Raw genomic sequence first — 126945 nt, forward strand, 5'->3', positions numbered from 1 at the left:
CAAATCAATCAAAAACCAAAGCCAATCAGAACAGCGTGTGGGCGGGCTCTCGCGGCAAGTGCTCAGCACCAGAGATTAATCCTGACGGCACTCGCAAGGAAATGGATAAGAACATAATCAAATTCACAAATATCACGCCATTTAAACATTACTACAAATACATACTGAGTCACTAAGACAATCTTTGTCATAGAATATACTTGTTGGTTCACAGTTTGAACGTTCTTGTTTCCATTTGTTTCATTTCAAGATCTGAGGTGAATTATCCACTGTTGCTTTTAGTAAGACAAAGCTGGGAGCACTAAATGACATTCAAAGTCACATTATACGTTTTTAACATTAAATAAAGCTCATAAACATTACCTGAGATTGTTTTATGTTGTTGTTGTTCCAGCCGCGACGTCGCAGAAATAAAAAAAACATTTCTAAAATAGATTCATCGCATGTCGTCATCGCGGCTGGTTAGGACAAAAACTCCAATTAACATGAAAAAGACGCTTTTTATCGCGTGCCGCGCCGTCGCATTGCGTTTAGTTAGGACACGGTGTTAGACGTTAGACTATTAGATTTTCACTGATAGCCCAAATTCAGCCTTGTTTTAGCCTAGACCCATATTTGCTGTCTATTAGACGTATATATGTAGTCGTTCAATAGCCGTCTAATTTTGGGCTATGATAAGACGTCTATTAGATTTTCACTGACAGCCCAAATTTAGCCTTGTTTTAGCCTAGACGTCTGGGCTATGTTTTGACGTCTATTAGACGTGGTGTTTTATGACATATTTCGTTTTATTGTAGCCTAAAATATACGTTTCTCTATACCAAGTAGGCCTTCGCGAACTTCTTACTTGCGTCCGTGGTATTTCAGGCTTGCCCAGTTCAACTCCGGAGAACGAGGACGGGAGGACAATAGTCCGGTACTCTGCTAATGACAGGCGGAAGAGGTGAAAAAACGTCTCGGTTACGTATGGTAACCCTCGTTCCCTGAAGGAGGGAACGGAGACGTACGTCGGACGTACTGACGAATTGGGATCACTTCAGGGAGCCCCTATCAGCTTCGAGATATAGAGAACAGGCCAGTGGGCCATTGGCGTGCGAGATTTGCATCTCGCGCTCCGTGCCGCAGGTATAAACAGGAAGCGAGAGCGAATACATTTACATTTACATTACATTTACATTTATGCATTTAGCAGACGCTTTTATCCAAAGCGACTTACAACTTGGGGGTACAATAAGCGATTTGGTCGTGAAGAGTCGAGTGAGCGCAACAAGTGCCTGAAATACTGAGACCGTGTACATTTCTCAGTGTAGCACAGGCTAGATTAGGGAGGGAAAGAGGAGGAGAAAGAGGAAAGGAAAGTTTTTATTTTTTTTTATTTATTTTTTTTAAGAGGTTGAGTGCTCACGGAAGAGATGAGTTTTTAGTTGACTTTTGAATGTTGTCAATGAATCAGCATTTCGGATGGCGGTGGGCAGATCGTTCCACCAGCTGGGAACGTTGAGAGAAAATTATCTGGAAAGGGATTTTTTGCCTCTCTGTGAAGGTACCACAAGCTTAGCTGAACGAAGGCTTCTGGCGGGGGTGTGGAGTCGTAGAATCGAGTCAAAGTATGCAGGAGCTGAGCACGTGGTGGCTCTGTAGGCAAGCGTCAGCGCCTTAAACTTGATGCGAGCAGCAAGTGGCAGCCAGTGCAAAGAGATGAAGAGTGGTGTGACGTGGGTCCTTTTGGGCTCGTTGAAGACCAGACGTGCCGCTGCATTCTGGATCATTCGAAGTGTTTGGATCGCACAAGAGGGGAGTCCAGCCAGAAGCGCATTGCAGTAGTCCAGTCTAGAAATAACCAGGGCCTGGACAAGGAGCTGTGTTGCGTGTTCTGTTAGGAACGGTCTGATCTTTCTGATGTTGTAGAGCGCAAACCTGCATGAGTGAGCGGTCTTAGCAATGTGATCTCTGAAGGACAACTGGTCATCAAATGTAACTCCAAGATTTCTGAGTGATTTTGAAGGGGAGATCAGGGATGTACCTAGCTGGATGGTGAAGTCATGTTGCATAGTGGGACTGGCGGGGATGATCATGAACTCAGTTTTTGCCAGGTTGAGCTGTAGGTGATTTTTACTCATCCATGCAGAGATGTCAGCCAGACAGCTGGAGATTCGTGCAGCTACTGTGGGGTCGTCTGGTTGGAATGAAAGTTAGAGCTGAGTGTCATCAGCATAGCAGTGATATGAGAAGCCATGTGCCTGTATGATGGGACCTAATGAAGTAGTGTAAATGGAGAAAAGGAGAGGTCCAAGCACTGAGCCCTGAGGAACCCCCGTGGTCAGTTGATGCGCTTGGGATTCCTCTCCTCTCCAGGCAACCTTGAAGGACCTACCTGTGAGATAAGATTCAAACCAATGGAGCGGAGTCCCTGTGATGCCCAGTGATGAGAGGGTGGACAGAAGGATTTGATGATTGACCGTGTCAAAGGCAGCAGGATCAAGGAGGACGAGGACTGATGATTTGGACTCAGCTTTAGCTATCCGCAGGGCTTCGGTGACCGACAGTAGTGCAGTCTCTGTGGAGTGGCCCCTTTTGAAACCGGATTGGTTAGAGTCAAGCTGGTTATTCTGTGAGAGGAAGGATGAAACCTGGTTGAAAACAACTCGTTCAAGAGTTTTTGCTATGAATGGCAGGAGAGAGACAGGTCTGTAGTTATCTATGAGTGATGCGTTTAAAGTAGGTTTCTTAAGCAGTGGAGTTACCCGAGCCTGCTTGAAAGTGGTAGGGAAAGTGCCAGTGCAGAGCGATGTGTTGATGATGTGTGTGAGTGCTGGTAGGAGTGTAGGAGAGATGGCTTGAAGGAGGTGTGAGGGAATGGGATCGAGAGGACAGGTGGTAGGATGGCTGGAGAGGAGAAGTTTAGATACTTCGGCCTCAATGAGTGTGGAAAATGAGGAGAGAGTATGTTCGGTCGTGGAAGTGGCTGATCTAAAATCCACAGTGCGCGGGGGTGAGAACTGATTGCTAATAGTTGTTGTTTTGTTTGTGAAGAATTGTGCAAAGTCGTCTGGAGATAGGGAGGTGGTGGGGGGTGGTGGAGGAGGACAGAGCAGAGAGTTGAATGTTCTGAATAGTGTGCGTGAGTTTGAGGTGCTGATGATTTTGTTTTGGAAATAAGAATATTTAGCTGCGTGTACTTCATTCGAGAAGGATGAGAGCAAAGACTGATACTTAGCTAGATCTGATGGGTGATTTGATTTATGCCATTTCCTCTCTGCTGCCCTGAGTATCGTCCGGTGTTCACGAATAACATCAGATAACCAAGGGTTAGGGGGAGTAGCTCGTGCTGGCCTAAAAGAAAGAGGGCAGATATTGTCTAGACATGAAGTTAAAGTGGAGCATAGAGTGTCAGTTGCAGTGTTAACATCCATAGAAGAGAATTGTGTGGATGAGGGAAGGGAGGAAGAGACAGCAGAGGAAAGATGAGAAGGAGAGAGTGAGCGCAGGTTTCGTCTGAAAGTAACTGGTGGAGGAACTGGTGGTGCGTGAGTAGTAAGTTGAAGATTAAATGTGATGAAAAAGTGATCTGAGATGTGTAGAGGTTTGACCAAGATATTGTCTGTAGAGCAGTTGCGTGTGTAAATGAGGTCCAGCTGGTTACCAGATTTGTGGGTATGTGACGTGATGAGGCGTTTGAGGTCGAATGAAGCTAGGAGGGTGTGGAAATCTGAAGCATAGGATTTGTCCAGGTGAATGTTGAAGTCGCCGAGTACTATGAGTGGGCAGCCATCCTCTGGAAATGAAGACAGCAGAACATCCAGCTCATCAACAAAGGTGGTCAGTGGACCTGGGGGGCGGTAAATGACTACAATATGTATTTTAGTGGGAGTTGTAAGCGTTATAGCATGATATTCAAATGTGTTGTTTTTGCAAAGAGCTGTGTGAGATGAGTATTTCCAATTGTTAGAAATGAGAAGACCCGTGCCCCCACCCCTCCCAGTCTGGCGAGGGGTGTGGGAGAAAGAGAAGTTATTAGAGAGAGCAGCAGGTGTTGCTGAGTCTTCTGGACGGATCCAGGTCTCAGTCAAGGCCAGGATTTTGAGAGTGGATTGAGTGGCAAAGGCAGGAATAAAGTCAGCTTTATTGACAGCTGACTGACAATTCCATAGCCCCACAGAGAAAGAAAGAGCCGGAGGGGCATTAGAGGAGGAGGGAGCAGGAAGTAGATTAGCAGTGTTACAGTGCCGTCTACGTCTACGTGTAATAGTGGGGCGTGGTTGCGAGATAACGGGGATGGAGTGGACGCACATGGTTAGAGACAGGAAGGAAAGAAAGATGGAGGGAGAAGAAGGAGATAACTCGGTGCCTTATCGGAGTCCCTGCCTCGGAGGAGTCGCGCAGAGGAAGAGTCGAATACAGATGTCTTTACCCGCGTCGGTCTTCACACGCGGAGGCTGAAATGCGGGCTGAACGCTTCCGCTGACGCTTCCGCGCCAGCTATGGAACGCTCGTTAAATAGAACCTATTCGTTGCTGAGTGAGATCAGCTGGCTCTGATAATTGCACTTCAACGCGCAGATGATAGGCCGTGAATGGCTTTAAATCAATAACAATTTATGCCTGGATCTAGGCAACTTAAGTGCAAAGCTCTCTCGGTAATAACAACGTCAGATTATCTTATTCAAATGCAATTTTGCAATTGGCTATGGCAGTAATACAAGGCTAAAAATCACACAGAACGAAATAAAATATTAGTAGGAGAATCAAGCTACTACTTAGAGTCGTGCAACAGGACTAAAGGATATGTTCAAAACTTACATGCGCGCTCCGCCGACCTGCTTCAAAAGCCGTTCGCTTCCCGAATGGCAGACACCTGACTACTGTATATATACACTACTGTATATACACTCTGTTCTTCACTGAGGAGCCGAACATAGTGACTCTGCCCTGCACTGATGGTACAGCAACTGTGGCGACGGGACGTACGTCTCCGTTCCCTCCTTCAGGGAACGAGGGTTACCATACGTAACTGAGACGTTCCCTTTCAGTCAGTCACGTTCGACGTACGTCTCAAATGAACAATGGTGAGACCCTCTCTGCATCTGATAACCCTCTGTGTGTCTGTGCTATGCGTATTGCTTGATTAGTTCTTCTTTGCACTTCTTTCTTACTGTTTTTGCAAACATTGCCATACATTTCTACAGCTTGCCTGGCTCCTAACAACACTATTTGCTCTTTCATTTGCTATCTTTGGCTCATGGTGTTTTGATGAACTGAATGTGTGCTTTATCCTGATTGTGAGTGTGTGTTGTCAGGCCCCAGCCACGCCCCTATACAGCAGCAGCTTCCCACCATATCCATGAGCCTGCCCGCCAGCAGAACAAGGCACAGGGCCTGGGTACAGCCACCCGGTGCCCTCCTCTCAGGGAGCTCCGCTCCAAGGTCAGGTGACCTATTCATCTATGGGCTCTCGTGCCAACCTCAACATGCAGTCCATCCAAGGTGAGCCCAGGAGGGAGCTCACCTGAGGGTCCCATCCAGAAAAACAATGTAACTGGATAAGTGGGAGGAGGGCTTTAAAGAAGGTGTTATTTAGAAATAAATACACATTATTCTACAACACAGGTTCCTAATTTATGTAAGTATGGAAAGGATATGGGCGAAGCACACTATGATACAAATAATATAAATATATAAAGATTTATATAATATAAAGAAAAAAATATTTCAAGACAATTTTTGCATGACCATTTAAACCTATAACATAAAATATATATTTTGGCAAAGATTTCTTGATATTTATCCATATGCTACCATTGCTTTTCTTTATCATGGATGAAAATGCCACATCAGAAATATCTCTTGTTCCGCAAGACCCATTCAGCTGACTGTATTGGATAACGCTGGGAAAGCGTGCCTGTGAAGGCCGCTGCGGAAGCCACATCATGCCCGGAGGGAGTTACCATGTGGAGAATACACGTATGGGCTGGCCGTGGGCAGCACAACATACAGAAGTCCCAGGGGTGACCCTGGCCATTCAGAGGCGGGGGAACAACACCTTACTGAGACGGCAGAGGAGACTCTGCCAAGGGAAAGACACGGGCTTGCCGTAGGGAGCCGTACCGTGGAAGAATACACATATGGGACCGCCGTGGGGGTCACAACATATGGAATCCAGCCTAACACAAGTTCCACCAATGCATACGAGTGTTAGACCTGGCGTCGAACGCTCCGCCACGTCCGACTGCCGCTGGTTGCAGAGGACTCAACAGGAGCAGATGAGGCTAACGCATTCAGGAGTATTGTCTTTAAAGGGGTCATAGAATGCCATTTTTGTACAAGTTAATATGATTCTTTAGTGTCTAAATGAAAAGTTTGTAATATACTTTAATTAAAAATTCTCATTAGTATTGTAAGAAAACACTCAATTTACCTGGTCAAAACCAGCTCAGTTTTCAGCAAGTCATTTCAGTGTATGTGACTTTAAATGATAATGAGCTCTGCTCACCCCGCCCCCTCTGCTCTGTGGGGCGTTCGGTTCGACCCGACACAACACCACAACACACGTGGAGTGTTGCCTTGACAACATTTGAGGGTATATTTTCGAGAAATAATGGCAACGGGAGTCTCTGAAGACACATCTAAGCAACCTTATCATTTTGAACCGGAGTCGGACCAGGAACAGATGACGAACCCATCGAAGTTCGAACAGGACGTTTCTGAATGGTTGGTTAACGTCATGTCACTTTGATCTATCTTTGTACTGGCAGAGTAGCGTAGTTGCTATGTGTTTACTGATGTGTTAGTTCATTGACAGATTGATGTTATGTTATAAGATTTTTTTTTTTTACATTACTTCTTAATCAGTAACAGACACCGTTATAAACCATGTACAAAAGTAAGCTTAGTGTAGTGTTACCACGTTAACTTTATAACCCGAGTACACAGTTTGTAATAACAAACATAACGCGTTGTTCATTATAAACGTGGGATTATGAATTATATTGAGAACGTCATACACAGAAAGCATGCCGTAATGTAACTTACCCTGTAAACTTTAGCCTCATTCATCGTGAAGCGTGCAAGCGATTTACAAAGATTAATATAAAGGTTAATAAAACGTTACACTCACATCTTCGATCTTCCGGAGGTGCAGCAGGAACACGATCCTTTTTTCAAGAGCAGCTTATTAGCAAAACCTGCTTTATACTGACGCTCGTTTATAAAGCAGTCTGCTGAGAAATGATTCGCGCAAACATTGACGTTGATCGGGGGGGAATATTCCCTTCTAAAACAAAACTCAGCACTGCAGCCACTGGGTCTTCAGCAGTTCGGATTTAGGAACATCAAAATGACTGCTGTGTTTGTTATTACACCCAACAACACAACACCACAATCGCCTAGACGCCATTCTGCTGCAGCGTATCAACAATGGCGGACTGATGACAGCTCGCTCAGGGCGGGTCTGTGTTGAAACGCTGCTGTCAATCAACAATCTTAGGAGGGGCGTACACCGTGTAACGTCACACGGTAAGACGGCTCAATTTGAGACAGGGGAAAATATATAAGGAGATTAAAAAAAAACACTGGATGTATTTTTATCATTATAGGATGGTTGTGTACAGGCACTGCCAACACACATTTCCGTATAATCAACTTGTAAAAGTGCATGTACCATTCTATGACCCCTTTAACAACAAGTTTTTCAACTCAGCTGACTGCATAGGCTCAAAGGGCGATCTCTGTAGTGCAGTTAGCACCAGAGTTAAGTCCCAAGAAGGTATAGTGGGAGGGCGAGGCGGATTTAGTCTCCTCGCCCCCCTCAGGAACCTGACAATCAGATCGTGCTTACCTAGAGATTTTCCATCTACTAGCTCATGATTAGTGGCGATAGCGGCAACATAGACTTTAAGGGTGGAGGGAGACAGCCTTCGCACCAACCCATCTTGTAGAAAGGAAAGCACAGACCTGATCGAACATCTTCGGGGGTCTTCTCGGCGAGAAGAGCACCAATCGACGAACAGGTTCCACTTCGACGCATAGAGGCGCCTCGTAGAGGGGGCTCTAGCAGAAGTGATGGTCACCTAGAACCTCCGCGTCCCGTCAGGGACCAGACATGGAGTTTCCAGAGGTCCGGACGCGGGTGCCAAAGGGTGCCCCGTCTCTGAGTCAGGAGGTCCTTCCTCAGAGGAATGGGCCAAGGAGGTGCTGTCGCGAGGAGCACTAGTTCTGGGAACCAAGTCTGGTTGGGCCAATACGAAGCGACCAACAGGACTTGCTCCTCGTCCTCCCTGACCTTGCACAGTGTCTGTGCGAGAAGGCTCACTGGGGGGACGCATATGTGCGCAGGTCCCGGGGCCAGCTGTGTGCCAGAGCATCCGAGCCGAAGGTCCCCTCGGTCAGGAAGTAAAACCACTGGCAATGGGTAGTGTCCGGGGTGGCAAACAGGTCTACCTGTGCAGACCCGAGGCGACTCCATATCAGCTGGACCACCTGGGGATGGAGTCTCCACTCTCCCGGGAGCACTGGCTGTTGTGAAAGCTTGTCGGCTGCACGATTGAGCAGGTCCGGAATGTGATTGGCACGAAGCGACCTCAGATGCTTCTGACTCCATAGGAGGAGATGGCGGGCAAGTTGCGACATGCGACGGGAGCGTAGACCACCCTGTTTGTTGATTTTAGCTACGGCCGCAGTGTTGTCCGTACGGACCAGAACGTGCTTGCCTCTGAACGGCACTCACAAACCTATTCTGAGTTTATTCGTGATTTGATTTCTGCTTTTAATCGGTGGTATACAGCTTCTGATGTTAGCACCTTTGATGGTCTGGCTAACCTGATTGTGTTAGAACAGTTCAAAAATTCTGTGTCTGACCAGGTTGCTACATACATTAATGAACGTAAAGTTAAGTCTCCAAGTGAGGCAGCAGTCCTTGCAGATGAGTACAGACCAACACATAAAAGTCATTTTGAGTCAAATGGTGACATGCACTATACAAATAATTTTACTCCTAGGCATAGTATGTCACTTTTTTCTGGCGCTTCTTTTCAAAGGCCTCAGCAGAAGTTTGGTTCTGGGGGAAATAAAGCACCTGTTAATGAGAATACCTGTCGCTACTGTTTAGTTGAAGGACATTGGAAGAAAGAGTGTCCTCTATTTAGATCGCAAAAGTCAGGTCAAATTAAACCTGCTGTGATGGCAGTTCCTGTTACAGCCTCTGACCACCACGGTGAGTTTTTTCGACCACTAGTTGAGTTTGGTTCTCAGTCTTCTCACTGGGATTTTTCAGCTTTCATTTCGGATGGTGTAGTGTCGCTGGTAGATGGAAACCAAAATGTTCCAATTAAAATCTTAAGAGACACTGGAGCTTTAGATTCTTTTATTCTGGAATCTGTTTTGCAGTTCTCTAAGGAGTCTGATACTGGCAGTTGTGTAATGGTACGCGGCATGGGTTTAGTTCCATTCTCTTCTCCTCTACATAAAGTTGCCCTAAAATGTGGTCTGGTAGAGCGTGATGTAGCTGTTGGGGTTAGACCCCAGTTGCCAGTAGAGGGAGTCCACATGATTTTGGGGAATGACTTTGCAGGTAGTAAGGTGTGGGCAGCTGGCAAACCAAACCTCTTTGAGAAGCAACCTTCAGTGCCCCCTGCAAGTGTATCTCCAGATTGCAGTAGTGTGTTTCCTGAGGTATTTCCAGTTTGTGCTGTTACCGGCGCTACCTCTCGGAAGGAGGTTGAGAGTAAGCCAGAAAGTCTTGAGTTGCCTGTTAAACTCCAGATAGAACAGTTGACTAGTTCTAGAGATTCATTGATGGCTGAGCAAAAGGCCGATACTACTTTGGCTGATCTGTTTGATAAAGTTGTTCCTGATTCAGTGGTGAGGAATAGTGCTCAGTGCTATTTTCTTTTGGATGGGCTGTTGGTCAGGAAATGGGTTCCATACTGTGATCAGGGTCTAGGAGAACCAGTTTTTCAAGTAGTTGTACCTACTACGTTGAGAAATAAAGTGTTGCAAACTTCACATGGTGATGTGGCAGGTCATATGGGTGTTCGTAAAACTTATGATCGCATACTCCGTTATTTTTTCTGGCCACGTTTAAAGCGGGATGTAGCTCAGTTTATTAAAACTTGTCATACGTGTCAGTGCACAAGCAAGCCAAATGACTTAGTGTTGGGTCACCAGTTATGCGGGTCGTTAGCAGTGCTTCAGGATGGTGGTTTGCATGAGGAACCATCTTGGAACCTTATTGACTATGTAAACGGTTTTAGGCTGAAGTTGTATAGGGCTGGTGAACTGGCAAAAGGAAAACTAGAATGTTCTCAAAAGAAAATGAAACCGAAATATGACAGACAGGCTGAGCTGTGTGAGTTTAGTCCCGGTGAACGTGTACTCGCTCTTTTGCCTCTTGTAAGTTCACCTTTTCAGGCAAAATACTCTGGTCCTTTTACTGTGTTGCGCAAAGTGTCAGATATTAACTATCTTCTTGAATCCCCTGGTTATAGGAAGTCCTCTAAATTGTGCCATGTGACTCTGTTAAAAGGTTATCATTCCCGTGATCTAAGTAAAGTGGAGGGCACTCCAGTAGTGAGGTCAGCGTTGACTGCTGCTCCAATCACTGCATCTTGTGGCTTTAACTTGGTGGATGGGGGAGAAGAGGTTGTAGATATGGTTTCAGAGGAGGTCGTTTGAAAAACTCCCAGACTTTGCAAAACCTTGGGGTTTTGATAGATCCTTTAGACTCTGAGAAACGTGATGAATTGGTAGCGTTTATTAGAAGTTACCCTGGTTTGTTTTCTGACACCCCATTGCAAACCCACTTAATTGAGCATGACATGGACATCGGAGATGCTAGGCCTATCCAACGGAGATTCTATTGTGTATCCGAGGAGAAGAGACGGCAATTGGAAACCGAGGTGCAGTGGTGCAAGTGCAGTAGAGTCCAAGCCTTGTTCGAAAGACTGGTGTGGGCCAGGTTGACTATCAATTTGGCAAAGTGTGAGTCTGTTAAAGCTACAGTCACATACCTAGGCAAGGTTGTGGGGCTGGGTTTTGTCTGTCCCGTGGAGGCCAAGGTCCAGGCTGTGAAGCAGTTTCCGCAGCCCTCTACAAAGAAAGAATTGATGCGCTTCCTAGGAGTGGTAGGGTACTACCGTGCTTTCTGTAAAAACTTTTCTGTTGTAGTGTCCCCACTGACCAATCTGTTGATGGCCAAGGCTGCATTTATCTGGTCCACCCAGTGTCAAGAGGCATTTAGGAGGCTTTGGGGCTCATTTGGACTCTACAGCACTTTGAAGTCTATGTTGGTTTGACCCCTGTAACTGTGTTCACTGACCACAACCCACTCATTTTTCTGAAGTCCTTGCAAAATCCTAACCAGCGCCTGATGCGTTGGGCTTTGTTCTTGCAACCATTCAACCTTGATATTAGGCACATTAGTGGCAAGGATAATATCATTGCTGATGCCCTGTCCCGTGCTCCTTTAACCTAGGTTGTATCTTTTCTCTCCGCTGACAGCTGGCTGTCTGCCTGCTTTCTCTTAAATTGCTCCCTAGGTACCAGGGCTGCTGAGGTGGAGGGTCGGACAGTCAGAGGACCCGCGGTGACCGCTAGGAACCGGGACTGGTTTTTAGTTTTTTTTTCTTTGGGGACCTTTTGAAATGTTTCAAAAGTTGGGCCAATTTTTTGGGCTGAGGGTGGGACCCTCATTTTAAGGAGGAGGGTGTCACGGCCCCTCCCCTGCCTAACCCTAACCTTAACCCTATTAAACATTGCATACATTTTAAAATCTTGCTTATTACTTACAAAGCACTAAATGGTTTAGCTCCCCAATACTTGAGCGAGCTCTTAACATATTATACTCCATCACGTCTACTGCGGTCTCAAAACTCTGACCAGTTGATAATACCGAGAATATCCAAATCAACTGCAGGCGGTCGATCCTTTTCCTATTTAGCACCTAAACTCTGGAACAGTCTTCCTAACATTGTTCGGGAAGCAGACACACTCTGTCAGTTTAAATCTAGACTAAAAACACGTCTCTTTACTGTGGCATACACATAAAACACTTTTTCAATGAAATGATTGTTAGGCTGCATTAACTAGGTCAGCCGGAACCGGGAACACTTCCCATAACACCTGATGTATTCGTTACATCATCAGAAGAATGGCATCTACGCTAATGATAGTCTCTCTGTTTTATCCCGAGGTTTACTGCAGTCAGCCGGATCCGGGCCGTATCCAGTTCAGATGTTGGACCTGCGCCCAGAGAAGACCAACACAGGACCCTGAAGTGTCTGAGAGACCGTGATTAGACGCCCCCTGAAACTGCCTCATCGACACGGCATCTCAATAAACCCGTCTCCAGCGTGTTGCCTCCAATCATTCGAATATTGCACTTTAATAATTATTTAATCAACATCATCCTCAATAAACCCGTCTCCAGCATGTTGCCCCCGGTCCCTCGAATATTCTGATCTATTATGACCTCTGAGCTGTAAAGCTGCCAGAATAATAATAATCATACGCTGTTTGTTAATTGGCCAGAGGAGAACTGGCACCCGACTGAGCCTGGTTTCTCCAAGGTTTATTTTTCTCCATTAGGTCACCTAATGGGGTTTTGGTTTCCTTGCCACTGTTGCCTCTGGCTTGGCGTGCTCAGTTGGGGACACTACATTTTTCAACTAAACATCGAAATAAATCTAATTAATAAACTAAATTAACCATTTAAATTTAGTTACTGATCTAATTATTGATCTAAAGCCCACACTGTCACTGTATGATAATTGAAATGAACTGATGACATCAGCGTTTTTTCCAGAATGGCTATACAGCTGAATAAAATTATGCTGCATTATTTTCCTGTTTAACACTGTAAAGGTGCTTTGAAACAATCTACATTGTTAAAAGCGCTATATAAATAAAGTTGACTTGACTTGACATGAACGCCCTCTGATGTCGTGTTTACCACTGGGAAGTTCGGAAATAATTTTGATATCCGAATTCCCGAGATGGGCGTGTCATAAACTTTGAACATGCAGGCGGGGAGAACTACTGCTGTGGTAGGTGTGGTTTTATTTGTTTTTTTCCCCAAAACAGCTTTTTCGTCTTGTCTCGACATTAATGTAGTGCATATTTACATGTACGAGTGATCATTTGAAGCGTATTGTATGTTTGGTACTAGGGGTGCACCAATCCGACTTTTTCAGTCCCGATGCCTGGGCTTTGTGTATTTGTCGATACCCGATACCGATCCTATTATACTATTGTTGAATTAATAATAAACTGTATACCTTCCACCTTATACCTTCCTTGAAGATGGAAGTAATGCTGCGTTCACACCAAACGTGAATAGAGCGCCAAATTCGTGTTTAGTTTGATGCTTGAACTTTGAATGCATTCGCGCGTCCAAAGCGAGATAAACACGCGTATAAAGCAAGTGTTTGAAGAGAAATTGACGCGCATCCTTTTGCGCTTTTCATAGTGGTTGTGTGTATATGTGGTTGTGTTTATATTGTGTGTTTGTTTACGATATATTTACTTATTTATGAATTATTTGTTCATGCATTTATTTATTTATGCGTACGTAGAACAGTATAGCTGTGTTACCTCATGAAGAATAGCCACGGATGTGTGGAGGATCAAGTTAAAAAACTGTGATGTCTGATTACCATACAGGCAAGTAAGTGCATAGATACAACATACATTTTTTCAACACTACTCAAACCAGTTTTTAGATTTTTTTTGATGTCCATGAAGTTGAAGTAGTTTGCTATGTCCCCGAACACCCATTCCACACACTGGTCTGGTTGTCTGTATGAGGGTTTATTACACACACACACACACACACACACACACACACACACACACACGCATCCTTGTTTTTGTTACTTTGTGAGACCCCATGACTGGGACATCACTTGTGGGGTCCACCCTTTCTAGAAGAGGTACACTTCTTTAAAAAAATCAGGCAATATCAGAACACATTCATAAACACAAATCTCACTTGATAATCTGAAAATTAAGAACTTTTGCACGAGACCTGACTGGGCTGTCACATGTGGGGTCCCAAACTGGTTTACCTTCCTTGTGGGTCCACCTACACGTTAGGCCATGCCTTTACTATTCAGTACTTGTGGGGCCCTTTGCACATTGTCTTTCAGTTTAATACAAATCTATATCCTTTACTTCACAGTAAAAAAACAAGTCAGTTGACAACTGTTTTACACAGGGTCTTCATTCTGCCTGCTGTTTGTGGAACAATCCCTTTTGATTGGTTTGTCTTTTACCAACCACTAAACCACAATTTCCGTAATTGCCTGTAAGTTTGTTACCTTTTTTCAGTATTTGTATAATGTGCATATATATATATTTGCAATTCATAAGTTTGAGTTTAAAAATGAACTATTCTACAGGGATGGCAATTTGTTAAGGGGATAGTTCACCCAAAAATGAACATTCTGTCATCATTTACTCACCCTCAAGTTGTTCCAAACCTGTATGAGTTTCTTTGTTCTACTGAACACAAAAGAAGATAGAGTGAAGAATGCACTGAAGAATACTCTGAAGAAAGCAGATAGAGCAACCATTGACTACCATAGTATTTTCCCTACTACTACTATGGTAGTCAATAGTTGCTCTATCTGCTTTGTTACAAACATTCTTCTAAATATCATCTTTTGTGTTCAGCAGAACAAAGAAACTCATACAGGTTTGGAACAACATGAGGGATAGTAAATAATGCAGAGCTGTTTGCAGCCTTTTGGTATACGTGTTCAGAGAATATTTGTAAACAATGGAAATTCATTAGTGTTTATTTTAAGAACATTTTGTAACAATACATTTGTAATCTTTTCATGTTTCAGTTTTACGAAAAAGAGAGAGAAGAGGAAGGAACATAACAGTAAAACTACATAATATAAAACTCTCTCTCTGAATCCTTTACCTTTAGAACTAAAAAGGCTGATTTCATAACCAACATTTTGCCCAGATGTTGAAAGCATTCCCTAAGGGAAAACATTTTAAATTCCTTAAAATCTGACCATTTTACATTAAGCCATTTACAACTTCATACTTTGGGTGTACTTTATACTTGCAACTCAGGAGCATAGCTCAAATTTTTCTTTGCAGGGCAGATATCCGGTTTTTGATGTAAAATTTAAATAGCCAGCTAGTCCCTCTGTTTTAGTGCTTCCGGCTCAGATTTGAGGCACAAATCGCAGGCAGCCTTTCCTGGAACACGACAGGATTCAATGAAGTGCATCATGTGTTTTTCAACTGCATCAACCTCCACCTTCTGCCAATTCTTTTTCTTGACTGGTTTGCGACCTAAATGAGAAAGAAATTACTGAACTTGAAAGCAGGACAATTTTATAAAGTTTTGCTAGCATTCTCACAACTAGGGATGCACCGATCCACAATTTTTCACTTCCGATCCAATCCCGAAACCTGAATTTGGATATCAGCCGATACCGATACTATCCCTTTAAGTAGTTTTGAAACCAGTACTTTTACACTTTTACTTGAGTAAAAAGCTTGAGTTGATACTTCAACTTCTACAGAAGTCTTTTTAAACCCTAATATCTATACTTCTACCTGAGTAATGAATCTGAATACTTTTGACATTTTCACCCTAGTTTTGTCGGAACTTGTCTGCTTTTTTAAATGTTTGATTGCGTTCGTTGTAATGGCCTTCCCCTTTAATTTGCTTCGCTTTGCGCTACCACTAGAGGGAGCACTAACGTGTATAAGTAAACAGGAAACTAAGCAATGGCAGTGCACGTTTGTTCTCGAGCTAACATCAACTCGGGAAAAATAGTTCAAACTTTTGTGTCCCTTTGGCAAGCAGAGCGAGGTATGTTAAGTTTGTTTCATGTATTTCTTTGGTAAGATTTGATTAATTTGAACAATGTTAAATGTGTAGTGAATGTTGGTTAAGTTTGTTTATGAATTTTTACTTTAAATATGTTTGTTTCTTTTGTTATTTTGTTTTCTTGTAGTTTTACGGTGCCATGTGCTGTGATGCTATTGTTATGGTGCAAAGAGAGAGAATTTGCAACAAAGAATTGAGACCATGAACACTTCAGCCATGAAGTTTATTGCATCTGAGTAAAAATAAAACAAGAGCACCCGTCAGAAACTCTCTGCCTCATTCTTCGACGCCAAAGGGCCGCTACATTCGTTGTGTTGTACGACACGAATTACGGCTTTGCAAACATTGTCTTGCTCTGCTGTGTTTCCAGTGTGTAGCATTTCCACATGGTGGACATGTTGGCTAGTCACAATGCTGCTCAAATCTGTCCTGCATCTGGCTGCAAACTGCAGAATGGATTTCCTGAGCGGGGGTGTGTCTCATAACTCTGTCTCATTGAGCCACATCTCCGTTCAGGAAATCCATTCCATAGTTTGCAGCCAGCTAGCAGACAAGCCGGCGCGAATCCCTTTTGGAGTCATTTCAGCAGACAACGTTAAAGCACAGACATGGCTCATGGGTGTCGGATATCTCTGCAGGTTGGATCGGGAAAATCCGATATGTGAATTACGCTGTTATCAGTCCCGATACCGGATCGGCCCCATCCCTACTCACAACCCAATAACCTAACCCATAAATAAATCACCTGCCAAAACAGTTCCTTTAAATTAAACTGAGTTCTTCACTACAAACACTGTTAGAGAACCACTGTGTTTCAGTTAATCAGATCATTCACACAAGCCACTCACCATTTTTTGGAGATGATAATTGGCTAGCTTGAGTGTTTTTCTTGGTGTCATTTCGCATCTGACTGCCTGAAGCACATGGTGACTCGGCTGTGTCCTCAACACAATCATCGTTCCTTGGATGCTGACTTTCATTTTGAGATGTCACATTGCACAAGGATGACCTCACCACACAATCTGTTTAAGTAAAAAAGAACAAACATTGCATGTGAGCCTATTGTATTTAGTAGAGTCTTCATAAGTATATAGCCTAGTGCCTATAGAAAAATCATCATACTCTGTTGAAATCCTTATCTTTTGTCACATTACAGCCTGGAAATTAGAAAAATAAATAAATAAATATATATACATGTATGTACATATTATAACCCTTGACATCAAAGCAAAAATAACATTTAGAAAATTTCAGAATAATTATTACAATTTAATTAGTGAAATACCGGGTTTGGTTAAATCAGGGGTGTCCAAACCCTTCCATGGAGGGCCTAGTGTATGCAGGTCTTCGCTTTTACCTCGTACAAGGCTAATGGAGTAGCTCACTAATTGGTTAGGATCTCCCCTCACCTGGCAGTCTAGGTCCTAATTATGCTCTAATTGAAGGGAATACACTACCAGCATACACTAGCCCCTCCATGGAAGGGTTTGGACACCCCTGGGTTAAACCCCTTTAGACTTTAGACTAACCCTTTAACTTGGTCAGTTACTACCTTTTTATATTTTTTGAATGTTGTAAGGCAGAATGTGTAAATAAAGTTGGAACAAAACAAAGACATGTTTAAGGGTTTTGATTTCAGGCTGCAAGACAAAAACTAACTATTTCAAAGGGGCATGATGATTTACTATAGGCACTGTACATTATTTTACTGCGTCACTTTAGATAATGATGACACTACTGAATCCACAAGTAGTATACAGTACTGTGGCTACTATCTACTGTTTACATGTACATACTTTTATTTATATATATATATATTTTGCTTAATTCTCTGGCCACCTTCTTATAATATGGTAACTGATAGATGGTGCCCATTTTCTTTTGCATATCCTTACATAGGGCTGGGCAATATGACCTAAAAAAAACAAAACCTTCCACTAGATCTCACAGTAGTGATGTTAGTAATTCTGTGGTGAATTTAAACGCTTCCTCACTGGAAAAAAAAAAAGTGAGGCAAAAAACCCGAACCAATTACAAATGACACTATGTTGTAAGATGATACTGTCTTTGTTGTTTGTGCATCTCTGGCAAACGCACGGGGGCGGCTGAGCCCATTCGGAACTACGGACTAACGGGAGGCCAGAGGGGCGCGTCGGCGGATGTTAAAGAGAAAACCGATTTTTCATTCAAACTAATCGACATAAACTACATATTCGAGTTAATCGATAAAATCTATTCATCGCCCAGCCCTATCATTACATTTTATTTTTTGTCATTTATTATTACTACGGCATTGTTGGAGTTGGAGCCAGGAACAATATTTTCACTCTACATGCAAGAACACCTGCAGTCTTCTGTACATTTGACAGTAAAACTTGAAACTTTTCAATTTTGACTAGTCAGTTGGTTCAGAGGTTAGATTAATTTCTGTTTACAAAAACCAATCTGCAAAAAATCTTGGCAGCCCTACACTCTAAAACATATTTGTCAGCTTTTGGTCATGTAAGGCCTGTGAATCTCAACCAAAGTTCCTTCACACTCTGACCATCATGATATAGATAAACCCGGCCTAATTTATGATGTTGGAAAGGAATTCAGAAGCTGCTACTTTATATTAACTCAAGGTTTACACCCCATTCTAGGTGGAAACATGAAGGAGTTAGGATTTGGCTAAGTAAAGAAAGAGAACATTCCTTTTTGATAACTCAAATTCTGTTAAAAGAGCATGAATCTACAAGTACAGCAAGTATTGAAATGGATACCTGGCATGTTCTCCTCCAGCCTGGCCTCTTGGATTTCTTTGTCACACAGAATTGTCTCTAAAATAAAAAGAAGGCAGGTAACAAAACCATCACAGCACTAATCGGAGTGTACTGGACAGGGCCGGCTCTAGCTCTTTGGTTGCCCTAGGCGAGATTGGAGTCCGGGTTCTACAGCCGGTACTTTATAGTTCCCAAAAAGGATGGAGGGTTGCGTCCAATTATAGATCTGAGGTTTTTGAATCTGTCTCTGAGGAGCTTCAGATTCAAAATGCTCACCATTCCCATGATCGTGAGTCAGATCCATTCCGAGGACTGGTTCGTCACGATAGATCTGAAGGACGCATACTTCCATATCTCCATCCTCCCATGTCAGAGGAAGTCTCTGAGGTTCGCTTTCGGGGGCGAAGCGTACCAATATCGAGTGCTTCCCTTCGGCCTAGCCCTCTCCCCACACACGTTCACGAAGTGCATGGATGCAGCTCTGGCTCCAATGAGACTTCAGGGCATCCGTGTGCTGAATTATATCGACGACTGGCTAATACTGGCCCAGTCGTACGATATGGCGGTCCGGCATCGAGATGTCGTTCTGGCCCACATAAGGTGCTTGGGGCTGAGACTCAACACGAAAAAGAGCGTGTTGACGCCGTCCCAGAGGACAACGTTCCTCGGGGTCGTATGGGATTCGACGACGATGCAGGCACAATTGTCTCCCGCGCGAGTCGAGACCATACTGGCGATGGTCTCAGGAATAAGGTTAGGCCACAACATCACTGTGAGGCACTTTCAGAGGGTGCTGGGGCACATGGCAGCAGCGTCCAGCGTAATACCTTCTGGCCTGCTGAACATGAGACCCCTCCAGTGGTGGCTGAAAACCAAGGGGTTTTCCCCCAGAGGGAATCCTTTCCGTATGATCAGGGTAACGCGCAGATGCCTTCGTTCCCTAGTCATATGGAAGAAACCTTGGTTTCTGTCCCAGGGGCCAGTGTTGGGAGCGTCCTGTTGCCGGAAATCCGTTCCAACAGACGCTTCCCTCACTGGTTGGGGCGCGGTCATGGACGGCCGCTTTGCGAGGGGCCCGTGGGAGGGCCGTCATTCCTCCTGGCACATAAATTGCCTGGAGATGATGGCGGTCTACAAAGCTCTCAGGAGCTTTTTCCCGGACCTCCGCGGCCAACATGTCCTGGTACGGACAGACAATATGTCTGCCGTAGCGTACATCAACCGCCAGGGGGGTTTGAGGTCGCGCCCTCTTTGCAGGCTGGCACGTCAAATCCTCCTGTGGTCCCAAGGGAAACTGTTGTCCATCAGGGCAATGTATGTCCCGGGGGTCCAAAATCAGGGAGCAGACGTCCTGTCGAGGCAGGGGCTGAGGCCCGAGGAGTGGCGACTCCACCCAGAGGTGGTGGAGGCCATATGCAAGAGGTTCGGCCCAGTGGAAGTTGATTGGTTTGCGTCTCGAGAGACGGCCCACTGTCCACTGTGGTTTTCCCTCACGCATCCAGCCCCGCTGGGATGCCATGGTTCAGACGTGGCCGAGGCTGCATCTGTACGCATTTCCCCCGATTGCTCTGCTCCCGGGAGTCCTGGACAGGGTCCGTCAACAGGGGGTCAGACTACTTCTAGTAGCACCCCGTTGGCCGACTCGAGTTTGGTTCTCGGATATCATAGCTCTGCTAGCAGGTCAGCCGTGGGAGATTCCTCTGAGGAGGGATCTCCTATCTCAGGCGGCGGGTACGATATTTTACCCCCGCCCGGAGATTTGGAACCTGTGGGTCTGGCCCCTGAGGGGGCCAGGTACCTAGAGGCTGGCCTATCGGCAGAGGTGATAGAGACCTTACTCAGTTCCAGGGCTCCGTCTACGAGGAGACTGTACAGCCTCAAGTGGAATGTATTTTCCACTTGGTGTAGAGAGCGTGAGGTGGACCCAGTTAACTGCCCAGTGGCTTCAGTGCTGGAGTTCCTCCAAGATCGCTTCTCTGCAGGGCTTACCCCGTCCACACTCAAGGTGTACGTGGCTGCCATTGCGGCTTTCCACACTCCTTTGGGTGATGGGCCTCTGGGTAGGCACCAGCTGGTTGTACAATTCCTCCGTGGGGCTCGGAGGATGAGGCCTGCGGCTCATTCCAGAGTTCCAACCTGGGACCTGGCAGTGGTTCTCGAAGGCTTGGCTGAGGCCCCCTTCGAGCCATTGAAGTCAGCCGAACCCAAGAACCTGACCCTTAAGGTGGCTTTTCTCCTTGCCATTACCTCTCTCAGGAGAGTTGGAGATCTCCAGGCTTTGGCGGTAACGCCAACCTGCCTGGAGTTTGCCCCGGGAGGAGTAAAGGCCATCTTACACCCTAGGCCGGGCTACGTGCCTAAGATGCCATCAAGGGTGGTCAGTTCATTGGTTCTGCAGGCATTCCATCCTCCGCCTCACGTGACGGCGGAAGAGGGGAGGCTTCACCTACTCTGCCCGGTCAGGGCTCTCAGAGTTTATTTGGCGAAGTCTGCACAGTGGAGGAGATCACAACAACTTTTGGTGTGTTTTGGCTCACCTAAGAAGGGATTGCCTGCGTCTACTCAGACAATCAGTAACTGGATTGTCCAGGCAATTACCATGGCCTATCAGTTGCGCAGTTTGCCTTCACCTGTGGCCGTGAGGGCTCATTCCACCAGAGGCATGGCCTCTTCGGTGGCCCTTCTTTCTGGGGTCCCCTTGCAGAATATCTGCGAGGCGGCCGGGTGGGCTACCCCACACACCTTTATCAGGTTTTATAGCCTGGATCTCTCTGCGACGCCTGGTGCTAGGGTGCTCCAGTCCTAGCTGTGCCCGGTCTCCGGCTTCACACTAGGGCAGGCGCTACCCTTTGGTGTGGCCTAGTTGGGATTCGTTCCCCAAAGTGTCGTCTCGATGCAGTGCGAGTTCCCTCGAAAGGGAACTGCTCGGGTTATGTATGTAACCCTTGTTCCCTGAGAAGGGGAACAAGCAGTGCATCCCGACGCCACACCTCGGCGAGCCTGGAGCGCATGCTTCAGAGCAATAACTGCCGACATTACGTTCCAGCTCCCCTTTTATACTTCCGTGTATGCCGTCACGATTACGTCATCACGCAAGCCAATCGGATTGGCCTAGTTGGCATTCTGGTTTCAGATTCGCTGATGCTAAGGGAGCATCCCCAAAGTGTCGTCTCGATGCAGTGCTCGTTCCCCTTCTCAGGGAACAAGGGTTATATACATAACCCGAGCAGTTATTTTGAGTTGGATGCCAAATGTTCTCCTCTTATTCATATTTGACATTGAAGGGGTGCATACAACACATTTGCCCACCAGCAACTATAGTTGCCACAGATTCAAATACGATTTTCAAGAAAAAATACAAAAACCTGGGGAAAATAAATGCAGAACATGTCATTCAGAAAAAATTGGGCACAAATGGGTTAAGTATTTATAAAAACTATACAAACAAAAATGCTAGTTACTCCAAGACTTAAAAAGCTAATTATGACTTAAATGATACACTCTAATAAATTGCACATACAAAAATGCTACAAAGAACGTTGGAGGATATTTAACAAATTATGACTCAAACTATGGATGAACAAACAAAAATGCTTTTATAGTCACTCCAACACTTAATCAAGAAAATTAAGACTTGAAGGATAAACTGCAATAAATTGGTCATACACAAATGCTAGAAAGAATGTTCAAGGATATTTACCAAATATTAACTCCATAAACTGTGTAAAAACTCTCTTAAGCACCTGTAAAGACACTTAAGCAAATTATGACCCATAAACTGGATTAACTATACCCTCTACAAACAAAAGTGCTATTATGGATACACTGTACTTACCACTACAAAATTAAAATATATAAGTTATTGTAGCTCTATCCCTATCTTAAATAATAAAAGATGAACAGTTGTTTCTGGCATTTATATTCACCTTCAAAATTGACGCAGCATTAAAATTTGTCTCGTCTGGATTTCCTTATTGTCAGTGAAATGCGTAGTAATATGTAGATAACTAGCTAGCTAGTGATAGCTTAGTGACAGCAATGAAACGTCCAATGCCGTCCAATATAAGTTGATAATATCGATAATACGAAGTAAATTTATTTCGTTTGACACCTTTATGGCTCAGATGAGAAGACTTACCTCTATACTGGGCTTTCTTTTGATCGTCTGCCTTTCTCTTTTTCCATCCCTGTGCACTCGAGGGTTTAGACCACTTCATTTTTGAAGAACGCGCCAGTGATCAACACTTGCCTGACCTAACGCCTGAACGCCTGTGCTCGACAATACTCACCATCAATTCAATCTAATAATCAGGTTAAGTAATTAAACGTGTGGCTGAGGGGGCACCCAAGGATGATCATGTTTAATAAACAGTATGTTTTATTTCGCTTGTTTTAATTCTATACTTAATGGGAAGTAAGTTTAAGGGCGCCACTAGAGGACGCCTGGCGCCTGCGCCCCCAACACATTTGTCGCCCTAGGCAACCGCCTAGCTCGCCTATAGCAAACGCCGGCCCTGGTATTGGAAAAACAATATCTGTATTTTCGGTAACACTTTACTTGAAGGGGTGTGCATAAGGCTGACATGACACCTTTATAATCATGACATGACACATGTCATGAATATGAAGGAGTTTTTATGCATGTTCATGACAACTGTCATTAAGTGTCATTCTCTCAATTATGTCCTTTTTAATGCAAAAATGACATTATTTGAGATGACAACTTGACGTAAACAAATACATCATAACCTGTCAGTGTCTTTGTCATGACCACTTGACATTACCAAGACAACATAACCTGTCATAAACATGACATAGCAGATTAATTATCAAACTTAAGTATTAAAATATTATCCAAATTAAGAGTTAATACTCTGTCAAATTATTTTATAACAGTGTCATGAATATTTTCCTTGACCTAAACTACAGTGCTACAAGTTGAATTTGTCATTAAAATGTCATTAAGTGTCAATACTCTGTCAAATTATTTTAAAACAATGAAAACTCAGCTCAGAATGATAGAGTGGCAGCACAGGTTAGGTGTACGCCATTATGATGTGTCTTAGCTAGACTTATCCATGATGTAAAAAAGCATTTCAAGAAAATATAAATGTGTGGGATGCTGTAATTAACTGTTTAAGAAACGTATTTGTAAAAACATTATGAACTGAAAAATATTCATAACGCTGTTATAAAATAATTTGACAGAGTATTAACATTTAATTACATTTTTAATGACAAATTCAACTTGTACCACTGAAAAAAAGATTTATGACAGGTTATGATATATTGGTTTATGTCAAGTTGTCATAAAAAAGACATCTCAAATAATGTCATCTTTGCATTAAAAAGGACATAATTGAGCGCATGACACTTAATGACAGTTGTCATAAACATGCATACAAACTCTTTCATATTCATGACGTGTCATGTCATGATTATGAAGGTGTCTTATGCACACCCCTTCAAGTAAAGTGTTACCGCATTCTCTTATATTTGTCTAATGAAAAGGCACTGGTACCATTTGGGGCGATGTTGATATCATCTAGGCTCTTTCCTTTAAACTCTGATAAACGCCCCTGCTCAAGGGCCATGAGAATCTTGCTGATCTTCGCAAGCTGGAGAGTGCCCTCAGGTAAGCGATAGAACTGGCGATGGACTCGGATGTCATGGCCAAGGAAATCTGCCAGTTGGTCAAGCTCTGTGTCATTGAGATTGAGTACTTTTGAGAGTGTAGCAACATGCTTCCTGAGCTTTGTAGAGGTGAGTGAGAGAGGGTTCTTGGCTCCACAAGCTTTCACAAAGTAACAAATGCAATCTGACCCTCTGTAGTGGGACACTGCATATGGCCTTGCAAACATGTATGAGTTGGTATCAGCCACTCCACATTATTTTCTCTTCTCCACAAGCAAATTAAGGGAATCCACCATCACAGGGGTTAAGAGCACAGGCACCTTCCGCCCTCTCTTACCTCTTATTTCAAGTCTCACACAATGCTTGCAGAGACTTTTCTCTAGCTACATTGACATCTTCATGAGGATCTGATTTGTCTCTTAGGATGAATGTTGAAACTAACATTTTGGAGACTTCCCCTTCTCTACGCCTGTTGAATAAAATGACTTGTGCCAGAGTCACTTTTGTCAAGTTAGCCCAGTTGCAAGATGAGCACTCTGATCAAGTCACTGTAGAACTGGCGCTGCTTATCATCCAGGTAGCAATGCAGAGTTTTTACATCTTCTGTAAAAGGTAACAGCTGTGGGGAATTCCAATTGGACTCAGTGAGGCCCTGTAAGGCTTTGGCTGATATAAGCTCGTTCCACCTGGCATCATACACTTGATGAAAGCAGCGAGCCGCTGTTGCACCATCATTATCCCCTTTCATCATTGCATCGGTTTCAAGGAGCATCGACACATTTTTCAGTCCATGTCCAAGCTTTAGAGCAAGTGTTGCAGTTTTGTATTTGCTAGTTTCCTCATTGAAACCTGCTGTGTGTCTTACTGCAGTAACTGCTAGCATAAAGCTTTCTGGTGTGACATAATCTTTGATGGTTTGCAGTGGTGTGACCTCTCTACCATGTAAACGCAACCGACCAAGCTCCCTCAACTTTTGACGAATGTATTCATGCTTGCTGACATCAGCTCCAAGTCTGTTATATAGATGTTTTCCAAACTCCATGATGCAGTGATCATTTTTTACTTCGAAAGAGATATCATCTTGTGTCATGTTGCTCACCAGCTTCCAAACATTTTTACTAACCCCAGAGGGTGTCGGTTCAGCAAACGCACAGAGGGACTGGACTCTAGTTTTTGAACGCTAGGTTTAGATTTAACCAGGTTTAGATTTAACACTGCTAGGCTTGAATTTACAGCTCTGGATGTGTCTCCAAAGCACTCTCTTCATAAACAACCCTTGGCAGTACACGCAATGAATGAAGTCTTGACTCTAACACTTTTCTTTTGGTTGTTTGCAGGGAACAAGAATTCCAGACCCTGTTTTTAGAACTTCAGCATTATGTGCAAAGTTCCCTTTGTTTCTCAGAAATTCAAGCTGCAATTTCCTTTGATGGGATCCCTTTGGAAAACTCAATGCTCTTGAAACCTCAATCTCTTTTAAGTGAGCACGCTCCAAGTGTCTAGATATTTTCTGGACCGCTGATCCACAATACAGGCAGTACTGTCGCTTGTTGTACATTCGAGATCCATTACTCTTTCTGACCACAGCAGGAACACGTACTGATACATCGCCAGCTGTTGTTTTACCTGATGTGGTGCTGTCAGGAACATGTTGGCTTTGTGTTATAGCAGCAGTTGTGTCATTGTCCTGGAAATTAGCAAAAGGTGTCTTGAAATTGCGCTTGCATGGAAGTAAACAACCTTCTACTGCATCAGCTTGACGTTTTAATGGTAGTTTTTGGCTCATGTTACTATCCGTACTATCCCCACTTGTGGATGGAACATATTCTTCTCCACTGTCCTGGCTTGATTCACTTATTTTTTCAGATCCAACAGAAATTTTCTGATTAACCTATGAAAACATAATAACAAATAAGTTACACAACTAGGTTTTTCCAATACAACAGGAGTAGGTTAATTATAGCTACACAGATAACTACACTGATATTGAAATATTATTGGTTAGAATTGTTTTCCATTTTCATGGCTGAAGCCTGTTGTTTACAACAAAGTCACAGAATAAAAATATAATTCTGTAAGAATACCTTATATTATCCTGCACATTCTCGCCTCTGAGTTTAGTTCTTAGTTCTTGCAAGTCTACATTTCCTAATAATTTTGTACATAAAAATTGCTAAAATTTTAGAGTAAGACTTGTTCGCTTTTGATATAACTGTCTTGAATGCAATACAAATCATGTGGATCATATTCCACTGAGTGGTACAGTTTGCGTCGACTCGGCACGGCTCGGTTTGCTTTTCCACTGCAGTAGTAGCGCTTCAAGTGTGTGGGATTACATTGTAGTTGTGCTGACTCTAGTCACGACATCATTGAAAATGCGACACAAAAACAAACGTCTGAAACAGGAGCAATGGAGCCTATCGAAGGAATGCTGTTCTTGATTCTCCGCATGTGGATGTTTTTCACCGGACAACGAAAAAGTTCGTTTCAAAGGAGGCTGATGGCAGCAAAACAAAATACTGCACAAAAAACCAAGTGAGTATGGGAACTCCTACAACAAAGCGCAGACGACAGGCTTGTCGTGCGAACAACACTACCATGGTTTAACCAGCTGTCTACGTTTCATGAACACAACAACCTCCTGGACATCAACCAATCCGGCTTCAAAAGCGGCCACTCAACTGAGACTGCCCTGCTCTCGGTTACGGAGGCACTCAGACAGGCAAGAGCGGCTTCCAAATCCACAGTACTTATCTTACTGGATTTGTCTGCTGCTTTTGACACAGTTAACCACCAGATCCTCCTGTCAACTCTCATGAAGATGGGCATCTCAGGAACTGCTCTCCAGTGGTTCAAGTCTTACCTCTCAGGTAGGTCCTTCAGGGTGTCATGGAGTGGTGAAGTGTCTAAGATGGTATCATACATTATAGATGGTAAACCTGAAACAGTATCAGGTTGTGGAGAAGAAAAATCTGGTCCAGAGCTGACTTCAGAGTCTGTGTACTGAACTAAGGAATGCATTGGTTTCTTTGTAACCTGTATAAATATAGAATTACAACAAGTGTTTTACGAAAAAGAGAACTTGTAAAATGTTATAAATCTACACATTAATGATTATTCTAATGCTCAAAAATAAAGATGTGATTATGATTGAAAAACTGACATTACAGAATTATAATTTATTATTAGGGATGCACCGATATGAACATTTTGGCCGATGCCGATAACCGATAATTCTTTATATTTGAAAACAGATAACCGATATATTAACCGATAAATCTAAATCCAAAATTTTGATATAATTTTTAAGAGCCTGATGACAAAAACAAAAGTCACCATTAAAATCCATGTCCCAAACACACAATTATAATAATGTTCTCATGATTTTATGCAGCTGATATGACAGACATGTCACACTGAACTTTATTTTCCTTTTTTAAAGTGATTTCAATCATATTTCAAGCAACTCATAACCATCATGATGAACACTGCGCATCTAAAGGAAATGCATTATTTATCGGCTTTAATATATCGGACAAAAAATTTTATTGGACCGATAACGGCAACATTAAAAATGTACATATATCAGCTGATACAGATATGGTGGCTGATATATCGTGCATCCCTATTTATTATAAAAAAACACACACACACAAAAATAATATAAATCACCATAACTGTCTTAATAGAAAACTCCCCATGCTGTCAATCAGCAATGAAATTCATAGGATTTGAAGTTAGGTCATAGTCCTGCAGTGAAAACACCAAATTTGAGCCAGTAATTAAAATAAGTGAGTAGCTCAAGTACTCAAAATCACCTGCAGAATTGAAGGAGAAACCTCATCTGAACTTTCCATCAGTTCCTTGTTGCTCTTTTGAAAGGACACATTGGCAGAACGCCCACCATCATCCTGTTACATAAATTACATTTAATAATTGTGAATTCAAACCTTAAAACAGTCATCTCATGAACATGTTTGTACTCGGTAACACACATAAACACGACCAATTCAAGTCCAAAATCAGATGCGTTTACTCAAAGAATGAAATTCAATGCATTGATTTTAAACAGAAGACTGAATATCCTAGAAGACTTATCAGCCATATTGATATCTGGACCCCACGAGGGTGGACCAGTTTAAGTGTGTATGAACATGTACTTATACACTAACACATGATCAAGTGATGGATGAAATCTGTCATTACCAAAAGAGACTCCGATTAAAAGGGATGTTTCTTATTACGATGTCAAAACGAATAGGAAGTCAGAATTTCTAGAATTGATATCTGGACCCCACAAGGGTAGACCAGTGTAAGTGTGTATGAACATGTACTTATACACTAACATATGATCAAGTGATGGATGAAATCTGTCATTACCAAAAGAGACTCCGATTAAAAGGGATGTTTCTTATTACGATGTCAAAACGAATATGAAGTCAGAATTTCTAGAATTGGTATCTGGACCCCACAAGGGTAGAACAGTGTAAGTGTGTATGAACATGTACTTATAGAGTAAGTATGTTTCAAACTACATAAACACTGAAGCAAACTTGTGCTACTGGAAAAGATAAGCAACATTGACCTGGAATATGATTGCTGCTTCCACCTTGAATGGTGAAAGTGTTTTGGCATATTCACCAAACAAGAAGACTCACCTGCAGAACTGAAGGAGAAACCTCATCTGAACTTTCCATCAGTTCCTTGTTGCTGTTTCCATCAACCTAAAACATAGATTACAGGCGATTCTTTAATCATTACTCAAGCAACCAATTGTTTTCCAACTCTGCTAGGAAAGTTAGTACCTGTTGTAATATTACAATGGAAAAGATGACAACAAAATTGTAAGTAACATTAGATTAGATGAGATTAGATTCAACTTTATTGTCATTACACAAGTACAAGTACAAGGCAACGAAATGCAGTTTAGGTCTAACCAGAAGTGCAATAGCAGCAAGTGCAGGATATACAATGGTTGCATAAGTGCAGGACACGGAAATATACTGAATATATATAAATATGTATAAATAGAGAGACGTTATTACTATAAACAGAACTGAATTTACAGGTGAATATGTACAGTGAATTAATATACAGATGGCTATTACTATAAACAGAATTTACAGGTGAATATGTACTATGAATATAATATACAGATGGCTAGTACTTTAAACAGAATTTTTTACAGTTAGAGGTATACAATAATATGTTAGGCAAGATGAGGAATATGGTAGTGGATTAAGGTAGTGCAATAAATTAAGACAGAGCTATCCGAAAAAAAGTGTAAAAGTGCAGTGGAAAGTGGTTGCATATTACAGTTAGAAGTACGGTGCAAAATGCAAATGTAAACATTGGTACTATAAATACAGTCGGCAGTGCAAATGAGCATAATCCAGTTACGGGATGGTAGTGCAGAATGCATAAGTAAACAGTTGTTACTGTAATAAACAGTCGGTAGTGCAAATAACAAAGTGAAGGCAGATGTGAGGTAGGAGAGTTAGCAGTTTATGAGGGAAGTGGATCAACGGGGGTTTGAGTTCAGTAAAGAGACAGCTCTGGGGAAAAAACTGTTCTTTAGTCTGCTGGTCCTGGTCCGGTGGATCCTGAAACGCCTGCCGGAGGGCAGGAGAGAAAACAGTCTGTGGGCTGGGTGAGAGGAGTCCTTGAGGATGCTGCGAGCTCGATGCAGACAGCGTTTCCTCTGGATGTGCTCGATGGCAGGCAGTGGAGTCCCTGTGATGCGCTGGGCAGTTTTCACCACCCGCTGCAGTGCCTTGCGCTCCGCAACAGAGCAGCTCCCATACCATACTGCGACACAGTTGGTCAGGATGCTTTCTATTGCACAGCGGTAGAAGTTCACCAGGATGGCCGAGGAGAGCTGATTCTTCCTCAGTGTCCTCAGGAAGAAGAGGCGCTGGTGAGCCTTCTTGACCAGGCTGGAGTTGTTGGTCGTCCACGACATGTCCGCCGAGATGACTTGAAACTTGAAACTGGAGACACGCTCAACAGCCATTCCATTGATGTGGATGGTGTCGTGTGTGCCTCTTGACTCCTTCCTGAAGTCCACGATGAGCTCCTTCGTTTTGGTGGTGTTGAGGAGCAGGTTATTATCAGCGCACCATGTGGCCAGGTGCTGGATCTCCTCCCTGTAGGCAGTCTCATCGTTGTTGCTGATGAGCCCAATCACCGTAGTGTCGTCCGCAAACTTGACGATGGAATTAGATCCATACACAGGCTTGCAGTCGGAGGTAAAGAGGGAGTAGAGAAACGGACTTAGCACACAGCCCTGTGGTACGCCAGTGTTGAGTGTGATGGATGTGGAGCAGGTGGATCCTGATCGAACATTCTGGGGTCTGTCAGTAAGGAAGTCCAAAATCCAGTTACACATTGAAGTGTTGATGCCCAGGTCTCCAAGTTTGGCAATTAACTTGGTTGGGATGACAGTGTTGAATGCTGAGCTGAAGTCAACAAACAGCATGCGTGCGTAAGTGTTTTTATTGTCCAGGTGAGTGAGCACAGAGTGCAGTGCCATGGAAATGGCATCCTCTGTGCTCCTATTGCTGCGGTAGGCAAACTGGTGTGAGTCCAATGTGGATGGTAGAGAGACTTTTAGGTGTTCTAGGACCAGCCGCTCAAAGCACTTCATAATGATGGGTGTGAGTGCTACAAGGCGGTAGTCATTAGGGCACCTCGGGCTAGAGTGTTTCGGCACTGGCACAATGGAAGTGCGTTTGAAGCATGTTGGTACAGCTGCTTGGGCAAGAGACAGGTTGAAAATGTCCGTAAAAACCCCAGCGAGCTGCTCCGCACATGCCCTGAGAACACGTCCAGGGATGTTGTCTGGTCCAGCAGCCTTGTGTGCGCTGATCCGGCTCAGTGACTTGCAGACATCTGTGGTGGAGAGTGTGATTGGTGGGTCAACTGAGGGTTTGAGCTTGGTGGCAGTTTCTCTGTTGTCTCTTTCAAAACGAGCATAAAAGTAATTTAGCTCGTTCAGGAAGTTGACATCAGTGGCTGCGGGGGTGGAGTGGGGGGGTTTGTAGTCACTGATGGCCTGAATGCCCTGCCACATGCGTCGAGGGTCAGAGTTGGAAAAGTGTCCCTCTATCTTTAGCTTGTAGCAGTGCTTGGCCTTTTTGATCCCCCTCTTCAGGTTTGCTCTGGATGTACTGTAGGCTTGTGCATCTCCTGATCTGAAGGCAGTATTGCGTGACTTCAGCAGGAGTCGAACTTCCCTGTTCATCCAAGGCTTCTGATTTGGGTATGTGGTGATCTGTTTCTGGGTTGTAACACTGTCAATGGTGGTATTGATATGATCCAATACAGAAGAAGTGTATGAGTCAATGTCCATGTGAGCACCACTGGTGGCTTGAGAAGCAAACATGCTCCAGTCTGTGTTTAGAAACCTTTCCTGGAGTGTGGAATCTGCCCCCGCAGGCCACACCTTGATGGTCTTTACTGATGGCTACACACGGTTGATGAGGGGTGAATATTTGGGGCTGAGGAACAAAGAGAGGTGGTCTGACTGTCCCAGGTGGGGGAGGGGTGTTGCAACGTAAGCTCCAGCAATGTTTGTGTAAACATGGTCTAAGGTTTTGTTTCCTCTGGTGTGGCAGGAAACATGCTGGTGAAACTTGGGTAGCACTGACTTTTGAAGATTTGTGTTCACTGAAGTTTGTGTGATTAAAGTCACCTGCAACAATAAAAGCAGCTTCCGGGTGATCAGTCTGTTGTTTACTGATGGCTGTGTGAAGTTCTTTCATAGCAAGCTTGGCATCAGCATCCGGGGGAATATAGGCTGCAGTGATAATGGTGGAAGTGAACTCCCGCGGTAGATAAAACGGTCTACATTTAACCATGAGAAACTCCAGGTTAGCTGAACAATGACTCCCAGCAATAGCAGAGTTTGTGCACCAAGCTTTGTTAATGTAAATGCACAATCCACCGCCTCTGGTTTTACCGGAGCCATCTAGTGTTCTATCCGCCCGGAGTGTGTGGCGTCCCGCTAGCTCAATAGCGGTGTCCGGTATTCCGCTGTTTAACCAGGTTTCCGTGAAGATTAGGACGTTACAGTTCAAAAGTTTCTTACTGTGTGTGATGCTGAGTCGAATCTCCTCCATTTTGTTCACTAGCGATCGTACATTGGCAAGGAAAATGCTGGGTAAAGAGAGCCGGTAAGGAGTTAGCCTTAGCTTAGCTCTTAGACCTCCACGCTTACCCCGCCTTTGTTTACGATCACAGCGCCGCCTTCTAGCACTTCCGCCCGGCCGGGCAGAGCGCATCGCCTCGGTCGTCCTAGCGATCTCAGGAAGGAGTCGAAGATTGTCCATAAAACTGTCGGAAATTCGCAAACCAATATCCAAAAGCTCACAGCGGGTGTACGTTGTAAAGCCACAACTGTTCTGTACGAACAGACCCGAGATGAACAAGAAAAATACCGCAAAATTGCAGAATCTGGAGAGAACCTGAGCCTCGTGATCTACTCGCGCCGCCATCTTGGTTGGATATAAGATGATATTTAACATATTTTTAACCCAGACGTTGTAATATAGTATACCTTACCCTCCAAGGCCAATCACTTCCCCCATAATCATATGTAATTTCATCTCCCCTGTTTATGTTCTGTAACGCAAACAGGACAAGATGTGGCTTTCCATCGGCAATGAGTTTTTTCACCCGGCAGTTAGGATTAAGGTGGTCATCATTGACCAGCCTCCCCAAAGCTCCACTTTCCTCAGCAGCATCAATGCTAAAAGAAGCCAAAAACAAATAAATAAATACAAATAATTGACAGGACCTAAAATATAGAAGGCCTTTCTATAGCTCAACATAAGCTTGAGATCAAGGTCACATGATTTTTATGTGTGCTTGAATCAAATCCTGAATAATTTGTGGGATGGATAGCAGTGATTTTATAAATTCAAAGGTCCCGGAACACAGAGACCAGCGAGAGGGAGAAGGACCTGTTATGTTCAAAGGTAACTGACTGAATAGAGAAAAATAAGAAAGGAAAACAATGCAGCAGCTCAGTACTCTAATACCCATTAGAGTGCCACCTGTGCCATTCCACATCCATCACCATACGGATGGTGGACCTATCTACAAACTCGTCTACATTACAGAAACAAATATCTTCTTCTCTAATGTTTCCCTGGGTAGATCTGTTGTGCACGTGACAACTGTGCATATGTGCATGAAGCCTAACTTGTGTTTAAAGGATGCATTAGGGCTGCAAGATTAATCGCAATCGAACTGCAATTGCGATTGGGGTTATGTGCGATTTTGAAAGCGCAAAGGCTGTGATTTTAATTAAATAAATTTCCTGTGTGTCAGTGATCAGGAGTAAATGCTGCTCTGTCTGAAAGACTGCAAATTTGAGTAGCTTATAAACATACTAATAGTAGTAATGTGAATGCTCATAAACCTGTTTTCCAGCAAAATACAACATTTAATAATGTTTTAACTCACTTCATATCATCAGTTGAGCTGATGTGACTTCTCAAAGAATGTCAATCAGCACTGCATATAAAATAATCACATTTTAAATCGCAATTTTAACCAGAATAAATCACAATTCGATATTTTCCCCAAATCGTGCAGCCCTAGAATGCATGTATGCTATTGAAAAAGTAACCTGTTTGAATGCTGACTAGATTCTTACCACCATTGTTTGCCATGCCAAAAAAGGTCAAACATAAAAACTGCTTGTGATGGATGATATCGTTTCCTCCTAGCCTGAGCTTCAGCAGTGTCTATGATCTCTCCTCTATACTCAACAACAAAATCCCCTTTATGAAAGGGGGACAGGGCAAACACACCACGACCTATCAACATAAAATGCATGAAGATATCACATCTGATGTGGCAAGATGATGTATGCGCACTGAGTAACCACTGTTATCGACAATAAAGGCAATCTAAATTAATTGTACACAATTTTACATATATAATCCAGAAGTAGAGATAAAAAAAATATTTTGAAAAACATTTAATGTTAAACTTGCCTTTTATTGGATTTATGTGCCATGCCTCCAAGAAGTTGTCTGTGGCACTACGTATGTGTTGCATTGCTACAGCTTCTGGCTTTCGTCGCACCCTCTTCATGGTGGCTTTCTCCTGTGCCATATAATTTAATTGCACTATTTAGGCTATAACGAATTGTTAACACAATTACATGCGATACACCAAAAAACAAAATTTATGAACATTTTATTATAATATTAGGAACACATGTCCAGCATTAACTCTGTCAGACCAAATGGCTACTACTTGAACTCTGCTTACCTTTCAGGTAATTGCCAGGGTAATTACTTCAAACCTGTTGACAAAAAAAAAACTTGTTAAATATGATTTTTGCGCAGTTTAACTATTTAATCTGATGTGACTCACAGAACGACCACTCAAATCACCCAAATGTTTTTCTAACGTGTGTCTGGTGCCTCTAAGGGGCTGATCACTTATCAAAACCAAGTATTTTACTAATTCAATTGAAATAATTGTTCAGATTTTTTTGTAAATGCTATTTTATTTTGATGTGTACATTTCAATATGTAATAACAGCTGGCAAAATGTAGGTTTATTTTAATTTCCAGGGTGTATAGTGTGACAAAAGGTAATGATTTTGACAGTGTATGGTGATTTATAAAACTTTAGAAAATTTTGTCAAACATGTTGGCACATTAATTTTAGTGACTTGCAGATTTTGTCAAGTGCCATGTTGTAAACGTGATTTCACTTCACACTGAATTTAATTGATGCTTTTAAGAGAAACTGCCAATTTCAAACTGCCATTTGTGCAAAAGTTCTTAATTTTCAGATTATCAAGTGAGATTTGTGTTTATGAATGTGTTCTGATATTGCCTGATTTTTTTAAAGAAGTGTACCTCTTCTAGAAAGGGTGGACCCCACAAGTGATGTCCCAGTCATGGTGTCTCACAAAGTAACAATAACAAGGATGTGTGTGTGTGTGTGTGTGTGTGTGTGTGTGTGTGTGTGTGTGTGTGTGTGTGTGTGTGTGTGTGTGTGTGTGTGTGTGTGTGTGTGTGTGTGTGTGTGTGTGTGTGTTTTTTAAAGGCTGTGACATGAAAGTGAGTTGGCTGTTTTTTTCTAGATGGCCTTAATTCCCTGGCCAATGACCTTAGACCCATTACAAATGACAAGCATTACAAGCACCATTATTAACACTTTATAATAATGGTCATTAGTTAACTACATCAGTTACATGAACTAATAATGAACTGCACTAATAAAGCATTTATTATTCTTTGTTAATGTTAATTTCAACATTTACTAATACATTATTAAAATCTTGTTAACATTAGTTAATGCATTGTGAACTAACATTACATTAACATTAACTAAGATGAACAAAAATACAGTAAAAAATATACTACTCATGGTTAGTTAGTACATCAACTAATGTTAACTAATGACCATTATTCTAAAGTATTACCAGCATTTTTTATGGACCTACTGTTTAACCATTTATACTGTTTTTGGGATGTCACAGGGAGAGTAGTATTGCTGGTATCAAGGACAAGTAACTTAGACAATACATTTAATGTCAATGCCTGATCATGGTAAATTGATAACGATTTTTATTAGCAATCATTTTTCAATAACTCCATAGTTAAAAATGTTAGACCCTAGCTAGATAACGTTAGTGAGCTAATAACACTAGCAGGCAGACAGTAAGCTACCGTTATAATGCCAGCTTGCAACTAATAAAACAATAATACTAACTAGATAAGGCTAATAAGATAAAACACTAACGAATGCCGAGACTAATAACATGCATTTAAATGTTATATATATGTTAAATACAGTTATTGTGCGTTTGATGCTGATTCATAGTCCTTGTGATGTGTGTGGCACAAGCACACTCTGTAACTAGTCGTGTAAAAACAGCAACAAACAAAATAAAGTCATTTTATGCAAATTGTTGTATTTTTATACCGCTGTAACTCCCTAATATTCTATCCCCCGATAAGCCCGTTATCTCATGTATTAATAAGAGGGCGATCTCACCTGTTTACCGGGCGTATCAGAAGCAGTATCAAAGAGTCCTCGGCGGTGTCCTGAGCTCACTCAGTCTCGGGTTCCGTTGCACTAGACAGGTTACTAATATTCTTTTCTATGTATATTTATTCTATTGATTTATCATGGATAGATATACAAATACTTAGAAAATAGAAAAATGAATACTCTGAGTCAGGTCAAAGATTAATAAGGTTCACCACATTGGTTTACCCCTTTTACTTAATGAAAGTTTCAAAATAATACAAAGTACAATAAACTCAAAAGATCAACAAAGTTCCAACAAAAAGAAATAACAGCGTAAAAATCTTCACCCGGGGTACGGCCCCGATCTTCTCTCAGCCCCCTGCTTTATCCTCCGTTTGCATGGGGCGGTTACAATCACAAAGCAATTCCTAATATGGTAAGCATGATCTCTGGACAGTTTGCACACACTTGATATATTTGTCCGAGAATTAGATTATATTTTAATACATGCATACAGTATAGGCGTGAGGTCTTTCAGAGTTTTAAGGGTAGCTGTTCGAAACCGCAGCCTCGTGTGGTTTACATCTGCCCGTGTCATGGCCTTATCTCTGATTAACACCTTTAACTCCAGCCAACCCTCTCACTCATGTCTGCAAATAGTTTAACTGTTAAACAGACTACCCTGCATTTGACCTCATCCTCTAAGCAAAAATACACTTCTAAAATTCAAAGAAATATAATAATTTCTTTATTAAAATATATCCACTTCTAAGATCTAAAGAGAGATAATAATAACATGTTTTATTTACGAGGAAAGTTTGGATAGTCCTGGGTGTCCAGAGATCCAAACTTCTCTCGTAACTTAACCATTTCACAATGTGAGCATTCAAAGTCACTATCAAACACAATCTGTTTAATATCATCCATCATACGTTTGTTCATTTTCTCCATCTGCCTAATTAATCTAGTCAATTGTTTCCGTCTGGAAGCTCGTCCTGCTTTGAGTGATAGTGTTGAATGTCCATTTGTCTTTCTTTTCTTCTCTCCGACGATGTCTGTCATGTTCTCTCCTGCATCGTTCTGTTAGCAAATCAGCCATACATAGTTCACTTGTATTCATTAATTTCAACACACCTTTATCATTTCTGAGAAAACGTGTGACCGGAGATTCTTGGGAATTCGTAACTTGTAATTGTCCATTTCTGGCCAATTCAACAAAATCCACAGCCTTTTAGCATTATAATGTGAATATATCATGTTGGAGAGAGTTTTACCGTGCCTCCTGCTGTAACCGGAATAGGCACGCGCGCCTTCACGCAAGTCACGTGACGTGAAACGCGGGAGGCACCGAAAAGCGCAACGTTTGCATCCCTGCTATTAGCTAGTGGCTAACGTTACTAAGATAATAACAATAACGCTAGCTGAGCTAGTAAAGTCATTATGGCAGCCTGTCTGCTGGTCCATCTACTGTTGACTAGCAGCTAGTCCTAACTACTTTCTATAATAAAATACGGAAGTTACTGAACATGTTTTTAACGTGATCTAGGTTATTGCTTTCTTCATTATTCATAACACAGGTGTCACAAACATATAATTCAGTAAATTACCTTATATTTAATGTTCCAAACGAGATTATTACCTTGTTAACATTTGTCCATCGTTGAACCTTCCGATCGCCAATTATCCTGGAAGCATTATAATATCCAACGTCGTCATCACGACACTTCACGATACTTCATGATACTTCAAAAGATGTACTGTATGCCGTGTTGCCTAGTTGTCATGGTACTGGCCCACGTGACAAACAAGCATGCCGTTCATTGGCCTATAGTGTGTATAAGTGTGTGAGGGTGCAGTACCATTAAGCGACTTAAGGGGCAGTGCTGAGCAAAATCTTTGCACACTTAAACACTTTTTTTTTTTTTCATCATTTGTGGGCCAAACTCAGATTTCTGCACTAGACATGTCAGCAAAGCATTTTCTATTCATTTCAATGATGAACCTTGTGGGGTCCAGCAAAATGTCCCCACAAAGTTTTTGGGACCCCACACCGTGAGTGTGCTGTCAGGTTGCGGTCCCCACAAAGTGATAAACACACACACACACACACACACACACACACACACACACACACACACACACACACACACACACACTGATCTTGGTATCTGTATGAGGGTTTATCACACACACACACACACACACACACACACACACACACACTGATCTTGGTGTCTGTATGAGGGTTTATCACACACACACACACACACTGATCTTGGTATCTGTATGAGGGTTTATCACACACACACACACACTGATCTTGGTGTCTGTATGAGGGTTTATCACACACACACACACACACACTGATCTTGGTGTCTGTATGAGGGTTTTTTACACACACACACACACACACACACACACACACACACACACACACACACACACACACACACAAACACACTGATCTTGGTGTCTGTATGAGGGTTTTTTACACACACACACACACACACACACACACACTGATCTTGGTGTCTGTATGAGGGTTTATTACACACACACACACATACACACACACGCAGATCTTGGTGTCTGTATGAGGGTTTATTACACACACACACACACACTGAGATTGTTGTCTGTATGAGGGTTTATTACACACACACACACACACACACACAAACACTGATCTTGTTGTCTGTATGAGCGTTTATTACACACACACACACACACACACACACTGTTCTTGTTGTCTGTATGAGCGTTTATTACACACACACACACACACACTGATCTTGTTGTCTGTATGAGGGTTTATTACACACACACACACACACACACACACACACACACGTGTTGTTTCAGTGACAGAAGTTCAGCTATAGTATTAATGTAATGAAGAGACTTTATAACGTCTCACTGTCACTGATTTATCATGAGCTCAAAGCATTATGGGTAGAATCTCTCATCAGTCTATCCTGATTCATCAACTCAGTTTCACTGAAGAGAAAGGACAAACCACAAACCCAGGATAGAGTGTGTGAGTGAATGTGGTCTGGACTGTGTGGATGAGGCTCATTGTGTCTCCAGAGACGCTGTAGAAGGACAGAGTTCCTGCACTGGGATCCACATACACTCCTGTTCTATAGATATTACCATACCCTATTAGACTATAGATATCACCATACATTCCTACTCTATTATCTCTTGTGCTGATTATGGGCTCTACAGTGAATTCAGTCACTGTGTTATTGTGTATGAATAAGTAAAAGACGGGAGTGCAGTACAAACTCCAGGACTGATCATTACCTCCAAACACACACTCACGTCCCTGTCCCTTCCTGCTGATGCTCTTATATGACACTGATATTAACACAACACCACTCCACTCAATCTCCCAGTAAGAGCGTCCACTCACACTCTCACTACACAACACCTGAGGATAATAATCAAATCTGTCAGGATGATCAGGATACGACTCCTCTGTGTCAGTGCCAGTAATCTCTCTGTTCCTCTCAGACAGACGGAGGCGTTTATGCGCTGTATTCAGGTCTGGAGTCAGCCGAAGTGAGTCTGATCAGAAGAGAAACACATCAGAATGAGAGATTATGAATCTGATCTTGTAATGTAGCTGAACTCTTCATGTTCAAGATATCATCAGTGTCTCAGTTCAGTTTAATCATCATTCACATGATCAACTCTAAAACTCTTCTGTCATGTTTTCTTTCCTCTTCTCCAGGAAGAACATGAACACACTCATGAACACACACACTCATGAACACACTCATGAACACACACACACACACACACACACACACACACACACACACACACACACACACACACACACACACACACACACACACACACACACTCATGAACACACACACTCATGAACACACTCATGAACACACACACTCATGAACACACACACACTTATGAACACACACACTCATGAGTTTCTCTGCTTGTGTTCTCAGTGACTTACATTGCATCTCAGGATCAGGGACTGTGGAAATCAACAGACATGAAGAGTGTGATTATCATGACTAGAGAAAATGATCCTGCATTCATCTATCTATCTATCTATCTATCTATCTATCTATCTATCTATCTATCTATCTATCTATCTATCTATCTATCTATCTATCTATCTATCTATCTATCATCTATCTATCTATCTATCTATCTATCTATCTATCTATCTATCTATCTATCTATCACTCTATCTATCTATCTATCAATCTATCTATCTATCTATCTATCTATCTATCTATCTATCTATCTATCTATCTATCTATCTATCTATCTATCTATCTATCTTATCTTGGGATCAGGGTCTGTGGAAATCAACAGACATGAAGAGTGTGATTATCATGACTAGAGAAAATGTTGTGGAAACCTTTTTCTGGAAATAACAAGTGTAAAAGTTAACAGAGCTGGAATAGTGGAAAAGCAGATTCCTCCACGTTTATTTATTTATTAACTTTTAGTGATCTTTTTGTCTTGTTACTCCCTCCTCAATCCCCTAGACTGAGAAGGGAATGTAACAGGTTGTGCCACGCTCTCCCCTACTAACGTCTCAGTTTGTGTAAATTCACTAGGGGTTTAGAGTATTTCTTTTTTCTCACATTAATTCCCCATTTCTAGTACAATTATATGTTTTTGTTTCATTAATACAGTGTATACTTTTTTCTTGATTTACCCCAAAAGAATGGAAGTGGATTGTGACAACATGCCCCGTTGGTGGGGTACATAAACTGAAGTAAGAAATTTACTTTTGCTATGGTTAAATAAATGTTCAGTAATATCTTCCAGAGATTTTTTAATTTTTGCGCTATTTTTTTCTCTAAATAATGCTGATATGGCAACTAGTAAATACACTAAGTTTCATCATCCTGGCATGTGTGGAAAGTGTTAAACCATGCGTGTTACAACTAACCCCACGTTAGGTAGTGCCCGCGCTCCCCTATACAAAAAAACACGAGTCAGTTTTACTGATAACTGCTCTTATGTGTACAGGGTTGCACAAGCATGACCTGACTAACCAACAGGACAGAAGATCTGCTGACACAGGGGCATTCCCCAACAACACAAGCATACACACCCCCTGCTGGTAACAACTGGAACTGCTAGAACTGAACTCCGTCCACTACATGGTGAGAGAGTTGTGTTGTCTGTAATATTACTGTCATAATGTGCTGAACTAATTCATACAGTATATTTAAAAATACTGAATATGTTCACGTCTTTCTCTTTTTATCATTGAAGCTTGAACTTGTAAAACCTTATTTTATAGATTCACAACGAACGTCTGTATGCTTTGCATTTATTATGAATAATTAATCAGTGTTTCCCCTACCATTGTTTTGGGGGGGCGCCCCGCCCTCCCAAAACGCCCCCCGCCCCCCCTGAATGAATGACAAAAAATATTGGTGGTTCAGTGCCAGCGTGAAAGACACTCCCAGAGCTGCATCTTCACGGAAACTGATCATTTGCGCATTTTTAAGCCTTAAATATTCAAGCGCTCATAGACGAGAAAGTGTCTCTCAGTTTGATACTCGCGAAGCAACAACACACGCACGGCCACGCATCTCACAGCGGGCGAATATTCACACAAAATGATATCAAAATGACTGTCTTGTTGAGTATCATCGTAAACATAGTCGGTTAGGTCTTTTAAATGAACGTAAACATGAAATTTGCCAGTCACCGCCAGCATTTATGGTCATTTTCACAAGTTTTAATGGTACACAGAATATCTAAACATGCAATATATCAAAAGAAAGAACAGACCCACTGTTTTATTCCAGCTTCATATATTATTTTTTTAATCAACACTTGAATGTTGCAAGTTTCATGAAAAAGCAACATTTTGAGCATAAAGCTGAAATTTTTTTGTAAAAGACTACGTTACGTCCGAACGATGAACAAAACAGAGATGTTGTAGATCGAGTCCATCAAAACACCAAAGCTTCACAGTCCTATAACTCGTCCTGGGTTGACATTTCATTCAATAACATTAGGCAGTTGTGATTTATATGCTGTTTAATGGTGATGATCGCGTTATTTTACATATGCATCTGCTTACACTTGATATCGCACGTTGCTTCTTCGGCAGTGTTTTGATCAGGAGATTCTGTTCTCGTGCAGGAAATGCGCTACAGCGCCCCCTACCGTATAACAGTGAACACACATGGAACGCCGGAAAATATCGTCATTGGCTATATAAATATTGAGATAACAAAAGACAAAAAAAAAAAACATCACTCACTGCTCTTGACTGAATAACTTTTAATAAGGGTTAATCTGTATTTATATGCAGTGACATATAATTTTATGCAGACTATGCAGTGATATTTTACATTTGATTACTATTTTTGTACCTGACAATCTAGTTTAGACCTACTAGAAAATAACTGTTTATTTCATTAGTATATGTTTGTTCTGCTGTATTTATTTGTGCTTTTGCTCATAATTTGATTATTTGTTCTTATTTTATTACTGACGGTCTTTAACAATGTAAAAAAATGATATGAGTTAGGATATTAGTTTTTAGAGTCATAACCTTATTTATTAAGCTTATATGGCTCAAAAACAATACTAGGCCTATTTTATTTTATTTGTCGTTTTTTTTTGTGGTGGGGTCAGTGAAAATTCTGACAGGGCAAGTAAAAATTTGAACCCCTGAAAAAAATCCTTAGCATTGAGCCCTGAAATAAATACCCCCCAAAAAAACAACAAAAAAAACACGGATTTGCGTGTAGTAACTTAAGTGGTAAAAATGTAAAAATGCAATTGAGAAGGTGACGAACCTAAACAGGCAAAAATTTGTTTTTTTTTCCTTAAAAGCAACAAAATCCAGAGCAACAACTCAAGCAAAGTCAACCTCTGTTGTGTTGTAAATAGTTGTGTGAAGTATAAATAAATGTTGTTTATATTTATTTACCAAATTAATTTACTTATTGTCTATGGCAACACAGAGTATCCGTAACACTCCCGCTCCGCGACACTAGTAGTTTCGGGAGGTCCCCCCCTCCCAAAGCTGTAAACCTAGGGGAAACACTGATTAATAATAATTATTATTAAAGAATATAAATGATGAGATTTGCATTTGTTAAAGATATTATTTATATTAATCAATCATTTAGTTTTCAGGGATGACTGAGGTCTTTCTGCAGAAATGCCATGATACTGTGGGCTTAACAGTTTTTGTGTTTTAAGTTGATTATTTGTTGTGTTTTGTTTTGTATTTATTTTTATGTTAGCTATATTTTTAACTGTCCTTTTGGTTTTCATACAGAGATATGTGTGTTTGTTACATCAGCCCATGATCTCCACAGTAGTACAGTAGCCTACATCTGACATCAAATATACTCTGTGTCTTTAAAGGGGTGGTAAACAACGATTTCACTATTCTAACTTTAGCTAGCGTGTAATGTTGCTGCTTGAGCATAAACAACATCTGCAAAGTTACAACGTTCAAAGTTTAAAGCAAAGGGAGATATTTGCTTTTAAAGAAATCAGTTTCTAAGGACTACAGCAAACGGCCAGTAGGCGACTACACACATTCCTCCAGGGTTGGTGACATCAACAGGCTCAATATTTACATAAACCCCTCCTCCGAGAAGATTAAATAAGGGGGGGTGAGGCCATTTTGTATCGCGGCGCTGTTGTGGTATAGTTAGGCTGGAGTGTTGTTGCCGCGATGCCAAGGAAACGCTGTTATTTTCATCCGGATTGCAGGTCTGGGGTACTTGCTCTGTTCAGCCTTCCTTGGGACGGGGGTGCGTTGCAGAGCGTTTAACATACAGCATGTTATATGCAAGTGTGTTTGAGACGGAGGGAAACAGGCGCGTGCGGGGCTCCCGCAGCACATCTAACAGGGGAAAACATCCACAATGTTTGCGAGTTCAATGCCAGATTTGCACAACGTCAGCTGCGTGAGACAAACGCAGCCAGTGTGTGAATGCACGACGCACGCGGGGCTCCCTCCCGCAGCCCATTTCACGGAGGACAACTTTCACAATGTTCGCGAGTTCAATGCAGGAATCACACAACGGCTTGTCCTGAAAGCTGGATTTACAAACAGAAGCTGTTTACGGGCCACAACCTGTAAGTCTGATTTATTTTTCATTGATGTGTTTTCCTGTAATATGTTGTAGCAAGGAAGTAAACAGATGACAACGCTGTTCTGCAAACCAGTCTGTTAAATGCTCATTCATACTTAACGTTATCCGACGAACACCTAACGTTACAAACACTAACGTTAAAATCTCAACAGCGAACTTGACATTAGTGTAAATGATTCTTTGATTAGAGCTTTTATGTATTATTTATCTACAGGCTTGCTAAACATGGTTCTGTGTGTGATTTGGCTAACTTACTAGTAAAGCCAGTGTTTAGTGTCGTTTTGGGTTAGTTCTTGCGACAGATATTTGGCTATAATCGTTCTAAAAATACAAAAGTAACAGGGCCATTCAGTAGCGATCACTATAGATCCGCCGTCTTTACTCTTGAGGAATGAACAGGTTCTGCTCGATCATCTTCACTAAAATGTTCTGGATCTGATTCGGGCTCAGATTGGTATGTTTTTATTGACGCAATGGTTTCTAATACTGACCAAAGCACAGAATACCGGTAAAGGGAAGGGGCGTGGCATTTCCGACAAACATACACTGTGGTTAGCGAATCAGAACACACTGGGCCAGCTAACCAATCAGAGCCCACTGCGTATTTTCGAGGGACTGGCTTCATACAACCCGGAAAGCATCAGACCGTTTTACAAGGAGGGACAGAGCAGTGTAGAATAAAGGTCAAATATATGAAAAATAATGCAATTTTTTTTTAAACGAAGCATGAACACATGTTACAGTGCACCCCACAAACACAATCAAGCCTTCAAAAGAATGTGTTTTACCACCCCTTTAAGGACTTTTTGTGACAACATGAACGAGGCAAATAATACGTTCATATATACAGTCAATTGGGAAACGCTTTACAAACTGTTACATTAATATTGTAACCTATAATTATTAATAGCCACACCTGTTAGGAAATATGGTTGTCAGTACAAACATTGAGTGAGTGAAGAAAATTATTATAATTTCTTTAAAGATAAAGATTAATGCAAAGGAATGTTCATATGACACTTACCTGAAGACGGTATGGGGCCGATAGTGTCACTGGCTTCACTCACTCCCACTTTACCCACTATCCTGTAGCGGATCAAGTACTGCCTTCCAGACTCCAATCCAGTCAGATTAAAGTTTTCATCAGGTGTGTTTATGACATGCCACTGTTCCTCTTTCACCTGCTGGTACTCCACTCTGTACTGCACAGTTTCTCCAGTCGGGGACTTCTGCAGTTTCAGGGACACACTGCTCTCCAGGACCTTCTTCACTTCTGGTGGGGGAGGCTTTGACACGGGCTGGAACTGTGTGTCTGTCAGCTTCCCTTTTTCATACAGACGGATGGAGGAGCCTGGACTGGATGGATCAGAGATGGCAGAAATAATGAATCGGTATCTCTTTTCATCTTTATTAGCCTCTGAAAAACTTCTGAAAAGAGACAAGGTCTCTCTCATCTTTGAGATGACAGCAGGATCGTTGAACCACTTTCTGACAGATGCCACAGAAACCATGTTTTGTTCCCCATCTAGCTCTTTAAACTTATCAGATTCCAGAAACTCCTTCAGGGTTGAAAGATACGGGTCTTCATACTTCAGAGATGTGAAGGTCAAGCACACCACAACATCAATATTATGATCAAGGAAGATGATGTTGAAACGTTCTGAGTCTTCAGTTGTGATTCCCTCCAGCATCTTGGTGTGAAAACTCAAGAAGTTAAGTTCAGTCTGTGCACCATCTAACCACTGGTTAAGCCTGTCTGCTTTAAAAGGGGAGCTGTAGTGGATCTTCAGGACGTCTTCCAGTGACTTCTCCTCCATCTCTCCTCCTCGTATAGCAGGCAAGGCCCTGGCCACAGCTTTCAGGAGCACAGTTTGGTAAATGCTAAATGAGCTCTGAAATGAATGCAGCCTCTCTTTGATATCATTGAAAGCATTCACCAGTGTTTTTCTGGACAGGTCGTTGCATGTCCTCTCTACTTCTCCCAGCTCCTCCATTATATCATCAATGTTGGAAACCAGACGTGTGGGGATTTCTCTCTCCAACCGAGCTGCTGTTGGATCCAGTAGAGAAAGAGGATAGAGCCAGACTCTTATTGGAACTGCATTCTCTGGATTCTCCTTCAGGATAGCGGGGAGCTTCTTGTACACCTCTAAGGCCTCTGTGTAAGTGGTGGGGTTCTGCTCAAGACGGAAGTCACCATGAAATGTGCAAGAAATGTTCTCAGCCTTTTTCTTATCACCATCTTTAATTTCTACAGATGCTTCTCCCTCAATAGAAAATAGAGGAATCTTCTTGACCATGATATTCAGTTGTCCCTCAATCTCCTGCTTTTCTTCCTCTTCTGAAAAGGTCCGATCAAACACCATGAAGGCCTGAGCTCCGTAGAGTACAGCCGTGACCACATGAGTTGCAGTTTTCTGCTCAAACACCTGAGGGTAGGTGATCTTTCCCAGCTGAGTCATAGTGAGCTGATCAAATCTGGAGGTTTCACTGTAATACATTGTTACTCTGGACTGTTGGTTTGAGGATTTGGTGTCCCGCAGAAACTTGGCAGATCCTCCCACCTCCACCAGCCCTCCTAAGAAGCTGGCCTTCAGGGACGCACTTACATTCAGGAGACTGGACTTACTAGAGAGAGAGTCAGAGCTACTGAAGTCAAAATGTGTCTTGGGCTGTGGACGAGTGTCCAAATCTTCACTCAGTGACTTCTTATCCCACAGAGTAACTCCTGAAATGAGAAATTACTTTAACAGTCACGTATGAGAACGCAATGCACTGTTCATACAGGTTTTATCGTGTGGTTACACAAATACTAGGTGATGCAACATTTGGTGAAGAGGGGAAATAAACTTTTATTTATTTATTTATTTATTTTAGGTTGGTAAAGCACCTGGAATGAAGGTATCCTTGCGGCAGTCATACAGCATACCAAGAGACAGAGTTCTTCCTAGAGCTGCCACTTCAATGGGCTCTGATGCCAAGGCTGCAGTAAATAACAAATAAAAGGTCATATTTATACTTAGAATATTTATGATATACACTCACCTAAAGGATTATTAGGAACACCTGTTCAATTTCTCATTAATGCAATTATCTAATCAACCAATCACATGGCAGTTGCTTCAATGCATTTAGGGGTGTGGTCCTGGTCAGGACAATCTCCTGAACTCCAAACTGAATGTCAGAATGGGAAAGAAAGGTGATTTAAGCAATTAAGTGGTGGTTTCAGGTCGTCTTATAGATAATTTTTTAGCTCAAGCTGCAGAACTAGTAGCCTTAACTAGAGCATGCATGCTAGCTTCAGGATTGGTTGCAAATATCTACACTGATTCCAGGTATTTTGTGTATTTTTTTAGGGATGCACCGAATCCAGGGTTCGGATTCAGCTGAATATTGGGCTTTTTGACTGGGTTCGGTTTCTGCCGAACCGTATAATTTTTTTCCACCGAACCCGAACCCTAGGTTTACACTGCGCGCGCCCCGCTGGTCGAACGTAATGACGCCACCGTTGATTACAGGAAGGTGTTTACTAGGTGGACTGTTCGAATGCAGTCGGCTGTGAGAAAGTGAAAATGGAACTCATGAACAGAAAACGTGTTGTTTGGCAGTACTTTCAGTCAAAAGAAGGTGATTCAAGTCGAGCTACATGTTCAATATGCAATGCCCATTTGTCTCGTGATGACAAGGACCCTAAACAATAGACCTTTCTCACAACTTCCATATTTACGACCGGAAATACGCAATCGTCGTGGTAATCTTCTTCCTCCCCGGGCAGGGCTACATGTAAACAAATGGCGCAAGCAACCAGCAAGTGTGATTGTAGCTTACCGGGCTGTTCTTGTTATTCCCAAAAGCAGCCATATCTGTCGTTTCATTTCTTCCCTGTTGATGGTGGAGTTTGACGGAAATGGATTCAGGCTATCCGGCGGGATGAAGGACCAAACTTCCCTGCTCGTGTCCTACAAGCCTTTCAACGCAAAGCGGCTTATGACGCACCTCTGTGGGGAAATATAAAACAAATCTTTTTTTTAAACTAATATTTAACTTATATATATTACCATTATTAACTGAAATCTATTTAAATGTTTCTCAGGCTGTAGTATTGTTTCACTGACGGAACTACTAAAATAAAAACGCATACTTAAATGGATGTTGACTCGTGAGTCGTGTATATATTTTTTATTTTCAAAATGTATGATATTTTATTTAATATATATAAAATTCACTTTTGCAAAATGCCTCCATAGATATTGTGAATTTATTTTGTTTTAAAACATAACGTGATGTTAATCAACATTATTTTTTATTATATTGTAAACATATATTATTATAGATTGTCTTTTAAAATAAAAACATATCTATAATTTTATTAAAAGTATTATGTTGTATGTTAAAAAACAGAATTGTGCACACTGCGTGATGTTTAAACTATTTTGAACTGTAGCCAAAGTCCGGACAAACAAGATATCATCTTGGTCAAGGAAGACGTGTCATGTAACGCTGGTTCTTTATAGCTACGTAATATGAGACTTATGTAAATATGCATCATTGTTCATTTCCATCAAATGTAATTATTTGGCAAATCCGTTAGCGAAGTTGTGTAGACTCGCTGATCCATTTTCTCTTGGCCGGGTATGCTTTTCTGATGTGTTGGCGCTTGACAGGAACTCTGGTTCCGCAATGATTACGTATTTCCAGTTTTTATGAGAAAGGTCTATAGCCGCTGTTAAAACATTTACGTATGAAACATCCGAGAGAATACGAGTTGTGCATGAGGGAATATACAGACAGCAACCAATGCAGCAACTTCAGGTATGACAAAGGAAGGACAGTCATCCTGGCATAATGTTGCCTATTCTTAGTTTAAATTAAATTAAAAATACACTGCTGTAGATGCTCATTCGGTTAATTTTCCCAACCGACAACCGCTGCTCATTATTAACAGTTAACTGATAAGATTATAATAGCCTATTGAATTGGCATTAAATAAAACTATGATTCACGAGTGTCTGTGACCCGTTAAAAATACACTTTTTCACTGGTTTATTTTAAGTGCAGACAGCTGCCTACAGATCAGATAAAATATAAATAAAAAGAATAAAATAAATAGGCCTACACTAAACATTTTTCACTTAAATAATTACCAAATTAAGATGACAACACGAAAATAAACTGAATCCGTTTGAAGCTTTGAACCGGAATAGGTTTTTTTTTGTTTTTTGTCAAATAAAAATAGCAGGCCTTCCTCAATCCACTGTATGTTCCTTCGTTTTTTTTAAGTAACATGTCTAAATGATGTGGGTAAGTCTGGACAGCAGTCTGTTGACGGTTAAACCCACGGCAGAAAACAACCTCTCAATCCTTCTGTCTCTGCAGCGTGAGCCACCGCCTCCTGCGCTCTCCGTTGTGCTGTTCTTTGAAACGACAGAGGGCGACTCGGGGTAGCCTAATTGTTCAATAAGGAAGCAGCGGCGAGAACAACATACGCAACAATGTTTACTTTAGTAAACGTCATTCAGAAACAAGCCGTTAGAGCCTAAGTGGCCCGGACCACATCAAGTGATGCTGATTACAGCAGCTGCAGTGTTGTGTCAGGGACGGAAAACCTGGAGTCATGTGTCACACTGTAAAGTTGTTCCACCACACAGACCAGTGAGTAGCCCAGAAAAGACCCGAATTCAACAGGCATTGGGGGCCAATCCTGCAGTGAAGATTTCCCTCATTGGCCTTCCCACACTAGTCCATCCTTACTTCACTGTTCTTTAGGTGTCGCAGGAATTAAGAAATAGGGAAAGAAGGAACAACAATAGCAGACTCAGATTGAACAGAGGAGACAACCCCTAATGTTTACTGTATTTTAGAACAAATACTGCTGTTGTCTTTCGTTTTCTTTCTTACTCTGAGTATCCTGTTGAAAGTGCCCTAGTCATTGGCGATTCTATTACACGGAACGTGAAGATAGAGACACCAGCCACCATAGTCACATGTTTACCGGGAGCCAGAGTGCCTGACATCAAAGCAAATTTAAAAGTGCTGGCTAAAGCTAATCGTAAATTCTCTAAGATTATTATTCACGTTGGCACTAATGATGTTCAACTTCGCCAGTTGGAGATCACCCAAATTAACATTAAAGAGGTGCGTGAACTCGCTAGTACGATGTCAGAGGCTGTTTATTGTTCTGGACCGCTCCCTGTAAAAAGGAGTGATGAGATAGTTAGCAGACTATCATCACTCAATGGCTGGTTGTCTAAGTGGTGTCCGCAAAATAACATAGGGTTCATAGACAATTGGAAAAGTTTTTGGCGCAGACCTGACCTGTTGAAGAAGGATGGCATCCATCCCTCCTGGGGTGGTTCCGCTCTTCTCTCTAGTAATTTGGCACATAGTCTTAGAGCTAAACCTTGACTCACTAGGGCCCAGGTCAGGAAGCAGACAAACTGGCTAAACCGACCGTCTGCTAGCTGTCTCACGTCACCGGAGTCAGATAAATCCCAGCACATAGAGACTCTTTCACCTAGATATTATCACATAGAGTCTGTGTCTGTTCCCCCAAATTAGTAAATACAAAAAACATCAAAACCATTCAACAGTAAAAATTAAATTGATGTCCAACAAATAAACAACAGATATAATACAGATGAACAATTGATAAAGCTAGGGGTGCTGAATATTCAATCCCTTTCCCCAAAAGTGCTTATTGTTAATGATATTATTACAGATAATAATCTAGATGTGCTCTGTTTGACAGAAACCTGGCTAAAACCTGACGACTACATTACCTTAAATGAGTCCACCCCCCAAGATTATTGTTATAAACATGAGCCGCGTCTGAAAGGTAAAGGGGGAGGGGTTGCTGTAATTTATAATAATATCTTCAGTATTACTCAGAAGTCTAGTTTCAAATATAATTCCTTCGAAGTTTTGGTGCTTTATGTAACGCTATGTAGTGTACATGATAAAACCCGTTCAACATTTGTGTTAGCTACTGTATACAGGCCACCATAATACAGACTTTATAAAAGAATTTGCTGATTTTCTATCAGAGTTAGTACTGGCCCCAGATAAAGTACTAATTGTTGGTGATTTTAATATCCATGTAGACAACGGAAAAGACGTATTGGGATTAGCATTTAAAGACATTCTAAACTCTATTGGAGTTAGGCAACACGTGTCAGGAGCCACTCATCGCCATAATCATACTTTAGACCTAATATTGTCACATGGAATAAATGTTGATACCGTTGAAATTCTGCAGCAGAGCGATGACATCTCAGATCATTACCTAGTATCATGTATACTTAAATTAGCTAAGGTTGCAAAGCCGCCCCCTCGCTTCAAAAATGGCAGGACAATCACTGCCGCCACTAAAGATTGCTTTTTAAATAATCTTCCTCATCAGTATCATCTCCTCAGCATCCCAGATAGCTTAGAAGAACTCGATGTTGCAACAGAAACTATTGACTCTCTCTTTTCCAGCACTTTAGACACAATTGCTCCCCTGCGCTTAAAGAAGATTAAAGAAAATAGTCCAACGCCGTGGTACAACGAGCACACTCGGGCCCTTAAAACAGCAGCCAGAAAAATGGAGCGCAGCTGGAAGAAAATAAAACTAGAGGTTTTTTGCAATTCATGGAAAGAGAGCATGATCGCATACAGAAAGGCAGTAAAAACTGCTAGATCTGTTTTTTTTTACTCTCTTAGAAGAAAACAAACACAACCCTAGGTGTTTATTTGATACAGTAGCTAAATTAACCAAAAATAAAGCGTCAACTTCTGATGTTTGTAAACAGCACAGCAGTAATGACTTTATGAACTTCTTTACGTCTAAGATTGACAATATTAGGAAGAAAATTTAATCATGCAGCCGTCTACTAGAGTATCACATCAGACAGAGCATTGTAGTGTCACTGAGGAAAAATTACACTCATTCACTGCTATAGGAGAAGACACACACACACACACACACACACACACACACACACACACACACACACACACACACACACACACACACACACAGCTATAGGAGAAGAAGAATTGGCTAAACTCATTAAATCATCAAAATCCACAACATGTATGCTCAACCCTATACCGACTAGGCTATTAAAAGAGATGCTACCAGAGGTCATAGATCCTCTTCTTAATATCATTAATTCATCTTTGTCATTAGGATATGTACTGAAAACTTTTAGGGTGGCTATTATTAAACCACTTATTAAAAAAACGCAACTTGATCCTACAGAATTAGTCAATTACAGGCCAATCTCAAATCTACCCTTTCTGTCAAAAATACTTGGAAAGGCAGTGTCTTCACAATTATGTTCCTTTTTTAGAAAGAAATGGTATCTGTGAGGATTTCCAGTCAGGATTTAGACCGTATCATAGTACTGAGACTGCTCTCATCAGAGTTACAAATGATTTACTCTTATCATCCGATCGTGGCTGTATCTCTCTATTAGTGTTACTCGATCTTAGCGCTGCATTTGATACTATCGACTACAACATTCTTTTGAATAGACTCGAAAATTATGTAGGCATTAGTGGAATTGCTTTGTCATGGTTTAAATCATACTTATCTGACCGTTATCGGTTTGTAGCAGTAAATGAAGAGATGTAGTATGGAGTACCGCAAGGCTCAGTGCTAGGACCGCTGCTCTTCACCCTGTACATGTAACCACTGGGAGATATCATTAGGAAGCATGGCGTTAGTTTTCATTGTTATGCTGACGATACTCAGCTCTATATTTCTTCACGCCCTGAAGAAACTTACCAATTCACAAGATTAACAGAATGCATAGCTGATATAAAACATTGGATGACCAGTAGTTTCCTGCAACTCAATTCAGAAAAAAATGAATTTTTAATTATTGGACAAAAAAGCTCCACAAGTAGTAACCTAGAATACTGTCTAACAATTGATGGCTGTTCTGTCAAGTCCTCGTCGTCAGTGAGGAACCTGGGTGTGCTCTTTGATACCAATCTCTCGTTTGAAAGCCACATTTCTAGCATATGGTGGTGGTTGAGGAGATTCCCCCTTCTATATGTAAAGCGTTTTGAGTGCCTAGAAAAGCGCTATATAAATGTAACAAATTATTATTATTATCTGTAAAACTGCATTCTTCCATCTTAAAAAATATATTTAAATTAAGGCATATGCTCTCAATGCCAAATGCTGAACAATTAGTTCATGACCTCAAGGTTAGATTATTGTAATGCTCTACTGGGTGGTTGCCCTGCTCGCTTAATAAATAAACTCCAGCTGGTCCAAAACGCAGCAGCTCGAGTTCTTACTAGAACCAGGAAGTATGACCATATTAGCCCAGTTCTGTCAACACTGCACTGGCTGCCTATTAAACATCGCATACATTTTAAAACCTTACTTATTACTTACAAAGCACTAAATGGTTTAGCTCCAGTACTTGAGCGAGCTCTTAACACATTATACTCCATCACGTCTACTGCGGTCTCAAAATTCTGGCCAGTTGATAATGCAGAGAATATCGATGTAGATCTCGAAGGTGATAAGCTTCTAAGCGAAACCTCCATTCAGTCAGTCACTGACTTTAAAGTAACAGTGAACAGACTGAAAGGGAACAACATTTTCTTAGAGCTGATGAATATGTCAAGAAACGCCATGTTTGCTGGAAAGAACGTTTGCATGCCACACCCGCCTTAAGAAGGAACAGGAATCCCATGAAGGACACATTATGGTTTAGTTTAGTTAGTTTAATTTTATTTATATAGCACAATACAACAACAGTCGCTGACCATCGTGCTGTACACAAAACGTTATAAAAACAGAATAAAAAACAACAGTAAAGATAGTAAAATGACATACAAGGACACATTTACATAAAACTAGGTCAAATTGACTCAAGTATTATAAGCCTTCTCTAAAAGATAAGTTTTAAGTTTTACTTTAAATACGAATTCTGTAGATATTAATCTAATCGATAGCGGTAGGCTATTCCACAGTTTGTGCCGACTATGGCAAAAGCCATATCTCCATTTATTTTTAGACGCGATCTAGGAACCTTCAGTAGCTTTTGATTTGATGACCTTCAACATCTAGCAGATATGTTAATAGTCACCAGCTCAGAAAGATAGGAAGGTGCCAGCCCATTTAAAGCCTTAAAAACAAAAAGTAAAATCTTTAACTCTATTTTAAAGCAGACTGGCAACCAATGCAGAGAGAGTAATGTGCTCATATTTGCGTGTCCCATGATTTGACTACTGCATTAATCTGTTTATGAAATGACAAGGCAGAGTCAAAATTGACACCCAAGTTTTTAACAGATGGCTTTACATAAGCAGCTAAACTGCCCAACAATTGATTTAAGCTGCCAGAGACAGCTAATGGTCCAAACACAATTGCCTCAGTCTTACTCTCGTTGAGGTTTAAGAAATTATTGGACATCCTTGCCTTAATGTCTAACAAACCAGCAGTTAAAGCACAGAGACCAGAATTATCATTATGCTTATATATCACCATGCTCCATACAAAGGAAACAAAACGGGGGCAAGGATATATCCTTGGAGAACCCCGCAGGTCAGGCATGATTTAGAGGATAAATATCCATTTATATAGACAGAAAAAGATCTATTGTTCAAATAAGATTTGAACCAGTTCAAAGCTTGACCTAATAAAAGAAATAAGAATTTCATGATCGACCATATCAAATGCCGCACTCAAATCCAACATAAGAAGTACTACCGAACTTCCAAAGTCAACAGATAATAAAATATTATTGAAAACTCTTAAAAGAGCAGTTTCTGTCCTGTGCTTTTTTCTAAAACCAGACTGAAAAGATTTAGAAACTCAATTTGATTGTAAAAAATGCAATAATTGGACTGAAGCTACCTTTTCGAGAATTTTTGAAATAAAGGGTAAATTAGAAATTGGCCTAAAATTTGAGAGAACTGTCACATTAACCCTCTCGAGTCGGCTCTCTTTTTTTCTTATCAGTGCCAAAGAGACTCAAATAACTCGTTGTGTATAAGTGTTATACATCATTACAATCTGGTAAATTTCTTTTTTTTGTGTACAGTCACAATAAAAACAAAATGTTTTGATTTTTGTAAAATAAAGAAAACAAACATGATGCGCGATCTGCAGCCTCTCTGTCAAAGACATTCATTCAGATTGTCTTCAGAAAATGACCTCTAGCTCAGTAAATACTTGTCTCACAAACATGAGACATATGTCTAAAGAAACGATGAAATGTCAGGTTTTAAACAATGTAAACCAAATCGAAAACAATATGCTGTGTTTATGTAATCTGGTTGAAAAGTGATAGGTGTCAGTCTTTCGTGAGCCACTTCATTATCCGCTAATGTGACCACACTCAATGGCGATCTACGCATAAACGCCCACATATCAACTCATACAAACACATCAAGTGAAACGCTGTAACGTTACTTCAGCTACATCATTTCTTAAAGCAACGGATTCAGGGCTGATTGTAAGGTAGGCTTTATTCTGTTAAGTTTAATCTGTTATCATCTGTGAATATTAAAGGCACAAAGACTGTTTAAATATGAATCCTGCTGCAACCTAAGATGTCATACACGCAAGACTGTTTAGACAAGATTTATTTGGCCTGTTTTGGACAGATTATAATGTGTTTATTGTAAAAGAGCCTAGTGTCACATCAATAAAGCTTTTATTCACAAATGTCTGCTCAGATCCTATAAATTTAGTACTAGTCAAACGTATTTTTCTTCATATTGATGTTTAAATATTATAGCCTAATGTTATTTTTTTTATTTAATATCAAAGTTTGTTTTATCGAGTTTATCGAGTTTTGTTTTGTAGAAAGTTCATTTTTTTGTTTTGTAGAAAGTGAATTGTTTTCTTTAAAGTTAATTTCATTTTGTATAAATTGTATCTTAATTTTAATTATTTATTATTTAATTTTTAAGCATGAGACTACTTTCAAAAATAGTACAAAAAATGTAGAAAAATGCTCTTAGTAATTTTTGTCTTGTTTCTAATCTAAATATTTAAACATTCTTAAATCAAGATGCATTTACTATATAAGTACAATATATATAATATATAATGTCCTTTGTCCTGTTGCTCTCTGTCACATAGGTCTACCTGAAAGGGTTAGTTCACCCAAAAATGAAAATTCTGTCATTAATTACTCACCCCCATGTCGTTCGACACCCGTAAGACCGTTCATATTCGGAACATAAATGAAGATATTTTTGTTGAAAGCTGATGGCTGAGAAAGGCTTCAGATAGGCCTCCATTGGCATTCAGTACATTTACACTCCCAAGACCCAGAAAAGGCACTTAAAACGTCGTTACAAAGTCCATCTCACCACAGTGACTCTACAATAATTTTAGGATGCAACAATAGTTTTTGTGCGCAAAAAAAAATCAAAATAACGCCTTTATCCAACTTGTTCTTGTCTTCCGTGTGTGCCTCCACGACGCATGCGCGAGAATATGACGTAGTGCCGGGGTTCAGTGGGACCGCACTCTTGCTCTCGAATTAATGAAGGCAAGCCAGCAGTGACTGACACATGGCGACCGAGTCGGAAACCATACTGAGAAAAGAGATCCTCTGCACCGGTCTTCGCACACCTGCTCTCGAGAGTGACCCAGTATGAGTGTCGTCGAGGTAGTTCAGGATGCGAAACCCATGCTCCCTGAGTGGCGCAAGGGCTGCCTCGATAGACTGCGCGTAGTCACGAGGGTACAGAGCTGGCCCAAATGGGAGGACTGAGTACTGAATGTCTGCCCCTCGAAGCAAACCATAGAAACGGTCCGCATCGAGGAAGGAGACATGGAAGTAAGCGTCCTTCAGGTCGATCGCTGCAACCAAACTACCGGACGAACGCGTCCGAGGAGGCATTCGCTACCAACATCCTAAACGGAAGCCTGTGAAGGGATCGGTTCAGGATGGGCAGGTCCAGGATTGGCCGTAACCCACCGGTTTCCTAGGGTACAATGAAGTAAGGGCTGAGGAAGCCGGACTTCATTTCGGCTGGAGGGACAGGCTCGATTGCACCCTTCGCCAGTAGGGTGTCAACCTACGCACGCATGACTGGGGCCTATATTGGGCCCCACCATGGAGCGCGGACTCGCCGGAAGCGGGGAGGAGCCTGCGCGAACTGAATCGCGTAGCCGAGGCTGATGGCCTTCGCGACCCAGAGGACAGTCCCTGAAGCTGTAGCCAGGTTCCCAGGAACTGACCAGCGGGGTCACTCGAACCACAGACGTACCCCGGGTGGGGCAGCAAGACAGCGTGACTGGCCCGGACATGGGAGGCGTAGCTTCCCGGTGTGGGGGCACAGTCAACAGCTGCGTCCTGACAGAGGAGACCAGGGAAGGACGCACGTTCCACTGGGGTCTGCTCTGAGAGGAGGCTGGCGACAGAGAGGGACGAGAGCGGAGTGGCGCGGCCCGCGGGGCGGCACACACTGCCATCACCGGTCTCTGGGACCTCAGAGATGGGGAAACCAGTTCTTACCAAGTGCCACCAGCCCGGGGGCCAGCAGCAGAAAGATTTCCCCCCGACCCTCCACCGGGGGAAGGAGAGGCCCTGCTAACATCCCCTGGAAAGAACTGGGACCCATCTCTGAGTTGTCCACCTCCAGCCTGGCGTTTAACCACCTCCACGGGGCGGCCCAGGTGAAGGCTGCTGCTGGGGCCGGGCGGGAGGGGGGAGGGCGCCCTCGGCGGCGAGCGAACTGAGGCGACTGAGCCGGCGGCTGGGGCAGTACGTGTTACAGCCTCAGCCTGCTCTGGGGCGGCCGAGAACCGTTGGGCGCAGTTCTCAGCCGCGCCGCCGAAGAGAGGCCAGCCTGGGATATGGGCGAGTTGAGGAGGCGGGCTCACTCAACCCCCCCACATCACCAGGTAAGGCCAGGTGTTTCTTCCGGACCACAGCTGTGGACATCGCCCGACCGAGGGAGCATGTGGCCACCTTCACCGCCCAGAGGACGGGAACAGTGGCGGCACGCAGCTCAAAGAAGAGCCCTGGGTCGGCTCCACCCTCGTGCATGTGCAAAGGGGCGGCGGCCTGCCCGTAGCTCTGCAGGACCACGCCACCGAAGTAGACGAGCCCACAGGCTTTGGGAGGGTGCTTAGGACAGCCATACCACGTCAAAGCCCTCTGTGGACACCATAGTGCGCAACAGAGAGTTCAACAGTAGGGGGGACCCCAGTGTACCCTGGGCCGCGGCCCCATCGAGGGCATAGAAGGCGGAGGAGGCCACCAAACGGTCGTGGGAAGCCCGGGGACTTCCGGAACTGCGTGATCTCCTCATGCACCTCGGGAGCGAAAGGCATTGGGGGCGAGGCCAAAAGCTGTCGGGTGCCGCCCCCAAAAACCATGAGCGCAACCACGAGTGCTCGCGACAGGGCGGAGTTCCACACCAGCGTGAGGCTCGTGGCTGCCTGAGATAACATGGCTGTCAACTTTAGGTTGGATCAGGCAGCGCTGACACACCCGGAGGCGGAGCACAACCTAATCGTCATCCCCAAAGGACCCCAGCCCACCTTGGGATGCGGCGATCGACATCTCACTGCTATACGGAGTGTGAACTGAACGAACGAGGCGTCAGAGACGGTCCCGCCGCTTCAGTCCAGCACTCGCGGGAAGCGATGTGCGAGAGGGGGGCGTGGCCCGAGGAATGATCGTCAGGGTTCTTAATACCACAGCACCACCCTCAGGTCACCCTGGCCACCAGCCAAAGCACCACTCACTCAGAGACGGTAGATTGGGGTGTGGCAGAGGGGACTCTCTCTCCTCACGGAGATCACTGAGTCTCGACCGCGACATCGCGATGGTCACATTCCTGCAGTGGGAACATGACACATCCACAAACACTGCCCGAACGTGCTGAAGCCCAAACACGTCGAGCAGTGAATGTGCCCATAGACAGCAACGGAGATTGATCGCACCCGGAAGTGCACGGGCGAGCCGTCTTGAAAAAGACGTGCCACGCACAAGCTCTTTTTGTGAGAGGAAGCCTCGCAGTCGATGCTGAAGCGCCCAGGGAAACACACACCAGCCGTCTAGCAGACCACTGCGCAGATCAGCAGGCAGGAAGTATGCTCACTGGATCACTGGAACGCGTCGTCACACCAACACCGACTGGAAAGCTGCTCGTCTCGTAAGTGCTCGAAGATGATAGGCTTCTAAGCGAAACCCCCATTCGTTAGTCACTAACGTTACGTCGTAGTGAGTGAACGAAAGGGAACGTCTCGGTTACGGATGTAACCCTCGTTCCCTGAGGAGGGAACGGAGACGTAACGTTAGTGACTAACGAATGGGGGTTTCGCTTAGAAGCCTATCAACTTCGAGTTTAGAGAAAACGCCCAATGGCGTGCCAATGCCATGGGGCATGCGGAATTTGCATACGTAACTCCGCCTCACCGCATGAGTATTTAAGGAAGTACGTGGCAATATCGCATTATGTTACCTGCTTGAGGAGCCAAGACTGAACTCCTGCGTTCCAGGTAGCACAGCTGATGTGGCAACGGGACGTTACGTCTCCGTTCCCTCCTCAGGGAACGAGGGTTACATCCGTAACCGAGACGTTCCCTTTCGTTCAGTCACTACGACGTAACGTTAGTGACTAACGAATGGGGGTCCCAATATAATCCCGCCACTCAGCTGTCTTCCAGTGCCCTGCGTAAGTGTGAGTACCCTGTCGTAAGACTAGTACGGACGAAGGACTCCCAGTTATCACAGGATTACCAAGGTACACTGGGAAGCATATCCCAGTGAGGGAATGCCAAGGATGCCTACCCGTGGGGAGGACTTAAGAGACATATATGAGCCGGCTAGGGGCTGCATATGGAGATCTCTAGGGTACCAGCCGAAAGTGGATTTTTAACCCTAGGGTTGGCGGGGGACACGCCAAGGGAAGAAACCCGCTCACTGCGGAGACTTACGGTGGAAATACACGTATGGGGGTCGCCGGAGGGGAACCATGCACACGGGGCACCTGGCCGGAGACGAGGGTCTGGGCTCGCTAGAGGGCAGACACACAGGTATCGGTGTAAGCAGTGCTGGAGGAGCTCAGGGCTCTCGGGGGAGCTCACCTGAGGAGTGTGCCCTCACACCAAGGGGACATGGTCGACCCTGCTGCTGGTAAGCCAAAACAATGGTGTCCACTATCCAGTGAGACAGCCTTTGCTTTGAGAGAGTACTTCCCTTCCGCTCTCCACCATCAAAGACAAAGAGCTGGTCTGAGGTCCTGAACACTGCGTCATGTCTACGTAGGCGCGGAGGGCGCGTACTGAACAGAGCAATGCCAAGGCTGGGTCTGCCTCCTCCAAGGCAGCGCTTGCAGGTTCACTACCTGCTCTGAAGAGAGTGGTAGGAACCTTGGGCACATATCAAGGCCAGGGTCTCAGGATCACGTGAGAGTTAGCCGGCCCGAATTCCAGGCACGCTTCGTCAAACGAAAAAGCCTGCAGGTCCCCGACCCTCTTAAGAGAGGCCAATGCGGTCAGCAGAGCCGTCTTCATCGACAGGAACTTAATATCAACAGACTACAAAGGCTCAAGGGAGGCCTCTGCAGAGTACTTAGAACTACTGAGAGGTCCCAAGAGGGTACGAGAGGAGAGCGAGGAGGATTCAGTCTCCTCGCTCCCCTCAGGAACCTGATGATCAGGTCGTGCTGACTTACCTTTTTGTTCTCCAAGAGATCGTGGCGGCAGATATAGCGGCCACATAAACTTTGAGGGTGGAGGGAGACAGCCCACGCTCCAGCCCCTCTTGGAGAAACTCAAGCACGGACCCGATCTGGCATTTCCAGGGGTCTTCTTGGCGGGAAGAGCACCAGGTGACGAAGAGGTTCCACTTCAACGCATAGGCATGCCGAGTGGACTCTGCCCTAGCGGAAGGGATGGTGGCGACCACCGTAGGTGGCAGGCCACTCAAACCTGCCGCGTCCCGTCTAGGAGCCACACGTGGAGGCTCCAGAGGTCGGGACGTGGGTGCCAAAGGGTGCCCCGTCTCTGAGTAAGGAGGTCCGGTCTCAGAGGAATAGGCCAGGGAGGGGCTGTCGCAAGGAGTATGAGTTCGGGGAACCAGGTCCGGCCGTGCCAGTATGGGGCGACCAAAAGGACCTGCTCCTTGTCCTCCCTGATCTTGCACAGGAGCTGTGCGAGTAGGCTCACTGGGGGGAACGCATATTTGCGTAGGCCCCGCGGCCAGCTGTGCGCCAGTGCATCCGTGCCGAGCGTGCCCTCGGTCAGGGAATAGTACAGGCTGCAGTGGGAAGAGTCGTGGGAGGCAAACAGATCTAACTGTGCGTCGCCGAACTGTTCCCAACTCAGCTGGACCGTCTGGGGATGGAGTCTCCATTCTCCCGGGAGAGGCTGAAACCGCGAGAGCTCATCGGCTGCGTGGTTTCAGGACTCCCGGAATATGGACAGCACGAAGGGACCTCAGGCGCTTCTGACTCCATAGGACGAGATGGCGGGCGAGTTGAGACATACGGCGGGAGCGTAGACCGCCCTGGTGGTTGATGTACGCTACTACGGCCGTGTTGTCTGACCGGACAAGCACGTGTTGACCCTTCAGCAACGCTCGGAAGCGGTGCAGGGCGAACCGTACTGCCAGCAACTCGAGGCAATTGACATGCAGTAGGCGCTGGGGTCCTGTCCAGGAGCCCGCGGCTGCTTGTCCATTGCACATGGCACACCAACCCGTGGCAGAGGCATCCGTCGATACGACAACATGCCTGGAAACTCGTTCTAAGGGAACACCTGCCCGTAGAAAACTGAGGTTCGACCACGGGGTGAGCGTCTGTAGGCAGGGCCGGGTCACTTGAACCCGGAGCATGCCAGACTGCCATGCCCATCTCGGGACTCGATCGCGAAGCCAGTGCTGAAGCGGTCTCATATGAAACAATCCGAGCGGTGTTACCGCGGCTGCAGATGCCATATGCCCCAGTAGCCTCTGAAACAGTTTCAGTGGAACCGCACTCTTGCTCTCGATTTGACGGAGGCAAGTCAGCAGAGACTGCGCACGCTCGCTCGTAAGCTGCGTGCACATGGCGACCAAGTCGATCTCCATACCGAGAAAAGAGATCCTCTGCACGGGGCAAAGTTTGCTCTTTTCCCAGTTGACCCGAAGGCCCAGACAGGCTAAGTGGTGGAGAACTAGATCTCTGTGTCCGCAAACCTGCTCTCGAGAGTGGCCCAGTATGAGCCAGTCATCGAGGAAGTACAGGATGCGGACCCCGTGCTGCCAAAGGGGCGCAAGGGCTGCCTCGGCAATCTTCGTGAAGACGCGAGGGGACAGAGATAGCCCGAATGGGAGGACCGCGTACTGATATGCCCGCCCCTCGAAAGCAAACCGTAGGAACGGTCTGTGTCGAGGAAGGATGGAGACATGGAAGTAGGCGTCCTTCAGGTCGATCGCTGCAACCAATCGAGAGGACGAACGCATTTAAAAAGGCGTTTCGCAGTCAACATCTTGAACGGAAGCCGGTGAAGGGATCGGTTCAAGATGCGAAGGTCCAGGATTGGTCGTAACCCACCGGTTTTCTTGGGTACAATGAAGTAGGGCCTGTAGAACCCCGACTTCATTTCGGCCGGAGGGAAAGGCTCGATCGCACCCTTCGCCAGTAGGGTGGCAATCTCCGCACGCATGACGGGGGCATGGGCCCCGGTCACGGTATAGCGGACTCCCCTGTAACGGGGAGGAGCCTGCGCGAACTGAATCGCGTAGCCGAGCCTGACGGTCCGCGCAACCCAGCGGGACAGCCCCGGAAGCTGAAGCCATGCTTCCAGAGACCGCACCAACGGGGTCATACGGACGGCAGACGTACCCAGGGTGGGGCAGCGAGGCAGCGTTACCGGCCCGGACATGGGAGGCTGTTGGGCGTCCCGGGGTCGGGGCACGGTTAACGGCTGCGTCCTGACAGAGGAGACCAGGGAAGGACGCACGTTCCACTGGGGTCTGCTCTGCCAGGGGGCTGGCGACAGAGAGGGATGCGAGTGGCGAGACCCGAGGGTGGCGCGCACTGTCATCACCGTTCTCTGGGTCCTCCGAGACAGGAACATGAGTTCTTCCCAAGCGCTGCTAGCCCGGGGGCCAGCAGCGGAAGGATTTTCCCCCGGCCCTCCACCGGGGGAAGGAGAGGCCCTGCTACCATCCCCTGGGAAGAACTGGAACCCATCTCTGAGTTGTCCACCTCCAGCCTGGCGTTTAACCAGTCTGGGGAGCGGACTGGGCGACATCCTCAACCACCTCCACGGCGCGGCCCAGGTGAAGGCTGCTGCTGGGGCCGGGCGGGAAGAGGGAGGGCGCCCTCAGCGGCGAGCGGACTGAGGCGACTGAGCCGGCGGCTGGTGCAGCAGCTGGCCGCCGTGGCAGTACGTGTTACAGCCTCAGTCTGCTCTGGGGCGGCCGAGAACTGTTGGGCGCAGTTCTCAGCCGCGCCGCCGAAGAGGCCAGCCTGGGATATGGGTGAGTCGAGGAGGCGGGCCCGCTCAACGTCCTCCACATCACCAGGTAAGGCCAGGTGTTCTCCCGGACCACAGCTGTGGACATCGCCCGACCCAAGGAGCGTGTGGCCACCTTCACCGCCCGGGGGCGGGATCAGTTGCGGCACGCAGCTCAATGAAGAGCCCTGGGTCGGCTCCACCCTTGTGCATGTGCAAAGGGGCGGCGGCCTGCCCGTAGCTCTGCGGGACCACGCCACGGAAGTAGACGAGCCCACAGGCTTTGTGAGGGTGCTTAGGACAGCCACACCACGCCACGTCAAAGCCCTCTGTGGACACCGTAGTGCGCAACAGAGAGTTCAACAGTGGGGGGGAGGGGGCCCCAGTGTACCCTAGGCCGCGGCCCCATCAAGGGCAGAGAAGGCGGAGGAGGCCACCAAACGGTCGCGGGAAGCACGGGGACTTCCGGGACCGCGTGATCTCCTCATGCACCCCGGGAGCGAAAGGCATTGGGGGCGGGGCCCAACAGCTGTCGGGTGCCGCCCCCAAAAACCAAACGCGCAACCACGAGCACCCGCGACTGGGCGGAGTTCCACACCAGCGCGAGACTCGCGGCTGCCCGAGATAACATGGCTGTCAACTTTAGGTCAGATCAGGCAGTGCTGACACACCCGGAGGCGGAGCACAACCTAATCGTCATCCCCAAAGGACTCCAGCCCACCTTGGGATGCGGCGATCGACATCTCACTGCTATCCGGAGCGTGAACTGAACGAACGGGGCGTCAGAGACGGGCCGTAGATTCAGTCCAACACTCGCGGGAGCGATGTATAAGAGGGGGGCGTGGCCCGAGGAATGAACGTTGGGGTTCTTAATACCACAGCACCGCCCTCAGGTCACCCTGGCCACCAGCCAAAGTACCATCTCACTCGGGGACGGTAGATTGGGGTGTGGCAGAGGGGACTCTCTCTCCTCACGGAGATCATTGAGTCTCGACCGCGACATGGCGATGGTCACGCCCCCGCAATGGAAACGTGACACATCCGCAAACACTGCCCGAACGTGCTGAAGCCCAAACACGCTCGAGCAGTGAATGCGTCCATAGACAGCAGCGGAAAATCGATCGCACCCGGAAGTGCACGGGCGAGCCGTCTTGAAAAAGACGTGCCACGCGCAAGCTCTTTTTGTGAGAGGAAAGCCTCGCAGTCGATGCCGAAGCGCCCAGGGAAACACACACCAGCCATCTAGCAGACCACTGCGCAGATCAGCAGGCAGGAAGTATATGATCACTGGAACGCGCCGTCACACCAACACCGACTGGAAAGCTGCTCGTCTCGAAGAAGCTGACAGAGTCTCAGAAGGCTGTAGGAGTGAAGAGCTAGGTTCTCTTGGCTCCGAAAGCAGAACATAATGCGATATTGCCACGTACTTCCTTATATACTCACGCGGTGAGGCGGAGTTACGTATGCAAATTCCGCATGCCCCATGGCATTGGCACGCCATTGGGCGTTTTCTCTAAACTCGAAGTTGATAGGCTTCTAAGCGAAACCCCCATTCGTTAGTCACTAACGTTACGTCGTAGTGACTGAACGAAAGGGAACCACTGTTCCAATAGTTAAGGGGGTTAACATACGAGTAATTAAAAACAGTTTTCCTAATACGGAAGCGCTGGTCCCGGCTGACTCTCCTACCCCTTCAGAATACACTGACAGGGAGGGGGCGGCAGGGTGTGACTATGGCCATTTTGACAAAGATTGTAGAATGACATCTATAAAGGCCGGAGCAATTCCAAAACAAAATGCTTTCGTTACCGGATTCAGTCCCCTGATAACAGGGGGAGGATCATGGGAAATTGGTAAAAATGCGTTTAGGCCGTATCAGACATCCACTGAACGAAAAAGTAAAGAGAACTACAGTGGAAGAGTGGAAGAAGATTCCGACAAAAGTTCAAGTTCAGAATGTACTGAAGACGAGGAAATACCTCGTAGGAAGAAAATTAATTATAAGAAAATCTAGAAGCCAATCTCGCGAGAGGCGAAGCAGCTCTCACCAAAGAGAACATGACACTTTGGGAGGAAGAACGTTTTTAACCTGCCCCGATCTTGTTTTCAAAACAGGAGATTCGTACCTAGCAAATGTTAAGGGACCAGGTCAGAAAATAATAAAATTAGCCTGCGGACCTACTGCCGATGAAATCCTGGAAATGCCAGGAACAAGCTCAAAAGCTAAAACGGATATGTTAGCAGAACAATTAGATTGTAGGAAAAGATGAGAAAAGAAAGGACAGACAAGAACCGACCATAAACGAAATTTGGAAGTTGAGAGAAGCTACCCACCGGGAATTGCCGCCCAATAAAGGCAAAGCTCCGAGAAAACAACAAAAATCTGATAAAACTAGAAAAGTTATCAGGGAGAGTAGTGAAAAAGACACCAGAGAGGGAAAATATAAAAAGAGAATAGAAGATGAAGAAGAACCATCTGAACCTCTGCCTGAATCTGATTACTCAACTTCTGACAGAGAGGAGGAGAGCAACAAGAGAAAGATACTTCCTCCTAAACCACAAATAGATTTGTCCCTTATGGCAGCCATCTCTAGGCAGGAAAAGGGAAGAGTAAACTCAGAATCAGATGAGGAAGTGAGGCCCCAGCCAAGATGTGGTCCGAGAAGACAGGCAAAAACTGACAGTATAACTTTGATTCAGCTATTACAGAATATGCGATTTCCAGGGGCACTTTCGGCGGCCGAAATTTTGGTGCACCCCTAATAACGAAGGTAATTCAAAATCACCAGTAATGTTCATGGACCAACACCATGTGGACCAACACCAGCCGATGACATGGCTCCCCAAACCAACACAGACTGTGGAAACTTCACACTGGACTTCAAGCATCTTGGACTGTGTGCCTCTCCATTCTTCCTCCAGACTCTGGGACCTTGGTTACCAAATGAGATGCAAAATTTGCTCTCATCAGAAGAGAGGACTGCTGGACCGCTGAGCAACAGACCAGTTCTTTTTTTCTTTAGCTCAGGTAAGACGCTTCTGACCACATTTGAAGCCCATGCCCAGGATTCGTCTGTGTGTGGGGGCTCTTGATGCAGTAACTTCAGCCTCAGTCCACTCCTTGTGAAGCTCCCCCACACATTTGAATGGCCTTTTCTTGACAATCCTCTCCAGGCTGCGGGCATCCCTGCTGCTTGTGCACCTTTTTCTTCCACACTTTTCCCTTCCACTTAACTTTCAATTAATGTGCTTTGATACAGCACTTTGAGAACATCCAACTTCTTTTGCAATTCTCTTTTGAGGCTTTCTGTCCTTGTGGAGGGTGTCAATGATGGTTTTCTGCACAACTGTCAGGTCAGCAGTCTTCCCCATGATTATGAATTCTACTGAACCAGACTGAGAGAGCATTTAAAGGCTCAGGAACCCTTTGCAGGTTGTGGCGGGGCGGGCGTGGTTTCGCGAGGTCTGTAGCGGGAGAGAGAGAGCGGAGCCGAGCGGTCGGTAAGTAGGTCAAGTGCAAATGACGAACACCTGTCTCTGATTGCAGTAATTGCCGTGGAGAGACCGCATATAAGCTGCAGCGGGGAGAGAGAAGAGAGAGAGAGTTGGACTGGGACTCAGCACACGCTGCCGACCTGAGAGAGACCGTTTTGAACCTGAGTGATCAAAGTTACAAGTCTAGAGTGAATGTTTATGTGTTGATGCGCCCTCGTGCGCTGTTTATGTTTGTATCTGAGAAGCTGTTGCTTAATAAAGTCGCAAGTCCCAGTCACGCCGACCCCGCCTTCTTCCTTCCTGCCCAACAATACATCGAACCGCATTACACGTGTTTTGGATTAATTAGCTGATGAGAGTGTGACACTTTAAGCCTACAATACTGAACCTTTTCACAATATTCTAATTTTCTGAGATTTTGAATTTGGGGTTTCATAAGCTTTAAGCCATAATCATCAAAATTATAAGAAATAAAGGCTTGAAATATCTCACTTTGCATGAAATGAGTCTATATAATATATTAGTTTCAGCTTTTAAATTGAATTACTGAAATAAATTAACTTTTGCACGATATTCAAACTTCGAGTTTCACCTGTAGATTATGGGGCATGCAAATATGAGAGCAACCCATTGTCCGCTTTGTATTACCCTCACTCTTCCAGCTCCACAGGTGCTGGACGCCAAGCTCCTGAGAGCGACCCATTCTTTCACAAATATTTGTAGAAGCGTCTGCATACCTAGTGCTTGATTTAAACACCTGTGGCCATGGAAGTGATTGGAACACCTGAATTCAATGTCTTGAAGGGCGTCCCAGTACTTTTGGCAATAAAGTGTATATATACAGTATATATATATATATATATATATATATATATATATATATATATATATTAGGGGTGTAACGGTACACGTATTTGTATTGAACCGTTTCGGTACAGGGCTTCCGGTACGGTGCACGCGTGTACCGAACGGTTATGAATGTAATCTTTAACAGTTAACAGTTGGCTTGTTGTAAGCGCGGAACACACTTCAATCCGAGTTCCCACACGAACATATTAAGTATTCAGTTCATTTTATCACGAAATTCTAACGATAAATGACGTTTTGATGCTCTTTAATGTGCGTGACTGATCAGTGATCACTGAACACAGTTCAAGTGGCCGCGCGGCGCGCGCGCGCGTGAACGCAATCATTTGTGAACGGTGCACACGTGTAACGTTATCAAACGGTTTCCGAATGCAATCTTTAACAGTTCACAGTCGGCGGAACACACTTCAATCCAAGTTCCCACACAAACATATTAAGTATTCAGTTCATTTTATCACGAAATTCAAACGATAAATGCCGTTTTGACGCTCTATGTGGCGTGACTGGTCACTGATCACAGTTCAAGCGGCCGAGGCACGCGCACGCGCGTGAACGCGATCATCTGTGAAGGCGATCGATCTTCTCTTACTAAAGAATAAACATGAATGACGATCTGAAGGTATGAGGATACATTACAACTTACTGTCATGTATATATGTGGGGTAATCGCTCAATCAGTGTTTCAACGGCGGAAAGACGTCAATATAACTGCGTGTAAACTAAACAATGTCATGTAACGTTAGCGTCACATTCACCTCAGGCAGTCATTCAGTGTCCAGAGACTTTTATTCACCAGAGAAATCAACTCTTTCGCTAAATATATGCTCTATATTAGCCATTATATTCATTATATTCTACTTAACCTGTTAGTGATGTCTTGATTATTTCATGGATGTTAAAGGGGTGGTAAAACACATTGTTTTGAAGGCTTGATTGTGTTTGTGGGTTGCACTGTAACATGTGTTCATGCTTCGTTTTAAAAAAAATTGCCTTATTTTTCATATATTTGACCTTTATTCTACACTGCTCTGTCCCTCCTTGTAAAACGGTCTGATGCGTTCCGGGTTGTATGAAGCCAGTCCCTCAAAAATATGCAGTGGGCTCAGATTGGTTAGCTGGCCCAGTGTGTTGTGATTCGCTAAACGCCTAGTGCACGTATGTCGGGGACGTCACGCCCCTTACCTTACCGGTAGACTGTGCTTTGGTCAGTGTTAGAAACAACGGCGTCAATAAAACCATACCAATCTGAGCCCGAATCAGACCCAGAACATTTGAGTGAAGATGATCGAGCAGAACCTGTTCAGTCCTCAAGAGTAAAGACTGCGGATCTATAATGATCGCTACTGAATGGCACTTTAACTTTTGTATTTTTAGAACGATTATAGCCAAATATCTGTCGCAAGAACTAACCCAAAACAAACACTAAGCACTGGCTTTAACTAGTAAGTTAGCCAAATCACACACAGAACCATGTTTAGCATGCCTGTAGATTAACAATACATAAAAGTTCTAATCAAAGAATCATTTACACTAATGCCAGGTTCGCTGTTGAGATTTTAACGTTAGTGTTTGTAACGTTAGGTGTTCGTCGGATAACGTTAAGTATGAATGAGCATTTAACAGACTGGTTTGCAGAACAGCGCTGTCATCCGTTTACTTCCTTGCTACAACCTATTACAGGAAAACACATCGATGAAATATAAATCAGACTTACAGGTTGTGGCCCGTGAACAGCTTCTGTTTGTAAATCCAGCTTTCAGGACAAGCCGTTGTGCATATCCTGTATTGAACTCGCGAAGTTTGTGGAAGTTTGTGTTGTCCTCCGTGAAATGTGCAGCGCGCGCGTCGTGCATCAGCGCACCGGCAGTGTTTTTTTCACGAAGCTGACGTTGTGCAAATCTGGCATTGAAATCGCGAAGACGGTGGATGTTTTCCTCTGATGTGCTGCTGGAGCCCCGCGCGCGCCTGATTCCCCGCTGACTCAAACACACGTGCATATAACATGCTGTGTGTTAAACGCTCTGCAACGCACCCCCGTCCCTATGAAGGCTGAACAGAGCAAGTACCCCAGACCTGCAATCCGGATGAAAATAACAGCGTTTCCTCGGCATCGCGGCAACAACACTCCAGCCTAACTAACTTATACCACAACAGCGCCGCGATACAAAATGGCCTCACCCTCCCTTATTTAATATTCTCGGAGGAGGGGTTTATGTAAATATTGAGCCTGGTGATGTCAGCAAGCCCTGGAGGAATGTCTGTAGTCGCCTACTGGCCGTTTGCTGTAGTTCTTAGAAACTGATTTCTTTAAAAGCAAATATCTCCCTTTGCTTTAAACTTTGAACGTTGTAACTTTGCAGATGTTGTTTATGCTCAAGCAGCAACATTACACGCTAGCTAAAGTTAGAATAGTGAAATCGTGGTTTACCACCCCTTTAAATAAACCTGTCTTGAAAATGACAGACATTGTATATAAATTAATATTTTTCAACAACGATTTGGAGAAAAAAACTATTTTATAATTAGATTTAGAAGTGAATGCAAAAACTGCCTTATGTTTTTGCCTGAAGTTTACATGTTTGCATACAATGTGTTATTTGAGTGTTGATTATTATACCTAAAAATGAATAGCAACTGAATTTAGGCTAATAGTTTGGGCTCTGTTGTGAACCTTTAATATTAATGTACAAATAAGGGCTCCCTATATAATTTAAAGAAATATCTTAAATAAACTTTTAGATATAATTTAATTCATTCAAGGACAGACACTTTTTTCCCCCAGTAAACCACTATTAAATATAAAAAATAAATAAAAAGCAATTTTGTAAATCTGCTGCACCGAACTCGTACCGAACCGTGACTTCAAAACCGAGGTACGTACCGAACCGTCAGTTTTGTGTACCGTTACACCCCTAATATATATATATGTTCTAGCACTACCCAAATCAAACCTGACTGTGTGTTTTTTTTTCCGTTTGCTGTCTTGTAAACATATCGAAGTATGCCTGAAACGACACAAGTTGAGTTGTTTTCTTGGTTGTGTGTGTTGTTTTCCATTTGCATGTGAATGTTGTGCACACCCCATGTTAACAAACTTTCAAGACTATGAAGTATATAAAAAGAAAAAGTAGTCTTTGTTAAGAAATACTCACTAAGCACTAAGACGCTGTGACGCCAAACAAATGCATCCAGTGTGAATACTCTTGCGCATCTGCAGTGACGGTGTAGTTACGCTGATGTTAACCCCCTCGAGTCAGACCGGTGTGATCAACTCGCTTTTTTTCTTATCAGTGCCAAAGAGACTCAAATAACTGTGTCGTTTTTTTTATCATTCAGGCAAGAGTTATACAACATTATAATCTGTTAAGTTTCTACTTTTATTTGTGTGCAGTCACAATAAAAACAAAATGTTGTGATTTTTGCAAAATAAAGAAAACAAACATGATGCGCAATCTGCAGCCTCTCTCTAAATTATGTCTAATCTGATAGTCTTCAGAAAATGACCTGTAGCTTAGTGGAAACTTATCAGAGAAGAGTGGAAACTTTTTAGAGACATATGTCTAAAGAAACGTTGAAATGTCAGGTTTTAAATAACGAAAATCAAAACAATTTCTGTGTTTATGTAATCTGTTTGAAAAGAGAGGCATGTCCGTCATTTGCGAGTGTCTCATTATCCGCTAATGTGGCCATGCCCACGGAGCACGTGTTCTTTTGAGATTCAAATACTGATGCGATCGATCAATGAGAGCAGAGTCAACGCCTCAACTCAAATAAACACATCAACACTTTACATTGCATTGAGACGCGGTGAGGAGGAATGATCCTGGAATGATTTACCTAAGAAGAAAATAGTGGGGTTTTTGTGAGGTAAGTTTATTCTGTTAGCATCTGTGAATATTAAATGCAAAAAGACTGTTTAAATATGAATCCTGCTGCAACATAAAATGTCATAGACTCAAAACTGTTTTTTCCTCAAAAAAGATTTATTTGGCCTGTTTTGGACAGATTATAACGTGTTTATTGTAAAATAGCCTAGTGTCACATCAATTAAGCTTTTATTTGCAAATTTCTGCTCAGATGCTATAAATAGGGGAGCGCGGGGCACAACCTAATGCAGGGTTAGTTGTAACACGCATGGTTTAACACTTTCCACACATGCCAGAATGAAGAAACTTAGTATATTTACTAGATGCCATATCAGCATTATTTAGAGAAAAAAATAGCGCCAAAATTAAAAAATCTTTGGAAGATATTACTGAACATTTATTTAACCATAGCAAAGGTAAACTTCTTACTTAAGTTTATTTTTCATCTCTGTTTTTTGTGTTTATTTAAAACAAGACACATCTGATATTATTTTAATCTTATATCTGTTATTTAACAGTTGAGCTAGTTCTTTAATGCTGATCTAACAGCAGAAGACACGAGCCGCGGTTGAAATCCCAGTTGCACAGGTTGGGTGCGTTGTAACACTGCGTTACTATCAGCCCCTATTAGAACTACACTATTATATTCTATACTTTTATAAATTCTTCTGAGAAACCATGAGAAAAGGGTGAATAATGACAGAGAGTCAATGTTCAGAAATTATTAATTATTATTATTATGTTTTGAACTATGCTGTTTAGCTGTATTTAGCGATGTGTTTGTAGTCAAACTCAAAAATCAGTATATTTTTAATGATTAAAAAATGCCATTATTTTATTTTAAAAAGTTAATAATTGTATTTTATTGACCAAATATTTTAGTTTGTCTTGCATATTTTGTTTTATTATATCAGGTAACATTTTAAGCTGTCATTTGGTCATGTTACAATGTGCCCCACCACATGTTACAATGTACCCCACCTACGGGACATGTCACATTTCACTTCCATTCTTTTGGAGTAAATCAAGAAAAAAATGTATCTTAATTTAATCAATGTTTTTAATATATTTGCTTCTTATTTAATAAGAATCAAATATAGCAGACAATAGCCTGGGGATCATGCATTGCACACGTTTCTCATAAATGAACAGAAGCTCGAAATGATATTTGAGTATTGTGTGTATCGGATAGTTTACAAAAACAAATGATTAAGAAAATGTTTGCCATTGAAATGACTGGGAAAAAAGTGTCCCAATCAATCGGAAGTCACCCTATACTATTTAAAATCATTATTGCATTGCATTATGTTGTTTTAAATCCCAAATATTTTACTTATAACATTCATCATAACCAATTATTCAGTTATTTGTATTTACTGAATACTAACTGAATTGTTTTCAGTGTCAGATTATTACTTTTTTTAGCATGAGACTTCTTTCAAAAACGTTAAAAATAGTAGTCAAATCTTTTAATAATTTAAAATATAATAGGCCTTTGTAATGTGCCTTTGATAAATATATTATAAATAAACTACAACAAAATATATTTCTTTTGTCTTGTTTTTCTCTCTGACACACACCTGACGCTCATTCATTAAGCAGCTCATTATGCATTCTTTTGTTCTCTCAGGTGTGATTTACATAATTATTTACGATCGTTCACTCCTCTTCGCATATGGCCTTTGTAAAGAAAAACTGTCGTACAAATTGTAAATTAATATATTGTTTTATCTGTATGAATAGGCTCAATGATTCTCACATCAGTTTGAAGCAAAAACTCTAGGCAACAACACCCATTAGTCAAAAGTCTTGTGGTCATATATAGTGTGTGTTTTGAAGCCTTAATTCAGAGACTTACATTTTTAGTTTTTTTTTTTTCAAAAACCATGCATAAACGTTATTCTCTCAAAAATACAAGCATGTACATACATGTTGCTCAGATATTATGGTAGCCCAGTTTTGTGCTGAACACAGTGTAATTACACTTTTGCTATTAATGTGTTTATAAGCAACTGAAAAAAGCACAAATGTCAGAGCATGTTAAAACTTCTAAAGGGCCCCAAAACAGCTCTCAGACTCCTAGGGGTTAAGCTCACGCTTGCTGTGTGAAACAGCCGTGAAAGGTAACAGCTCATAGATTCCAATCTCTCAACTGAGGATGTTGACACAGTTTTAAATTCCAGAGCTCCCCGCACAAGAAAATTGTATGTGTCCATCCGATTGTACTTCAAGTCTTCTTCCCTTCACCCCATGAATCGCCGTAGCAAGAGCAGGTCTTCAATTAGACAATTAGAATCTGGGTATTTTGTGACATGCGTGCCCATTCATGGTCTCTGTGACACGTTACACTATGTCACCTGACCTCAGAATTGGTGTTTTTTGGCACACGTGCTTCAGACACCGGTTCTGCAGCAGGCATTCCCATAGCATCAATACCATGACGCAGCGTCTCACTCCCCTCTTAGGGAACCGGGTTGCATACGTAACCTGAGACAATTTGTCCTTCTAATGATTTTGAATCCCTGAGTCCCTGTGATATTGTTGATAGCATATTCACATTTTGTAACATTTCAATCTTACCTGGATATTTTGTGTTTCCTTTGGGTTCATCATTTAAAATCTGAAGCTTGTCAGCTTTGGGTTGTAGCACTTCCTATTTTTGGAAGAATGGTTCATAAAATCATATACAAAGATTTGTTATCCTTAATCTCATGAAATATATCTGTTTACACAGATATATATCTTATTTACACAGTTTACACATTTTGTCTGAGGGAGTGTGTTTACCTGTGCATTCACCACAGCTAGGGTTGCCAGCCACAAACATGTACAGTAGATCCAGCTCGGCTGCTTCAGGGACATCATACGTGCCGCCATCTTGGAATCGTCAATAAGAAGACCTGTGTGAATGTCAGTGAAGGTCAGTGAAGGAGATGCATACCACGACCTTGTCTAGTTTAGTTTCATTGTCATATTCTGCTTTGTTTTCCCTGTGACCATTTGCCTGAGTCCTCATTGTTTGTTTGTTGTTTCTGATTGTGCACACCTGTGCGCTTGATTATCATTCCATGTGTATTTGAGCACTTCAGTTCAAGGTTCTGCGAAGATTATATTTTGAAGAATGTTTGTAACAAAGCAGAGAGAGCAACCATTGATTACCATAGTGTTTTTTTTACCTACTATGGTAGTCAATGGTTGCTCTATGTGCTTGGTTACAAACATTCTTCAAAATATCTTGTTTTGTGTTCAGCCGAACAAAGGAACTCATACAGGTCTGGAACAACTTGAGGGTGAGTAAATGATGACAGAATTTTCATTTTTGGGTGAACTATCCCTTTAAGTGTCTACTTTTATTTGTATACACAATAACAACAAAACGTTGTGCTTTTGTAAAAAAAAAAAGAAAAAAAGAAAAAACTCTCAAACTGAGATGGTAAAAAGCGCACCGGCACCGTTTGTTCTCTTGTTTGTTCCCTGTTTGTTTCTCTGTGAACTATTCTCTGAAACGTGTTTCAAAAATGAACCGAAACTCAGCGAATACTTGCCACATAGTAGTAAGCTTAAAATGAAGTACTTCCTATTGAAAATAAATATTCTCTGTTTATGTAATCCATATGAAGACTTCAAGAGGTGTTTTCTCGTGTCTCTGCTCATTATCCTTAATGTGACCACACCCACCACAGCTATTCACACAGTAATCGTTTATGTGAGCCGCGTGAATGTGTAAACGCCTGCATCGCCTCGATAAACAAAGCATCAAGCATCATCATTCCTCTGCTTTTCAGACAAGAATACGCTGTGAGGAATAAGCCTTGAATTTACCTCAGAAGAAGAAGAACTGTGTGACTTGACCCAACGGAGGATATCATCAGGAAAATAATTCATTGTCATTTATATTAGTTAATGTGTTATCGTTACATAAAACACAAGCATGTTTTTATGCTAAAACATAATATGATATTAAAGTAATATGAGTGGTAACATGATGAACATTATAATGTTTAGACCAGTGTTTACTGTGAAACACTGTTTTTTGAATATCTGTTCAAACATAGATGTTTATAATGTGCTAAAGAACAATGTTTGATGGTGAGGAGCGGCCGTGTGATCAGAGTGGTTTGAGCGGTTCAGTAAATGCTGCTCCATCTCTGCAAGCGCTGTGAGTTTGAGTCACTTACGATGTGCATATGAAAAGCAAAACATACAAAACATTACATGTTTTTACCCCAAACAGTCGAGTGTTTGAAATAGATTTCATTTGGGTTAGGGTGAGGAAGACAGAATATTATTTTGTAGTATTATATACAGTAATTAAGGCTATGTCGATCAGCATTGCATTATAAATATACTTTATTCTTATGAAAATACTCAAGATGGCTTGAAGAACACATATAAACCATATATTGTCACAGTAGTGTGTTTGTTGTTACTATATTTAATAAGTTTCTATCTTATTTTTACTCAGCAATAGCTGGATGCCTTTGTCCATATTTGGGATTTCCTGGTATTTCATAAGTTGTATTACTTCTGTGAGGCATGTTTGGACTTTCTGCTCGAGGGCGCCCTCCAGCTTCCAGTATGAATGAAACAGACATAGCATGTTTTTAGTAGTAGTGGGAAGTTCGGATCATTTTACTGACTCGGATCTTTGAATCTCGTTCAGAAAAATTACTAATCTTTTTTCATGTCATTTCGTTCATTTCAGCAGAATCTAATTTACATGTTACATTTTTCAACATATTTAGTACTTTTGGAATAAAAAATAAACTATAAGCTAATGCAGCCATGGCCAAACTTTGAGAAAGCTTGCTTCAGGCTATGTATGCAGTCTGTTCGTTCACCTCACCTCCCGATGCAAATCGTTCTTTCTTTTGTCACAGTGACAGCCTCATATGTAAATTAATACATGCGTCCGGAAACAGAAAAGATTAGTTCATCTCTCGAGTCTTCTCGTTCTTTTTTCACGTGACTGCTTCCCGGTTCAGTGTTTCGCAACATATACAGTCGAAATTACAGTCGTATTATTGACTGCATGTTGTAATATATTTATTATTATAAAATCATCAGAAGATATGTGCAAAAAACATGAGATGAACTAATCATTTCTGTTTCCGGTGACTGCATAGCCTTGCCTATGGGGCTGGGACTTGATGAATGAACGACTCAAACCGAGACTCGAGAGATGAATTAATCATTTCTGTTTCCTCTGACTGCATAGCCTTGCCTATGGGGCTGGGACTTGATGAATGAATGACTCGAAGCGAGACTCCAGAGATGAACTAATCTTTTCTGTTTCCGGTGACTGCATAGCCTTGCCTATGGGGCTGGGACTTGATGAATGAACGACTCAAACCGAGACTCGAGAGATTAATTAATAATTTATGTTTCCTGTGACTGCATAGCCTTGCCTATGGGGCTGGGACTTGATGAACGAATGACTCAAACCGAGACTCGAGAGATGAATTAATCATTTCTGTTTCCGGTGACTGCATAGCCTTGCCTATGGGGCTGGGACTTGATGAACGAATGACTCAAACCGAGACTCGAGAGATGAACTAATCAATTCTGTTTCCTGTACAGAACATATGGGAGGTTGCACATGCGCGGTCAACACAAAATGAACTAATCGCTTTCTGAGACAACTCGTTGTTCTCGAGTCATATTAAAGATTCGTTCAAAATGAACAATGTGTTCATGAACGACATCACTTTTTTTTAGTGCTCAATAATGCTTACACCACCCTATTTCTGTCATGTAACATTGTAGTATTAAATCACACAAGGAAGAGGAATCACAGGAAACCGGTTTTAATAACAGAAACTCGGGAGATAACTTCAGAATACACGTCACACTCGCAATACCTTGACGTTACACATAGATATGAGATAAGTGATAAACAGGGCACAGGTGAATGACATGAATAATTAAGACAGAATGGGGAAAACTAGGACTGTGTCCTTAAATAGGGCACTAATAAGAGGGAGCAGCCATTTTTAGTGGTGTGCGAAACCATAATGGACGTTTTTGAGTGCACTCATTCAATCCCACAATTCACCGCAATAACGAGTGTACAGCGGATGTAGTACGAGCAATGGCTAGTTCGATGCCCCAGCGCTGCGCAGACCGATCGGCTTATGTTATCAAAGTACCACGAGAGCGTTTCGAGAGCAAACGACTCCTTATGCTTTTGAATTGCTCTCACTCTCAACCATAGACTGTGCTCTCAACGCCCCGTGTACCCTCATTCCCCATTACTCCACTTAAAGGAGTGACTGAAAACGAGGGAATTCTGACACTGAAGGCGCCGGAGGGGATGCCCTTTTGTTTGAGCTTTGCTTGTTTGTTAAAATAAAATAAAAAATGCTTGCAGTGTGGTTGATTGCTTTGTGTCACGCAGATTTGTTTCTCAGAGAACATCACCATGTCGTGCTCTTACGAAATATTATCCTCCATTGTTCTTCAAATGATAGAACTGAGAGAACAACGAAATGAAGAATTTTTCATACAACAACTGAGACGTCCTGTTCTTTTACGCAATGGTCAACGGCAGACAGAAACTGAACCTCAAGCTCACTGCGCCTGGGGATCTCTGGTTTACAGTGCCAGTCAAACTGTACCCCGGCCACCGCGCGAACAACCACCTCGATAAATTCCTCATCATGGATTTACTATCATGTGAGGAACGGTCGCAGACCCAGAGATTCATCATCATATGATGGTCATAGCTCAGAGGTGTTTATTCCTCTACATGAAGAGTTTAGCTCAACACACCTGCCTGATGAAGTGTCCATTGATCCTAATGACCTTGATCAGCTGCTTCAGGTGTGTTTAATTAAGGCTGGAGATAAACTCTGTGGGAAAAATCAGACACACTTTATTTTGATATTGAAGCATTAATAGATTTTAGAAAAATAGAATAAATATACAGAATTTAACGGTACTATAATCATAGTTTGAATATTTTGTGTTGAGCATTTTTTTTTAAGTGAATCATATTCTGACTAGTATATTAACATTCTTGAATGTGGCTGTGATAACTGAACTAACTTGTTGTTAAGTAATATCATGCTTTCTTCTTCAGATTTCAGAGAACCCAAAGGAAAAGAGGCAGTCGTCTGATGCAAGCCAGATCTTTAAACCTGGACCGTTGGACCGCCTGTAATTATAATGACATCAGAATTCTGAAACTAGGTTTATTTTTAAAGGTTGTAATGCTTTGGTCCTATTTTCCCCCTTTCTTTTTTAAAGAAGGATCTTTTATATCTTTTTTGTCTCTGATTGTGATAAACTGTTAATCTATAAAATAAATTGACTCAACTGCTGAGAATGTGTCATTTATATTTTAAAGGGTTTTCTCCAAATTTGAAATGGTCCATTGAGTTGAAATATTAAAGTTGTTTCTACATTAACTTGGTACATCAAACATTGTTTTATGTTGTCATTACATTTCAGTTGCATTTTCAGTTTCAACAAAAGTGATCTAGAATCAGTATCACATTGTAACATTGATCACACAATATTGCCAAAGATTATTTTTGTTAATTTCAATGTTGATTCAACATCAGTAATGTAGAATCCATCATAACGTAATGTTGATACAATGATATTAATGTTTATTTGTGGTTGAAATCGCAACATTATTTCAATATTAACTAAGGGTGCAAAAGTAATGTTAAAAAATATCACTTTGTAATGTTGAATCAATATTATTACCATTGATTTGTAGTTAAAATCTCAGCATTGCTTCAACATTAACTGAGGCTGCAAGAATGATGCTAAAGCAACATCACTTTGTAACGTTAATTCAATGTAATTGGCGTTGACTCAACATTGTTTCAATGATTACATGCTATCTGGGGTCTGATCATTCACACTGCGTGATTGACACTCAGAACCTCTTGTCCCTCGAGTATGATGCCAGGGTACAGCTTGTGCCTCTCTGATGACGAAGATTGCCATGGTTTCCTGCTGGAGAATTTGTTCAGCCCCTTCCTTCTCTGAAACCTGGAAAAGAATTTAGGAAGGACAGTTATTATTATATTAATACAGTTATTATTAAAAGTTTCTCATGGATACAAACATGCATACATAGAGGGCTCGTAAATAGAGGGAAAAAAATGTCATGACCCCTAGTAGCCCTTTCGGCAGGCTCTCTTGAGATTTTGGTAGCCCGAAAAGAATTTTACTAGCCAGATAATAAAAAATTAAAAATAAAATAAAAAGTATATATTTATATATCTCACTGTAAAAAATTTCAGGACTCTCCACTTGAACATTTTCTAGTGATTGATACAATTTTTACTCACAGAAATTCAATTTGGCCAACTAAAAAATTTAGATGTGACCAATCACTAGAACATTTTCAATTGGAGACCTGAATTTTTTTATAGTGATGGTGTAAATTCATGCGCATCTAAACATTTTCATACGTACGTCATCGGTTTTCTCAAATTTCTCCACTGCGCTTGCAATCTCTTTCATTCAGCAACAAAAAATGTAACGTAAAGTAAAAGTTCCCTTTCGAAAGGGAACTCGCGCTGCGTCAGCTGGACGCTACGGGGAACGCCTTCAGCGTGACAGGTGTCTGAATCACAATCGAATCATGTCAATCCTATTGACCGGCGACAGCCCATGACGTCATCAAGGTGCGACCAGGAAGTATATAAGGGCACCTAACCAACATGACACCGCTTCTTCGTCTTCAGGGACTGTTTGTCTGCTTCGAAGTGAAAGAATCTCGGAAAACGAAAACTACAATGAAACACACAGGGAAGTCCAAGCATAACTTCCGGAAGTGCGCGGATCCGTGTACCAGGTTCCTTACACCTGAGGACACCTGTTACGTCCAAGGACGTATTTGTATTTGTTTTTGTGTTTTCTTCCCCTTCTCCTATTTTCTCTCTATTTCCTGTAAGCAGGAAGTAATGGCTGCCACCTGACTCCAATAAGTGATTGATCTGCTGTGATTGGAGGAGGAGAGGAGACTGGGGATTTAAGCAGCACCTTTCCACTGAGCAGTGTGTGTGTGTGTGGAGGGCTGCTTTGTGAGGCTTCGCTTCTCAACTTTAATGTTATTAGTTTTCTTTCTTTTCTTTAAAGAGAACCCTTGTTGATTGAGTTTTCCATTGTGTTAATGTTCTTGTGGTAACTGGCGCCTACGACAAGAGAACCCTTAAGTTATTCTGTTTGTACCTACTTTTGTTATGGTTTGTTATCTATTACGTTTATATTGTTAACTATTTGGGGAAAGGATTAGTAGAGAGGTGGGTGCCATTTTCTTTGTATTCTGTTTTCTCCTGTTTAGGCTAGCTAGGGAGTTAGTGTATTTGTATTGTATTTGTTTTTCTTTTCTTTGGTAGTTTAGTTAGTTTCTCCCTAATAGTAGTTAGAGGTTTTATGTTTGTTGTTTTGGCCTTGCCCCCTCTTGAAGCCTCAATCCTCCCATACTACAATAAAAGATCTTAATTGTTACAGTGAGTTGTTTGCAGTTGTTCTGTTGAAGCATTAGGGTTGAGAACTGAACCTTGCTGCTTCCACACATCACACCAATCCTATTCTGTTATAAGTTCCTTTTAACCCTAGACTGACTAAGGACGTAACACACCCATACCCTTTGTGTGTTTTGTCTGGGGGAAGAGCACGCACGGGAGGTTCTCGAGGGGGCCTCCTGTGCCAACTGCGAGCGTCTTTCCATCCGGACGCTCCGCTCTCGTCTGGCCCTCTTCTCGAGGGAAGTGGGTCCAGCTTCTGGGGACGGTCCCGCCGGTGCTGAGGCCGAGCGCCAGCTGCAATCATGGGGTTCCCAGATGGATCTGGCTCATCGTCTAGAGAGAGGCGTGGTTCCTTCTGACGATCGGTCAGATCGCGAGGGGCAGCTGCCGGGGGAGGAGTCAGACCTTTCCTCCCTTTCGTCAGCTGGTGTTCTTCCGGATGAGCAAGGGGTAGCTGAGCAGGGTGGTGACGTATCGGCTGAGGCTGAACCCTCTCAGCCGCCCTGTCCCCTGTATGACGAGCTGCTGGAAGTGATGGAGCGTGCCACTGCTAGACTGCAGCTACAGTGGCGGCGCGCGAGGAGAGAGCCCGCGCGTTCGAGCCGCCTCGACGATCGGTTTCTGTCCGATGTCAATCCAGCGGCTCCCGGGAGCCTTCCATTCCTCCCCGATCTTCATGATCAGATCTCGGGGGCATGGAAGAAACCGTACTCGGCCCGGATCTTTCGGTATCAGCGGGGTAATTTCGCTGATGTCGAGGGATCCGCCGAGTCCGGTTATGTGTCGATGCCACCAATCGACGAGACGTTTGCGAACTATCTCGCGTCTGGGAGGCCATCGACACTGAGGACTCCCGCCCTGCCCTCTAAGGCACTGAAAACCACCTCACGCCTTAACGGCAGGGCATACACGTCGGCAGGTCAGGCTGCGTCGGCATTGCACACTATGGCGGTGTTGCAAGCCTACCAGGCTGATCTGCTGAGGGATCTCGATCAGGGAGGGGGCCTACCCTCATGAGTAATGTATTAGGTTCCAGAGCTGTAGGCGCTGCTGGTAAGACTGCAACTGTCATACAGTAGGCCCGAAAGTAGGCCGCTGGGATGGATTAGCCCCAGGTTGAGACCTGGGGGAAGCCAGTTGGCTGTGAGCAGCCAACTCGGGCAGTCTGGGCAGTAGACTCCGGGTCAGGTGGTAGGCCTCAGTAGGCCTCCTTGCGAGTGAGTCCCGACGTTGGGGATGTTAGCGATTAATAGCTGCAACCTAGATAGGTAGTCAGCCTTGGAAGTAGGTCTTTTGCAAAGTCGGCCCCTTTTTGTATTGCTATGTGTTTACTCCCCAACGATGTCGGCCTCAAGTAGCAGAACTATCAACTAATAACCTTTCTTTGTTGTCTTGTCAGCCAGCAGAGGAGCCGCTGTCAGCCGGGAGTTATAGCAGCCAGTTTTCATGCCTGCCACAACAGGAAGGCGCCCCCGCGGGTCTGCTGTAAGGCTCCATGGGGACCCGGGACCAGGATGCCTCTGGCAGCAGGCATGTGGGGTTTCCAGGTAGTGGGCCTCACCAGGCCTCCCTGAAGGTTTGCCGTGGGTAGCAGGCCTCAAGCCGGGCCTCCCCTGATGGCACATCCCAAGGTTTCAGTCATGTGGACTGACATGGACTGTTGGCAGGTAGTAGGCCTTACTCTGCCTCCCGGTGAGCTCGCTACCAGGCGATAGGCCTCATTGGGCCTCACTGAGGGGGAATTCCAGAGTCAGGATGCTCGGGCAGCTAGCATAGCCTGCTATTAGGTAGCAGGCTTCTCCAGGCCTCCCTGAGGGGATGAGCTTCTGTTTTCCAGCTGCTTCGACAGTGGGCTTCGACTGCTATCAGGTAATGGGCCTCACCTGGCCTCCCTTTAGCCGAGTTTCCGAGTTGGTTCCTCAAGCATTTGACATGTACTGCTATCATGTAATAGGCCTCACTAGGCCTCCCTGAGGGGTCGGATTCTCAGTTCAAGAACTGTTTACTGGCATATGCTGACAGCTTGTGGTATCTGCCCGTTATTTGGCAGCATCTGAGGATGGTCTTACCCTGGCGCGACTCAGGTCGCTTCTGCTACTTGGTTCCCATGGGAGAGAATTTAGCCTACAACCTGGCTTACCTACCGGGCATCCCCTTCTTAAGCTCCCCTCTCTCCGAGGGTCGTCTGTGAGCCCAAAGCTGCCTGGGCCTGATCAGATGGTCGTAGGCCCCTCGCGAGGCCTCCCAAGTTAGATCAGCTTTTAGGCCAGTCTGGCCTCCTGAGTGTTTCTACTTGATAATAGCTCAGTAGATCCTAGGATCGAGCAGATTGGCTCCCCTCGCTGGCAAGGGTCGAAAGCGCTATGCTGAGTACTGCTCTCCAGGAGGCCTGTCTCTGTGATCCGGCTCGAGGAGGACACTGCCAGCTTGCAGTACCTTGGGCTGGATGCCTCTCCCGGAGGTGAGTTTCCAGAGGCTCTGTTCTCGAACAGACAAGGATGGCTGGACCCATGTGTCCCATATAGAGGTCTCTGGGTCAGGTCTCCCTGGTGGCATTCGGTGATTTCTTCCTGAATAGTGGCTGGCTGGGGCGCCCTAGGGCCCCCTAGCCACATTCCCTTAAAGGAGCCCCCTTCCTTTGAATGGGTTGGTTCCAGGCCTTTGAGCGGCCTGAATAGGACCTCGTGCAGCCGCACTAAGGTTCCTGACGAGGCTTATAGCTTGGGCTATGTCCGTAGGGAATGCTGTCACTGACAGCCTTGTGTGACCAGAGGGGGGGTGGTTCAGGCATTTCATTTGAATTTGCTTGTCCTGACAGTTGTCACTGCCAGTGGGCATGCACTCCCCTCGGCATGGCGGCGTTGTGAGAACAGGTAACGAGACGCTGCGTCGCTTTGCCATGCCTCAGGGCCTGCCCGCCGAACAGTCCCTTCAGACGAAGAGGCGGTGTCATGTTGGTAAGGCGCCCTTATATACTTCCTGGTCGCACCTTGATGACGTCATGGGCGGTCGCCCGTCAATAGGATTGACGTGATTCGATTGTGATTCAGACACCTGTCACGCTGAAGGCGTTCCCCGTAGTGTCAAGCTGACGCAGTGTCTCGTTCCCTGTTCTCAGGGAACCTAGGTTACATATGTAACCGGAGACGTTCTTTGGCAAAATTACATTTCCTTAATAAACACCATCTTAACATGAAACATCTCCCTTTGCGTTGAACTTTGAACGTCAAAACTTTGCAGATGTGGTTCATGCTCAAACAGCAACATTACACACTAACTAAATAAAAAAAAGTGAAATCATAATCAACCACCCCTTTTACAGTCGCACACATTTACCAGCGCATGGGACTCTGATTTAAGTGAAAAGGAATCGCATTTTCAGTTTCTTGCACTAACCGATCGTTTCGTGTCTAAGGACATCAATGTGTCGTCACGAGCTGCAGGGATTTGTCTGTGCATGTTTTTTTTTTTACTCTCATAGATTTTCAGGGCTCTCAAGCCTCACGCATTGGGGGTGAGATGCACGCATTTCAACCCGTTCACACGCTCACACGCCACACCTTGTATTTCTCACACAGAGAAATTTCCAGGATAATGCCCACCAAGTTGCGCCGCTATTAAGAGGAATCAAGTGAGTTCAGAAGTCCCTGCCACGCACCAGCCGATCAAATAAAAAATATAGCTACCAAACAGCCAATCAGAAAATAGCATTGCTTTATCCGGGTAAGATTTAGATATTCTCGCAACAACAACGTTTACATTCTGCCACCTACTGGTGGTTTAGTTTAATGTTTTCTTTCCAACATTTCTTATTTGTATATTCTAAAATATTTGAAACAATCTCATAACATTTTTCAGTGTAAATGATTTAATTTGATTGGCATTAGCCCTACAGTGTCTTATTCTAATTTAATTTATAGATCAAATTTAAGAATATAAAATGAAAGCTGAAGCATAGCCTATATTTAATAAGATTATGGGAAAATGCCCTTCATAAAAGGTAAAAATATCAAAGATATGCAGATTTAAATATCTCAAAGCTGATTGAACACTGGTGAGAATATTGCTTCAGAATAAATTATATTTACAACACAGTAAATTCTGAAAAAATAAATAAATATTCCAAATTATTACGGATTATTAATTTGCCTCTTACTTGACATCTTTGAAATGGAGAAATGCAAGAATTATTAACTATGCACACACACACACAAACACACACAGAAATGTTGAATTAAATTTAAAAATATATATTATTTATTTATACAATTTTTTCAGATCAGAACCTCGTCCCCACCCAAACCCCTGCTGCCGTCGCCAAAATCTCACTGTGAAGTCAGTTCAAAACTTGAGAGCCATGGATTTTGTTTTCATTCACATGCCATATGGAGCAGTTATATGATGGATAGATGCAATGGACTTCAAAAACAGGACTTCAAAAACAGAGCAACCATTCACTGCCGTTATAAAGCTTGGAAGAGCCAGGACTTTATTAATATAACTCTGATAACAATCTTGTGATCGTCTGAAAGAAGAATGTCATACACACCTAGAATGGCTTGAGGGAGAGTAAATCATGGGCTCATTTTCATTTTTGGGTGAACTATCCCTTTAATCATGTAGAAAAACATGAAAGTGGAAATTGGCAAGTATATGAAACCTCCATCTAAAACTGTCCCTAGATGGTGTCCAATACTATAAATAATTTATATTGAAAATCTATCTTATTATTGAGGACTTCAGAGGACACAAGGTTGAGCAGGAAATAAAACACATCTATACCTTTTCTAAAATTGGCAGCAGCCTTGTCTTCTCCCGAATGGCTCCATCCTTCTTCCTGACAACCTGGATCAGCTCACTGCACTTTTCATCGAGTCTTGCATCAAGGGGTATTCACCTGGGGAAATTACACATGTATATATATACATATATGTCAAATATAGATGATTTGTTTCAAGCAAAGCATGTGATTTAGCTTTACATACATTCAATTAGCATAATTCATAATATGGATTAAAAATAAGATTTTTGTGTAATTTATTCTAACGCAATATTCTCATCATTGTTCTGTCAGCTATGACATTAAAATATAGCATATTTAGTTTGAGCCCATACAGTAGCTTAGTGAAATACATATCCATATTTTCCTTTAATAAAAGAGTGCAGGGAATATTAAATTATTACTCTGTCTCACATGGCCTGATCGATTGCTCCTGATCGATTGCTCCTGTCTGCCTGCTGTGTCTGTTGCTCTGTAGCTCAAGTCTGTAGCTCTGTAGAGCCTTGCTTACGTTTGAATCTTTATTTTGATATTTCCTCTTTCTTCTACTGCTAAATATAACTTACTCATCACCATACATTGTTTAAAAATTGCCTATCACGTTAAATTTGACATCGCTAGCTTTTAATCTAAATCACCATCACACGTTAGCATTTTGCTAGCCTGTTAGCTTGTTATCTCTGCACCCGGGTCTCCCTTTTTCTTAGTTCATAACTTGGATTAGTAAATTGTGTCCAGCAAAGGATTGTGGTAAGTGGTAAATTGGATTAATCAACAAACACGGTAAGTCATGTCTTCTCCTGTCATTATCACTTGCACAGCATGTCGCATGTTTAGTGTAGGCTTCTCCGCTGGCGAACAAGGCTTCACATGTGATAAATGTAAGGCCTCATCGACACGGCATCTCAATAAACCCGTCTCCGGCGTGTTGACTCAGATTGTTCGAATATTACAATTAAATAATACTTAAATCGATATGTCATCCTCAATAAACCCGTCTCCAGCGTGTTGCCTCCGATCATTCGAATATTGCACTTTAATAATTATTTATTCAACATCATCCTCAATAAACCCGTCTCCAGCATGTTGCCCCCGGTCCCTCGAATATTCTGATCTATTATGACCTCCGAGCTGTAAAGCTGCCAGAATAATAATAATAATACGCTGTTTGTTAATTGGCCAGAGGAGAACTGGCACCCCGACTGAGCCTGGTTTCTCCCAAGGTTTATTTTTCTCCATTAGGTCACCTAATGGGGTTTTGGTTTCCTTGCCACTGTTGCCTCTGGCTTGGCGTGCTCAGTTGGGGACATTATTATTTAGATTTATTTCGATGTTTAGTTGAAAAATTTAAACTAAATTAACCATTTAAACAAAATTACTGATCGAATTATTGATCTAACGCCCACACTGTCACTGTATGATACTTGAAATATTTCCAGAATGGCTATACAGCTGATTAAAATTATGCTGCATTATTTTCCTGTTTAACACTGTAAAGCTGCTTTGAAACAATCTACATTGTTAAAAGCGCTATATAAATAAAGTTGACTTGACTTGACTTGACATAGTTAGGCTGACGGAGAAGATTTCAGAATTAGAAACACGCATCCATACTTTATCTGAGAGTAGTGAGGATGTAACAGCTTTAGACACTGATTTGGATGCGAATAGCTTAGTGAACTCTGTACATTCTTCGGTTCCGGCTGCAGGGCCCTCGCAGCAGGGAAACTGGGTAACAGTGAGGCAGCATAGTCGCAGACCAAAGAACCGCTTTTCCGTTCCGGTTAGAACATCAAACAGGTTCTCCCCTCTCAGTGAAGCACCCACTGAGTATCCTGTTGAAAGTGCCCTAGTCATTGGCGATTCTATTACACGGAACGTGAAGATAGAGACACCAGCCACCATAGTCACTTGTTTACCGGGAGCCAGAGCACCTGACATCAAAGCAAATTTAAAAGTGCTGGCTAAAGCTAATCGTAAATTCTCTAAGATTATTATTCACGTCGGCACTAATGATGTTCGACTTCGCCAGTCGGAGATCACCAAAATTAACATTAAAGAGGTGTGTGAACTCGCTAGTACGATGTCTGAGGCTGTTTTTTGTTCTGGACCGCTCCCTGTAAAAAGGAGTGATGAGATCGTTAGCAGACTATCATCACTCAATGGCTGGTTGTCTAAGTGGTGTCTGCAAAATAACATAGGGTTCATAGACAATTGGAAAAGTTTTTGGGGCAGACCTGACCTGTTGAAGAAGGATGGCATCCATCCCTCTTGGGGTGGTGCTGCTCTTCTCTCTAGTAATTTGGCACATAGTCTTAGAGCTAAACCTTGACTCACTAGGGCCCAGGTCAGGAAGCAGACAAACTGGCTAAACCGACCGTCTGCTAGCTGTCTCACGTTACCGGAGTCAGATAAATCCCAGCACATAGAGACTCTTTCACCTAGATATTATCATATAGAGACTGTGTCTGTTCCCCGAATTAGTAAATACAAAAAAACATCAAAACCATTCAACAGTAAAAATTTAATTGACGTCCAACAAATAAACAAAATATATAATACAGATGAACAATTGATAAAGCTTGGGTTGCTGAATATTAGATCCCTTTCCCCAAAAGCGTTTATTGTTAATGATATTATTACAGATAATAATCTAGATGTGCTCTGTTTGACAGAAACCTGGCTAAAACCTGACGACTACATTACCTTAAATGAGTCCACCCCCCAAGATTATTGTTATAAACATGAGCCGCGTCGGAAAGGTAAAGGGGGAGGGGTTGCTGTAATTTATAATAATATCTTCAGTATTACTCAGAAGTCTAGTTTCAAATATAATTCCTTCGAAGTTTTGGTGCTTTATGTAACGCTATGTAGTGTACACGATAAAACCCGTTCAACATTTGTGTTAGCTACTGTATACAGGCCACCAGGGCATAATACAGACTTTATCAAAGAATTTGCTGATTTTCTAGCAGAGTTAGTACTGGCCGTAGATAAAGTACTAATTGTTGGTGATTTTAATATCCATGTAGACAATGGAAAAGACGTATTGGGATTAGCATTTAAAGACACACTAAACTCTATTGGAGTTAGGCAACACGTGTCAGGAGCCACTCATCGCCATAATCATACTTTAGACCTAATATTGTCACATGGAATAAATGTTGATACCGTTGAAATTCTGCAGCAGAGCGATGACATCTCAGATCATTACTTAGTATCATGTATACTTAATTTAGCTAAGGTTGCAAAGCCGCCCCCTCGCTTTAAAAATGGCAGGACAATCACTGCCGCCACTAAAGATTGCTTTTTAAATAATCTTCCTCATCAGTATCATCTGCTCAGCATCCCAGATAGTAGGGGTGGGCGATATCTCGATATTCAAAATATATCGAGATATTTTTTAAACACGATATGGATTTTGACATATCGTATATATCGATATATTGTTTATATTTAATTCTGATCCCGCCACTTTGCTTGTTTGCCTTCTCTGTGCTGTGCTCGCCCCCGCTCGCTCGCCCCCCGCCTCCTTGCATTTGTTCCCCCTCCCCTAGCGTGTTGTCATGGCGGCGTCCGCAACCAGCTCGGAGGCTACAGAACTCGTCTTAAAAACAACTGGCTCCATTATATGGAGATACCTCGGTTAAGGCGTCGGACGAACAGCAGACAGATGTCTACTGCCATGAATGCCGACAGTTGGTTCTCAAACACTTGATCCAAGATACAGTTTACCTAGGCGGCATTACTTTGCGAGACAAGAACTCCCGCGACTGTACACTACGGAGAGAGAGCGGCTTGCTTGCTGGAGAAGGTTACTTACTATGCCCTTGATATGAGTTGTTTTATTTTTGAATGAGAATTCATTATTTGCTTGCGTTTTAAAGCCTTGCGCGTAGGGCACCATGCGCTTTCCCGAGCGCGCGCACTAAAAGCCTGTCAAACAAGTGATTACTGGACTAAATCTTACTGCGCTAATACTGTCAAATACACACAAGGTTAACATAAACACAGTCGGTTATGTCTAAAGTGAAAGTAAAATCGGCGTGTGTTTGTATATTAGATGCGTGAAAGTCTTAAATTGACAGCAGGGAAGCCGAGTGAACACGCCTTAAAGGCACAGTTCACTCTAAAATGATGTCATTATTTACTCACTCTAATGTTGTTCCAAACCTGTATTAATTTCTTCTGTTGAACAGCTGATAGTAGCGATTGACATCCATATTATTATTTCCCACAATGGGGACCAGCAACTGTTTGGTTTCCAATATGCTTCAAAATATATGTTATGTCCAACAGAAGAAAGAACTTTATTCAGGTTTAAAACAACTTGAGCGTGAGTAATCAATGACAGAATTTTCATTTTTGAGTGAACTATTCCTTTAGTGGTTAATAAAATAACAAGACAAAGACAAAATCACTCACGGCTCTTGAATGAAAAACTAATACAGTAGCTTTAATAAGAATCAATGTATATTTTATAGGGAAGTCTATGTAGTGTTTTATTTTTACATTTATTAATTCAATTTCATACTAATATGCTGCTGTACAGCTCTGAGCTGCCATTGTAAATCTTTATAAATATATATTTATTTTATATTATACAGTACACTAGGAATGTGTACAAGGTTTTTTAAAAGTAAAGTTTTAAGTTTAAGTAAGGTTTTTCAAGTCTAGTAAGTAAAATAAAGAAAGAGTATTGCAATAAAAAAAATAGTATTTTTTCCTCCTTAAGCTTTTGCTGTTCGGCTAAGAATAGAATAGCAAAAATCTGATGCGACTAGCCATCCGAACCGAACCGAACCGAACCGAAAACCGTGGTAAAAAAAAACGAGGTATGTATTTAACCGTGGACTAACTGTATTGTTGCATCCCTACTTTGTTCCTACATGAACTGCCTACCTCTTTGCACTTCAATAAAAAAAAAGACTTTGTGGTATTTGGCATATTTGTTTTTGCAGTAGTTTTTGGGGGTTATTTTTCCTGTAAAGATATCGAGATATATATCGTATATCGAGATATAGCAAAATATATCGAGATATATTTTTTGCTCCATATCGCCCAGCCCTACCAGATAGTATAGGAGAACTCGATGTTGCAACAGAAACTATTGACTCTCTCTTTTCCAGTACTTTAGACACAGTTGCTCCTCTGCGCTTAAAGAAGATTAAAGAAAATAGTCCAACGCCGTGGTACAACGAGCACACCCGGGCCCTTAAAACAGCAGCCAGAAAAATGGAGCGCAGCTGGAAGAAAACAAAATTAGAGGTATTTCGTAATTCGTGGAAAGAGCACATGATCACCTACAGAAAGGCTGTAAAAACTGCTAGATCTGCTTATTTCTCAACTCTCTTGCAAGAAAACAAACACAACCCAAGGTATTTATTCGATACAGTGGCTAAATTAACCAAAAATAAAGCTTCAACTTCTGATGATTGTAAACAGCACAGCAGTAATGACTTTATGAACTTCTTCACATGTAAGATTGATAATATTAGGAAAATTTTTTTAACCATGCAGCCGTCTACTACAGCATCACATCAGACAGAGCATTGTAGTGTCACTGAGGAAAAATTACACTCATTCACTGCTATAGGAGAAGAAGAATTGGCTAAACTCGTTAAATCATCAAAATCAACAACATGTATGCTCGACCCTATACCAACTAGGCTATTAAAAGAGATGCTACCAGAGGTCATAGATCCTCTTCTCAATATCATTAATTCATCTTTGTCATTAGGATATGTACCGAAAACTTTTAAGTTGGCTATTATTAAACCACTTATTAAAAAACCGCAACTTGATCCTACAGATTTAGTCAATTATAGACCAATCTCAAATCTACCCTTTCTGTCAAAAATACTTGAAAAGGCAGTGTCTTCACAATTATGTTCCTTTTTAGAAAGAAATGGTATCTGTGAGGATTTCCAGTCAGGATTTAGACCGTATCATAGCACTGAGACTGCTCTCATCAGAGTTACAAATGATTTGCTCTTATCATCCGATCGTGGCTGTATCTCTCTATTAGTGTTACTCGATCTTAGCACTGCATTTGATACTATCGACCACAACATTCTTTTGAATAGACTCGAAAATTATGTAGGTATTAGTGGAATTGCTTTATCATGGTTTAAATCATACCTATGCGACCGTTATCAGTTTGTAGTAGTAAATGAAGATATGTCACACCGATCGCAAGTTCAGTATGGAGTCCCACAAGGCTCAGTGCTAGGACCGCTACTCTTCACCCTGTACATGCTACCACTGGGAGATATCATTAGGAAGCATGGCGTTAGTTTTCATTGTTATGCTGACGATACTCAGCTCTATATTTCTTCACGCCCTCAAGAAACTTACCAATTCACAAGATTAACGGAATGCATAGCTGATATAAAACATTGGATGACCGGTAATTTCTTGCAACTCAATTCAGAAAAAACTGAATTTTTAATTATTGGACAAAAAAGCTCCACAAGTAGTAACCTAGAATACTGTCTAACACTTGATGTTGCTCTGTCCAGTGCTCGTCGTCAGTGAGGAACCTGGGTGTGCTCTTAGATACCAAGCTTTCGTTTGAAAGCCACGTTTCTAGCATCTGAAAAACTGCATTCTACCATCTTAAAAATATATCTAAATTACGGCACATGCTCTCAATGCAAAATGCTGAACAGTTAGTTCATGCGTTCATGACCTCAAGGTTAGATTATTGTAATGCTCTACTGGGTGGTTGCCCTGCTCGCTTAATAAATAAACTCTAGCTGGTCCAAAACGCAGCAGCTCGAGTTCTTACTAGAACCAGGAAGTATGACCATATTAGCCCAGTTCTGTCAACACTGCACTGGCTGCCTATTAAACATCGCATACATTTTAAAATCTTACTTATTACTTACAAAGCACTAAATGGTTTAGCTCCCCAATACTTGAGCGAGCTCTTAACATATTATACTCCATCACGTCTACTGCGGTCTCAAAACTCTGGCCAGTTGATCATACCGAGAATATCCAAATCAACTGCAGGCGGTCGATCCTTTTCCTATTTAGCACCTAAACTCTGGAACAGTCTTCCTAACATTGTTCGGGAAGCAGACACACTCTGTCAGTTTAAATCTAGACTAAAAACACATCTCTTTACTGTGGCATACACATAAAATCACTTTTTCAATGAAATGATTGTTAGGCTGCATTAACTAGGTCAGCCGGAACCGGGAACACTTCCCATAACACCTGATGTACTCGTGACATCATCAGAAGAATGGCATCTACGCTAATGATAGTCTCTCTGTTTTATCCCGAGGTTTACTGCAGTCAGCCGGATCCAGGCCGTATCCAGATCAGATGGTGGACCTGCGCCCAGAGAAGACCAACACAGGCCCCCGAAGTGTCTGAGAGACCGTGATTAGACGCCCCCTGAAACTGCCTCATCGACACGGCATCTCAATAAACCCGTCTCCGGCGTGTTGACTCAGATTGTTCGAATATTACAATTAAATAATACTTAAATCGATATGTCATCCTTAATAAACCCGTCTCCAGCGTGTTGCCTCCGATCATTCGAATATTGCACTTTAATAATTATTTATTCAACATCATCCTCAATAAACCCGTCTCCAGCATGTTGCCCCCGGTCCCTCGAATATTCTGATCTATTATGACCTCCGAGCTGTAAAGCTGCCAGAATAATAATAATAATACGCTGTTTGTTAATTGGCCAGAGGAGAACTGGCACCCCGACTGAGCCTGGTTTCTCCCAAGGTTTATTTTTCTCCATTAGGTCACCTAATGGGGTTTTGGTTTCCTTGCCACTGTTGCCTCTGGCTTGGCGTGCTCAGTTGGGGACATTATTATTTAGATTTATTTCGATGTTTAGTTGAAAATTTTTAACTAAATTAACCATTTAAACTAAATTACTGATCGAATTATTGATCTAACGCCCACACTGTCACTGTATGATACTTGAAATGTTTCCAGAATGGCTATACAGCTGATTAAAATTATGCTGCATTATTTTCCTGTTTAACACTGTAAAGCTGCTTTGAAACAATCTACATTGTTAAAAGCGCTATATAAATAAAGTTGACTTGACTTGACATCACTTAAGGTGGAGTAAGGAGCAAGAGGGGGAACGATTATGCGTAAATTGTCTGCCATTGGACATGTGGTCTCCAGCGCCATTACTACTGCAGGCAAGGGCCATACATTTCAAGCCCAAAACAGACAACGTTAAAACATTAAGCATTTATTTTCATTATCAACTGAATTCGGAAGTATTTTACTAACCTTCAAAAAAGTATTAATGAGTGACTGGAGCGTCGTTCGACAGAGTGAATAAAAAAATGGCGCTGACTCGCGATATGTTCAATGCTTAAATGTTCACATTATTATCCTTGTAAAATGGTATGATTTTGTTTACTTTTGTTCCCTTTTGCAATCGGTCAGGCATTCATTAACGTTGACATGGTACGTTAACTAGTGTAAACTAACGTTGAGCTAGCTGACACCAAGTTAACATTTTCAAACTAAGAGAAAATCGGTAGAGCGACATTATGTCTGGCATAAAATGAACAGCCTACTAAATACAGCAGCACATAATCAATGGTTGTTTAACTTACCAGAGTTTATCCGCGATGCGTCTTGATTTTCTCTGGTGCAGGTCTGCAGGAAAGTGTTCCACGATGGTAGATTTGAAGAGCGCGGTCGAGATCTGTGTTTAATGCGCAGGCGCGGGCCTGTGAGTAACCTTGAAACTTTACATTCGTCAAAACAAATATTTCTTAGTTCAGCTCTTAATGAAAAATATTTAGATTTAACAATGTTTTGAACGAGAAAAAAAAAATATTACTTGAAAAATAAAACAAATAATGGTGAATTGAATTGAAAGACAAATGATTAATTGGATGAGGTACTGCTTGAAAACCTTTTTTCAGTGTATCTGTGTATATCAGGATCACAAGCTCTCTGGTCTTTGTGTGACACTTCAGGTGTGTCACTCGATTAAGATCGCTTTGTTTACATCAGCATGAGTTTGAAAATCACATTTCATTGGTTCAGACTCATGTCATCAGAATTTGCTATGAATATTCTCAAATCTTGGAATAATGCGCTTTACAACGGTAACAAACTTGTGCTGAGGGGAAGTGGCAGTCGAGAGAAACAATCAGAGAAAAACGTCAATTATTAAAACAAAGGAAAGATTTAGGAAGGTAGACCTCTCAGAAAACACACAAATACAGACACTTTAATTACTATTTGGAGCATTGGGATCGCTAGACAAGGGTTTAATGAATTAATTTTAGTGAAAACCTCAAATTCGACCAAAATTGACATTTTCCACTTGTTTTGCCAGTAGCTCATAATTAGCATTACAACTCATTCTGCCAGCACGGGTCACACACACAGTAATATAATAGTTAAAATATAATATAATAGTTCAATATAACCTTGCACTTTCTAGTCTCTCCAGTTTCTTCTTCACTTCTTACATCTATCCTCTGAGAAACTTAACCTTTCCTTTCAGTGAACATGTAGACTGATTTACTGTGAAGATTTGCTCAACCTTCACTCCAACACAATAACACTGACACTGCATAAAATCACATCTTACCTGGAGTCTCTGTTCTTGATATGGTGAGTCTGAAGCGGATCAGAAATCTGTAGTGATGTTTATAGTCCTGCTACTGAGGGAACGCCTCATGAAAACATGCGTTGTCGGAAAATGTTGTGAAAGATTGGAGGGGGAGGTGGCCAGTGGCCTGAGTCAATGCCCTTTTTTGTGTGAGGTATGGAGTAGAAATGATTAAAGATGTGAATTGAAACAAGTTGAATAATCTTTATGAAAGGCAGTTTCTGTGAATGAAACATTTATATAGATGAAACACTTATTTTGTGTAGTGAAAAGGATACTTTGTGATTGTGTGTATTGTTCTAACACAACTGAAATTATGCTGAAATGTTTGATAAAAATGTACTTTTGATGATCTGTTGTGGTATTAGTGCTAAGAGTTTTGAAAATGTACAAGTTGCTTGTGAAAATTACACCAAAGCAATGAATAAACGTCTCTGTGTTATCAGTTTGAATTTTTGTAGTAAGAGTTTTGAAAATGTACACCTAACTTGTGAAAATAGTCCCAAAGTAAATAAAAAAACGTCTCAGTTATGTATGGTAACCCTCGTTCCCTGAAGGAGGGAACGGAGACGTACGTCGGACGTCACCAAAGAATTGGGATCACTTCAGAGAGCCCCTTTCAGCTTTGAGATATGGATATTGAGATATGGCACGCTAATGGCCAATGGGCAAGCAGTTCAACAATGACTGGACGCGCTCCTCTGAACTTGGGGGGACGCTGGGCGAACTGAATCGCATATCCGAGTCTGATGGTATGGATGAGCCAGCGAGGCGGGCTGGGGAGCGTTAGCCAGGCCCCCAGAGACCGCACAAGCGGAACCATCGGCACCACCGACGTACCTGGGGCGGGGCAGGGGCAGCGTAGCGGCATGCAGGGACCCGACTCGGACGACATGGGAGTGGCCCAAAGTGGGGTCTGAGTGTGCTGTGCAACACTTACCTGCTTCTGCTGAGGGGATGTGCAAGTGTGGGAAGGCCGCTTGTGTGCGTCCCCACAGCCGGCACCCCCTGCTGGAGATTGGAGAGGTGCTTGAGGGTGACAAGGCATGATGTGGGCTGGACGTCCTTCCCACGACCGGCTCCACGCCGACGCCCGGGTGGAGGCTGCTGCTGGGCTTTGGCGGGAGCAGAGGCGATGGCGGGCGGACAACCTTGACGACGAGCAGCTGGAGGGCAGGATGTGTTTTTATCGCCTCCATCTGCTTCTCTCGACTGCGTCGCCGAACAACCCAGCCATGGAGATGGGGATGGGGATATTTATCGGTCTCCCTCATGTCGGCCAGGTTGAGCCAGAGATGTTGCTCCTGGACCACGAGCGTGGACATCGCCTGACCAAGGGAACGGGCGGTGACTTTTGTCGCCCGTAGGCCCCCGGAGAAGCTCTGGGTAAGGCCTACCCTCGTGCATGTCCATGAGTGCTTGGGCTTGGTGCACCTGAAGCAGTGACATGACATGCAAGGCAGACGCGGCCTGTCCACAAGACCTGGTCAGACCGGAAGAAAACGTACAGGGCTTGGACGGGAGACATGGGTCACCACGCCAGCTGGAAGTGGTTGCCGGACACAGCTGCATCGCGACAGCCTGCTCAATTGGTGGGATCCCCACGTAACCCTTGGCCTGCCCGCCGTCGAGGGAAGTGAGGAGGGAGGAGCCACCAGGTCAGTTCCGAGCACTGAACGGCGTCGACCACGACCTAGTAAGCTCCTCATGCACCTCCGGGAAGAAAGGCATCATCCAGCCTAGAAGGCTCGGGACGTGGTGGAGGGTTCCACTCAAGCCTGACCTTTTCGGCGGCCTGGGGAAGCATAGCCGTCAATTCCGGGTGCGACTCGACCGTTGCCACTCTCCCAGAGGGAGGCAGTACAGTTGGATCTTCATCCCCAGAGGGCTGGAACTCCCCTCCGATGCTATGATCGACATCTGATCGTCTGCTGGAGCCCCGAAAGTCACCACTGGACGCCCATGGGAGGGGCCAGCGACTTCTTCCGGAAGCTGTACCGGTTGCGGCGCTTGTGAGGGATCAGGGGCCTGCGGAGGCTGGCTTGGCGGGTTTGCCCTGAACGTGATCCTCAGGTCATCCCGGCCATCCGTCGAAGTAGGTCTATTCTGCAGGAATAGCACTAGATCGAGGTATGGGGAGGGGGACTCCGCCTTCCAGGAGGTAGGCGAGTCTCGACCTAAGCGCCGAGATATTCATGTTCCCGCAGTGTGAACATGAACTATCCGCAAACGCTGCTTCAGCGTGCAGGATGCTCAGACACGTGATGCAGCGATTGTGACCGTCAGCAGGCGACAGGGAACGACCGCATCCAGAAACTCTTTTGTGAAGAAACATGTACTCTTTTGTGAGGAAAAGCTCTTTTAGTGCTGAAGCACCCAGGGACAACCGTGACAGAACACAGGGAAAAGTGCAGCCTGTGTCTGTACTCACTGATGGAACACCCTTACTGAACCAGCACAGAAATTTGGTGCTGCGAGAACAGCAGTTTTTTGCTGCATGCAGCGGTGAGAACGCGGTCTCGCTGATACCCGTGCCAACACGAGCGTCCTCACGTCCTCCAACGATGTCTCTCTGCTGAGAAGAATTACGAACAAATTTATGTTGTCTTGCTCTTCGTAAAAACACCAGTTCGGCTCCGAAGTGAATGACAACTGTGCGCTGCTCTCGCTTTCGGTTTATACCCGCGGCGTGGGGCGGAGCGTGAGATGCAAATCTCGCACGCCAATGGCCCATTGGCCTGTTCTCCATATTTCGAAGCTGATAGGGGCTCTCTGAAATGATCACAATTCGTTGGTGATGTCCAATGTACGTCGAACGTGACCGACTAAAAGGGAACCTGTAACGTCTGCCTCCTTCCCCTTCCACCCCCTGTCTGAGGTCAGGTGGGGCTCATGCTCTGATAGCGCTGTCAGGTGGTTAGGCTCTCCGAGATATCAGGTAATATCGATACAGATAGCATCATCGAGTAGTTGGCTTCTGTAAGCCTGTGAGCTGTTCTGAGTATGGGATGTTGCTAGGCCTCTTCTATCTTTAGAGCAGTGGTCAGGAATCTGTGGTCTCTCACCCTTTACCAACAAAAGCCAGCCAATCACAATTCCTTTGTTGTACAGCCTACAGAAGTTAATGAAAGGTTTATGATAATAATAATATTCAAGTTGAACCGGCTAAAGTGCTTTTCAGTGCTGTTTGTGAGTGTCACGAGAGCAAACCCCTAACGTTTCTGTGGTAAACCTACAGCTCCTGCGCTCAGACTCAAGCAGCGGAAGCTTGTTTGAGATAATGGAGAAAATATTTTTACAACAGCAGCGGAAATTTAAAAGTATGCGATATAAACTTTAATATATAATTTTAGTGAAACTGGTGCTTTGCTGTGCCAAGATTTCACTGGCTTGTACTTTAGCTTTTGCCACAGAGATATTTTATGTCTTATAAATGTGTCATATTTATGATAATCCCTGTGTATGGTTCATCCTGTGACCGAGGTTTTCTGTTAATGTTTTGCTTGTTTTCTGATGAATGTTGATCTTTCACATGTTTGCAGTGCTAAGTTCACATGGGCAGATTAGGACAGTTGACCTCGAGGACCAGAGTTGAAGAACCCAGAACACACAGTCGTGGACTATTTGCACTGAGCCTCGTGACAGACCGTAACACCTGCTTTCAGAACATTATTGTGATGCTGCTTAAAGACATTGAGGGACCAGAGACTTCCATGTTTCAATGAGCCATGTGTATAAAGTTTAACCCTCAACAAATAGTGAGCAACAAATCAGCATACCGTCAGCAAGCACATAACACACACAGCCATTCAGTTACAAGGGAAACACCAAATAGTTCAGACTTTCATAGTGGAGTAGTGAGTGTGAGATGAAACGGGACTTAAGTGCAATGAAGCCGCATCAGCCTGCAAAGAAGTCTCCGAGCGGCTGTTGGTAATGTTGACGAATGTTGACGAGTTAATCCCGTTTGGTCTAGGTCCTGTTTATATTTGAGCTGTTTCCTCATGCTTGCAATGTAAACCAAAAAAAGTGTGTCCATCCATTATAAAAGCTCCAGGGGTTAATAAAGGCCGTCTGAATCTATACACGATGGGTTTGTGTAAGAAACATATCCATATATAACATGTTATAAAGTACAATATCTAGCTTACGGCGGACCACCTTCTGTATTCAACTTACACAGAACACATAACACAACTTTAATACAACACATTGATTCACTCCAGAAGGCCTTTATTAACCCCCGGAGCCGTGTGGAGGACGTTTATAATGGTTGGATGTGCTTTTTTGGGCTTCAAATTTTGGGCTGCCATTCACTGCCATTATAAAGCAGATAAAGTAAGTAGAATAAATCATTTTTAATCATTGGTCAAATATTAATGGATTTTATCTGTTTAATTTATGAATTGATATGTTCTCTGCAAGCACTTATGTCTTTGTTACTCTCTGCCAACACAAGACACATCCCTGTCCACATGCTGACCGCCCCACTGGCCCAACACTTGTGCTGGAGAGGCTCTGATCAGAAGCTTTGCTCTGCAGAGCAGTCATAGGGACAGTATATAGTGTTCATAGTCAAGACATGTACAAAAAATGGCCAAAAAATATATTTGCAAAAATATATTTAAAATATATTTTAAAATATAAAAATATATTTTTGCACATATATTTTTTGGCCATTTTTTGTATATTTTGAAATATATTTACTACCAATATATTTTTGGCCATTTTTAAAATATATTTTCAAAATATACATATATTTTTCAAAAGCATTTAAAAATATGTTTTGTCCTCCATATATTTAAATCCAAGAAAATACATTCACATGTCACATTTAAAGAGAAACTTTATTTGTCTGCTACACATAAACATTTGAATAAAAATTTCCAAGAAACATACTTTACAATGTTCAAAAAAATTACAATAATACAGTATATTCAAAAGATTTAACGTTTTTTCCCCTTTTCAAGCAGTGAATTCCCCCTGTTTAGAATTGAATGTAATCACCAAAGTCTCTTTGAATACATTTGGAGATCACTGCCACTGCAGGAGACAAAGATCACAGCTATATTTGAACTGAATTTCTCTAGTAAATTTCCCTTTCACCAAGTATTGACTTATCGTATATGGCGGCCATGATTGCCTTGTCATGGGCTCTTCTCTGCACCACTGTCAGTGGTGCTCTTCCCTCCTACAAAAGACAACATATTACATAAACATTTGAACAGGGTACAGAGGGCACACATTGTCTTATGACTAGTTTTGGATTTCCTGATATTTTTGTTCACAGCGGAACTAAAACAATTATAGGTATGTTTGATTTTAAATATATTTAATGGGCATATTTTTTGGACTGTGCGGTTAAGAAACTGAAAATGCAGGAGGTAGAATCAGCCTTTTTTACACTTCTGCACTGCATTTTCACTTAAAATAAAGGGATAATGGAATCTCACAAAGGCAGATTAACTTAAAAGGGTTCGTTCACCCAAAGATGAAAATAATGTCATTTATTCCTCACCCTCATGCTGTTCCACACCCGTAAGACCTCCGTTCATCTTCAGAACAAAAATTAAGATATTTGAGTTGAAATCTGAAGGCTCAGTGAGGCCTGCATAGAGATCAATGACATTTCCTCTCTCAAGATCCATTAATGTACTAAACACATATTTAAATCAGTCCATGTGAGTACAGTGGTTCAATATTAATATTATAAAGCCAGGAGAATATTTTTTGTGCGGCAAAAAAACTAAAGAACGACTTATATAGTGATAACCGATTTCGAAACAGCTTCGGAGCGTATCGAATCAGCGAGTCGATTCATGATTCTGATCGCGTGTCAAACCGCTGAAATACGTGACTTTGGTGCTCCGAACCGCTGAATCGATATGCTCTGAAGCTTCATGAAGCAGTGTTTTGAAATCGGTTATCACTAATTTAAATATGTTTTTAGTACATTAATGGATCTTGAGAGAGTAAATGTCATTGCTGGCTATGCAGGCCTCACTGAGCCTTCAGATTTCAACACAAATATCTTCATTTGTGTTCTGAAGATGAACGGAGGTCTTACAGGTGTGGAACGGCATGAGGGTGAGTAATAAATTACATAATTTTCATTTTTGGGTGAACTAACCCTTTAAGCTAGTTAACTTAGAGATACTCCAGCCATAATTTACTTACCCTCATGCCATCCCAGATGTATATGATATTCTTTTTTTCTTTGGAAAACAGAGATTTTAAGAAAAAAACTCCATCACTGCGTGTCCACAAAAGTGGATTGGTCAAAAACCAAATAAAGTGAACATAACAGTAGTCCATATGACCCCAGTTGATGAATCAATGTCTTCCAAAGCAGTACAAACCATTGTTTCGGTCAAAACAGTCAAATATGGGCTCAACGTCAGCATGTTGTGATTTAAATGCACGTTGAAGCTTGAGAAGTGAGAGTTTAAAAAAAATGTATTTTTCTAACACACCTTGTTTCACTTCAACTTGGCTCACATTGATTACTGTTGTGTTCACTATGTGTGGTTGTTGAAGCGTCAACCTGGGGGGTCACGTACACTCACAGACATGGATTATTTTTCTAAAAATCATCATTTATATTCTTCTGAATAAAGAAAAATCATATTCTGAGAGAATTTTAAATTTTGGGTAGAGTATTTTCCTGTTTTGAATCAATCAGTAATCTGTAAAGCCCTATAGAAATAAAGGTGGCTTGACTATGAACACTATATACCGTACCTGAGTGCTCTGCAGAGCAAAGCTACTGGTCAGAGCCTCTCCAGCACAAGTGTTGGGCCAGTGGGGCGGTCAGCATGTGGACAGGGATTTGTCTTGTGTGGGCAGATGGGCTAACACTGTTCCTGACAGAGACAAAGACATAAGCACATGCAGAGAACATATCAATTCATAAATTGAACAAATAACATCCATTAATATTTGACCAATGATTAAAAATGATTTATTCTACTTACTAAAGGGTTAGTTCACCCAAAAATGAAAATTACCCCATGTTTTACTCAGCCTCAAGTCACCCTAGGTGTGTATGACCTTCTTCTTTCAGACGAACACAATTGTAGTTATAATAAAATATGACCTGGCTCTTCAAAGCTTTATAAATGACAGCCCAAAGAAGTGCATCCATCCATTATAAAAGTGCTCCACATGGCTCCAGGGGTTAATAAAGGCTTTCTGAATTAAATCAATGGGTTTGTGTAAGAAAAATATCCATATCTAACACGTTATAAAGTAAAATATTTAGCTTCCGCTGGACTGCCTTCCATATTCAATTTATGAAAAAGTGCAACTGGCACGACGATGACGTCAGATGTAGCGTAAAAAAAGCGTAACTGGCACGACGATAACGTCGGACGTAACGTAAGCATTTTGAACTGTGAGAGGCGCTACTCTTTCTGTGCAAGTTAAATACAGAAGGCAGTCCGCCGAAACCTAGATATTTTACTTTATAATGTGTTAAATGTGGATATTTTTTCTTACAAAAACCCATCGATTTGCTTCAGAAGGCCTTTAATAACCCCCAGAGCCGCGTGGAGCACTTTTATAATGGATGGATGCACTTTTATGGACTTCAAAAACAAGGCAGCAATTCACTGCCATAATAAAGCTTGGAAGAGCCAGGGCATTTTTAATACAACTCCGATAGTATTCGCCTGAAAGAAGAATGTCATATACACCTAGGATTACTTGAGGTAAATCATGGGCTAATTTTCATTTCGGGGTGATCTATCCCTTTAAATTGTGTCTCAGATAATCCTCACCCTGAATAAACTGCAAAATCTGTCGCTTCTGCTACTGAAAATGAAAAGTAAATTTAATTTTTACAGTAATTAATTACACATTTAAACCTGTAGGTGGTAACAAATAAGCATCTTTTGTTATAATCAACTCACTGAATTATTGACTCAACTGGTTCCTCGAAAACAGCTTGTCATTCTGCAGAAGAGAACAAAAACTATTATATAGTAAACATAAACAATATATTAAACCAACAAAACATTAAAACATAAATAGAAAACTTTGTTTGTGAATGAATCGGCATTAATACCAAACCAGCATATGCCAGACCTCCAATGATGAGCGAATAACATATGTGTCGAATTAACAAGTCTTTAATTTTTAAATACAGCAAAAATTTACAGGCTCCACTGATGATATCAGTAACAGGCACAAATATGAAACATATTTTTGTGTAGTTTTTGCTAAGTGTCCAAATGAAAGATAACTACAAATGGAAATCAAAAGATTTATCTCTGATTTTACGTTACGTTAAGTTACCTCAGTAACGTTACAGCTCACTGGAGATTGTCAGCAAAAGAACCAAACACGGCATTAAATTGAACAAATGTTACAAAACCTTGAAAAGACAACAGATAAAGTGACAAGTAACATAACATATGCAAAAAATTAATACTCTTATTAAATTTATAGCTCTTACCTTTTCCTCTGAGAACTCCCGCTGGTAGTCGACCGTTAGAGCAAAATGAGGCGCATGCGCAGTAGTCCAAAGTCCGTGCGCACAAATGATGGCGCAGTTCTTAACGTCATACATCTTGCAATTTATTTATATTTACATTTTTATTTAATGTACATTTAAATGGTATAATTGTCATATTAAACTTGCATTAAATTACAAAATAAACAAAACAAATAACAAATAAAAAATAACATTTGTGAGGATTCTTTTGACTGCAGTGCACAGTGATCAATCTGTATTTTGGGAAAATCATATGTGGACAAAAGTGTGGAAAACACAGATAATTCATGTGTTTTCCTGTAAGGGTTTAAAATACTTCTAACACATTTTAAATGATGGATACACAATCTAGTTTAGGTTTTGATCGCTAATATGCTATGTTCCATCCACATTTGCATATGTAGGCGATTGAAAATGTATTTTCTTGCCGCTGAAATACATTTTGAAATATATTTTGGTATATGAAGGCTGGAACAAAATATATTTTCACTTTCAAAAATATATTTCATCAAACTTCGAATATATTTCACTGTTTACAACATACATTTACCATATATTTAAAATATATTTTGGCCAGAAAAAATATATTTTTTTTCCGTATGGGCACCTTTATTTCTACAGGGCTTTATACATTACAGATTCATTCAAAACAGCACAATATCAAAAGACCGCAGGAGATTAAAAGTTTGAAGTTAAATGGAAAGGCCAAATTATTTTTTGCTAAGAAATATACATTTTTTTGTTTCTGAAAATACTAGAAAAAGGGATATTGCACCCAAAACTGAAAATCAGAATATGATTTTTAGAAAAATAATCCATGTCTGTGAGTGCAACGAGTGATGACTATTTCAAAACAAGGCATCATGAAGCTTCGAAGCGTCATGAATCAGTGAGTCGAATGATGATTCGGATCGCGTGTCAAACCGCCAAACTGCTGAAATTTGGCGATTCAAACCGCTGATTCGACTCGCTGATTCATAACGCTTCAAAGTCGTTATTTAGGGTTTTTAAAACTATTCTCGCCGATTCATAAAGTTATTTTAGAACCACTGTAGTGAGATGGACTTTGTATCGACGTCTTTAGTACCTTTTAAGGGTCTTGAGAGTGTAAAGTGCCATTGTGCCAATGGAGGCCTTCCAGAGCCATCAGATTTCAACTAAAATATCTTCATTTGTGTTCTGAAGATGAACGGAGGTCTTACGTGTGTCGAACGACATGAGGGTAAGTAATTAATGACAGAATTTTCATTTTTGGGTGAACTAACCCTTTAAGTGAAAATGCAGAAGTGTAAAAAAGGCTAATTCTACCTCTCCTGCATTTTCAGTCTCTTAACAGTACTGTCTAAAAATATGCCCAATAAATATATTTACAATCAAACATACCTATACTAGTTTTAGTTCCCCTGTGATAAAAAATATTAGGAAATCCAAAACCAGAAGACGATGTGTGCATGCCCTCTGTACGCTGTTCAAATGTTGTCTTTTGTAGGAGGGAAGAGCAGCACTGGCAGTGGTGCAGAGAAGTGCCCTTGATTAGATTAGATGAGGCAATCATGGCTGCCATAGACGGACAGTCAAGACTTGGTGATCATTTACTAGAAGAATTCAGTTCAAATAAAGCTGTGATCTTTGTCTCTTGCAGTGGAAGTCAAGAAGAGATATGCAAATGTGTCCAGAGCCTTTGGTGATTACAGTCAATCCTAAACGGGGGAATTCACAGCTTGAAAGGGGAAAAACTTTAAATATTTTAAATAAATTGTATTATTCTAAGTAAAAAAAGTATGTTTTATTCAAATGTTCATCTTTGTTACAGACAAATAAAGTTTTCTTCAAATGTGACATGTGAATGTATTTCTTGGATTGAAATATATGGAGGGGAAATGCTTTTGAATCAGATATTTATATTTTGAAATATATTTAAAAAATGCCAAAAAAATATATTTGTCACAAGCACGCCAGGCTCCACCCTCTCCCAGACACAGCAGCTGCGTCCCAAAGTGAAGGCTGCACCTCTGAAGGCCACATTTGAAGTGCGATTGCATCACAGCGGCACTACGAAGGCTGTCCCAATGTGAAAGCTGCACCTCTGAAGGCCACATTTGAAGTGCGATTGCGTCACAGCGGCACTACGAAGGCTGTCCCAATGTGAAGGCTGCACCTCTGAAGGCCACATTTGAAGTGCGATTGGGTAACAGCGGTGCGACAAATGCTGTCCCAATGTGAAAGCTGCGCCTCTGAAGGCCACATTTGAAGTGCGATTGCGTCACAGCGGCACTACGAAGGCTGTCCCAATGTGAAAGCTGCACCTCTGAAGGCCACATTTGAAGTGCGATTGCGTCACAGCGGTGCGACAAATGCTGTCCCAATGTGAAAGCTGCACCTCTGAAGGCCATATTTGAAGTGCGATTGCGTCACAGCGGCACTACGAAGGCTGTCCCAATGTGAAAGCTGCACCTCTGAAGGCCACATTTGAAGTGCGATTGGGTCACAGCGGCACTACGAAGGCTGACCCAATGTGAAAGCTGCACCTCTGAAGGCCACATTTGAAGTGCGATTGCGTCACAGCGGTGCGACAAATGCTGTCCCAATGTGAAAGCTGCACCTCTGAAGGCCACATTTGAAGTGCGATTGCGTCACAGCAGTGCGACAAATGCTGTCCCAATGTGAAGGCTGCACCTCTGAAGGCCGCATTTGAAGTGTGATTGCATCACAGCGGCACTACGAAGGCTGTCCCAATGTGAAAGCTGCACCTCTGAAGGCCGCATTTGAAGTGCGATTGCGTCATAGCGGCACTACGAAGGCTGTCCCAATGTGAAAGCTGCACCTCTGAAGGCCGCATTTGAAGTGCGATTGCGTCACAGCGGCACTACGAAGGCTGTCCCAATGTGAAGGCTGCACCTCTGAAGGCCACATTTGAAGTGCGATTGCGTCACAGCGGTGCGACGAAGGCTACCGCAAGTCGAAAGCGACTTCAAAATGCGCCCTCCGTTTCTCAGGCAAAGGAAGGGTACAGCAGATGGAAACTTTGCACAACTTCGCAGCCTACCCTATCCCAGAATTCATAGCACACTGGTGACTACAGGATTTGACTGGTCCGCATTCCCGCGGCACTCGTTCAGATTTCTTGCGGCGCGGGTTTAAATTTCCCAGTGAAAGACGGTAGCGGTCGGCAAGTGTAGCCTGGCGCAACTGCTTCAACTTGAAGTAAAAAAAAACGTTTAGTGCATTTGCACAGTCCCCAGATCCCTGCTCGAGCAACCTGGCAAGATAAACTTTAATTTCCCAATTTTAACTTGCATAAGTGTTATTTATTTCTCAACCATTCTCTCAAGAAGAGGAATCAGTCCATTCTCTCCTTTTTCGCTCTCTTATTTCTGCACTTTCTTTAAATACAAATTAGATCTGCGCGGGGCTGTTTTTTTGTATTTTAAAGTATTTTATATGAATGAATGAATAAATGAATTTCGCTCACTGACTACGGTCCATTACCGAAAGTCTCCTCCAAAGGCTGAATGTAAAGTCATGGCCGGGATGCACAGAACAATTTCTCTATATTATTATTTTTTTTTTAATGCAAGTTGTAAATTAAACCAAGTAATTGCTGTCTATTGTTCATTTTCGTTAACTTGAAATGTGTAGGCTAAATAAAAGAGAAGTGGTTGTTCTGTACATTCTGTTTATTTTTGTAATGCAAGTTATAATTTGTACATTAAACAAATTCATATGTTCATGCATATATTTTCTTGTCATGTAAATTAAAATGTGTAAATGAAAATAAATTGGTCTATACATTACTTAAAGTACTTTTTACAACTATTCATAGGCCTACAATAAACATCAGAAACAACAGAAATTTAAATTAACAGCTGAAACAGAAGAAAACATTTCTACACTTTCATTGAGCTGAGCGGGATGACGGCTGCCATGCCATAAACTACAATTGCATCTGAGATGATGTGAGTTGAATAAAAATAAGGACTTAAATAAAGACTTGGACGTAAATATATAAATGTTTAAAATATATTGTAACAGTTACATTTAACATAATAAACAATAGTTGCAACTTAACGATTAAATATTTAACCATATGCTACAGATTTACGTGCTTATGGTCCGGTCTCCCATCATCGCAGGCTTTGAAGCATGTCAAAATCCAATGAAACTCATAAAAAGCAAAAAATAAATAAATAAATTCTGCTCCATTTCTCTTTTTAAAATCTCCTCACGAACGTCCGCTGTCAGTTGTCACACACCTGCTACAGCCCATTCAACGACGCTCGGTTCAGTGTTGCCAAGTCTGGAAATGAGAGGCATTTACTGTTGATGTGGGTTGTTTTGTTTGTAGCCTATAGTCCACAGGTGTAAGTTGTCTTTACTTTAGCAATATTTGTACTGGGCGCCCCCCGCGTTTTGGCATATGCTGGCCCATTTTGGCCATGATTCCGCTACTTTTGATTAGCAATTGGTGGGGTATTGTTGAGCAGACCTGGCAACCCTGTCCCTCGGTTCGCCCTTCATGCACTTCGAAGGCGTGGCCTGGTCTGGCCTTCGAAGTGCCGGCCTTCGAAGTGCGCACCCTTCACTTTGGGACACTGCTAGCATGCACCTTCACCAGAATACTGATTCCACACACCTGCACGTCATCATAACAGCAATCACCACCTGCACTTAAGCCCCACGCATTCACTCTGTCCGGTCTCGTTTGCACATGCTCATGTTACTGCTTGCTTCCACGGACTTACCTGTGTTACATACCTGTTCTCCCAGTCTCCTGAGTGTCTCCTAGTCTCGTCTCCTGGCTCCTTGTCTCCATTGTCCTGTTCACCCATTCACCTGTAATCAGACGTACAGTATGACCCATTGACTTTACCATTCCGCTGGACTTCCTCTTCTGTTACTCACCTCATCTGCTCACTTCCTGGTTCTGTTTAATAAACTCTGTTTACCCCTGCCATCAGTTCTCCGTGTCACCTCTTTTTGTAACAGAAGACCGGACCAACACCGCACAGCACCAGGATGAGCACCCCGGATCCCTTCAAGGAGCTCGTTGACGCTGTTTGGCGAGCTCTTCCCTCCAGCACACCTGCACCTTCACCAGCGAGCACTTCCGGAAACAACACCACCGCTTCTTCGCCCCCGAGTGCGCCAGTCCCATGGCCAGACCGACAATGTTCGCCGGTCCTGGAGATGGAGCCGCACCTGTACCCACACGATCGCACCAAGGTGGCGTTCATCACTTCGCAGCTATCTGGTAAAGAGCTCCGTTGGGTGGAATCTCTGTGGTCCAATGACAGTCCTGTGATTCAGACCCTCACCGGTTTCATCGCACACTTCATGCAAAGAATGATGAATCATTCCAATGGCTTATGAATGGGTCATTGAATCTTTGACTCAACCGATTCGTTCAAAATGATGAATCATTCAGTAACGAAAACAAGACTGAGTCTGCGTCTCATGTGCATTCTATCCATCCTAAATAGTATGTAACATTAGTAGTATTCTATACTATTTAGGGCAGATAGGGTGGATCGTATGCACACTAAATGTGATAATTCAGTAATTCTCATGTTGTGTTTTTTGTATTGACGTTTTAATCAGGTCCTTGTCCGACTGGGCAAGTAAAATTCCCTTTCACTTACCCCTTCACAAAATCCACTTATCCTGGAATAAATACATTTGACACATGCCTTAAAATCTATTCTAATGTAGTACGTGAGTGTCATTAATGTTAACGAAACAATAGTAGGGATACACAACATATCGTCAACATGTTATCTACCAATAAATGCTCATTTTTAATGTTAACAACCTGATATATATATATATATATATATATATATATATATATATATATATATACACAGAGCTACACCTGGGGCCCGTTTCAGAAAGGAGGTTAAGTGAAAACTCTGAGTAGGTTAACCCAAAAATAAGGGAAACTCTGGGTTTTCTGTTTCAGAATGGAAGGTATGTCAAACCCGAGAAAGCAGGGTAAGTCAAGCCCGTTTCTTAAAGGGAGGTAACTTATACTCAGAGTCAGTTACCAGGGTAACTTACTCTGTGAACCTAACCTGGTCTGGAGCAGCTTTTCTTTGGTAAACCCAGAGTTTCTTTCAGTCTTCTCCCCTTTTTAAAGCGCCACCGTCGTTTAAATATTTCATTCATTCAAACTCCACAAATGCTTTTCTTACTGAGTATTTTGGTCGTATTTCAATAAATACATTTTAATCTAAATCTAAAGTAAGCGAAGTTTACTTAAAACAAATTAAATTATCTGCCACTTGACAAAAATACATAGTAAGAAAAGCATTTTTTGCAGTGCAGGAACATTCATTCATTGCTCATATTTTCATCATGAGGACACTGTCAAAGTGACAAAAATGGCATGTCCTTTTATTCAGGACCCTGACGTTCACTTGATAAACCTCAGAAGTAACCTAATAATTAGAATTTCCTTTACACTTGTTACGTTACACTTAAAGCAACTAGGGTGAAGACTCAAATGCAGGAAGGGATGGTTGGGTTTATTGACAAATAAACATAATCAAAAACAAAAACCCACAGGGGGGAAAACATAACAAAACTAGAAACAAGGAAATAACATTCAAAAACAAACTAAAAACTAAAAACAGGTCCAGGAGAGGGAGCGGATCACGGGGAAGGGAGACGTTAAACAATGTACCGACAAAGACAGTGAACACAAGGGAACTATATAAAGGGGAAGAAATCAGGAGGGAACAGGTGGGAGAAATTAAACACTAATCAGATAACAAGGGGGAGGGATCAGACAGAGACACGAGCACATAGCCCAAAACAACAAAACACCAAGTGCTCCACAAGACAGGACAGGCATGTGACAACACTGTAAAAAAAATTCAGGTCTCCAATTGAACATTTTCTAGTGACCGATCACATCTAAATTTTTCAGTTGGCCAAATTGATGCAATTTAATTCAATAAAAATTCAAGAAATTCAATTTGGCCAACTAAAAAATTTTGATGTGATCGGTCACTAGAACATTTTCAATTGGAGACCTGATTTTTTTTTTTTACGGTGTAGGATTTCCAGTGGTTGGATGCATTGATGACACTCACACTTTCTGAAAATGGATTATTGTATGGAATGGAAGGATGCTGCCAGATGGTAGTACGAGATGTATACCATAACCACAGCTGTTAAATACATTTATTTACAATGTTTATGGTCATCTTTATTTCCTACAAATGCTTTATTCTTTTTCCTGTTGGATGTTAATATTCTTCCTCCATGTCCTCTTCATCTGTCAGTGGTGCTGGTGTTTGGCTGGCCTGAGTAGAAGTCAAATTTTAATGTCATTACCCTAATTAATAAATGTAACAGATGGGATTAGAGAACATTTCATTATGTGAAAAGAGCATAGACCCTTTTCACATTTCTGGGTTTCCGAAGCTAAAGTCGTCATAGTTGGGTTAACTTTTATAGTGGTGAATGAGAGAATACATTAAATATATATTTTTGTGTCCCCATTTGCTCAAATGGCAAAAGAACAACCCTACAATAGTGATTTCACAACTTTCAAAAAGAGGGAAAAAAATAGAGTGAGATTGATAACAGAAGTGAAAAGAGAGAAAGAAATTATTTTTCACCATCACTCCCATAGACGCTTTATTGGAAACACCCTCACAGCAGAGGTAACTAGTTTTTTGTAATTTGATGCAAAAGTAATAAAATACAAAGTATTAGTGTTATAAATGTACATTTAAAAAAAAAAATACAAAAGACGTTGCAGAATTTACGATATTGATGACTGTTAAACGTGTCATCACAAGCCGCGTTTCCATTACCCTTCAAATTGCGCAAATTGAAATTGCGAATTGAAAATACACCCAATGGAAACGCGACAATTTCGCAAAAACTCCCATATATCGCAAAAAGGTTTTTACGCTCGCATGAGGTGGTTTTTCAGGCAATTCGAAAAAGGAAATTTGCCCAAAACTGCAATGGAAACAGTTTTTTCGCATTTACAGGTCACCTGGTACGATCACGCATTGCTCTCACATAGGGCCTACATATAATTTTTTTTCCACTCAAGTATGTACGAGATCTTATGTCGTTAAAACGACATATATTTTCTCCTAATAAGGAAAGTGGCGTAACTTTATAATGACGGACCCCGGTGCAACCACAAATATCATAACTATCTATAGGCCTACTGTAATTATGACATATATTCAAGAAATGTATTAAAACAGAAAGACGCTGTAGTTTCAGCCTTGCTCAAAGACTAGGTCTATCCATTCCCGACGATCTTGGTTTGCGTCTTATTTATTAAATATAGCCTACAGCCAAATAGTTGATTAAACATTGATCAAGATTAAAATACAATTTATACAAAACGAAATTCATTTTAAAGAAAGACTTTCTAGAAAATACAATTCAATTGTGCTCAAAATCCATGTCTCCAGACATTTGCACATCTGATTAGGGCTGGGCGATATATCGCATGACATTGTTAGGCGCATCTCGTCAGTAAAGCCGGTTCCTTGATTAGTAGTAAATCGCCATCACCTGCTTTCAGATAGAGCGGCATTTATTACACAGAGCCGTAGTTCCCATTCAGTCGGTCACGTTCGACGTACGTCGGACGTACCGATGAATTGGGATCACTTCTGGGAGCCCCTATCAGCTTCGAGCTATCTAGAACCGGCCAATGAACAATTGGCGTGTGAGATTTGCATCTGGCGCTCCGCCCCGCGCCGCGGGTATAAACAGGAAGCGAGAGCGAATGCACGCTGTCATTCACTTCGGAGCCACACAGGCGTATGAAGGACTCACTCTCTTCAATCAAGACGAGTATTTTTCGCTGCTATCAGCAAGACTGTCTACAGACACCGGAAAGCCAGAGGAGGACGCGTGTTGGAGAAACGGCACCTTTCAGTGGGATCGCGCTGAACTCATCGAGCTGCCTCTGAGTGCAGAAAAACTGCTGTTATCACAGCAACCTGTTGGTCTGGGTAGAGCGTTTTCCTGCTGAGTACAGGCACGGGCTGCACTAACAATCCCGTGCGCTGTCGCGTTTCCCCCTGAGTGCTTCAGCACAGAGCGTTTTCCTCACAAAAGAGCTTCACGGGTGACGTGCCGTCTTTTTCAAGATGTCTTACCACTCGTGCGTTTCTGGATGCGGTTGTTTCCTGTCCTGACGGCCACGATCCCTCTCGCATAAACATGTTGAGACTGTCGTGGGTGATCCATGTTCTCTCAGGGGAACGGGATCACGTCGACGCGCTGGTCATCTCACCTTCCGCGTGAGGGTTTGAGTGTTCAGCGCGCCGTGTGCCGTCTGGCTGCCGGGTGACAGCGCGGGTTGCCACGGCAACTCTGCGCGCGTCACTCGGCGCCTCCGATGCGCGGTCGAGACTATGATGCCTCAAACGGGGTTGAGTCCCTTCGCTTATACCCCGATCTAGTCTCTTTTCTGGTGCACCAGAGGGGGGACTATTTTGGCTGATAAGCCTGGGTGGCCTGAGGATTACAGTGAGGCTTCCCCGCCGCGTACATCTCTGTGGGCCCCTCACTCCTCTATCGCATCGCAAGCATGTTGAGACTGTGTTCGTGGGTGGTCTATGCTCTCTCACGAGATTATGGCCACGTCGGCGCGCTGTTCGTCTTGCCTTTTTCATAAGGGCTTGAGTGTTCAGCGCGCCGTGTGCCGTTTCACGGCCACGCCCACTGTCTCACGTGTCTGCTGGTAGCTTACAGATGGGATTGCTGGTCCTTGAAAGGGGACCTAGCATTTCATTTGGGGCTCTAGCAGAGGACAGATGTCAATCGCTGCATCGGAGAGAGGGCTGTTATGTGTTGAAAATGAAGATGATGCTGAGATTCCCACCGTAATAGTGGGCGCTCGTGCTGAATCAGATTCATACTTGACAGCCATGCTTTCCCGGATGGCTGAGGCATAGTGCAACGCGTAAATCGCCTTGCCTGCCCCTTGCCTTTTTTCGGATGTGCATTGGAAGGCTTTGGCATTGTGGAACTATTGGTGCCAAAATATGGAACACCAATAGGGCCATAATCTGTATAAAGTTTTCCTCTCTCTCACTACCCTCATCGGTGGGGTGGCAGTGCAACTGGCAGGCCACCTCCGCCCTGCTTAGTGCACGAGGGTAGTTCTGAGCCGAGGTTGAGCTGCGCACAGCGCTGGCCCTTGGCTAGACGATGTCCACCCTGGTCCAGAAACACAATTGACCCGAATTTGGTCTGGAACTGTTCTTCCCCGGAGGAGGGCCGGGTGGAAAACCATTAGTAATTCTGTTCCGCCACTGATGTTAAAAACAGCCAGTGGTACCCAAAAAAAAAAAAAAAAAAGAGCAGTTCCAATACCTCTGGGTCTCCGGAGTTCAGGAATGGCAGCGTGTGACGATACAGAGCCTCGCCGCTTTCATTCCCCTCCCCACAAGAGGGCGAGAATGGCAGTGTGTGACGCTACAAAGCCTCGCCACTCTCATTCCCCTCTTCTCAGCGGTGCGTGGACAACAGTGTGCGACGCTATGCCTCGCCACTCTTGTTCCCCGCTGAGGAAGGAGGTGAGGCAGACCGTGTGCAACGCCACAAAGCCTTGCCACGCTCAGCCCCTCCTTCATTTGGGAGCGCGCTTGGCGGTGGTCGACACTCCCATGCCTCGCCACCCTCAGACGCCTCTCCCTTCGCCAGCAGGGGGCGCCGGCTGTGGGAACGCACTCAAGCGGCCTCCCCACACTCGCACGCCCCCTCCGCGGACGCAGGTAAGTGTTGCACAGCACACTCAGATCCCACTTCGGGCCGCTCCATGCCGTCCGAGTCGGATCCCTGCATTCCGCGTCGCTGCCCCGCTGCGGGTACGTCTGTGGTTAATCCCCTTGCTCGGTGTCTGGAAGCCTGGCTAGAGCTTCCCAGCCCGTCTCGGGGCCGTACCATCAGACTCGGCTATGCGATTCAGTTCGCCAGGCGTCCCCCTAAGTTTGGGGGCGTTCACTTCCCAGTAGCGAAGGAGAACGCCCCCGTGCTCCGGGTGGAGATCGCAGTCCTACTGGCGAAGGACGCGATGGAGCCGGTCCCTCCAGCCGATATGAGGTCCGGGTTCTACAGCCCGTACTTCATTGTACCCAAGAAAGGCGGCGGGTTATGGCCGGTCTTGGACCTGCGTTTCTTTAACCGGTCCCTTCACAGGCTGCCGTTCAGAATGCTAACGCAGAAGCACATCTTCAGGTGCGTCCGTCCCCAAGATTGGTTTGCAGCGATCGACCTGAAGGACGCGTACTTTCATTCTCGTTTCCCCTCGACCGGCCCTTTCTGCGCTTCGCGTTCGAGGGACGGGCATGTCAGTACCGCGTCTTGCCCTTCGGCCTGTCCCTGTCGCCCCGCGTCTTTACAAAGGTTGCGGAGGCGGCCATTGCTCCCATGAGAGAGCATGGCGTTCGCATCCTCAACTATCTCGACGACTGGCTGATTCTTGCCCAGTCGCGAGAGCAGTTGTGCGAACACAGGGACAAGGTGCTCAGTCACCTCAGCCAGTTGGGACTTCGGGTCAACTGGAAGAAGAGCAAACTCTGCCCCACGCAGAGGATCTCTTTTCTCGGTATGGAGATAGACTCGGTCGCCATGACTGCGCGCCTCACCGAGGAGCGCGTCCAGTCGGTGTTGAACTGCCTGAATTCGTTCAAAGGCAGGACAGCGGTTCCACTGAAACATTTTCAGAGGCTCCTGGGGCATATGGCATCCGCAGCCGCAGTAACGCCGCTCGGATTGCTTCATATGAGACCGCTTCAACGCTGGCTACACGATCGAGTCCCGAGATGGGCGTGGCACAGCGGTTCCCTCCGTGTCCAAGTGACTCCGAGGTGCCGCCAAACCTTCGGCCCATGGTCGGACCCTTTGTTTCTACGGGCGGGAGTTCCCCTAGAACAAGTGTCCAGGCACTCCGTTGTCTCCACGGATGCCTCATCCACGGGTTGGGGTGCCACGTACAACGGGCTTGCAGTTTTGGGTCTGTGGACGGGGCCTCAACTGTAATGGCATATCAATTGCCTCGAGTTGTTAGCAGTTCGTCTTGCACTCAGCCGCTTCAAAGTTCCGCTCAGAGGCAAGCACGTTCTGGTCCGTACGGACAACACTGCGACCGTTGCGTACGTCAAAAAACAGGGTGGTCTACGCTCTCGTCGCATATCACAACTCGCCCGCCATCTCCCCTTATGGAGTCAAGCATCTGAGGTCGCTTCGTGCCATTCACATTCCGGGCCTGCTCAATCGTGCAGCCGACGAGCTGTCACGTCAGCCGGTGCTTCCGGGAGAATGGCGACTCCATCCCCAGGCGGTCCAGCTAATCTGGAGTCGTTTCGGGGCCGCACAGGTAGACCTGTTTGCCTCCCCAGAGACGACCCACTGTCAGTGGTTTTATTCCTTGACCGAGGGAACCCTCGGGTCGGATGCCCTGGCCCACAGCTGGCCCCGGGAAGAACGCAAGTATGCGTTTCCCCCAGTGAGCCTTCTTGCGCAGACACTGTGCAAAGTCAGGGAGGACGAGGAGCAGGTCCTGTTGGTTGCTCCGTATTGCCCCAACCGGACCTGGTTCCCGGAACTAGTGCTCCTTGCGACAGCACCTCCCTGGCCCATTCCTCTGAGACAGGACCTCCTGACTCAGAGACGGGGCACCCTATGGCACCCGCGTCCAGACCTCTGGAAACTCCATGTCTGGTCCCTGGACGGGACGCGGAGGTTCTAGGTGACCTACCACAAGCGGTAGTTGACACCATCACTTCCGCTAGAGCCCCCTCTACGAGGCGCCTCTATGCGTTGAAGTGGAACCTGTTCGTCGATTGGTGCTCTTCCCGCCGAGAAGACCCCCGAAGATGTTCGATCGCTTCTGTGCTTACCTTTCTACAGGATGGGTTGGAGCGAAGGCTGTCTCCCTCCACCCTCAAGGTCTATGTCGCCGCTATCGCCGCTAATCATGAGCTTGTATATGGAAAATCTCTAGGTAAGCACGATCTGATCGTCAGGTTCCTTAGGGGAGCGAGGAGATTAAATCCTCCTCGTCCTCCCTCTATACCCTCTTGGGACTTAGCTCTGGTGCTTACTGCACTACAGAGAGAACCCTTTGAGCCTCTGCAGTCAGCCGAGTTGAAAATCCTGTCGTTAAAGACTATACTCCTGATTGCGTTGGCCTCCATCAAGAGGGTAGGGGACCTGCAGGCATTTTCGGTCGACGAATCGTGCCTGGTATTCGGGCCTGGTAACTCTCATGTGATCATGAGACCCCGGCCTGGATACGTGCCCAAGGTTCCCACTACTCCCTTCCGGGACCAAGTGGTGAGCCTGCAAGCGCTGCCTTCGGAGGAGGCAGACCCAGCCCTAGCTTTTCTCTGTCCCGTCCGTGCTCTCCGGACTTACGTGGACAGAACGCAAAGCTTCAGGACCTCAGAGCAGCTCTTCGTCTGTTACGGAGGACAGCAGAAGGGAAAGGCTGTCTCCAAGCAGAGGATGGCCCACTGGATATTGGACGCCATCGTCTTGGCTTATCAGTCCCAAGACGTGCCCTGCCCGCTCGGGTTAAGAGCCCACTCCACTAGGGGTGTTGCCTCTTCCTGGGCACTGGCTCGTGGCGCCTCGCAGACAGATATTTGTAGAGCTGCGGGCTGGGCGACACCTAACACGTTCGCTAGATTCTATAGCCTCCGTGTAGAGCCGGTCTCTTCCTGTGTGCTCACTTCCCATAGTCAGTAACACCGAAGTACCCATTCTAGTGTCTGCTTGCTGCGCCATTCCCTCCCCTATGGTAGACGGATGCGTGCGCTTATTCTGCTCCAGTCGAGTTCCCCGGAACGGCGAACCCTGTTGAGTCCTCCGCAACCCGCGGCAGTCGGACGTGGCGGAGCGTTCGACGCCAGGTCTAACACTCGTATGCATTGGTGGAACTTGTGTTAGGCTGGGTTCCGTATGTAGTGACCCCCACGGCGGTCCCATATGTGTATTCTTCCACGGTACGGCTCCCTACGGCGAGCCTGTGTCTTCCCTCGGCAGAGCTCCTCTGCCGTCTCAGGTTCGTGTTGTCTCCCTCCTAATTGGCCGGGGCCACCCCTGAGACTTCCGTATGTTGTGCTGCCCACGGCCAGCCCATACGTGTATTCTCCACATGTTAACTCCCTCTGGGCATGATGTGGCTTCCGCAGCTGCCTTCACAGGCACGCTTTCCCAGCGTTATCCAATACAGTCAGCTGAGTGGGTCTTGCGGAACAGCAGCTTTGACTCTCCCTGCGTGAACCTACCCGCCCGCATCAGATCGGGGTCTGTGGGGCTCATCGCTGGGCGCTGGAAGTGGTAGTAACTATGGCGTTTTCCATAGGGGATCCCAATTCGTCGGTACGTCCGACATACGTCGAACGTGACCGACTGAATGGGAACGTCTCGGTTACGAATGGTAACCCTCGTTCCCTGAAGGAGGGAACGGAGACGTACGTCCCGTCGCCACAGTTGCTGTACCATCACTGCAGGTCGAGCCATTACGTGTGGCTCCTCAGTGAAAAACAGCGTGCATTCGCTCTCGCTTCCTGTTTATACCCGCGGCGCGGGGCGGAGCGCGAGATGCAAATCTCGCACGCCAATTGTTCATTGGCCGATTCTAGATAGCTCGAAGCTGATAGGGGCTCCCAGAAGTGATCCCAATTCGTCGGTACGTCCGACGTACGTCTCCGTTCCCTCCTTCAGGGAACGAGGGTTACCATACGTAACCGAGACGTTCACTGACAAGCTGAGCCATATCGCATTAATTATCACGGACGTATCACCTGCAATAATTAATGCGATATGGCTCAGCTTGTCAGTGAACTACGGCTCTGTGTAGTAAATGCCGCTGTATCTGAAAGCAGGTGATGGTGATTCACTACTATAACACACTATAATACACTATAACACACACTATAACACACTATAATACACTATAACACACTATAACACACACTATAACACACACTTTATCGCCTGTGATAATTAATGCGATATGGCTCAGCTTGTCAAGGAACTACGGCTCTGTGTAGTAAATGCCGCTGTATCTGAAAGCAGGTGATGGCGATTTACTACTAATCAAGGAACCGGCTTTACTGACGAGATGCGCCTAACAATGTCATGCGATATATCGCCCAGCCCTACATCTGATTATGTAGCCTTACTCATGCTGCTCACTTTTCATAATCAACATATGAAATTAAAACATTATAATATTTAGACATAGCCTAACTATATGAAACTAAATAGGCTACGTTTTCTTTAACCCTCTTTCCGACGAAGTCGTTGTCGGCTTTTGATGAATTGTTTCCTTATTCCAGCGGAAACTTAAAATACTCCGTCATTTTTAGCCATACAGATAAGTGCAAGACATAATTATAAACTATAAACTGTCTACTTTTATTTGTGTACATTCACGATAACAGCAAAGGCCGTGGACTCAGGGAACAGATTATTTTGCACTCACTCCAAACGCTGTCTTCATTTCAAAAATATATTTTGTTTCTTAAATGCAAAGTTTTTCATTTCAAAAGCATTTCTAAATTCAGTTTATATTTCCAAAAAACGAAATTCCGAGCCAAAATAACGAAGTGGTAAAAAAAACGTTGAGTTACCACCATTTAAATTCGAACTTTTCGCTCGTCTCTGTATGTGGCAATGCGTCACAATAACCTGCGTATGTAAAAGTCGATCATTCTTTACAGATGATGGTATGTTTGGACAGAAGACGAGTTCTTTATTAAATTCATAAAAACAATAGAATATAAAATGCCACAATTTATCATAACACCTCATATGTGCCGCTCAAGTATAAGGTGCTTTCCTTGCCATCAGTGCTATAACACGCACGTCTCTTTCCATTAAAAATAATGGCGTGTGGTGGCTGGGATATACATAAACCTAACAACATACGTAGCATGATTTTTGGAATGATTTATCACGAGAGGAAAAAAAATGTTTTAGTCGCATAACATCAGTTAATGGAAACGCTGTCATTTCGCAATATTTTTTTGTCGACTTTTAGAAAATATCGCAAAAGTTTTGCGCAAATCTGTAATGGAAACGCGGCTACAGTCTGTGAAAAGGGTTTATGTGGGAAAAGCACATTGGAGACTGACCTACACCCATGAACATTTTATGCTTAAAGCTTTACCTGATTGAATTGTTTTTATTTTTCATTTTTAGCTGCTGCCACAATCTTTTTTGCCTTTTGGATACCTTGAAAATTAAAGGTCCCATGGCATGGCATTTTTCTATTATTTTATAGTGTTTTCTGAGGTGTACTTATATTATTAGTATGATTTTTACATCATAAAATGTCATAATTTAGAAATAAAAGGCATTTTTTCTATACTGCTGTTTGCCCTGTGGCTGAATGCCCTGCTTCAAGAGGCGTGTCTGCTGTGAGACTTCAGTAAAAACGCCCACTGTTGTGATTGGCTGACATCTTTGCATTTTAAATGAGCGGAGGGGGCGTGGTTTAAAGAGGCACGAGCAGGCACGAGTCTGCCAGAGAGACGGATGGACCTGTGTTCACTTCTCATCAGTTCTCTCAGCATGTCTCAGTTCAGGGTGAACTGTTGTAGTTACAGCATATACTTCAGGTTATTAGTTTATTTCTAGTCGGAGGGGCTGTCACTCATGTCAGAAAGTTAGTAACTTTAGTAAATTATGGATCAGCGCTGACCCGAGACGCGAACCGTTTAGAACGATTCAGTCCGATTTGGTGAACTGGTTCGGTTCACTAAAAAGAACCGATTCAAAAGAATGATTCGTTCGCGAACCGGACATCACGGAGACGAAGCGATTGCTAACAAAGTTATTTATAGTAACTTACTGAGTTATGAGAGCACTGTCTGTCAGCGCGAGTTTATTGTGTTTGTATCTGAGAGTTCTGAATAAACACGAGTCCAGGTCACACCGAGTCCTCTTCATCATTATTCTACCAACTTTGTAACACATGCAATGTACCATTACAGCGAGATGAACGAGTTAGTAAGTGTTGAGTATAGCATTATTTCTAGATATGTTCCAATCATATGAATAGCGTCATTGACGCGCATTGAGTAACTTACACAGCGCAAACAAAGACACAACAGCAGTAATCGAATGTAATCCAGTTTATTGTGGGGTTAGCTGGCTAGCCTAGCCCAGATACCCTCACGCTTACCCCCCGTCTGCTTAATCTCACGCCGCGTTTGGTGCCTCCGCTGTGGGCCAGATGCAGTACTGGGGGTCGGGGATGTTGGAGGCCGAGCTTCGGTGTGTGTGAGGTTTATCTCTAAAGACTGCTGATGTTAAACAGAAAAGACTGTATGCACATTTTAGAACAGATAGACGCGACAAGGACGTACAAAAACACTGACTCACAAGATAGAAAACACGAAAACACAAGTTCTGTCGGGAGAGAGAGAAGCCGCTGCGTGTCCACAAATAATAAATAATAAGCTACACATAAGAAATCAATGATCACAGATCAGAAGGAACTGAAGAAAGACTTCTGTTTTCATTTGTACATCCAAACACTGAGAAACTGCCAGTGTTCACTCGTTCACAAGTAACGTTAATGATCTCGAGTGTTTGCATGGGCGTGCCAGATTCTCTGGGCGGAGGAAACCGTTCCTGCTTGGACGTCAAACCAGGAGACGTCAGGATTGGTTAGTCGGGCCTGTCATTTTCTCAAAGGCAGAGAAAGACAGCCAGAACTCGGTTTTACACCGATCAACATTTCTATCCACTTGGGGACAATATTCAGGCTAGGGGAACTCATATTAATGTTGAAATACCTCATAAAATGAAAATTTCATGCCATGGGACCTTTAACAATAATAATTAAAATAATTAAGAATTAAACGTACATATTGACCAGGAAGTATGCAAACATCTTTTTGTTGGGTGCTGTTGCCATGGTGAATCGTAATTTCGAAGCTCCATTGATTGTGGCTTTTCATAGTTGGAGTGCATGTGCTTAACTCAGAGTAAGTCTACTCAGAGTTGATTGAACTACCTCAATTCAGCTGTTCTGAAACCCAAAACTCAGAGTTTCCCATCTCAGAGTAAGTCAACTCAGAGTTCAGGTTTAAACTCGGAGTTGGTTGAACCTCCTTACTGAAACGGGCCCCTGTACTTAAAGGGATAGTTCACCCAAAAATGAAAATTCTGTCATTAATTACTCACCCTCATGTCATTCCAAACCTAAAACTGTAAAACCTTTGTTCATCTTCATAACACAACATCATTAAAATAATCTAATAAATTAAAATAAAGATGAAAAATAAAAAGTATAAATCCCCTATGCAGTTTACGTTGTAAAAACACACGTGAACAGCTTTGCTGCCGTACCTCAAAAGTTCTGCACGGAAACTGCATAGGAGACTGACACAGTCTAGAACGGAATTGTTGAATAAAGTATTCTCCTCACTTCATAAAATTAATGTTGACCCACTGGAGTCACATGGACTATTTTATCAATGTTTTTACTACCTTTCTGAACCTTGAAAGTGTTCATTAAATTGATGTCTATGGAGAGGTCAGAGAGCTCTCAGATTTCATCAAAAATTTGTATTATAAAGATGAACAAAGTTCTTATGGATTTGTGTTTGAAAGAACATGAGGTTAAGTAATTAATGTCAGAAATACATTTTTGGGTGAACTATCCCTTAAAAGCTGTTCAATGTGATTTTGTGCAAAAAAAAGTAAATTTTTTTTGTATAAATATCTGATTATTCTCATTTTTCATTGAGTTAAAGGACATCTCTGGGGAAAACAAACTAATCGAGCCACGAACGCTGAACTTAATTCCTATCGACCGGCTCACTTAGCACAGCGTTCGTGGCTCGACTTGTCCAGACTGTTTTCCAAGATGGCTCCTGTCTGTATACGCGTAATGTTCTGTCTTTATAAAGTATCTTCTTATTAAACTGTTTGTACACTTACAAAGTTCTCAATGCTTCGGTTTGCATGTAGGGACCCTCATTATGCTACCGTGTTAGTGTGAGGCTATTTTGAGCCTTGTTCGTGGTATTAACTAGCGATTTAATCGTACTTATTCTATGCCCCATTTAGCGTTATAAGCTAATCTGTTTTTAGAGATAAAACTCTTCACATTCGATTTTCATGAAAACGCATCCCAGAGAACGATCTACTCGGTAACCATGTGTTAATTACCCCTAGGTTCATTTTTCACCGGAGTTGTCTTTTAATTAATCTTCTAAGCGCTTCAGATTTAACATGAACCAAACTACTTTGAACAGTTGTCATATCTGTTATTTAGACTGGGGCATCAATTCGTCTCCTAATTCATTTGATTCCACCTTCACCACAAGGCTGCAAGAGACCTGGAAAGATGTCTTCATAGCAAGCTGAAAAACACCTTGTCATCTTCAAAAAGGTACATTTGGACATTTATGTCACTACCTATTATCAAAATATTATGGAAAACTTAATCGTATACTATGACGACAGCCAATTGGAGAGCTGACTTTGAGTGTTATTTTTGTGTTTGATCTTTAGACAGGGACTAACATACAAGAACACCTTGATTGCATTGAAGAGACCACACAGCCATACCTGATGGGTCAAAGGGAACAGCGTTCATGGTGCATAACTGGCCACAATGTACCTTGCTGCAATTTTTATGTGTTTTATTAACGATTTAAAATTTCTGTGCAACACGTCATGAATGTGACTGATTAATTGACATCTACACATCTGCCATATATTTAAAGTAGCCACTTTGCCCAATTGTTAAATAAACATTGGAATTTATATACGTAGTTAAATAAACAAACTATCTGAAGACTCATGATCTTGTGCTTTTTATATAGATTTGGACCATATATGATCCCAAATAGTGTTAAAATTACCACTAACAGTCGGTTTCACAGATGGTTTAGATTAAGCCAGCACTGCATGAAAACACTGAAATCCGGCACTATCCGGGCATGGTATACTCCTGTGTAATTTGATGTTTACCGGATGTATGTGGGAAAAAGCGGATCAGAGTAACACGGAACAGTATATTTCCAGAAAAACCCGGAAACAGGAATCATATACAGCTGAAACACTGCTGGGTGTGCTAGGACTGAAGAATGTTAGGTGTGAAGAAGACCTTTCATATGTTAATGACTGACACTAGAGCTGGCTGTTCTCAGAGGGAGGACTTCAGGATTGAGAATTATCTCTGGTCTACTGTAGGCTACAGCAAACAAGCTTTTTACACAGAAAAAATAATTGTTAAGGCCCTGAAACACTAAACTGAACTAGCAATGACTAAAGCCGACTGTGGGGTTGGTTCACGTTGCCTGGGTCTGGGCCAAACCATCAGAATGGTGTGTCAGGGCCTTAAAACCACTGCATGAAAAGAGTCTCTAAATCAAATATTTTTTATAAAAACAGTACAAAATAAAAACCCTGTCTGAACATATACGTTCACAAAAAAATCTGAATATGTAATGAAATAAACAAAGAAATGGAATGGAATTAACAAAGGATAATTAACCAAACATTTTAGACTATCCCCAAACAATTTTTGCAAAGTTTTACAAATTGTAGGCAATAATAGAATTAAATAAAAAGGAGATGAAATGTGGAAAATGAAAAAGTTTGTTTTAAAAACACCAAAAACTGATATGCTCAAAATAAAAATATGGAATAAAAAAGAGCAGGGATTCACTTGCTCAAGAAACACATAAACACAAGCAGATCTTTCAGCTCTGCAACTATTAACAAAAAGTGTCACTCCAAGATTCTTAACTTTAACACGCTGCAAAAGAGGGGCGTTTTGAGGTTTGAAATCCACCACTCACAATAGATGTAGGTGCAACCAATAAGGTTACCAATAAAAATAAGGCAACCAATAAAAATAATCCTAATTTTACAGAAAAAAACGTCAGTTTTTTACAGTATTTTCTTGTAATTTTGAATTATGTTTAAAACAATCTAAAATTACAAACAATATCTAAATAAACAACTTGACTGTTATTTTAAGGATTATATCATTAATGACAAATTACAGTAATTCTCATTTTTTTATACAGGAACATCACTGTATTATTTTTCTGTTTTCATAAATAACAAATTCATGCAAAATTACAAACAATATCTGTAAATTAACAACTGTAATACAATATTTAGCTCATTATATTAAAGGTTTATGTTTATGTCCATACTAACAATTTAACATTATTCTTTGTCATTTTAAAGTTTTATATTTACACTTTAAGAATAAAAACCTTAAAAAAAACGCAGCTACAGCTGCAAAACAAAAACCGTAAAATAAGTCAAATATCTTAAGTCAAATAAAGTTAAAAAACTTCACAGAAATTTACATTAAACGTTTTAGAGAAAACACTATTAGTTTACAGATTTTTCCTTATTTAAATTAAGATATTTTACTTTAATTTTCTGTTTTACAGTGAAGGTGTATTTTTACATTCAAACTGGTTTTACATTCAATTCTGGATACAAATATAAAAAAATATATAGCAAACTAAATATCAAACAATAATTGTTTTTAAAGAGTACAAATCTGCACTGCAAATCTGCACAGGTTGAAACTTCCAGGCCTCTGCCCACACCACAAAACACCATTTGACCAATTAATTAAATTAATTAAATATAACAGCAAATAAAAATAAATATACACATTTTCTAACTGTTGTTTTAAACAAGTTTTTTTCTATATTTGCAAGGCTACTTGCTGTCTTTCCGTGTTCTTTTGAGCGTGATTGGTCAATCTGAACGTCATCCAGAAATCTGGCCAATGACAGTGCGCGCCTTCAGTTTGAATTATACACCCGCTGTTGTTGGAGTTGCTCGTGGCTCGCGGGGACGCGACGCGATCGCGGCTTTTAATCTTCAACAGGACTGCTTCATCGGTCTATTAATGGCATTGCATGGACCATTTAAACCTGTTAAAATCTTATTTTGGACGAATTTTGATTGTGGGATGTCGACTGAGAACGAAAAAACATGAATACGAACAGACTAAGTTTCCAATGGCGGACAGCAGACGGCAGAAGGTAACGTAAACCCCTTTATATTTTATCTACTGCTTATCAAGATATAACGTTAGTGCATTAAAGTCATATGCTAATCGCGATATTGAGATGGCGCCGCCGTGTTCGGTCGCCGTTTAGGTCGCTCCGCTAAGACTTTGCTTTTATTTATTATTCTACTCTCTTTTACTCTCTATTTTTTCCAACGGATCATCTGCTTTGATCTGTTACGACAGCAAAACACTTCTGGAATTTGGTTACCGCTACACTGACCTGTTTCAGGACACTTTCTCCAATCTTCCATCTGAGATTCGCCGGGACGCCGAGTTGAACAATGGCCACTCGAGTCGACGGCGAAGATTCAAAAAACACCGCGGGAAACGCGCTGGGATCCGCAACAGACTGAGGAAAAGAGCATTCAGTCCTCCTCTCCCGAGCATTTTGCTCGCAAATGTCCAATCCTTGGAGAATAAGATGGACGATCTTAGAGCCAGGATAAGTTTTCAACGGGACATGAGAG

General features: G+C 42.9%; 2 protein-coding genes across 20 annotated transcripts; both read right to left on the minus strand.

The window, feature by feature from the left end:
• Positions 1 to 14772: 14772 nt before the first annotated feature.
• Positions 14773 to 36646, minus strand: LOC307126829 (uncharacterized protein). The gene is made up of 10 exons (XM_079817565.1): positions 36270 to 36646; positions 34527 to 34560; positions 34247 to 34358; positions 28901 to 28966; positions 28061 to 28153; positions 27106 to 27278; positions 24130 to 26133; positions 18609 to 18665; positions 16695 to 16868; positions 14773 to 15302 (listed from the first exon to the last, which is right to left on the minus strand). Exons 7-10 carry the CDS (start codon positions 24467 to 24469, stop codon positions 15145 to 15147), a joined length of 729 nt encoding a protein of 242 aa, XP_079673691.1. The 5' UTR covers positions 24470 to 26133; positions 27106 to 27278; positions 28061 to 28153; positions 28901 to 28966; positions 34247 to 34358; positions 34527 to 34560; positions 36270 to 36646; the 3' UTR covers positions 14773 to 15144.
• Positions 36647 to 38772: 2126 nt separating this feature from the next.
• Positions 38773 to 96013, minus strand: LOC307126830 (neoverrucotoxin subunit beta-like). 19 transcript variants are annotated; one of them, XM_079817576.1, is made up of 13 exons: positions 95895 to 95925; positions 94903 to 94994; positions 86296 to 86410; positions 79918 to 80026; positions 79070 to 79178; positions 78794 to 78873; positions 74810 to 74922; positions 74603 to 74675; positions 48203 to 48372; positions 47265 to 47357; positions 45399 to 47102; positions 40231 to 40251; positions 38830 to 39815 (listed from the first exon to the last, which is right to left on the minus strand). In XM_079817576.1, the coding sequence occupies exons 10-13, from the start codon at positions 47299 to 47301 to the stop codon at positions 39229 to 39231; spliced, it is 2349 nt and encodes a 782-aa protein (XP_079673702.1). In that variant the 5' UTR covers positions 47302 to 47357; positions 48203 to 48372; positions 74603 to 74675; positions 74810 to 74922; positions 78794 to 78873; positions 79070 to 79178; positions 79918 to 80026; positions 86296 to 86410; positions 94903 to 94994; positions 95895 to 95925; the 3' UTR covers positions 38830 to 39228. The 19 variants fall into 19 exon arrangements, with proteins under 19 accessions (XP_079673707.1, XP_079673703.1, XP_079673709.1 ...); XM_079817581.1 differs by lacking the exon at positions 48203 to 48372 and having other exon boundaries at positions 38773 to 39815; XM_079817577.1 differs by lacking the exon at positions 48203 to 48372 and having other exon boundaries at positions 38773 to 39815; positions 79869 to 80026.
• Positions 96014 to 126945: the final 30932 nt, after the last annotated feature.

Source organism: Gobio gobio (assembly GCF_949357685.1).
Source record: "Gobio gobio genome assembly, chromosome: 5".
Classification (NCBI taxonomy): domain Eukaryota; kingdom Metazoa; phylum Chordata; class Actinopteri; order Cypriniformes; family Gobionidae; genus Gobio; species Gobio gobio.

Bases quoted from the DNA above. Each gene is read 5' to 3' on its own strand.
- LOC307126829 (XM_079817565.1), bottom strand. From the start codon at position 24,469: ATGTTTGCAAGGCCATATGCAGTGTCCCACTACAGAGGGTCAGATTGC. The intron at 18,666-24,129 runs GTACCAGTGCCT...TTTTTATTTTAG, and splicing joins TATCAACATCGCCCCAAATG to AGACAATTCTGTGTGACAAA. The intron at 15,303-16,694 runs GTGAGTGGCTTG...TTTCTCATTTAG, and splicing joins ATTATCATCTCCAAAAAATG to GTCGCAAACCAGTCAAGAAA.
- LOC307126830 (XM_079817566.1), bottom strand. From the start codon at position 74,899: ATGGCGGCACGTATGATGTCCCTGAAGCAGCCGAGCTGGATCTACTGT. The intron at 47,358-74,602 runs GTAAGATTGAAA...TATTTACTGCAG, and splicing joins AGGAAACACAAAATATCCAG to CCTTGGCATCAGAGCCCATT. The intron at 40,252-45,398 runs GTAAGTGTCATA...TGATTTCCACAG, and splicing joins CGGCCCCATACCGTCTTCAG to TCCCTGATCCTGAGATGCAA.